The 144,179-nt window shown below is 42.4% G+C and overlaps 1 pseudogene; it reads left to right on the top strand.

Moving 5' to 3' along the window:
- The window catches only part of LOC148029576 (proline-rich receptor-like protein kinase PERK1 pseudogene), a 5,594-nt pseudogene extending 1,146 nt beyond the window's left edge, over nucleotides 1–4,448 (top strand).
- Nucleotides 4,449–144,179: the final 139,731 nt, after the last annotated feature.

Genomic DNA, 144,179 nt, shown 5'->3' with positions numbered 1-144,179 from the left:
GAGTATTGCTCGACTACTTCAGAGGTGCGGAGATTTATGGGAGCTTGTGTATTTTACATGATTTGGATTCCTCATTTTACTCACATAGCAGATGTTCTCTATCAGCTGCTTCGAAAGGGGCAGAAGTTACATTGGGATGAGAAACATTCGAAAGCCATGCATAAACTCAAGAAGTTGTTGCAGTCAGCTCCTACTCTTCGCAAGGCGGATTATCAGTGTGGATGGCCAATCATGTTGACAGTTGATACTAGCCCTATTGGCATAGGATGGGCAGTGGGACAGGACGATGTTGATGGGAACATATATGCAATCCGCTTTGGAGCTAAAGTTCTTAATGAGCGACAGAGGAGATATCTGTAGATTAAAAGAGAATTGTGGGGAGTAGTCACTGCATTGAAGTGTGATAAAGGGTATTTTATTGGTGATTCAATTGTTGTGGAAACAGATTGTTTTCCTTTGCTTGGCATGATTACTAGCTGTTCGACTCCAGATATAGCGATGCTTCGGTGGATTGCCTACATCGAATCATTGAATCTAGAATTTCGACACATAGCAAGAAAAGATAATTCAGGCTGACATGCTGTCTAGAGTGAGATATGAGGATGAGGAGTCAATGCTTGTAGAAGATGATGAGACAGAGTTTGCAGCTTCTGTCCTTGTTCATGATTGTCATGTATCTACTGTTGAAGCCTTTACTGAAGAACTCTATGTTGACGAGTGGCTGCAAATTGTTCAATATCTGAGTTCATTGACTCAAAGAGCTGATTGGACAGACGATGTATTCAAGAAAATCAGAAGAAAGGCTTATGGGTATTTCTTGAAAGATGGTTTTCTTTGGAAGCATCCAAAGAAGAGAGGCGGCCTACCCTTGAGAGTAGTTTGTGAGGTAGCGATGCAGATACATATTATGCAAGAGTTTCATGAGAGTTCTTGGGCTGGTCATAGAGGTGTGTGGGCTATCTATGAGAAAATCAAAGAAAGATACTAGTGGAAAGGGATGTATAAAGATGTTTCCCACTTTGTGGAGACTTGCAAGGACTGTCAGCTTTACTCTTTAGTGCAGCATCGTGATGAGTTGCATCTAACCTATCCACTATGTATGCATTATAAGTGGGTGGTAGACTTGGTTACTTTGCCAGTGGGACTTTGGCAGATGAGATATCTTGTCTTGGCCAGGGAGGATCTTACAAACTATGTTGAAGGCAGATCTTTGCGGACGAAGACCACCACTATAGTATGTAAATTCTTGTTGGAAGAAATATTTTGCAGGTATGGATGTATAGGCAAGATTATTGCTGATCCTGGAGAGCTAGATGCAGATGAAGCTAGAGAATTTTTCTCATGAATTGGGACTAAGTTGGCTCTTACTACTACTGCCTATAATCCAGAGGGGAATGGCAAGAGTGAAAGAGGACATCTGCCGATAGTTAAGGCATTGGCAAAAGCTTGTAGAGGTCGGATTGGAGATTGGCTGAGATTATTACCTTTTGCATTATGGGCAGATCGCTCTACACATAGCGTGACTACTGGATATATGCCTACAGAGTTGATGCATGGGCAAAAACCTGTTATGCCTACTGAAATTTGTGCTCTCACATGGAGTGCTCTTCCATGGCATGATAATTTATCAAGAGAGGAGCTTCTAGCTCTTCGGATTCGTCAACTAGAAAGAAGGGCAGAAGATGTGCAGCTTGCAGTTGATCGTTTGAAGGTAGCCCGACTCAGAAACAAGGATAGGTTTGATTTGAGGCATCGCTTGAGGCCTAGAGCCATAAAAGAAGGAGATTGGGTTCTAGTCTACGACAGTAGCCTAGAGAATCAACATAGTAGCATGAGAAAAATGGTTCAAAGATGGTTTGGACCGTATGAGGTGAAACAGGTTTTTGACAATGCTACCTATGAGTTGGCTGAATTGGATGGAACGGTATTGAGGGTGCCCATTGCTGGAAAAAGAGTCAAGATTTTCAAGAGAAGAGAAGATGAAGAGTATGCACTTGAAGCATTGGCAGAAGAAGAGCAGGTAGAAGAAAGTCTAGCAGAAGAAGCAGAGAATATGGATGATGAAGCTGATGGAGAAACAGGTCTACCGGAAACTGATGGACTGGACATGTTTGTGGACTTGGATGATCCTGGATAGTTGGCTCATCCGGAGGATGCGCAGGTTTAGAGGGGGTGGATGTCATGCTGTTGCACATCTGAGCCATAAACACCTCCATTTTTGTTGTGCATCTGTGTTATCTTTTCGCGTGTGTTTCATTGTGTGTGATTGATGCATTATCTTTCCGCCCTTTTCAGTACCCGCATCCAATGTACATACTCCACTTGTGTGTTTGTGTTTGTGTGTGTTTCAGTTTGTATGAATGTTGTGTGTGTGTCAGAAAAATATGAAAAATTGATGCCAAAGAGTGATATTATGTTGTCAATTACAATGATGAATTCCAAGAAAAGTGCAGGATATCGTGGAATCAAAGGAAGGCTCGGGAATTCGTTGTGGATGCTGCAATGAAGTGATTAGCTGTTCATCATTTGAAGCTCATGCTAGTTGGTGTTCTTGACGAAATCCGTATTTGAGTATATTTCTATCAGATGGGCACTCACTACATGAGGTTACAGTAGCTCTTTCAGTGAAGAGACAGGATAGAGCTGCTGGTATAAGCCCAATGATAATGATGTCATTTGTGCAGAATGTGGTGATGGGGGAGATATTGTTCTTTGTGATGGATGACCAGGAGCATATCACATAGAATGTGTTGGTCTATCCTGCATACCGGAGGGAGATTGGTTTTGTTCTCTCTGTCAAAACAATCTTGGGGAAGATAAGAGACAAGTGTCTAGAACAAGTGTAAGAGGAGGGTTAGGCTTCCTGCTTCGAAAGTTGGAGGGAAAGATCAAAAGCTTTCCATTCTAAAAATAGCCTTACCAATGCTATGTTGAGATTGGGGGGGTCTGCCCGTCTTACATGTAAAAAATTTTTGAAATTTATGGAGGCGCGGAGACTACAGTCTCTATTCTCGGATACGCCCTATTTCCTCGGACCACCATAGCCTATCTTTGGATCTTGCAGTTTTTGGTACCACATGGAGTTGCAACGCCTGTCTCCGGATCTGAGGAGGCGTCGGATGATTCTGTCAGCTTCTCTTTTCCAATGTTCAATGGTCTGATTGATCAAATAAAATATCAATGTCTTCATACATTTCTCCTTCTTCCTCATCATCAACAACCTTCGCCCTGACCAGAATGTCGAGTGGAGAGGGGGGGATCAAATCCACAACTAGAAACAAGTCATTGTTGTTTGTTGTCCTGGATGTGCATCGAATTGGGGGACCTGCTGATCGGCTCCAGCTCCATGGACGCAACAGTCGCATCAGGTGAATGTGGAGGCGCTCATCCGATATGTGATCGGCCAGCTCCTTCTTGACGTGGATACCACCAACGTGGATTACATCGTTAATGTTCTCAAGGACGAGACTTTCGATTTTGGATGGAAAGGCGAAGGAGCATACGAAGCTCTAGGGGACTGCTTGAGAGAAAAGATAGCAAGCAAACAGCACGACTCAAGATTGCTCACATACAAGCATCAAAACGTAAGCAGGAGAATGCTCTGGCATTTGTAATCACGATATCCTGATCCTCAACGGAACGAGCACAAAAACATTGTTGTTGTTAGGCTTTTCTTTTCTGGTGGTTTGCTCGAACGCATCCTTCCCATCTAGTAGCTGGTGCGTCCCCATCCATGGCCACCTACAAATTTAACCGCCTCTCCTCAAAGTCCTCAGATGCCGAGCTTGGGAAATTCCATGCCATTGTTTACTTATAATGAGTTGTCAAAAGCCACACAGGGATTCTCAGAAGCCAACTTGATTGGTGAAGGAGGATTTGGATGTGTTTATAAAGGAATCCTACCTGATGGAAAGCTTATAGCTGCTAAGCAGCTGAAGACTGGGAGAAGCCAGGGTGAAAAGGAATTCCAGGTCGAAGTGGAGATCATTAGCAGAGTTCATTATAGGCATTTGGTCTCCCTGGTAGGCTATTGTCTGGAAGCAAAGCAGCGGCTTCTTGTGTATGACTACGTCCCAAATGGCACTCTAGAATGCCATCTACATGGGAAGAATGGAAGGCCTCCAGTGAGCTGGGAAACACGCATGAAAATTGCACGTGGTGCTGCTCGTGGTTTGGCATACCTGCATGAAGATTGTCATCCTCGAGTTATCCACCGGAACATCAAATCTTCTAATATTCTGCTAGACAACTGTTTTGAGGCACAAGTTTCAGATTTTGGCCTTGTAAAGCCAACATCAGATACAAATACACATGTGACCACTAGAGTTATGGGAACATTTGGGTATCTGGCCCCTGAGAATGCCTCAAGTGGAAAACTCACAGAAAAATTTGACATGTACTCTTTTGGAGGTTTGTTGCTGAATACAATTTTGAAGTTTCTAAACTGAAACTTGTTGATGCAAAGCTACATTTTTCAGATAACTATGTTCTTGTAAGAGAATGTATCAGTGTGAAGATTGGTTGGGTGTACTCTGGTTCATGCACTAGAGGGAAAATTGAAGCAATTAATGACCAAATTGAAGTATGGCCGATGGCTCAGTTGTACTAATTGTACTTTGATACCACAGTTTTGCAGTGAATGCAATTTTTGTATGTTATACCAGTTGCTCACAGAACTTCAATGTATTGGCACTGTATGGATTTCTGAGAATTGATCACAGGGATTGCTGCCCAACTGAACTCATCAAGCCTATGTGCCAATGGCAAAATTGTTCTTGAACACCTAAATGCAAAGCTGGTTATGAGATACTACAGATTTTTCTGAACATGGACCTCATGTAATTTACTTGACAAGCAATATAGTGATCTTTGGCATCAAATATTGAGTTATTGAGATCTTCTTGTTCGCCTCTTTCCTTGTTGTACCTTGAACCCCGTGTTCTGCAGCTCTTGCACAAACTCTACAACAACGCCACTCTTGAGCACCTTTTGCAGGTATTCAATCGTCTATGTGACATGTATGCACACATACACTCCATCATCTACCCAGTGGAAAACCTCTATGCCATGGTAGGTACCGAAAACCCCTCTTGCAAGGATACCACTATATAGTCCTTGCTTGGCTCAGGTATATTCTTCCAATGGTCCAAGACATTGTTTCTAAAAACTTGTTGGCACAACTCTCTCTTGCAAGACATTACCCTCCTTCCTTCATCATTCATGATCACAACACCTCTCCTATCATCTAAGGAGTTATCCATAGCCCTCTAGGATATGTCTAAGGTGTGTCCTTCACCTACGACCATGATCCTGGGCATAACCAAGAGATCCCTATATATCTAGTGTACCCACAAGGGTAGTATCTCTCAGAGTAGCACCCATAGGGGTGATACCTATGTATCACTGAGTAAAAGTCAGAGTCACTTGAGTAGATGTCCCCACAGGTATGACAAATCTTGGAGGTACCAGAATGATGAGATGGAGACACTGCATTGATGCCTCCACAATACCCACTTAAGCCACCCTCTCTCTAGAACCTGTACAAGAGCGAGGAGTAGCATCTCTGTTTGGAGCTGACCATGGGCTCACAACATCCACATCTCTATAGCACCCCCTAGAACCACTCCCTCTGTCCAGGCCCAATCTAAAGCATCGACCTTATCTATTGTTGGAAACTGAAGTATCAGAGCATGCTGAAGTACATCTCACAAAATTGCTTGATGGTGCTCGAGACAACTCTTGGTCCACCATATCTTTGAATTGGGCCATTTAATCTAGAGATATATGTGTGATTATATCTTGCAACTCCTCATCACTCTTCCCTTGACTCATCTTGCTCTCCAAGTATCATCAAAGGTAACTTGCAACACATATAGAAAATTATGTTAGCATAATCAATATAAAGATTTAAGTAAAGCATAGTAATATTTCTTTGAAAAAAGTGATGCTACTTAAAATACATATTCTAAAGTATCCTTAAAAGTGATTCATCAACGAATTGAGTAGGCAGATGCAGCAAGTATGACCTACCCTATGGCTCGATGTGAATCTCCTAGCACAATTTTGCGTACACTAGAAGGTCTATAGATAGGTTAGCATAGAAGGAGGAGTCCATTTCGTTCTCAAAGAATTCATGGACTCTTGTCTTTCTGTCTATTGGGGTAAAAGGCCTTTGAGCCTACCCTGTATACTGTGACCATCCATTCTTTATTCATATATAATATGATAGTGCAATAAGGCTGTCAGTTCAATTGGACAGCACCTACATTGTGTGTGCTCTTCTCTTTGCATCTTCCTCTTATCCTTCTCCACTACCATTGCATCCCTTTCAACTGGTATCAGAGCGGGTCTTCAAGAGATCATCCCGGTCTTCCACACGAGGTATGAGATCTTCATTCGCACTCAGTTTTCAGCTCAACAGGGTTTTAACAGGTTGTGGGCAGCCATAGCTCACACCTCTTGGAGCTTCCTTCACCTCGATCTTGCTTCCAGCCTATCAAGGCTTGCTGAGGCTTGGTGTAGGCCTTCTTTGGCCCCCATTTGTGCCCCCTTTGGGCCCCATTGTTGAAACATGGGACAAAAGACCCCCCCAGCTAATCACTTTTTTTTGCACAAATGGAACCCATTTGTGCCCCCTTTGGGCCTCATTGTTGAAACATGGAACCCGATTCAGGCAAGATAAGAGTCTAAGTTGGGGTTTTGGCACACTTCGGACATGATTCTGATGTCGGATTTGTCAAATTCTGATGACAGAATATTTTGCAACAGATTTTAGGTCTGAGACAGCATGTATTTGTATGCCTATGGCTTATGTGATGCTTCTACTGATGTCTATTGAGACCGGATCACTTGTGGATGTTATGCCCCTTATGTGAGACGCATTTGGAGCTGATTTAGCTCAGCCATTGACTATTTTGAATGATCCCAGATCTGTCCAAAACAGGGCAGCGACCTATTACTTCAATTTTATGCTTACAAATCTTGGCATTTGATGCCCGATTATGCTCGGTTGGTGCCTATATGTAATATTCCCATTTGAGAATATTACTAAACCGACCTCCGCTCTCATCGTAAACTCGTGCAAAGATTATCACCAGTGCCAGCAGCTAATCTATAACCACACGCGAGAAATGGAGACACTCCACCTTAGGAAAATAAGGCCGGGGATTCAAACCTGCATAGCCGCGGGAAAACTCCCTCTTGGGAGGAGGTTAAGGGGATAAAAGGTGGAATTATTGAAATTTTTTTTTTGAATTTATCTTCCCCAGCCGATGTGTGGTTGGGGGAAAGGGATGGGCTAGTAAGGGCAGCATGAGGAGGTGGGGGGAGAGAGCCATGCAACGGGCCACGTGGGGAGGTTCCCTCTCCCCCCCCTTGGACTATAAGAACCCCCTTTGTGGAGGGGGGGAAAGGCAAGGAGGCTGCGACAGGCTGCCGTGATGGGGGGATGGTCGCCAGGCTGCCGTGAGGGGGGGGCGACCGTGAAGGAGGATGGGGCCGCCACTTTGTCGACCATGAAGGACGAGACGGCCGTGCAGAAAGGGCCGTGAAGGAGAAGGCGGCGTGAAGGAAGGCGGCCGTGGAAGAGGGGTGAGCTGTGCGGTCCGGCGTCGAGGGAGAAGAAGCTGCGCCGTGGAGGAGAGGGAGACGCCAGCTACCTGGGCTCGTTTAGCCGCCGGCCAGTAGGCCTCCACGTTGCCACGCCGTCATGTGCAGTCCTTGAAGCTTCTTAGAAGCTTCTCTAGGAAGCTTCTAAGGGGGCTTCTCTAAGCCCCCTTCCCGCGGAGTCCCTATAAAGCCCATTTTACCCCCGGGATTTTTAAGTCCCCTTCCCTTTGGATCTCACACAAGCCATTTCCTAGGCGGGTTTTAAAGCCCTCCCTTTTGATCCTCAATAAGCCCATCCCGGGCTTTGAAGCAAAGGAAGTTACTAAGGCCCTAGGCGGGTTCTAAGGAAGAACCCTAAGGCCTTCCAAAGTCAAATTCCACAAGTCGGAACTTCGGTCAAGGAAGCCATATCTCAAAGGGAATTGCGCATACAAGGGAGACGGGCCAAGGTCATAAGACTGCAAGTCAAGGCAAGAAGTTGAAATCCACAAAGGCTAACCGGAGATCGAATTCGCGATGGCCTCTAAAAAGTCACAAGGCGCAACCGTAGGAGGATCATCTCCTAATATTCATGTGGACATTTCACCGAACCCGCAAGTCCAGGTTTTTCTTCCTATTTTTGATTTACGTCGAAGTAGCAATTATGCATGGTTAATTCATGGAATTAGGATGCACTTTTGCGATTGAAATACATTGGCTATTTTAAAGGAAGTAACTCACGATTGAAGATCGGTCGTTTGTATTTTTCAATGGAATGAACGAAAAAGAGCATAAGGGGTCTATGCATTTGTAGGACCTTATCAGTAAGTTTCCTTTTGTGCATTCAAAAGTGGCAAGCCTAGGACAACTGTTACCTCATTACAAGGTTGAAATTATTGAGGTACACCTTTTTACTAGGCATGGGAAGATTAATGGCATGTCACATTTTTAGATAAATCCTCCTTGTAATGATTCATGAGGAAAAGTTAACACTCATAAGATGTTATTCGAAAAGAAATAGAAGAGCACGAGAATGATCTATGGACTTGCCAGTGGCATGTAAAATGGAATAAGTTAACACTAGCTTTAGTTTTGTATGAGCTTCATTGACTACACTGTAGCTAGGAGAAAGTTGCGTATTGCATAGTCGTCATGCAAAAATGTCATTCATCAGGAGCCGCATTTAGGAAAGGTTGCATGGTTTATCAAAGCATAAGATTCTAAAGTGTAGACAACAAGGTTGTAGGCATGATTATTTGATGTAAGCCCTAGTAGGACCTAGGAAAGTTAGTGTCCAGATTATCAGGCATTTTTACCTTACCAAGGAAGGATAGGGTTATTGTGAACCATGTGATGCGTAGAAGCAGTGAATCGCATGTTTACACGTATTGGTGTAATTGTAACTATTAATCTCCACTAGATCTAGTTTATTACCTTTAGGAAAGGTTCATCCGTGACGCAAGACAAGTATATTGAGTTGACTAAGTCACCTAAACCACAAGGATTCTTATGGACATGGTTGGGTCGATATGATAGGTATCTCAAGTGCTAACTAGGGTTTAGTGCAACAAGAAATTCGACCTAGTTTTACACTGGTTGCCAAGTCAAAACCCGCAAACCCAAAGATCTTACACACATTCACGAGATGTCGAATCAATTGGATGCTCATGCATAAAATGATCTAAGGTTTTATCCTAAGGATCATTCGTTCGAATGATGAAACTCCGACTGGGTTGGAAATTCCTAGGACCGTGGACCAATATAATTAGGAATGGGTTGGGTAAGAAGACACCCTAAACCCTGCTACTGGCCTGAAGTTAATTCCGTAACCTGAATACGCCATTCAATGGGTGAAATGATCCCGTGGAATAGATACAACACATGTACAAAAAGTTGCAACATCACATAGACTCGAGATTTGTCCACGAGAGAGTTTTGTCATTTCTTGAAATGAGGTTGGCAAGTTATTGCGCAAATTTAACTTACAAGAGGATGAGTAAACATCCTGTTACATCACCTTTTTGGGGAATAATTGCCAAGAAAAAGGAGAAGTTAGGTATTTGCCTGGAAGCAAATGACCAATCAATAAATTGAAGCGACATGGTCGCCAGGATTTACTATTAATAAAACCTAAGGTATTGGTTAAGTTGGGTTAACAGGGTATGGCCCTAACCCAAGGACAAAAGGGTGAACAAACAAACCCTTGGGGATCTTGCCAAGTCGCAATTGATCCCAGATCGAATGCTGGATGCATTCAGAGAGAAGGATTCACTCCTTAACAGTTTGCCAAATAAACAACCACTGGAATTGATTGTGCTTGTAGCAGTTAGAAAGCACTGTTTGCATTGTTTGCTCAAGGAACTAAAGGATGAAAAGATATATAAATGCTTCAGGTTGAAGGCCTGAAGGGAGAGGCAGCTTCAGTTACCCCCGACTGCCTGCCTGACCCTAAGCAAGGGGGTTGTTAACCGCGCCGGGAACGTGGACCGAACCCGCCGTGAGAGGTCTCTCCGTTGAGTTCTACTTGGAGCAGGAGGACGCTTGGGTGCCAGAGGGGGCTCTGGCCGTAAATCCCTCGCCTTCCGGGCCCTGCACAAGAGGCTAACGTGACTCGGGATTGGATCTCGAGGCCCGCATACTAGTCTACGGGCAGAAACTTGGATTAGTGATCCCTGGTGGACTACTGGATAGCCGTCGGGCGGATTATGAACAAGCCTACGGGCGGAACTCCTTGTATTTCAAAGATAAAAGGATAAAATGATAATAAAGAAGTTGTTTGACACTGTTTTCTTTATGTCCTGTGATAAGATTACGTGAAGGAACCAGTGCTTAACAGGGCTAATCAAAGAAGCTGTTTGTTATATGTCAAATTAATGTGTTAGGTAATTACATAACTAAAACAAACCGAGGAAAGTGTGGAGGATGGACCATGGGTCCGTCCTACAGATGGGTGGTCCCGGTTAGCCGGGAACTTTTCTCAAAGATCTAGAAGAGCAGCGGAAGGTTTATCGAAAGCAATGACCGAGAATTATGTTTTACCTAATTTACGCTGTTTTAGGGGAACGGAATGGGACTATGCCTTATGGCAGAGAGGTTGAGTTTTGCATCCCTCTCGTTTCCCATTCTCCATGAACCAAGTACAGCGTAAATCCGCTTCAGACCTGGCGTTCTGCGTAAAGTAGTTCGCTCGGGTCTGACGCTAGTTGCTGCTAGCTAATGACCAAACAAGAAAGCCAAATTCAGGTCGATCCTAAGTGGGAACGGCCAGGATACTTCCGCTACGGGGTAGACACGGGAAGACCTAGATTGCAAAACCCGTAACATTCCATGGGAGTGCCTGGCGGAGTTTTCTAGACATCCTTTCCGATGGACTGCTAAAACGTGTCCTGGATGATCTTAGTGGACACGTTACAGTTGGTATCAGAGCAAACCAACAAAGGATTTGTTTTTAGAAAATTCTACGAAGTAAAGAAAATGCTACTGTCCCAAACATTTCCTTACTTTCAATGCTGTCTTGCAGAATTATGAAGCATGGAGCAAGTTCTTAGTGTTCCGAGTCATGTTTATGACCGCGATGCATTCCACGGATTATCGACAAAGGGTTGAGATGATGAACATCCTAGACCGCATTTACAATCCATCGCCTGTGTACGTGGAACGGAGATGGATGGGTGTTACAGGGATCTATTACATAACTGCCTATCAACCTGCGTACCTTCAAATTAACTTGAAGAGAATCAAGTGGATGGAGGATTTGAAGATCGTAAAGCTGTTCGTCTTTGTTGAGGCTCACGCAAACGCGACCCTACAGGTTGGAGGTCGAAGGGTTAACCAGAATAAGTATGTGTAAGGAGAAGTGATTCAAAGAATCCCTACCGACCGAATCAAGGTTTTGGGACGTCATGAGAAGAATGGATATCAAAGGAAAAGATACCCTAATCTTCCAATGAACTATCGATTCCTGAAAATCGATGACCCCAATCCGTACTACTACTCAGTTCCTGTAGCTGAATGCAATAATATCTTATTCTCTTCGAATTAATGTATTCTCTTCGAATTAATGTATCAACTTGTTCCATCACCCCAAGAAATAATTATACCTCGAAAGGGCTATGTTGATATGAATGGAATAAAACTTTTTTTTCCGATTGTCCTGACTTTGAATATTGATAAAGAAGTAAAGTGATTTGGTCACTTGGCTGAAGGAATACGTGGACGTAGCTTCTGAAGAGTTAACAGAACTCTCGCTTCAAGTGAAGTAGATCATGAGATCAAGCTAGTAATAGGAGCTGCGCCAATTGCGAAGAGATCCTATAGAATGTCTATACCGAAAGCAACTGAGTTGAAGGAACAACTCAAGCAACTACTAGATTAGGGCTACATCCGTCCTAGCAGTTCACCATGGGAAGCACCAGTACTGTCTAGAAAAAGGAAGTTGGTACACTTCGACTATGTATTGATTACAGTAGATTGAATCAATCAACAGTCAAGAACAAGTATCCTATTCCTAGAGTAGATGAGTTTCTTGACCGCCTTCAAGGTGCAAAGATCTTCTCCAAAATTGATCTCAGGTCAGGTTACTATCAAATCAGGATCAAGGATGAAGATATTCCAAAAACAGCCTTCAATACAAGATATGGGCACTTTGAATTCTTGGTTATGTCATTCGGGCTTACAAATGCACCTGCCACCTTCAATAGATTAATGCAGGATATTTTTAGACCATATCTTGATGATTTCATGCTTGTCTTCTTCGACGACATTTTAGTCTATTCCAAACAGGAAGGAGATCATGAACCCCAACTTCGGATTTTCCTTGAGACAAGGAGGTCATACAAGCTGTATGCTAAGATTCCCCAAACATCAAATTAGTTATCTGGGATTCATCATATCGGTAGAAGGAATCTCAGTGGAGCCAGCCTAAGTTAGAAATGTTCTAGGATGGCCAAATACCAACAACTGTCAAAGAAATACTCAGCTTTCTTGGATTGACAAGATGGTATGGGGTCTTCATCAAAAACTATGCTTGGATTGCAGCACCTTTGACAAAATTATTGAAGAAGCAAACGTCCATTGCATGGTCAACTGCCGAACAAACTAGCTTTGATAGGTTGAAGCAAAGTTTGGTATTAGTACCGATCCTAAAACTTCTAGACCACAGTAAGGAGTAGAGGAAGTAACTGATACTAGCATGCTTATATAGAAAAGTCATCCTATAGCCAAATCTTCAAGAAATTGAAGATCCATGAAAAGAATTATGCTACCCATGATCTTGAACTTGTAGTTGTCAAACTTTGGAGACACTACTTGCTGGGTAACAAGTTTACACTAGTGACTGATCATAAAAAGTCTCAAGTGGAACTTTACCTAGAACAAGCTCAACATGAGGAAATGTCGGTGGATTGAAGTGCTAGAGGGGTGTGACCTTAAGATCAAGTACCGACCTGAAAAGGAGTATGTAGTTGCTGATGCACTCAGTCGCAAGGCATTCCTTAATTCTCTAAAAATCCATCAATAGCTAGATCTCTGGCCACAAGGGTATAAATGCCGAACAACCCCATACTTGAGCTAGCTAGAGAGGAAGATGCCATGATCTAGCCTATCAAAGGATGCTAAGGGAAGTCTCTATCAAGGACCAGGAACAAAAGCTATAGGCCAAAGGTCATGAATTCTCTGTCAATAATGGACATGTCTACTATAGAATGGGAGCATGTATACCGGTAAGCCAGTTACTTAAACAGAAGAGATTGTGCGAAGCTCATGATTTCACTTTCTCGGGACATCAAAGCTGCGAAGGATAGACAGAAGGCATACACGGATTTGAAGTGTCAAGATAGAATATTTGAGGAAGGAGACATGGTCTTCATTCACGTATGCCCAAAGAAGAGTTCCCTATCCTTACGGGATTGCAAGAAACTAAGTCCAAGGTATTGTGGACCATACAAGATCCTCAAATACCTAGGACCCAATGCTTATAGACTGAAACTCCCTGAGAACCTAAAGGTTCATAATGTATTCCATATCAGCCTATTGAACAAGTATGTACCTAATCCTAGCCATGTACTTGATGACCAACAAGTTGTAATGCCTAGCCAAGGAGTCCTTGAGCTACGGCCTAACAGGATCTTAGATGTTGGGGAGAGACAACTGAGATCCAGAACCTTGAGAGAATGCCTCGTCCAGTGGAAAGATTATCCCGAAGAGGATGCTAACTGGATAGATGAAAGCTCACTCAACCATCAATATCCCTGGTTCATCTCGAGATGAGGACATCTCGATTCTTCTAAGGGGGAGAGAATGTAATATTCCCATTTGAGAATATTACTAAACCGACCTCCCGCTCTCATCGTAAACTCGTGCAAAGATTATCACCAGTGCCAGCAGCTAATCTATAACCACACGCGAGAAATGGAGACACTCCACCTTAGGAAAATAAGGCCGGGGATTCAAACCTGCATAGCCGCGGGAAAACTCCCTCTTGGGAGGAGGTTAAGGGGATAAAAGGTGGAATTATTGAATTTTTTTTTTTTGAATTTATCTTCCCCAGCCGATGTGTGGCTGGGGGAAAGGGATGGGCTAGTAAGGGCAGCATGAGGAGGTGGGGGGAGAGAGCCATGCAACGGGCCACGTGGGGAGGTTCCCTCTCCCCCCCCTTGGACTATAAGAACCCCCTTTGTGGAGGGGGGGAAAGGCAAGGAGGCTGCGACAGGCTGCCGTGATGGGGGGATGGTCGCCAGGCTGCCGTGAGGGGGGGGCGACCGTGAAGGAGGATGGGGCCGCCACTCTGTCGACCATGAAGGACGAGATGGCCGTGCAGAAAGGGCCGTGAAGGAGAAGGCGGCGTGAAGGAAGGCGACCGTGGAAGAGGGGTGAGCTGCGGGGTTCGGCGTGGAGGGAGAAGAAGCTGCGCCGTGGAGGAGAGGGAGACGCCAGCTACCTGGGCTCGTTTAGCCGCCGGCCAGTAGGCCTCCACGTTGCCACGCCGTCATGTGCAGTCCTTGAAGCTTCTTAGAAGCTTCTCTAGGAAGCTTCTAAGGGGGCTTCTCTAAGCCCCCTTCCCGCGGAGTCCCTATAAAGCCCATTTTACCCCCGGGATTTTTAAGTCCCCTTCCCTTTGGATCTCACACAAGCCATTTCCTAGGCGGGTTTTAAAGCCCTCCCTTTTGATCCTCAATAAGCCCATCCCGGGCTTTGAAGCAAAGGAAGTTACTAAGGCCCTAGGCCGGTTCTTCATAAAGAAGAAGAGGGGTTCCTCTAAACCCCTTCCCACTCGATTTCCCCCATAAGCCCATTGAAGAGGGTTGCTTTAAGGCCCTTTTTCAAGAACCTTTACCCCAGAATTTTGAAGAAATTAAGCATAAAGGCCTTGCCACTAATCACCCATAAGGCCCTAGGCTTGGGATTTAGAGTTCCCCTTTTCCGCAAGGCCGAAAAAAAAAATCCTTCCTAAACCCGAAATTTCAAGGTGAATTAAAGCTCTCAAACCTCCATTGTCCAAGGGTCCTCATAAGAACCCTAAGGCCTTCCAAAGTCAAATTCCGCAAGTCGGAACTTCGGTCAAGGAAGCCATATCTCAAAGGGAATTGCGCATACAAGGGAGACTGGCCAAGGTCATAAGACTGCAAGCCAAGGCAAGAAGTTGAAATCCACAAAGGCTAACCGGAGATCGAATTCGCGATGGCCTCTAAAAAGTCACAAGGCGCAACCGTAGGAGGATCATCTCCTAATATTCATGTGGACATTTCACCGAACCCGCAAGTCCAGGTTTTTCTTCCTATTTTTGATTTACGTCGAAGTAGCAATTATGCATGGTTAATTCATGGAATTAGGATGCACTTTTGCGATTGAAATACATTGGCTATTTTAAAGGAAGTAACTCACGATTGAAGATCGGTCGTTTGTATTTTTCAATGGAATGAACGAAAAAGAGCATAAGGGGTCTATGCATTTGTAGGACCTTATCAGTAAGTTTCCTTTTGTGCATTCAAAAGTGGCAAGCCTAGGACAACTGTTACCTCATTACAAGGTTGAAATTATTGAGGTACACCTTTTTACTAGGCATGGGAAGATTAATGGCATGTCACATTTTTAGATAAATCCTCCTTGTAATGATTCATGAGGAAAAGTTAACACTCATAAGATGTTATTCGAAAAGAAATAGAAGAGCACGAGAATGATCTATGGACTTGCCAGTGGCATGTAAAATGGAATAAGTTAACACTAGCTTTAGTTTTGTATGAGCTTCATTGACTACACTGTAGCTAGGAGAAAGTTGCGTATTGCATAGTCGTCATGCAAAAATGTCATTCATCAGGAGCCGCATTTAGGAAAGGTTGCATGGTTTATCAAAGCATAAGATTCTAAAGTGTAGACAACAAGGTTGTAGGCATGATTATTTGATGTAAGCCCTAGTAGGACCTAGGAAAGTTAGTGTCCAGATTATCAGGCATTTTTACCTTACCAAGGAAGGATAGGGTTATTGTGAACCATGTGATGCGTAGAAGCAGTGAATCGCATGTTTACACGTATTGGTGTAATTGTAACTATTAATCTCCACTAGATCTAGTTTATTACCTTTAGGAAAGGTTCATCCGTGACGCAAGACAAGTATATTGAGTTGACTAAGTCACCTAAACCACAAGGATTCTTATGGACATGGTTGGGTCGATATGATAGGTATCTCAAGTGCTAACTAGGGTTTAGTGCAACAAGAAATTCGACCTAGTTTTACACTGGTTGCCAAGTCAAAACCCGCAAACCCAAAGATCTTACACACATTCACGAGATGTCGAATCAATTGGATGCTCATGCATAAAATGATCTAAGGTTTTATCCTAAGGATCATTCGTTCGAATGATGAAACTCCGACTGGGTTGGAAATTCCTAGGACCGTGGACCAATATAATTAGGAATGGGTTGGGTAAGAAGACACCCTAAACCCTGCTACTGGCCTGAAGTTAATTCCGTAACCTGAATACGCCATTCAATGGGTGAAATGATCCCGTGGAATAGATACAACACATGTACAAAAAGTTGCAACATCACATAGACTCGAGATTTGTCCACGAGAGAGTTTTGTCATTTCTTGAAATGAGGTTGGCAAGTTATTGCGCAAATTTAACTTACAAGAGGATGAGTAAACATCCTGTTACATCACCTTTTTGGGGAATAATTGCCAAGAAAAAGGAGAAGTTAGGTATTTGCCTGGAAGCAAATGACCAATCAATAAATTGAAGCGACATGGTCGCCAGGATTTACTATTAATAAAACCTAAGGTATTGGTTAAGTTGGGTTAACAGGGTATGGCCCTAACCCAAGGACAAAAGGGTGAACAAACAAACCCTTGGGGATCTTGCCAAGTCGCAATTGATCCCAGATCGAATGCTGGATGCATTCAGAGAGAAGGATTCACTCCTTAACAGTTTGCCAAATAAACAACCACTGGAATTGATTGTGCTTGTAGCAGTTAGAAAGCACTGTTTGCATTGTTTGCTCAAGGAACTAAAGGATGAAAAGATATATAAATGCTTCAGGTTGAAGGCCTGAAGGGAGAGGCAGCTTCAGTTACCCCCGACTGCCTGCCTGACCCTAAGCAAGGGGGTTGTTAACCGCGCCGGGAACGTGGACCGAACCCGCCGTGAGAGGTCTCTCCGTTGAGTTCTACTTGGAGCAGGAGGACGCTTGGGTGCCAGAGGGGGCTCTGGCCGTAAATCCCTCGCCTTCCGGGCCCTGCACAAGAGGCTAACGTGACTCGGGATTGGATCTCGAGGCCCGCATACTAGTCTACGGGCAGAAACTTGGATTAGTGATCCCTGGTGGACTACTGGATAGCCGTCGGGCGGATTATGAACAAGCCTACGGGCGGAACTCCTTGTATTTCAAAGATAAAAGGATAAAATGATAATAAAGAAGTTGTTTGACACTGTTTTCTTTATGTCCTGTGATAAGATTACGTGAAGGAACCAGTGCTTAACAGGGCTAATCAAAGAAGCTGTTTGTTATATGTCAAATTAATGTGTTAGGTAATTACATAACTAAAACAAACCGAGGAAAGTGTGGAGGATGGACCATGGGTCCGTCCTACGGATGGGTGGTCCCGGTTAGCCGGGAACTTTTCTCAAAGATCTAGAAGAGCAGCGGAAGGTTTATCGAAAGCAATGACCGAGAATTATGTTTTACCTAATTTACGCTGTTTTAGGGGAACAGAATGGGACTATGCCTTATGGCAGAGAGGTTGAGTTTTGCATCCCTCTCGTTTCCCATTCTCCATGAACCAAGTACAGCGTAAATCCGCTTCAGACCTGGCGTTCTGCGTAAAGTAGTTCGCTCGGGTCTGACGCTAGTTGCTGCTAGCTAATGACCAAACAAGAAAGCCAAATTCAGGTCGATCCTAAGTGGGAACGGCCAGGATACTTCCGCTACGGGGCAGACACGGGAAGACCTAGATTGCAAAACCCGTAACATTCCATGGGAGTGCCGGGCGGAGTTTTCTAGACATCCTTTCCGATGGACTGCTAAAACGTGTCTTGGATGATCTTAATGGACACGTTACACTATACATATGGGAATGTATGCCTATGGATTTGAGCTTGGATTGAGCACTGATTTTCTCAGTTTACAGAGGTTATATGCTGCTGGAAACTTGAAGGCTAAAGCTATTTATGCTACAATTGGGTTATGCCTATTGGTTACGGGGTGCTCCCTGCTACTCAGTATGATGTCATTATGTATTTGGACTATGCCACATGTATTTTTTATGCTCTAGAATGCTTTTAAGCTGAGATTAGAGCTAGATTTGGGTTTGATTGTCACTTCTTTGCAGTTGGCATTTCATCTATGACATGGTTTATGCCTAGGCTACCCAGTATGGGTTATGATGTCTTGGTGAATGCTTTATGCTTTGGTTGTGGATGGCAGTTGTTTGAGCTCATCTCGACGTTCATTTGAGTATTCCCTTGAGCAATTGGACATTGACTTGGATTTTTTCGTTATGACTTGGTTTTTTCCGTTATGACCTTGGATGCTATATGGGATTTGATGCTCCGATTATGGATCTTGGCCATTACTTGGATGCACTTACAGGTATTGAGCAGTGAACTGCTCCCTTGTTTTGGTAGTTGCCTATTGAGCTGTGATTGCTCGTTTTCATTTGATATGTGGGATACTTACTGATCAGTGGACTTGAATAGTGCTTGGGATTTACAGTTATGGCTTTCTTGCTCCTCTATTGTCTAGCTTCTATGCTAGTTGGGCTCTTGTTGCCCGTCCATGTTAGAGAGCAGATCCTATGTATGCTTACTTGTCTATGCACATGGTCTACTATTGTATACCTTACAGAGCCACTTATTTTGATGTTGTTGTATAGATGTTTGGGCTTCACGTGGAGCTTGACTCTTGCAAGATGCTTTGCCACTTGTCGGTCTTTACTTGACTTGGATGTTCCTTGGTGGCATGGTGTACTGCAAAGCTATGCATATGCATAAGGTTATGGGCTGATTTCATGGCTGAATATCATATGATCTTATGACATATGTCTTATGCTTTATTGTACTGTGGTTGGTTATGTCATGCAGTTGGCTATGACTCTTCTTCATGTGGGAGCTTTTTCATCCTTGATTGATGCCTTTATGTCCTCCCATCCATTGAGGTTTCATGAGCATTTACAGCATGCTTCTACCACTGATGTACTAGCAGATGATTGTCTTTATGAGCAAGTTCCCTATGTTGGGACAACCCTCGACTGGTTTAGCTCTGTGGATGCTATGGATAGCCCTATTCATGATGACTTGGATTCCTTGTCATCTTCTATAGGTTCTTCTACTTCAGATGCTTTTTGCTTCCATTGTGGGAAGCTTGGGCACGTTCAAAGAAAATGCTTTAGACAAATTAGAGAGCACAGAGACATAGATGGACTCGACATGAGCAAAGAGTTAGCAATGCAGCAGGTATTACCACTCTTTCTAGTGGTGAGGTACATGCAGTTACCCATTATGATGCAGTTGAGCTTGTCCTCCTGTCATCTAGTTTCTCTATAGCTTACTTGCTCAATGATTAGGACCATGCCTTTGATTGGCTTTTTGACTCTATGGCATCTTGTCATGTTATCCCTCATAGAGCATGGTTCTCTTCTTACAGGGAGGTTGATGGATTTATTGATCTAGGCCTTGAGCACACTTATGCTATTGTTGGTATAGGGAACATACACCTAGCATTGCCTAATGGAACTTCTCTTATGCTCAGCGATGTTCTACATATTCCCATACTCATTAAGAGCCTGATCTTTGTCAGTCAGTTGCATGATGCAAGTTACTATGTTTCTCTTCAGGATAGGTCATGGAAGATCTGTCATGGTTGCTTGGTTTTGGCCATAGGTTCTCGAGTTGGTTCTCATTACCCAGTGCATGTCTGTCATGTGGGAGATTCTATGGTTGCAGTTATCCGAATACCGCATGCATTGTTATGGCATTATCGCCTAGGCCATATGCACCATAGAGAGATGGAGATCTTGTCTCGTTCAGACTCATTCCTGCCTCCTATGCCACTTACAAATATTGATGCTTGCCCTGATTGTACTCTTGGTCCTTGCAGAGCCCCCTTGGCTTATGGCGATTGTATGAGGCATGCTCCTCTGATTGTGCAGTATATGGACCCATGCCTTCCCAGTCACTTGGTGGAGCATCGTACTTTGTGACCTTTGTTGATCACATTACCCATCGTGTTTGGGCTTTTCCCTTGGTGCAGATTGAGGATGATGCAGTTATGCTTGACAGGTTTATGGATTCTACTGGTAGCACGCCTAGGTGCTTGCACATGGATTATGAGAGTCATGCTCTCTCTCCCAGCTTTTGGATCTCTTGTTAGCAGTATGGCATTGATTTCTTGTGCCCACTGTATTATGGGATTTCTCATGGCATGTGTCTAACCTTATAGGCAAAGGTTGCTTCTATGCTTACCACAGCTGGGTTGTCTAATGGCTTTTGGGTTGAGGCCCTTATGATAGCAGTCTATTTGGTTAACAAAACGTTGTGCTTGACCTTGGATGGTATTACACCCTATGAGGCATGGAGTGGCATGCAACCCTCCTATGATTACTTGAGAATGTTTGGCTACCAAGCATCCGTATGTATGCCACATGAGCTTATGTCACGTAGATGTATCCTCCTTGGTTATGGAGATGGTGAATTTAAGGCCTACAGATTATGGGATTTGGATGCCCAACAGGTCATACACAGTCATCATGTTGTCTTCTATGAGATGCAAACACCTCTTAGCCATCTTGATGAGCATTCAGTACACTTTATGGCTGATTTTATAGCAGCTACAGTGCCATTACAACAAGTTGTTTATGCTGAAAATGATGTACTTATTGGCCCAGATGACGTAGCTATGCATAGCAGTCACAGGGTCAGGATGTTCGTGGTTAGTTGTTGTTAGACCCCTTGCAGGCTCATGAGAGCTGTTTTCTTGTAGTTTTACAGGCTAGATAGCTAGCCATATGTCAGTCTTCCACTTCGCTGAGGCCACATGTAGTCTTGAGACCTTGTTCGGCCCTCTTTCAGTGATTGACTTTGGAGAGTTTGACTGTTCTTCGATGTTTTATATGCACCACGCTGATGTTATGGGCGACTTTGATGCTTTACAACCGTGCACTGATGAGTTGTGCTTGCTTCATGAGAAGCATTCTTGGATTGCTCTGTTGTATGAAGCTACAGGATCGCTTATCTCCTAGATGTCATGGACTCGGGGATGCTTGACTCTTCTTTTGCAAAGGTTCCTGACACTTCTTGCACAGTTCGCTTTTCGATTGTGCATTGGGTGAGATGTTATGATTCCTCACCTTGTCTTTTTTCTTTTCTTTTCTTTGTTTTCACTCCCCAGCCACATTGGCCTGTTAGTGGGAGGTTGTTGGGGTAAAAGGGGAGGTTGTTGGGGTAAAAGGCCTCTGGGTCTACCCGTGTATACTATGACCGATTCTTTATTCATATATAATATGATAGTGCAATAAGGCTGTCAAATCAGTTGGACAGAACCTACATTGTGTGTGCTCTTCTCTCCCACATCTTCCTCTTCTCCTTCTCCACTGCCATTGCATCCCCTTCACTATCATCGTTACATGTGTCTGCCTCCTTTATACGCTCCAAGCCCTCTTTAATCTCCACCCTCGATAATATCAACCCCTCCACCTACATACTCTCCTCATCTTTGCTAGAAACATTACTTTCATCATACACTCTTGCACTCTAAGGAGCTTACGGAATAACATACCACCATCAATGTTATCGAGGATTTGGATAGAAAATTACATGTTCAAAAATCACATATAAGAGTGATTCAACATTTATGATCATTTTGTGTCATAAAAAATTTAAAAAAAAACATATCATGCACGTGTTCACAATGGACTAGGAAGTGTTGGGGTAAAAGGCCCTTGGGCTTGCCCGTGTATAGTGACCACCTGTAATATATCAAATATTTCATGGAAAATTCTTTACTCTGTTGGCAACCGTTTGTGCTGGAGGGGGAGAGGGATTTAGAAAGGATAGCAAGCTCCTCGTTGGAGCTTGCGTATCCTCAAATCCATGCCTCACGCCATGTCGGGAGGGAGGATCCCCCTCCCCTCCCCTATTTAAATCAAGGGGGGGTTGCTACTAGAAAAAAGGAGAAGGGTAGGCTAAGGGTATAGTGCAGAGGGTCGCCGTTGAACGAGAGGGGGAGGGAATCCTGAGACTGCAGTGAAGGGGTGCCGTCACCCAGTGCGCCAAGCTTGAGGGAGAGGTTGGACATGAGAGGGAGGAGCCGCCTCCACCAAAGCCAGCACCGCCGCCTTCAATCGCAGGCCCTCGTCGCCTCCCAGGATACGCCAGTTTGCAAATGCTAACACGGCGCTAAATCCTCCCCCTTGCCACGTAGAAGCCGTGGAAGCTTCTAAAGAGAAGCTTCTAAGGGGGGGGCTAGTTAAGTCCCTTTTCACCCCCTTGTGTTCCCTTTTTGTCTTCCCCCCCCTCGGGTTTTAAAAACCCCCTAAGACCTTTTCACCTGCATGTCCACACACCCCTCCCCCATGTCCTAAAATCCCTCCACGACCCCCCTTCCTATACCTTTCACTCCCGTATCCAAAAATCTCCCAAGGCCCCTTCTTATGCCTTTTGGAACCACACACACACACACCCTTTCCCCCCGTGTTTTAAGCCCCCTCATCCCATGGGTGTTGGAACCCCGTAATTTAAACCTTTCTTCCCCTGTATTTAACCCTTAAGGCCCTTTCTTTTGGGCTTGTTACTCCCCCCCCCCCCCCCCCCCCCCCCCCCCCCCCCCCCCCCCCCCCCCCGTGTGTAAACCCCTATAGGGACTTTTCCTTGGGCTTTGTAAGCCTTTCCCCCCAAAAAGAACTAAGACCTTAAAGGTCTTATTACCCCCTCCTTGTGGTTAAACCCTTAACAGTTCCTTGCCTTTCCAAAATACCCTTGGGACTTGGTTTTTTCCCCTACTCGAAAAAGAGAAGAAGAGTATTGACGTGCAAGGGAGCGACGGTGCAATTCCGAAAAGGAGTATAAAGCTGCTTCCATGTTCGAAGAACTACAATTGCGATGCCTCCTAAGAAAGTCCAAGGAGTAGCTGCGGGAGGATCATCTCCCGGTATCCATGTGGATATCTCACCCCAAACCCAGGTTTTTTCTTCTTAAATTTTATATCGTTTTAATTCAATCATGCAAGATGAATTGTTAGGGATAGGATATATTTTGTCCTAGTTGTTCATGATGAAGGAATTTAGTTTAATGGAAAAAGCAAAATAGATAAAGCATAAGCGTTTTTTTTTTTCAAATAGCTTTATGCATGGAAAATGCAAATCATGAAAGGACTCTTACGATGCATAAACTCTATGATATTATCATTATTAACTGCATAACTTAGCAAGGAAAAAGGTTGCTTATTTAGCATGAGTTTGCTCGCAAAGAAAAAGGGAAGATTAGTTGGATTTAAACTAACCTCAAATCGATGAAGTATAAGATTGAAAAGTCAATTGACACGTAGATAACAAATCATACGGAAGTAATCTCGAAATTACCCTCTAGAGTTAACTAAATTAAACTTAAAAAAAATACCTATGTTGCGAAATATTAGTTGGGAATGAGTTAAAATTCCAAGAAACGTCTATACCTTAAATACTTGTCCACATTCCCTGAATGTAGGGTCAATAAATTGTAATCGAAAAAGGAACTAGGGTTTGTCCCTGAGATTCTTACAAGAATGAAGCTAGGAAACCCTAGGTCTAACAACGTCAGCTTAAAGAACCTGAAACAGATTGATTCGTATATGTGTCATTAATGAAATAACAATAAATATCATGAAATAAACCATAATTAAGATATTTTATTAATGATAGGCATATAATCTTTTTCCAAGTAAAAGAGTCTTTTCACTGAATAGCTAATTATAATGGAACATGCAAAATAGATAAAGCATAAGCGTATTTTTTTTTTCAAATAGCTTTATGCATGGAAAATGCAAATCATGAAAGGACTCTTACGATGCATAAACTCTATGAAATTATCATTGTTAACTGCATAAATTAGCAAGGAAAAAGGTTGCTTATTTAGGATGAGTTTGTTCGCAAAGAAAAAGGGAAGATTAGTTGGATTTAACCTAACCTCAAATCGATGAAGTATAAGATTGAAAAGTCAATTGACATGTAGATAACAAATCATACGGAAGTAATCTCGAAATTACCTTCTAGAGTTAACTAAATTTAACTAAAAAAAAATACCTATGTTGTGAAATATTAGTTGGGAATGAGTTAAAATTCCAAGAAACGTCTATACCTTAAATACTTGTCCACATTCCCTGAATGTAGGGTTAGTAAATTGTACTCGAAAAAGGAACTAGGGTTTGTCCCTGAGATTCTTACAAGAATGAAGCTAGGAAATCCTAGGTCTAACAACGTCAGCTTAAAGAACCTGAAACAGATTGATTTGTGATTCCATTATCGCATAGTACGATGCGGCACTTGCACAGCAAAAATGAAGTCAGATGGTCTTGTGATTGGATCACAAGAAGGAAGGCCAAATTCTCGCAACAAGGATGGCGGATCCTTATGCAAAGTTATCTTGAAAGAGGATGTGTACTTTGATATCCTCCTTGGGTAAGGAAGATCAATTGGAGATTAAAAACTAGAAACTGAAGTACCCAATGAACTTTAAGGTTTGACTAAGTTGGGCTAATAGGGTACGTCCTAACCCAGAATATAAGAGATCTTGCCAAGTTGCAACACACCCGGATCGAGTGCTGGATGCATTCGAAAGGAAGGATTCCTTCCTTAGCAGTTTGCCAACAACAAAATCAATCAATGGAAATATTTGTGCTTGCTAGAGATTTTAGAGCACTGTTTGACTTGTTGACCAATGAATTACAAAATAGATAAATACCTATACTTCAGGTTGAAGGCCTGAAGGGAGAGGCAGCTTCAGTTACCCCCGACTGCCTGCCTGACCCTAACCAAGGGGGTTGTTGACCGCACCGAAAATGTGGACCGAACCCGTTGCAAGAGGTCTCTCCGTTGAGCGCTACTTGGAGCAGGAGGACGCTTGGGTGCCAAGGGGGCTCTGGCCATAAATCCCTTGCCTTTTGGGTCCTGCACAAGAGGCTAACGTGACTCGAGATTGGATCTCAAGGCCCGCATACTAGTCTATGGGAGGAAACTTGGAATAGTGATCCTTGTGGACTGCTGGATAGCCTTCAGGCAGATTGTGGATAAGCCTACGGGTGGAACTCCTTGTATTTCAAAGATAAATATGATGACCTGTTAACAAAGAACTTGTTTGATATTGTTTTTCTATGTCAAGTGATAAGATTACGTGAAGGAGCCAGTGCTTAACGGATTAATTAAAAAAGTTGGTTGTTACATGTCCAACTAATGTATTAGATAATTACATAACTAAAACAACTCGAGGAAAGTGTAGAGGATGGGCCATGGGTCCGTCCTACGGTTGGGTGGTCCCGATTGGCCGGAAAATTTTCTCAAATCACAAGGAACAGCGGAATGATCGTCAAAGGACACAAACAACAAAAGCGTTGACCTAGAGATATGTCTTATCCCAATTTACGCTGTTTTAGGGGAACAGAATGGGACTATGCCTTATGGCAGAGAGGTTGAGCTTTGCATCCCTCTCGTTTCCCATTCTCCTTGAACCAAGTGCAGCGTGAATCCACTTCGGACCTGGCGTTTCTGCGTAAAGTAGTTTGCTTGGGTTCGACGCTAGTTGCTATTAGGAAATGACCAATCAGGAAAACCCTAATTCAGGTTGATCCTAAGTGGGAACAGCCGGAATACTTCTGCCACGTGGCAGACGTGGAAAGCCCTAGATCGCAAATCCTGTAATATTCCATGGGATTGCCGAGCGGAGCTTTCTAGACATCCTTTCTGATGGACTACTAAGACGTGTCCTGGATGATACTAGTGGACACGTTACACCACCCATATTCTTTATTCATATATATGAGAGAGTGCAATAAGACTATCATATATCATTCTTGACAGCACCTACATTCTGTGTGCTCTTCTCTCCTGCATCTACCTTTTCTCCTTCTCCACTGCCATTGCATCCCCTTTAACTGGTATCATATCTTTGGATCAGAGCTTGATCATGGAGCTTGGTCCATACTTCAGCCCGGATTGAAGACCTAGAGCTTGGAGCTTCAATGCCAACCATGGCTTCTTCCCCCCGAGGTAAGATTTCATCTCCCACCTCTCCCCGGCCCTCATAGGCTCTGTGCATGTGTTCCTTGGCTTCATTGGGCACCTTGTATGACCCCATTTTCCCCCTTATCCTCAAGATAACCAGCAGGCCCCACAGTAGCAACTTATGTTTTTTTTGCTCTTGTTTCAAAATTTGGCTCGAAAATTCTATTTTTTCTCATATCTCAGGCATCCAAAACTCAATTTAGGCAAGCTAAGAGTCTAACTTGGGTTTTTGGCATGCTTTGGATACAATGACAATGTCAGATTTTCCAAACTTTGATCATAGAATTTTTTGCAACAGATCTGAATTGATTTACAACAAGAAAATGTCATGCTCTAGCTTATGTGATGCTTTCGAGGCTTGGTATTTGATGCACAGATGCTTTGGGGATGCTTGCCTAATGTTTTGAGATGCTTTGGGACTTGGTTTGAGCTTCCATAGTTTGATTTATGTAGGGATTTACTGCTATATATTGTTTGGGCACAACAAGATTTTATTAGGGATGGCTTATGCATAATGCTCTTTGTTGACATTCGGGTGTTGTGTTGGATATATTGATGCTTGCTCATTATGTTTTATGCCCTGATATGCCATTTGAGAGCTATTGAGCCTTGATTTGGATGTGGACACTCCATTGTTTGTTGGGATTTGTGCTACCTTGGTTGACATGTTATTTTACCTCTAGTTTGGTTATGCCTATGGTCTATCGGTGCTCCTGACAACTCGGGATGATATGTTGATATATTTGGATGATGCCACTTTGATGTTTATGCTCCCAGATGCTTCTTGAGCAAAGATTAGAGCTCAATTCTTGCTTCACTGTCATTTTCTTTGTAGCTGGCATTTCACTTGACAAGGTTTATGCCCCGTGCTACCCATTATGGGACTAATGTCCGATGTGGATGCTTTTGGGTTTGGCTGCAATATGACAAATGTTTGGGCTTGAATCGACTTGCATTTTAGAATTTTGTGCAGTAGTTTTAATTTGGTCACCTTGTCACTTATGCATCTTGGATGCTATTTGGCCCTTAATGCCCCAATTATGGATCTTGGATTTACTTGGATGCAGATACATGTTTGAGTAGTGCTTGCTCCATTGACTTGGTAGTTGGTTATTGAGCTTTCATTACTCATTGATGCTTGGTTCTTTGTGGGTTACTCCTTGATTAGTGGACTTCTTGATAGTGCTTGGGTTTAGCAGTTATGGCTTTGTTGCTTCTATGTTGCCTAGCTTCTATGCTAGTTGGGTTGCTTTTACCCATACAGGTTAGAGAGCAGTTGCTCTTGATGCTTATCTGGCTATGCACTTTATCTATTGTCATGTACTTTACAGAACCACTTATTTGGATGTTGTTGTATAAATACTTAGGCTTTTCTTGGAGCTTGACTCTTGCAGGATTTTTTGCCTCTTGTCGGTCTTCGCTTGACTTGGTTTTTCCCAGATGGCATTATGTGCTATAGAGCTATGCTTATCCATATGGTTATGGTCTGATTTCATGGCTGAATACTATATGCTATTATGATAGATGTCTTATGATTTACCATACTGTGGTTGGTTATGTCATGCTAATTGGCTACGACTCTTCTTGATGTGGGAGCTTTTGCATCCTTTGGTTGATGCCTTTATGTCCTCCCATCTACTGAGGTTTCATGAGTCTTTACAACATGCTTTTACCACTGATGTACTAGCAAATGATTGCCTTTATGAGCAAATTCCCTTTTTTGGGACAACCCTTGACTCCTTGAGCTCCGTGGATGTTATGGATAGCCCTATTCATGATGACTTGGATTCCTTGTCATCTTCTACATGTTCTTCAGTTATTTACAGATGTTGTATGCTTCCATTGTGGAAAGCTTGGGCATGTTAAAAGAAAATGTTTTAGACGGATTAGAGAGTAGTAGAGATAAAGAAAGACTCAATATGAGCAGAGAGTCAGCAATGCAACAGGTGTTACCACTCTTTCTAGTGATGATGTACATGCAGTTACCCATGATGATACAATTGAGCATGTCCTCCTATCATCTCGTTTCCCTATAGCTTACTTGCTCAATGATCATGCCTATATCTTTGATTGGTTGTTGGATTCTTTAGCCGCTTGTCATGTTATCCCTCATAGAGCATGGTTCTCTTCTTATAGGGAGGTTGACAGATGTATTTATTTGGGCCTTGAGTAGACTTACGCTATTGTTGGTACATGAGACATACACCTAGCTTTGCCTAGTGGGACTTCTCTTGTGCTCCATGATGTTCTACATGTTCCCATGCTCAGGAAGAGCTTGATTTCTACCAGTTAGTTACATGATGCAGGTTACTCTATTTCTCTTCAGGATAGGTCATGGAAGATCTGTCGTGGTTGCTTGGTTTTGGCTAGACGTTCTAGAGTTGGTTCTCATTACCCAGTGCATATCTCTCATGTGGGAGATTCTATGGTTGTAGTTATCCGGATACCACATGCATTGTTATGGCATTATCGCCTAGCCATATGCACCATAGAGAGATGGAGATCTTTTCTTGTTCAGACTTCATGCTGTCTCCTTTGTCACATGTAGATCTTGATGCTTGCCCTCATTGTTCTTATGGTCCTTGCAGATCCCCTTTGGCTCATGGTGATCATGAGAGGCATGATCCTCTAGATCTTGTCCATTGTGTAGTTTATGGACCTATGCCTACCTAGTCACGTGGTGGAGCTTTGCATTTTGTGACTTTTGTGGATCATGCTACCCACCATGTTTGGGCTTTTCCCTTGGTACGAATTGAGGATACCGCAGTCATGCTTGTGGGAGCTTTCGCTCAACTGCCAAGACCCACGGACTACTTATTGTTTCAAGCGTTTCAAGATGAGCACTAATGGATACCTCTCACATAGCTGACGCGCCATCCATATCTATGGGTGTAGTGAGCTTACCTCCATGCCGTTCGAGTTACCTCCTCTCCCACGCACTCCGGTAGCTCCACGATCCAAGTGCAAGCTTCAAGCAAGCTCTATCCTCAAGCTCCATGCTCCAAGCTCCATCATCGCGAGCAAGAGAAGAGAAGAGAAGAGAAGAGAAGAGAAGAGAAGAGAAGAGAAGAGAAGAGAAGAGAAGAGAAGAGAAGAGAAGAGAAGAGGAGAAGATGGAGAGCTTCTCCACCCCACGGTCCCTCACCCTTACACACTCACTCCCTCACACTCTCACACTCCCTCTCTCAAGCACAAGCTCAAGCAAGAAAGAAGAAGAAGAAGAAGAAGAAGAAAAGGAGAGCCACTTTTTGCCACACACAAGAATGAGCTTCTCATTCACTTTTCAACTTTGTATACAAAACCCTAAATCCCTTTTGGGCAGTCATCCCCTTTTCCCTCTTTACATGGCCGTCCGTAGCCTAGGCCCTTTTCCCATTGTTCTTCTTTCTTCCTAGCTTCCTTTCCACTGCCAGTCTACAGTTACAAATTGCACGGGCGCTCCTTAAATTAAACCATGATGCGCTTGCGCTCTTTTACAGAAGTTTTGACTTGCACTTTTCCTTGTGCGCCTTTGTCCTCTGTTTCTCTTTTCCTTGGCCTTTGTCTTTGTCTTCTATTTTAGCTTTCCGAATTTTCCACTGCTTGGCACTCTTTTACAAGATTTTAGGGTGCACCTTGGTATTTTAAAATGCACCTTTTCCCTTTTGTAGTTGCCTTGGACTTTTTAAGGTTGCCCTTGCACTTTTGGCCTATTCTCCTCTTCTTTCTTCAGTCGAGCTATCTTTTTTCCACCTTTGCCCTGCATCTTTTTTATTTCCTTTTGCTTTCTTCATGTTAGGGTTAACATTACTCCCCTCCTAGATGAGTGCCAGTCCCATGGCACTCTGCGTCGAAGGTAGCATGCGGAGCTTGCACCAAAGACATGGGTGGAAGGGTTGTTGTGGTTTGCCTTGGAGGAGTTCTTATGTTAGTGCGGAGGAAGGGCGTTGGTGGCACTGTGTTGTTCCGATTGGCTAGTGATATGATTGTTGTAGGTGGCGATAGGACTGCTCTTTGTTGGGAATGGCCACTCATGGGGTTGGCACAGGGTTTGGTGTGCGTGGGATGCTCATGATGGATCCTCCTCGTGATGGTTCGCTGGGGGTTTGCATGATGAAGTAAAGGACAAGAGTTCAGAGTTGAGTGTTGATGTAGAGCTATCGGCGCTTTCGTTGGGGTCTTTAATACCTGCAATTGGAAAACCGCTTAGGTGGTCTCTCCCTAAGGGGTAGTGCTAGTCTTCATAGCGTGCACAAGACATATTTGGATTAGTTTGGGAGACAGGTCGAACTCTAAGCAAGCATGGAGTATTGTCCTACACTTGAGGAGCCAAATTGTGTATAGACTTTGGTGCAGCTATTATGTGAGTGCATGTGATTGCATGTATAGAACCTAGGGCCGATGTGATTGCACAAATGGACATGCACATGTATAGAACCTAGGGCCGATGCGATGAGGACGGTGTACTGTGCATGTCCATTTGTGCGGTGGCTTGCCCCAATTGATTGCCATGGGTTTTAGGCAGAGGGTAAGAGGGAATTGTGTGAATGGTTCAGGGTGACAGGTCTAACCACAGGCGAGACAAGCTCCCTAGGGCTATCCAGCCCTTGATGTGCCTTGAAATATTGTGGGTGATGCTAGGGGACTTTAAATAATTCATTGAACTCTTCCATGTCCCGGGTCGCCTTTTCTGCTCTTGAGCATCTGGTGCTTGAGCATACATTGGGGGTTTGTGCAACTGGTGTTGCCACGTCTTACGCGCTTCGTTGAGCTTTGGCTTTCCTGGTTCAAGGATTTTTTGGCCTTCATTCAGGGCGGTGTCACCTAGGTCCTCGTCTCTTTGCATATCTTTTGAGAGTAGGCACGTAGCACACCAATGGAGGGGCGTGTGCTGCATGTTCCCGTCATCCGCGAAGAGCGTCTCTGCAAGCCAGCTGCCCATGGTTTTCCATGTTTTCCTTATGGGGGGCCTGCAAGATGCAACCCAAGGGTTAGGCCTTGCTGCGGAATAAGATCGTTCACATGGGTGGGATTTCAGTGTGGGTTATCAAACGCATATGACTAGAAGAGGAGGGGTGGAACGTGCTGTGCCTGTCCTAGCAGAATGGCCCCCGTGATGATGTTGACTTAGTCTCCCGCCATTAGCAGATCTCGTCTCACGCTGAGTTACATTGGCTGGTGGTCATGGATTTGGGGCAGGGCTCATCCTCGGAAGGATAGACCAAAAAGGGAAAGGTGTATAGGAAGGGACTACACCCTGCTTACATCATCAGAGATGTTGGTCATGGCTTTCCACGATGGCAATGCGGGGTGCATGCCCTTCGGCTGAAGGTGGAAATAGTCATGTGAGAGGGGGACCGGACGAGTTTAGCCTGTTGGCCCCAACTCTTCTGTCTGCGCTTGACTATTATTGCTTGCGTGTTGATAGTGTCTATATAGGGTGACACAAAAATCATTGTTTATATATATACATACTTAGGAATCCATGTCACTTCACAAGGATAGAAACCAATTGTAGAACTTGGGATTGTAGTGAAGCATGGCACATGCATCTAGTATTTATGGCAGCTTACTCAATACCGATAGATATTTTGCCACATCGAGTAGCATGGAACCTTGCCCGAGTCTACTAGCAATATGTAACTCCTCCTTAGTGAGAACCTTATCAGCCAAAGAGTTCTCTTGCCTAGTTCCAGCTAAGTTCATACCCCAAATGGTAGTTAGCACTCGAAAGGAAGTTGGCACCACATAGGTTGGGTCTCTTTGAGACTGCCATTTGGCCAATCGCTCTTCTAAGACTGTCATGATTTGGGCTCCTAGTTTGGCCATTGCAACATAGTTTTCAAACCAACGTTTCTCAAATTGACTTTGACCCTTTGATTGTCGCTTTAGTTGCTCTATCTCTAAGAGATTTGGTTGGTAGAGCACATCATTGAATGTTAAAGTTAAGTGTAGTTCATCAGCTTCCTCATCAGAGATGAGCCGCATGCGTTCATGCAGGAGCCTATCATAGTGCTTGTTAAGATGTTCTTGCTCTTCCCAAGATAGGGAAAATGGCAAGTATTCTCCAAGCTGCTCCTTAGGGAATGTGCCCATGTCCGCAAGGACGTAGACACGTGCGAACACCTTGAGCTTAGCATCCGACTCAGTTAAGCATTCTGCGACACTTCTATGTTCAATGAGGGCTTGCTCGATTGCTATCTCATGCAAGGTTCTAGGAGTTTGACTAGGCTTTAGCGTAGTTGGGGACTCAGGCCTAGATGAGCAAGATTGGTCAACGCTAGGATTTCTTATGCTCTCGGGGATTGTGTGTATTTCTTGAGGTTTTGCTGCTATTATGTCATGGTTCTCCTCGGATGTGACTGGTATAGATTTTTCACCCTGTTGTGACAGCGTTGTATCCACTCTTGATTGGTCGATGCGAGTTCTATTATCGGTGGATTGAGTATTGAAAGAAACTATTGATGGCAATGGCTGCTTTGATTTTTTAGAGCACACGGATGTGTCTGAGGTTTCACCGCTATTAGGAGAGATATCAATGGGTTCATTGGTGGATGGACTTGATGCTTTATTCCCTAGCTCTCCAGTGCTCTTGGTCTCAATGCTCTTGGGGTCCACAACCACCTGTAGCTGTTGTTGTTTTCGTTGTTTTCCCCTCTTTTTCTTGGTCAGTGAAGGTGCATAACCTACTGACTCAAGACCCTGAACTAGGTCAACCATTGATGTGCTTGGTTGGGCCTCAACTTTCCTCTGCTTAGGTGCATCCTCATGGGACATAGCCGCAGTGTGCTGAATAGCCTTGCCAGGTTGTGAGGGTACAACTACCTCCCTTTTTGGAGAGTCTAGCTCTTCCCTTCTATTTAACTTCTCTAGTCTAGGCTTTACGCGCTTTGGAAGTGCTGGATTTGTTACTGAAGTTGGTTGCAACACCTCCTCCACAGGTAAACTACTAAGGACACGTTCTGCAAGGGGCATTGTCATGGCCAAGGGCTGTGACTGCTGTGATCCTTGATTTGAAGTAGTAGCAGCTAGTTCAGTGGACTTGCTACTATTGGTGGATTGTGTTGTCAATTCCTTAGGGAAATTGGAAGTGGTCGTGTCTTTTGTTGCCCTTAGAGCATTCACTTGCGTAGATCGAGTATCAGTTGAGCTAGCCACGGTGGATTGCACAGGCATATCCTTAGGTTGAGAGCTAAGGGTGGTGTCATGTCCTAACTCTTGGACATTTGGAAGCTCTGATGTAGGTAGAGATTGGGATTGAGTAGCCGCACTTGATGAGTGTTGTGCTTCCTGTGGGGAAGAGGGTGTAGGAGACTTGGGACTCCTAAGTGGCTTTGACATTGGCTGGGAGATTTGCTCGTGGTGGCTGTTAGATGATTTTGCTATTTGCTTTGTTGAGAATTTAACCTTGCCATGAGCAATGTTGTGCCTATGATGCCTGCTATCCTCTTGGGGAATCAAAGGCCCCTTGGGAACAAGTGGCTTTTGCGTATCCTCAATGATTACATCTAATGTCTGCTTGTCAAGCACGCTAGACTGAGGATCTACCCTCCAATTAGTCCTGTTGGGTTTCTTGATTTCGACCATGAGGGGCTCATCACTCCACTGTTTTTGACTTGAGACTTGGCTTTTCATTTAGATCTCCTCCTACACTTCTTTGCTCTTGATACGATATGGGCTTCAGTCGACAAAGGAGGTTTAACAGGGGGTTTTGGTACCCAAATCCATCGATTACCTGCATAATACCCTTGAGCACGTAGCAACGCTTTGGATATCCATCTCGGCATTGTATTGGCTCTCCATCGATGCCTTCGTCTATAAGGCTTGGGCTTCTTGGGTCTTTTATGATATTTGTAAGTCCCAATTCTATCCTTGGCCGTATCCTGACCTTTTTGCTTCAAGTATGGCCTCACTCACTGGTTCTCTCCGTTCAACCTGCACTTGCATCAACTCCTCCCACAACTCCTTGCTCTCATTACTAGGCTTGGTTGTTACATCAGTGCCTTCCTTGCCTTTCCCCTGAGGTTCGATGAGGTCACCCTTGCTAAAGGTTGTGACTATCCTCACACACGGTAGTGTCAGGTGTATCCTTTGAGCTACGTAGTCAGCCTCACACTTGGTCGCCCTTTTGAAGGGTCTTCCCAAGAGGGTTTCCTTATCATATTTAGCACCATTTGGAGGAACATGAAATAGGATAGGCAAGCTCTCAGTTTCAATTGTTGCAAGGATATTGCCCTTCCCTATGAGTGCTTGTGGAGGTCCCCCATAAGGGCTAAGAGTTGCACTAGTCGGTGTCAGCTCTGGTTGGCCTAGTAGGGTCCATGCCTCATAGGTCAAAACATTAAAATATGCTCCTTCATCAATCAGAGCCTCAATAGTGTGCTCTCTTTTCGCGGTGAGTTTGACCCTAAGATAAGCAGGTGGTACTATGTCTTCATCTTCTGGGTCTTGGCTTGTAAATTTAAGCCTTCTGACAAATGCTCTTGAGTCCCCAACTACCCGACCAGATGTGGATTCTCCACTGATGTCTTGGCTTGTCAGTACAGTGCTATTCAAGGAGCATCTATTGTCAGGACTATCGTATCCAATCATTCTCACTATTGTAGCTTGATGTTGCCCCCCCTTGCCTACATAGCTGCCACCTAGGGAGCTATCGTTTGATGATAACAGTAACCTCATCAATGCTTTCCTCTTTGACTAGATGTAGTCCAAATGCAACACATGTGTGTTTTTGCAGTGTGGCCTTTTTGCCCTTGTTGGCTAGATGGGCCCATTGAGGTTCTAGGGCCTCTGTTTCTCTCGGTTCGGGCATAGGCTTTTGGTTGCTCTTTCATCGGTGAGAATCCATGTTCATGTAGAGCCCTTACTACACTAGGGTTGAATTTGGAGGACCTGTCACGACGCGTATTTTCTCTCCAAACTACTTGGGGGAGGTGCAGAGGGGGCAGAGCCCCCTCTGTGGGGGTCCGAGGGGCAGTCCCCTCCCCGACTTGCAGGGCTGTTATGGTAAACACCATGTGCAATTTGGAGGACCATTCAGCCAAATCTTGAACCTAGATGTCCGAGGGCCATATGTAACTATCTGAATGCCAAATTTGGCTAGTCCGAACCTAGATGTCTGAGGGTCGAGTGGGCCAGGGCCGAGTCAAGAGGGCCGAGTGGGCTGCGTTCCAAGTGTTACAACTATTTATATCATCTCTCACTTGACTTGGGACTCACCTATATATACTAACTATATATCAATATGAATCATTCTTTGGGAGCATGTCTTGTGTATCTCTCTCGTACTCTCTCTCTCTCTCAACATGGTATCAGAGCTATGGATGCGTAGCAACAACAAGGAAGATAAGTTGTTTCATTGTTTATACTTGATTGAATTCTTTGCACAAGTGATGATTTGATACATGAACTTGTTCAAATTAGAAGTATTAGTTAATTTTGTCTTTAAAAACCGTCATGCTCTTGTCATGCTCTTGAATCCTGTCAAAACCGCTTGTTAATCGGAGTTCTGGATCAAAAGTTATGATAGTTCAGGGTTCAAGATAGCAATTCTGCTTGAATCTGCGATTCTTTATTTAAAACTGTAATTCTATTTACAGTTCATTAATCTCCAATTATAGTTTGTTAATTGCTCGTCTTCGTTAATGATGCTGATTACGACAAGCAAACATCTTGCTATTTTTAGCGATGTTTTATTATCGTTTACGTTCTTTGCTCGACCGAAATAGCACTTTTCTTATATGCGTCATCTCATCTTGCACGTTACGCCTCTCTATTTCGGGCTTTCTTTTTAGTCACTCAATACTTTTTGTTGTTCTTACGTGCGTCTCCCTATTTTGATTCTCATGCATCTCAACTACGCTCGTCTTGATCATGGTTTGCAGATTCTACGATCTCATCTTATTTGTTTTCTCTTGACATACAGGCATGGCCAATTGCGTAATTGTTAACGGATATCCGTCTGGCCAACGTTTGGTTCCCTTCTTCCAAGGACAAGGCTTTCCTGGGTGGAAAGCAAAGATGATGCTAATTCTTGAAGGTGATGAATTATTTGATATTGTTTTGGGTGACCTCTCGGAATATGTGAGTACTGTGCACACCATCATTCGCCTTTCCACACTTCTACTTCATCACATTCCTGTGCTCTCTTGGATTTGGTTCATACCGATATTTGCGGTCCTTTTCTTGCCTCAAAGTCTCAATATCGATATTTTATAACTTTCATTGATGATTTCTCACGGTACACACACGTCTATCTTCTTCAACATAAGTCTGAGGCTTTATCCATATTTAAACAATACAAGATAAGTGTGGAGCTTCAAACTGGATTCTCTATAAAGACGCTTCGCAGTGACAATGGTGGTGAATATGTATCCAATCTATTTGATGACTTCTGTAAGGATCAAGGCATTCATCATGAGTTTACAGTTCCTTATTCTCCTTAGCAAAATGGTGTTGCTGAGCGCAAAAATCGCACTATTCTGAATGCTATACATTGCATGCTTATACACTCTGGTTTGTCTTGAAAGTTTTGGACTGAAGCACTTCTAACAGCTGTTTTTATTCAAAATCATCTTCCAACTACTGCACCTGCTGGTAAACTTCCTATAACAATTTGGACAGACATAGCATCATCAAAGGCATCATATTCAATAGAATAGAATCCATGCTCTATCTAATGGTATGAAGAAGATAAAGAAGAATCCTCTCGACGACGATAAATAAGACCAAATTCCTTAGTACCCTTGAGGTACTTAAGAATATGTTTTGCAGCACTCCAATGAATAGTAGAAAGGCGAATGATGGTGTTTTCCAAGTGCACAGTACTCACATATTCCCATACGTGGATGAGATTTAAGATCCATACCTTGCACAAGACCATGACGATGAAGATCAAGAATTTTGGCAAAATCGGAGTGTGCAAATCGTTGATGCCATAATTTGCAATCTGCATCTCCAGGGGCAGTAACAACATTTGCAACTGTATCATTCAATGATAGCTCAAATAGATTATCCTAACAAACATTGTTCTTATTGTGATAAGAAAGGCCATGTGGCTTTTGATTGTTGGGCACGTCAATATGATGAGGAGCATGGAGTTACTACAAAGCAACCTCGCTCGTCCAAAAGTTTTCCTCCTTGTGATTATTGTGCATATACAGATCATCCTTCTCGTTGTTGGTATAAACATAGATATGATGAAGAACGTTCTCGAGCTTATATTGTTCAATAAACTACAACTGATGATGATCATACTCATCAGGAGCTCAATTTTGTCCATCATGATATCTCTCCAGAAAAGGTACTTCATGTTCATGATGGTTCTCTATTCATCGTTGATTCAGGTGCCACTGGAAACATGACATACCAATCGCAGTGGCTTCACAATTATCATTCTCTTCCTGTCAAGAAGTTTGTTTACCTTGCGGATGATACGACCTGTCAAGTCAAAGGAGTGGGTGATTTATATCTGGGTACTCTTTCATCCACTAGAATATTAAGAGGAGTTCTTCATGTTTCAGATTTGCAGAGAAATCTTCTTTCTGTTGCTCGTCTAGTTGATCTTGGTTTGTTTGTTGGCTTTGATCATAATCAATGTCGCATAGAGAAAGATGGGCATACTATAGCAGTGGCTCCTCGACATGGTAATCTATTTGAGCTATCATTGAACGATACAGTTGCAAATGTTGTTATTGCCCTGGGAGATGCAGATTGCAAATTATGGCATCAATGATTTGCACAATCCGATTTTTCCAAAATTCTTGATCTTCATCGTCATGGTCTTGTGCAAGGTATGGATCTTAAATCTCATCCACGTATGGGAATATGTGAGTACTGTGCACTTAGAAAACACCATCGTTCGCCTTTCCACACTTCTACTTCATCACATTCCTGTGCTCTCTTGGATTTGGTTCATACCGATATTTGCGGTCCTTTTCCTGCCTCAAAGTCTCAATATCGATATTTTATAACTTTCATTGATGATTTCTCACGGTACACACATGTCTATCTTCTTCGACATAAGTCTTAGGCTTTATCTATATTTAAATAATACAAGATAAGTGTGGAGCTTCAAACTGGATTCTCTATAAAGACGCTTCGCAGTGACAATGGCGGTGAATATGTATCCAATCTATTTGATGACTTCTGTAAGGATCAAGGTATTCATCATGAGTTTACAGTTCCTTATTCTCCTCAGCAAAATGGTGTTGCTTAGCACAAAAATTGCACTATTCTGAATGCTATACGTTGCATGCTTATACACTCTCGTTTGCCTCGAAAGTTTTGGAATAAAGCACTTCTAACAGCTGTTTTTATTCAAAATCATCTTCCAACTACTGCACCTGCTGGTAAAATTCCTATAACAATTTGGACAGAGAAGACACCTTCAGTCTCTCACTTTCGCACATTTGGCTGCATTACTTATATTCATGTGCCCAAGGACACTCGACATAAGTTGGATCCTCTAGGTTTGAAGGTTATTTTTCTTGGCTATTCAGATCATTCCAAAGGTTACAAATTTTATGATCCTTCTTCTCAAAAGGTTATCATTAGTCGTGATGCTATATTTGATGAGAAGACTATGGGTGGCACATGGTCGTCAAATGTTTCAGATGATACACAATCTTTGCTTAGTGCATTTCCTTACTTGCTTTGTGATTCTACTAATTCTGATGATCATAAACCTCCTTCACCTCCAAAGAAGATTGATGAAAATTTGGAGATCTATGTCGATCTTCCTATTGAGATAGAGCATGGATTCTTACTGAACTCCCCCCAAATCGTGTTCGTATTAAATGTAAATGGGTTTATAAAACCAAGATCAAAGCTGATGGCTTGTTTGATAAGTTCAAAGCACGACTTGTTGCAAAAGGTTACTCACAGATTGCAGGAGTAGATTATCAAGAAACATTTTCTCCCGTTGTGCGCTCCACAACTGTTCGTATGATTTTGGCTTTTGCAACACTATTTGATCTAGAAATTCACCAAATAATGTTAAAACGACTTTTCTCAATGGGGATCTTGAAGAAGAAATCTATATGGAGCAACCTGAAGGTTTTATGATTGCAGGAAAGGAGCATCTTGTATGCCAGCTTCATCATGCATTATATGGATTGAAGCAAGCCTCTCGTGCTTGGTATATTAAGATTGATCAGTTCCTCACATCTAAAGGTTTTGTTGCATGTTTTGCTGACCCAAATCTTTACATCAAAAGGGAGGACAAATATTTTATTATTCTTGCTCTATATGTTGATGATACTATTCTTGTGTCAAATAATATTGCTTTCTTGGATGCTATGAAGAAGCTTTTATCGACTGCATTTGAAATGGTGGATCTTGGTGAGATACATTCTTGTTTGGGTATTCAAGTTCAACGACACCGACAACAAGGTATTCTTCTTCTTCGCCAGACAAAGTTTATTAATGATATTGTTAAGAAGTTTGGGTTGACAAATGCGCACTCTGCCAACACTCCCATTCTTTCAAGCTCTACCAAGGGTACATCTACAACACGCAATGAAGAATCAGCCATTCATCAACCTTTTGCTAATCTTGTTGGTTGTCTTCAATTTATTGGTTTAAACACAAGACTAGATATTTTATTTGCAGCTAACTTTTTGGGATAGTATCTTTCTTCCCCTTCCACTATTCATTGGAGTGCTGCAAAACGTATTATTAAGTACCTCAAGGGTACTAAGGAATTTGGTCTTATTTATCGTCGTCGAGAGGATTCTTCTTATCTTCTTCAACTTCTCTTGAGCTTATTGGATATACAGACGCTGATTGGGCAAGTTCACACTTATCCATGCAATCTACAAGTAGGAATTGTTTCTTTGTAAATGGATGTTTGGTTTCTTGGTCCAGCAAGAAACAACGATGTGTTGCGGTTTCTACAACTGAAGCCGAATATGTTGCTGCATCATTAGCAGCTCGCGAGCTAGTTTGGCTTCGACAACTACTTGCAGATTTGGGACATCCTTCATCATCTAGTACACCTCTTCGATGCGATAATCAAAGTGTTATTAGTCTTACCAAAGACTATATACAACATAGTAAATCAAAGCATATTGCTATTCATTATCATTATGTTTGATATGAAGTCAAGAAAGGTTCCATTATGGTGGAGCATTGTCCCAGTGATCAAACGGTTGCAGACATCTTCACAAAAGCTCTTAGTTGAGCTCGCTTTAGCTCATTAAGACATGCACTTAGTATTGTTCCAAGTTCTTGTCTCACTGATTGAGGCATGTATCATTGTATTCAAGAAAACTTTATAGTAAATCATTTTTGTATCGTAGGTATGTGTAGGGGCTCGGGTTTTTCCCTTGTTCTCCCCAAGGGTTTTTTCACTCGCAGCCAGAGACTTTTGTTTGAGTGGGGATGTTACAACTATATATATCATCTCTCACTTGACTTGGGTCTCACCTATATATACTAACTCTATATCAATATGAATCATTCTTTGGGAGCATGTCATGTGTATCTCTCTCGTACTCTCTCTCTCTCTTACAACTACATATATCATCTCTCACTTGACTTGGGTCTCACCTATATATACTAACTCTATATCAATATGAATCATTCTTTGGGAGCATGTCTTGTGTATCTCTCTCGTACTCTCTCTCTCTCTCAACACCAAGTTAGTCCGAGTGCTCGATTCAGACGGGCCGAGCGTGTGGGAGTCTGAGTGGTAGTGACCAAATGGTTTGAGGACCAAGTGGCCGAGGGCCGAGTCAAATGGTGAGTGTTTGAAGCATGCTTCTACCACTGATGTACTTACAAATGATTGTCTTTATCAGCAGGTTCCCTTTGTTGGGACAACCCTTGATTCCTTGAGCTTCGTGGATGCCATGGATAGCCCTATTTTGGATTCCTTGTCATCTTCTACAAGTTCTTTAGTCACAGACGTTGTATGCTTCCATTATGGAAAGCTTGGGCATGTTAAAAGAAAATGTTTTAGACGGATTAGAGGGCAGTAGAGATAGAGACAGACTCAACATGAGCAGAGAGTCAGTGATGCAACATGTGTTACCACTCTTTCTAGTGGTGAGGTACATGTGGTTACCCATGATGATGTAGTAGAGCATGTACTCTTGTCATCTTGTTTACCTACAACTTACTTGCTCAGTGATCAGGCCTATGCCTTTGATTGGCTTTTGGACTCTATGGCATCTTGTCATGTTACCCCTCATAGAGCATGGTTCTCTTCTTACAGGGAGGTTGACAGATGCATTGATTTGAGACTTGAGTAGACTTATGCTATTGTTGGTATACGGGACATACACCTAGCTTTTCCTAATGGGACTTCTCTCATGCTTAGGGGTGTTGTAGATGTTCACATGCTCAGTAAGAGCTTGATTTCTATCAGTCAGTTGCATGATGCAAGGTCATGGAAGATGTGTCGTGGTTTCTTGCTTTTGGCCAGAGGTTCTAGAGTTGGTTCTCATTACCCAGTGCATGTCTCTCATGTGGGAGATTCTATGGTTGCAGTTATCCGGATACCACATGCATTGTTATGGAATTATCACCTAGGCCATATGCACCATAGAGAGATGGAGATCTTGTCTTGTTCAGACTCTATGATGCCTCTCCTTTGTCACATGCAGATCTTGATGCTTGCCATGATTGTACTTATGGTCCTTGCAGAGCCCCTTTGGCACATGGCAATCGTGAGAGGCATGATCCTCTAGATCCTTTCCATTATGCAGTATATGGACCTATGTCTTCCCAGTCACTTAGTGGAGCATTGTACTTTATGACCTTCATGGATCATGCTACCCACTGTGTTTGGGCTTTTCCCTTGGTATGGATTGAGGATACCACAGTTATGCTTGACAAGCTTATGGATTCTGCTGGTTGCAAGCCTAGGTGGTTACAGATGGATTATGAGAGTCATGCTATGTCTCCCAGCTTTAAGTCCTATTGTCAATAGTTTGGCATTAATTTCCTATACCCATGGTATTGTGGGATTGCTCATGGCATGTGTGTGACTCTACAAGCAAAGATTGCTTCTATGCTTACCACAGCTGGGTTCTCTTATGGCTTTTGGGATGCTCAGGTCCTTCTGACGACCATCTACTTGCTTAATAGAACGTCATGTCTGACTTTTGATGGTAGTATACCACACGAGGTATAGAGTGGCATGAGACCCTCCTATGATTACTTGAGGATGTTTGGCTACTAGGCATTTGTATGTATGCCAGATATGCCTATGTCACGCAGATGTATCCTCCTTGGTTATGGAGATAGTGACTTTCAGGCTTACAAGTTATGGGATTTGGATGCCCAACAAGTTATACATAGTCGTCATGCTATCTTTTATGAGAAGCAAACATCTCTTAAGCCTCTTGATGCGTGTTTAGTGTGCTTTATGGTTGATGCTATAGTTGTATGTCAGTCTTCCACTTCACTGAGGCCGCATACTATCTTGAGACCCCGTCTGACATGTGTCCAGGATCCTGGCCCATCTGACATGTGTCTGAGATGTCGACCCTCCTTCTATGATTGACTTTGAAGAGTCTATGTGCTCTCAGTTGTCTCCTATGCACCATGTTGATGCTATGTGCTACTCTGATGCTTATGCATTACAATCTTGCACTCATGAGTTGTGCTTGCTTCATGAGAAGCATTCTTGGACTACTCCACTATATGGAGCTATGGGATCACTTGTCTCCTAGATGTCATGGACTTGGGGATAATCCACTCTTCTACAAAGGTTCCCAATTCTTATTGCACAGCTCGCTTTCTGATTGGGCGTTGGGTGAGATGCCATGATTCCTCATCTTGTCTCTTTTCCTTTTTCTTTGTTTTTTCACTCCCTGGTCCATTGGCCTTTTAGTGGGAGGTTGTTGGGGTAAAAGGCCACTGGGCCTACCCATGTACATAGATCACCCATTCTTTATTCATATATAGTATGAAATTGCAATAAGGTTGCCATATCATTCATGACAACACCTACATTGTGTGCACTCTTCTCTCCCGCATCTTCCTCTTCTCCTTCTCCACTGCCATTGCATCCCCTTCAAAAAGTGAGAGGGAGGAACCCCCAATGGGTCTGTCCTACAAATGAGTGGACTCTATGAGTCAAGATTTTTCCTTCAAGGTACTAGAATTATGATAATCTAGGAAAGAATTTAAGGATGAACTTCCCAGATAACTTTAGATCCTAACGTCATGTTGTTTTAGGAAAGTAGTGTGCAACTTTGCCTTATGGATAGATGGGTCAACTTGCCATTTCCCCTTCATTTCTCACCCTCTTTGAACTAAGTGCAACATGAGTCTACTTTGATTCAAGATGATTCGCACAAGAAACTACTCAAGGACTAATGCTAAATAAACCATTAAGTGACAATAATATAAGTATGGAGCCTTGAATTTTGATTGATCCTTATGGGTATGTGTTAACCCCAACATGAAGAAAGCAAAAGGAAGTGGAAAAGACGCAGGGCAAAGGCAGAAAAAAGGTAGCCCGACTGAAGAAAGAAAAGGAGAAAAGGCCAAAAGCGCAAGGGCAACCTTAAAAGTCCAAGGCAAAGGCAAAAGGGGAAAGGCACATTTTAAAATAAAAAGGCGCACCCTGAAATCTTGTAAAAGAGCACCGGGATCTCACCCGTGCAATTTGTAAATGTAGACGGGCGATGGACAGGAAGCTAGGAAGATAGAAGGACAATGGGAAAAAGGGCCTAGGCTATGGCCGGCCATGTAAAAAGGGGAAAAGGGGATGACCGCCCACAAGGGATTTAGGGTTTTGTATATAAAGTTGAAAAGTGAATGAGAAGCTCATTCTTGTGTGTGGCCAAAAGTGGCTCTCCTCTTCTTCTTCTTCTTCTTCTTCTTCTTGCTTGCTTACGCTTGTGCTTGAGAGAGGGAGTGTGAGAGTGTGAGGGAGTGAGTGTGTGAGGGTGAGGGACCGAGGAGGAGAAGCTCTCCATCTTCTCCTCTCTTCTTCTCTTCTCTTCTCTTCTCTTGTCTTGCTCGTGGACATGGAGCTTGGAGTGTGGAGCTTGAGGATGGAGCTTGCTTGAAGCTTGCACTTGGATCGTGGAGCTACCGGAGTGCGCGGGAGAGGAGGTAACTCGAAAGGCACGGAGGTAAGCTCACTACACCCGTAGATATGGATGGCGCGCTGGCTATGTGAGAGGTACCCATTAGTGCTCGGCTTGGAACGCTTGAAACAATAAGCGGTCCGAGGGTCTTGGTGGTTGAGTGAAAGCTCCCGCATTTTGGTTCCGTTGCCGGGACCAATGGATTCAAACCTTGAGCGCTTGCGCACTTCGAATAGAGCATTGGAGTAGGGTTTTCCCCGAACCGGTGCTTGAGGTAGGTAGGTAGGAAGCGAGGGGGTTGAAGAGGGTATTCGATCTCCTTGGCAAGTAGGTGTCTTGCTTTCTTGAGATTTATGTTATGAGATGGAGTAGTGTAGGTATTTACTTTGTGTTTTGGATGCATTTAGGATAGGAAAAAAACAAAGAAAAAGAAACAAACATTAGGGTTTTTTGTTGCTGTATAACAGGCTAAAACAGGGAAATAGGGGACCAGATTCAAGTTTTGGGTGAGATAGGGACAGGGAACTAGCTGTGAGGTTCTGCAGTACTGGGAAAGGACCTTAAGAGGCCTGGGAGGCCAGGACAGACAACCTCAGTTCCTTGGTTTGCCTTGTGTGAGAGAGAGAGAGAGAGAGAACTTCTGGTTCACAGGACGAGGAAGCGCTACCCCGATCTCTAGGCGCCGGCGATTCGTGCTGCTCCAGGTGAGTCTGGTGTTTTCCAACAAGTGCTCTAATCAGATCTAGAAAGTCGGTGGTGATTGCGTGCAGCAGACAGTAAGAAGGGGTCAGACGCACGGGAATCGCGCCCGTCGCCAACGCAGTCGGACCAACTCGCAATGGTCCGATTCCCAGAATCGGACCACCCCAGTTCTGGAGTCGGACCATCCGATTTTCAGAATCGGACCGTCCGGCTGAGAGTGAGTGGGACCAGTCTGGTCCGATTCCCAGAAAATTTGGATACAAACGCTATGTGTTTGCATGGGATGTCACATGTGTAAAAGTAGAAAACAATGACAAAAAGAAGTGTATATTTTCCTAAAGTACCACATGTGCTAAGTACAAAATAATCATGAAAAGTATGCCTTTCCCTAAACTCACCACCATGATCACTCAAGCAACATTCAACAATGACAACTAGGTGTACGTTTTAGGAACCTAAACATTCTTTTACTATAGTATGCAACCTTGAACTTCATCATGTGAACATGAACAAGAAATAAGTAGATTTCAAGGCACAAAAATCAAAGTAATTGATTGCTTTCATACATCTCACATAAAAGGTAGAAACAAAATATTTGGTTTCAAGCATCATTGACCCATAAACTACCCCATAATACCGAGATAACACCTAAAGACACATGAAGGTATGCATAGGCAATGAAAAACTTTCAAGGTAATCTTCGTAAATCCTAACACTTGGTAAATACAATGGTTGCCTTGCTAAAAGCCAAGGACCTACAATATCCCTTGGTTTTTACTATATGTGTAATGTAAGGAAGAAATAATTAATTAAATCGGCATAATCTCCTCCACATGAAGTTGGACCCAATTGGTCAATCATGAGAAGAAGTTAGTGCAATAGGTGTCCTCACAACCCTCTATCATATGGGTTTTTGAGGAATTAATTACAAAATATTGAGGAACTAAGGATGAAAATGTGTGGTACATAAACAAAGTATTGGGTAAAGGAGCAAAAAAGGTAGCACTCTCAAAAGAATGGCAATCACACCCCTATTGAGTTGCATTTTAAAGCTAGAATCTAGAAAGTTGATTTCATGTTGATTGAATTGAATAGCTTGGATTTGTCAATATCCCCCTTTGAATTATTATTCTTCTAGTCCCTCAATGAAGCCATTCTTTTTTCTATAGCAACATGTTTCCCTCCATGTCTACACTTAGAATTCTTTTTGTATCTCCTTGGTGATTGAGTGAGAGGCCCTTGTTTCCAACCCAAGACATCCACAACCTACTTTGAGAATATTAAGGAACATTTTTTTAGATGATGCTTAGTTGGATCATTTATCTTAGTGCTCTTGAACATATGTTCCTAAATAACACATCATTAGATGTTGGATTATCAATAGCTAAAGTTCCATTAGCCATGTCATGCTCTTGAACAAACAATTCCTAAAGTTGTTCAAGAACATCCATAGTAATATTGTGAACTAGAATGCCATCTATGCAATCATAATTTGAAACTTTTTCATGATTAAAGTCACTCAAATATTTTCACAAGCTTGATTCTTCTAGATCTCTTTAAGGCCTAGATAGCTTGACTCTTCTAGATCTCTTTAAGGCCTAGACAACTTGAAATCTTTGCATTTTCACAAGATCAACTTTTGTATCCATGTCTCTCAATTGCTACTCAAATTATTGAAAACCTTCACACATAATCGACCTCTACTTGTACTTTATCATTTGGACATGTTCTACATGTTGCCCAAGCATAAGTATACTATTTTTCCCCTCCATTGTCACAACTTTGGCTATAGCAACTAATGGATTCCACTTTCACAACTTTGTTTGTAATATAGCTATGTTTCCAATAATATTTTTCTCATCCTACATAATCCTTTCCAAAGACTTATTAATCAGAGATTCCAAAACAATCTTTAGGGCCTTTTGACATTGTAATGAACATAACTACATATTATCTCAACACATCATTCACTATTTTAGCCAAAGTATCATGCATCTCTTATAATTCTACACTGATTGTGACATCATTCATTGTTTTAGCCAAAGCACCATGCATCTCTTACAATTCTGCACTACTTACAACAAGTCTTTCCACTTCAATCTCTAATTATGGAACTGCATTCTTGTCAATTTTGAGCAATGGTTCTTGCTTCTTAATCAACATCTCATTTTGTACACTCATTACTACATTTTCTTTAGTCAACAATTTCAACTCCTATATCATTTTGGCGGTAAAAATCACATGTCCATTGTTTAAACTTTTGGAAAAAAGCATTGACAACCTATTTTTGAAAAGTTTGTAGTTGTAGTTAAGTGACATCTTGTAGCTCTCAGCTAAGTCTTCATGGAGTTTTTTTTCTAGACTTATCCCCATCAAACTCTTGCTTGATGTCAATATTTTTATCACTTAATTTTGTCTCATTTCTCTTCTTAAATGAAGTTTACTAGCAGCACATTTGTCACTATGAATTCATGTGCCATAATGCCTTATTTACAAACTCAAATAATGTTGCAAACATCGTCGCTACCTAGATTCATTTTGCCCAATTGAGTACTACAATATAATTTGCATAATGAGTATCATGAATATCTCTTGTTGATATCCCTCCTATCATGTTGATCTTGATCACATCACCACACATCATCTACATTTCTAGTAGATGCAACATTTTTAAAGATGCAAACACTCACACGACCTCTTGGATTTTTAAATTGCCTTGCAATTGCTTGAATGTAGATTTTCATCCTTGAGTATGTTTCTCATTCAAAGGCAACTGCAATAATTTTTCCAGTAAGGTTGCTATCGGGTCTACTTTAACCCCAAATTTCTCGTTTAAATGCCTCAAAATTTTCATCTAAAATAGTGGATACACATTCTTTTGCAAAGTCATCGATGGAAGGTTGGAAAATTTGGCAAAGCTCCATAATCCTAATTTAATTAATTGGGGTCCCTTCATCTCATTGTCCTCTAAATCAAATGATTGTTTGATGGTTGGAAGAGTTTTATCTTCCCAAAAAGTGAGGGTATGATTTCTACACCCCTCAGGCTAACCTCATCGTTGGTTAATGTCTAATCTAATAAAAATCTTGGTATCTTCACTTAGCGCCACAAATGGCATATGAGACACCATCTAGAACTCCCTTGAAACATCATGGACATTGTTACCTAGGCTCTCTTGAGTCTATTTTGCAAGGGAAGCTCCACTCCATACTGTGGGAGCTTTCACTCAACCGCCAAGACCCTCGGACCGCTTATTGTTTCAAGCGTTCCAAGCTGAGCACTAATGGCTACCTCTCACATAGCCGACGCGCCATCCATATCTACGGGTGTAGTGAGCTTACCTCCGTGCCTTTCGAGTTACCTCCTCTCCTGCGCACTCCGATAGCTCCACGATCCAAGTGCAAGCTTCAAGCAAGCTCCATCCTCAAGCTCCACACTCCAAGCTCCATGTCCGTGAGCAAGACAAGAGAAGAGAAGAAAAGAGAAGAAGAGAGGAGAAGATGGAGAGCTTCTCCTCCTCGGTCCCTCACCCTCACACACTCACTCCCTCACACTCTCGCACTCCCTCTCTCAAGCACAAGCTCAAGCAAGCAAGAAGAAGAAGAAGAAGAAGAAGAAGAGAGCCACTTTTGGCCACACACAAGAATGAGCTTCTCATTCACTTTTCAACTTTATATACAAAACCCTAAATCCCTTTTGGGCGGTCATCCCCTTTTTCCCTTTTTACATGGCCAGCCATAGCCTAGGCCCTTTTTCCCATTGTCCTTCTATCTTCCTAGCTTCCTGTCCACCACCCGTCTACATTTACAAATTGCACATGTGAGAGCCCGTCGCTCTTTTACAAGATTTCAGGGTGCGCCTTTTTATTTTTAAAATGCGCCTTTCCCCTTTTGCCTTTGCCTTGGACTTTTAAGGTTGCCCTTGCGCTTTTGGCCTTTTCTCCTTTTCTTTCTTCAGTCGGGCTACCTTTTTTCCGCCTTTGACCTGCGTCTTTTCCACTTCCTTTTTCTTTCTTCGTGTTGGGGTTAACATTACCCCCCTCCTAGACGAGTGCCAGTCCCATGGCACTCACCATCATAGGTAGCAGGCTGTAGCATGCACCGAAGACGTGGGTGACAAGGACACCTGTGGTTTCCATGGAGGAGTGTTGGTGGTGGTGTGGCAGAAGGTCCGGGGGGCCTATTGGTGGCCAAGGTGGCTGGTGAAAGGTTGTTGGAGTTGGTGGTAGGGCTATGCTGTGTTGGGGATTGCATTGATGGCTACCACCAGTGTTGGTTTGTTGGGGATTCTACACATGACGATTCCTTGCAGGCTTGTCGAATGGTAAGGGTCAAGCATTCAAAGTTGAGTGTTGATAAGGAGCGATTGAAATTTCGTTGGAGGCTTCAATACCTGCAATTTGAAAACCTCTCGTGTGATTTCTCCCTAAGGGGTAGTGCTAGTCTTCTTATCGTGCTCAAGACATATTTGATTAGTTTGGGAGATAGGTCGAACTCTAAGCAAGCTGAGAGTATTGCCCTGCACTTAAGGACCCAAACTGTGCATATACTTTGGTGCAGATATTATGTAAGTGCTCGTGCATACTTAGATATTACGTAGTTAGAAGACCGTGGGCTAGTTTCTCATAACAATGTATGGATGAAGCAAAGTTGTCTATATTGAGAAGAAGGACACGTGAAGGTTTAGCTGGAAACTATTGGACTTGCTTGATGAGTACAGTGTACTTTTCATGGCCAATCGTGCGGTGCTTATCACCACTGATTGCAATGGTACTAAGGCAGAGTGCAAAAGAAAATTGTGCAAGTGGGTCAGGGTGACAGGTCTAACCCTAGGCAAGACAAGCTCCCCAGGTATGTCCTGCCCTTGATGTGCCCTGAACAATTGTGGGTGATTGTAAGGGGCTAGGGGACTAGGGACGAAGCCGGTCGACCAAGGTCACCAGACATACCTAATTTGAGGACCCCTAGGTGTTGTTCTGTGATCGTGGGTGCTTCTTATCTTTCCATTCATTTCTTTTTCTTTTCTTTTCTTCTTTTCTTTTCTTTTCGTTTCTTTTCTTTTCTTTTTTTTTCTTTTTTTCTTTTTAATTTGCCTGAGTACAACCATTACAATATGTTGAGGCTATCAGCCTTTCAATGGGTTGGAAAATGTCAAGCTTCGAAGGCTCAGAAAATGGATAGTACAATGATGATTGTGCCCTAGCCTCGTTGTTAGAGAAGCAGTTGGCGAAAGGGGGAGATACACTGGAGATATTGCAACCCTCCTTGCGGCACATGCGATGTGGGTACAATTGAGGTAACGACGACTGCCGTGAGCCAACTATAGAGCTTGACCCAGAAAGGGGGAGTGGCCCCGGAATGTGTTTTGGGCCATGCAATGTGGTTGGTTGGCAAGGGTGATTCGTGATTTCGGCAGGGTGGCTTTGCCGCGGCTCCTTGGGGGGTCGATGGTCTTGCGGTGATCGAGCATTGAACACTTTCGCCCAAAGATCTGTCCCATCCTGTATCCACTTGTCGCTTCATGAGAGTACAAGCATGGCATATGCCGCAACTATAATAAGCTAGTGCAATGCAAGGAGACATCACTGATCTGAATTCTATGGTGTTAACTTAGACATTTATCACCTGCGCTTGATTAGCTTTTTCTTTTGCTAAAGGTGTAAAATATATTAAACGCAGATATGAAAAGTTCATACAAGTTGGGAACATGTCAACACTTAACAAGTCGGGAACACTTAACCATTTTCTTGAATCTATGCATCCATCAGATCTTCAGGACGCACTCATTCGAGCGGCGCCTATAATTCAAGAGGTGCAGTCTAGACCAAGGGGTAGCAAAGCTTGGTCTTACAATGACCCGAACAGAGGAGCATTCAGACCTCAAATTAAGGAGTTCAAGGTCATCATTAGGGACAAAGAAAGAAAGCAAGGACGAATAACATCAACAACTTTGTTCCTACTCAAAGTAATGGCCAAAACCTCCATTGTTTCCACTACAACGAACCCGGTCACTTCAAGAGGCAATGTCCCAAGCTTGGTGGAGGACATCGCCAAGTGCCTTTCCAAGGAACAGGCCATGGTCAAGGAGCTGCTACGTGAGGAAGAGAAAGAACTACCTGCATTGCCAATAGGCAAATGTGCGAAGAAGAAGATCGGACCATGGAAGCAGAACTCGAAAGAGCGACAGTCCATGCCGCTTTACACAAGAAAGGGCCGAATCGCTAGTTCTCGGTGATTCAGACACCGTCAGACTATCAAGGTAAAGGTTTCAAGACCTTGATTGATTGTGGCAGTACACACTCCTTTATCTCACCAGCATGTGCAAAAAGATTAGGAATAGCCACAGTAGAAGCACCTACCCTGCTTGTGGAATTGGCAAATGGTCATGAGGTTACTTGTACCTGGCAAACTGCTAAGGTGGAATTCTTTTTGGGAGGAAAGAAGACTTCGGTCAAATTCAAAGTCATGAATTTAGGTATCCATGAGTGTCTACTCGGAATGGATTGGCTTAAGCCTAACGATGCCCACATTCACTATGGAAAGGGTCAAGTTTCCTTTCGAAACTCTGAAAGGGAATTAGTCACAACTCAAGGTGAGGCAGGAGTGCCAAGAATCCAATTGGCCAAAGTATCTCGGATCATAAAAGGAGCCAGAAAAGGATTACCTGTTTACTTGATCAAACTCAACAAATTAGATCAGAAGCAAGAGTCTCATGAAGGACCTTCTTGCCTAATGAAATACACGGACGTATTCCCTGAAGAGTTGACTGAACTTCCACCTCAAAGAGAAGTGGATCATGAAATTAGGTTAGTACCAGAAGCTGCGCCAATTGCAAAGAGACCTTATAGAATGTCCATTTCACCGTGGGGAGCTCTAGTACTATTCCAGAAAAAGAAGGATGGGACACTTAGACTATGTATTGATTACCGAGGGTTGAATCAATCGACAGTCAAGAATAAGTATCCTATTCCTAGAATAGATGAGCTTCTTGATCATCTTCAGGGTGCAAAGATCTTCTCCAAGATTGATCTCAGGTAAGGTTACTATCAGATAAGGATCAAGGAAGAAGATATCCCAAAGACGACCTTCAACACAAGATATGGACACTTTGCGTTCCTAGTTATGTCATTCGGGCTTACAAATACACTTGCCACCTTCAATAGGTTAATGCATGATATCTTTAGGCCATATCTTGATGATTTCGTGCTTGTCTTCTTCAATGACACTTTAGTCTATTCTAAAAAGGAAGAAGATCATGAACCCCAACTTCAGATTGTCCTTGAGACAATGAGGTCACATAAGCTGTATGCTAAAATGAAGAAGTGTGCATTCTTCAAGCGTCGGATTGAATATCTAGGATTCATAGTATCAGTAGAAGGAATCTCAGCAGAAGGAGATGACCACGATTTGGTTTATGCTAGCCCTAGTGTGGGAAATGACCAAGATTTGGTTTGTGCTAGCCATGGAGCGTTAGAGTTGGAGGACAAGGTGTTTGGAAGTATCTGGTTTTTCAAAGGATTCTTGGAAGTATTTGGTTTTTCATGTTACATGGATGGAGCTCTTGGGTCTACAATTGCTTGGACAAAGGTGATTTAAGATCTAAAACCAAGAGGTACTCATTTAGAAGGGGTTAATTCAATGCAATATATCCCAAAGAGCTAACTAGGGTTAGCACATTGGGGACATTACCTAGTCACTCGTTTTACCAAAGCTAAAACTTTGATACCCTAAAAACTTGCCCACATTCACGGAGTGTAGGAACATTGGAATTTACTTGCGAGAAGTGATCTAGGGTTTTTCTAAGAATTTCTCGCTTAAAAGATGAAACTCCTGTTGAGTGTTGAAATGACTTGTTTTTTGGCTAATTTTTGTTATTTTTGAGAGCTGAATGGTTGATTTTATGAGATGATTGATTGGTTTGGAAGTGGTTTGAGAGTGTTTTGGATGATATTGATTGTGTTTTGAAAGTTCATGATGTTTATTAGTAGAGATGTGAGGTTCTGTGATGTTTTGATAGGTTTTGATCGGTTCTGTATACCTTCTGTATAGCTTCTGTTATGTTCTGTTTTGTTCTGATTGTCTTCTGTAAGAAGGGATGGAGTATTGATTGATGAAGATTGAGATCTTGTGAAAGATTATTGAATGGTTTGTGAGAGTTTGGAATGGTTTGAGTATGAGTTATGAGGTTTTGATGACCTTCTGTAACCTTCTGTAGGTCTTTCGTAGAGCTTCTGTCTATGTTCTGTTCTGTACTGTAGTTGTTCTGGTACTGTACTGTGACTGTTCTGTATGCTTCTGTATGTGTTTCGATGGATGAGAGTGTAGCTTGGGAAAGTTTTCTAGCCTTGGAAAGAGGTGAATACAAGTGCAAAAGAGTTAAAAAAAGTAAAAGAAGTAGCTGCTGAAGACTCAAGTAAAGACTGGAGTGAAGTGACAGTAGTGAGCTATGAAAAGACACTGTAGTGGCTCTGGTGACTCTTCATATCAGACATACCTCTTAGGAGGGGTATCCACGACCTAAGAAGGATTATTGTGAGTGATTATGAGAGATTTGTAGTGAGGATATGATGTATTATTTATAGAGAGAGAGAGAGAGAGAGAGAGAGTCAGAGATAGCCAATTCTACTAAAAGAGAGTGATTGTATATGAGAGATCGAGAGAGAAGACTATGAAGATATTGAAGATGAATACTATGTGATATTTTTCCATTCAAAGATGGTGTATTCCTTTGCTTTCTTTGTTGTATTGATGGATTTTGTCAAGATGTTGAAGAAGATGGTTGATTCTATCAAATCCATGGGAGATCTACATGATGCTGCATGAAGATTTGTTGTGCCTGGTGTTCTTTTCTTCATTGTGATCAAATAAAACCTAATAAAAAAGCTTGTTGATATTACAAGATAGATTTTCTTGCAAGAGAATTACCTTTTCCTTGGTGTTCCTCTTGGGACTCCATGTTTTTGGTGTGCAGCCGGGGAATTCTTGCCATCAACAAGCACCAGAAGAGGCTGAAAATGAAGGAAATGACATTGCCAAGAAGAGAAGAATTCAATGGATGTTTGTAAAGTTCCTTCTTCCACTGAAGAGTTGAAATTTCTCATAATCAAAGCCACTTTCCACAAGAATTTCATCCCACAATGGCGGAAACACATCACCATCATGATGCATGCTGTATGTGGTGGACAGTTTCCTCTTCCTATTGAAGCAACACAAACTTGCATCTTGGTGGCAAACTGTTTGGGGACTAACTGAAGAGCAGAAATAGAGAGAATGACCATACATGGAAGATTTGGTATTCATTGAGAAGTTTCCAGACATCATCAATGGGAGATTGTGAAGAAGCTTCAGGAGTCTTGGTCTGTAGAGGTTCACAAAGACAAAAAAGGAAAAGAGTTGGAATTTGTTCGTGGATGCTCAACAGCAAGATACATGGGATGCTTGGTGTACTGATAATCTTCTGTTTGTTCAATTAGCAACCCAGTGGAAGTTGGTAGACAGAGTGTTTTTCACAACATACACTGTTGAAACCATCAGAAGCTGTCATTACTATGATGATGGTACCACCACAATGCATTTTGACACCTTCAAAACCGAATACCTTTCTCTATGCAGTGGCATGAAAGCAGAATTCAGAGACGTTGAAAAGGAAGAAGTAGAAGAAATGTTGGCAAAAGAGGCTTCCAGAGACTAAAGCCTTCTGTTAACCCTCTGTGGAGCACTAACAACATAGTGGAGCCAACCCCCTGATGAATGACGCAATAAAGAGACAAGTGTTAGAATGAGTCCAAAGGTACGTGAGAAGAGAGAAAACAAAAATCAGAGTCGAGAACGAGCTCGCAGCAGAAGCCGCCTTTGACGCCCTTGCGGAACTCTTTACAGAAGTCCCAATGGCACATCAAGCCCTTCCTCCTCCTGCTAGAGGTCCACTTCCAAGCTAGATCCGTCTTGGAAATATTGATGACATGCCAGCGAATGTAGTCCCATTGGCAGTTTTTAAGGGAGAGTACAATAAAGACCCCAATCTTCATGTAGCAGAGTTTATGGTAGCATGTGTGGCTAACAATGCCAGAACCCCTGAGCATTGGTTAGCAATATTCCTCCCCACTTTCAAGGGCGCGGCGTTTCAATGGTATGAAATACAAGCAGTAGGAACTTTTGGCACATGGGATGACATGAAGTTGGTATTCCTCACTAAATTCAGGTGTGAAGGTTTTGAAGAGCGGATGCAAGAGGAATTTATGAATTTAAGTTAGTCCTCTGGAGAAAGAGTAGAAGCTTATGTCTCACGAATGGAATCCATCCTGAAGAGATGGACTAACCATAATCTAGATGATGGCATTAAGAAGGGGGTGTTTCTCAGAGGATTACAACCAGAAGTCCGTAAGATTGTGGAGCTGCAAAAACCAGCCACATTGCAAGCTGCAACAGAAGGTGCAAGACTATACGATGAAGTGGAAGCTAGATTGGTGATGAATCCAGGAAGAGGAGTCTTACCTCCTCTGATGCCAGGAATGACGTACTCACCAAATGCAGTCCCAGGGACAGTCCCCTACCCCTACCAACAGATGCCCCCAGTATCACAGTACAATGTACCAAATCCACAGTGGCCACAATCAATGCCTCACATGATGGTTCAACCACAACAACAATGGTCCCAACCAATTTCCCCAATGCTAAATCAGCAACAACAGTGGAACCCTACCAACTGGAGCCAACAGCCAACAGTTCAAACAGGAGCTCTGAATCAAAATCAGAACAAAGACCCCTCTGCATCAGCCCAACCTATCTATATAGTGATTACAGAGACTCCTCAAATCCCTACTGCCAGTACCTCAAGAGGAGAAAGCTTGAAGGATTACTTATCCAACTCAGTTGCAAATATTAAAAAGGAGTTGATGATGTGATTACAGAGCAGCTACAGATGCTGAAAGTGAATACCGCTAGCATATCTAACATTGCAGGAGCAAGAAGAGATGTGATGCGGTCAAATACTTGGTGTGGTAAGTGTCATCAAGCAGGCCATTTAGCCATTGAATGCACACGAAAACCAACCATTCCTCGAGCTTTCTGTTCCTACTGTTTGCGGAAAAACCATACAGAGGATATTTTCTCTCTGAAAGAGATGCATGATAGGAGAAGGAAGGAAGAAGACGCAAGATTCAATTTGCTAGAATCCAAAATGACAACACAGGATATTGGACCCAAGACTAGGGAGTTTGGTCCTAATTTCGGACCCAGAAGATTTCCTTCTCAAAGTTACAGAGGAAGATAGTTGATCAGAAGTGGAGTGTTACAGATGTGGAGAAAAGGGACACATCTCACCAAATTGTCCAAATCCCAGAAGGTCAGTGGATTACAAGCCCTTATGCAGTCGATGCAAAGGAGAAGGCCACACTGCAAAAGACTGTCCAAGCCCAGCCCTAGTGAAAAACAGTGCTACTGATAGTCCGGCCAAGGCCCAAGAGCCTACCTCCAATTTAGTGGAATTGGAAGTTGCTGCCATCACGCGTGCAAAGAAGAAGAAACCACCTATCCAGAAAGAAAACAATCCTCCTGCCAAAACAGTGAAGTTCAATCTTCCATCAGAAGAACAGAACATAACAGAGCCCGACAGTGCCGCACAGAGCACTACAGTGCCACAGAGAGTCAGAGAGACAGTTCCAGAGACAGGACCAGAGGTCCAGGAGATAGAAGAGGAGGAGGTGCCACAAGTGGCAGAAGAAGTCCCCATGATTCCTCTGTTGGAAGAAACAAGGAAAATGAAAATGGGTGTTGCCCCATTCCCTAACCGGTTAGAGAAGCCAGTGGATCCTATTAAGGAATACAATCTGGTCAGAGATCTAGATACCTTTAAACCAAACCTCACATTCTGACAATTATTGGTGTTGTCTCCCAGTTGCCGAAAAAGGTTCAAAAGTATACTGACAAGAAGATGTGGATTAAGGATTGCTCCCTCAACAACAAAAAAATCCAATAAAGCTCCAGAGCCTGTAAAAGAAGTGGATGTAGCTAACACCTTCCTAGATCCGGGTACCCCAGAGACTGGCGTGTGGATAGAAGGCTGCTTCATTGCAAATGCACTGATTGATGGAGGTTCATCAGTGAACATTATGACGGATGTGACAATGAAGGATCTAGGCCTACAAGGTATGCAACCCACCCAATGGCTCATTGGACTGGCGGATCAGAGCAGAATCAAGCCTTTGGGCATTCTCCCATATGTAAAGACTACAGTGGCTGGAAAAGATTGTTGGCTAACCTATCTGGTGGTGAAGCCAAACTCTTATGGTACATCCTACCCTCTGTTAGTGGGCAGACCATGGCTTTTTGAAGCCCGAGCAAGGACGGATTGGTTCAAAGGAACCTTGACCTTGGGTAGAGGACCCAACAAAGTGGTGCTAAAGCTCTATGGTGCTCAAAAAGGACATGGATCCACCTCCTTGGAATTATCTTCTGACTCCCCTAATGAGGCTACAGATGGAACATCAGCGGATGAAGATGTTGTCAAACAGATCCTTCCCAAGAAAACATTGGCACGTTCCTTAATAGTGGATACTGTAAGCCAACTCCCAAAAGATGCAAAGCCATTATCAATGGGAGAATAATTCCTCCCTGAACCAGGAACAAATTCTGAAATCACTTCTAACAGTGAGATAGAAGCATGGATGTACTGCTCTCCCTGTTACATGGCCATAGCATAGCCAGAGACAGAGGCAGAAGATGAAATAGAGAACCTGTTCTTCTCTTACAGAGCTCCCATAGAGACAGAGACAGAGACAAAGACAGAGACAAAAGAGGAGAGAGATGATATTGAAGAAGAAGGTTATGAAAGTGAGCCAAAAGAATATATCCCACCTGCAGAGGATACATTTGAAGAAGAAGGTCTAGAAGCATCAGAAGCAGACGAGCTCATGCTGTGGGACAGAATGGCGATGGTACCATTTGGTCTGGTAAATGGATCTTCTCATAGGCAAAATCTTTATAAGAAATTAATTAAGAAGACTAAGCCATCTTTCAGTAGTGGCTCTTGTCGTCCTCACCCATCCTTGCCAACGAAAGATAATGATGATGCACCGTGCCAACAAGCACCAGTTATGTGACATTCCTGGATGTGTCATCAGAAGATGAGTATTCAAGCCAAGAGGTAATTAATCTTGAAACCAAACCCGAAACGGCTCTAATCCCATTTCAACATCTTAAGGAGCAACCGAAGTCTCCATCAAAAGAAGAAGTTGGTTCTATGGAACATTAGAAGAGGACACCACTCCCTTGAAGGAGTCGGATCTGTATCCAGAAGCAATCCGTGGGATCTTCATCCGTGAAGTAGAAGGTGAAAGGCAGTTAACCTTTGTGGATGTAGAAGGCATTGAACGCCACTTGAAGGTGGGTAGCAGCCTACCAGAAGAGGAGTTGTCAACCTTGTACAACTTGTTGAAAGAAAATTTGGACGTGTTTGCATGGTCCTACAAAGACCTAAAGGGGATTGATCCCACAATATGTCAGTACCATATTGACTTGGAGCCTGATGCCAAGCCAGTACGGCAACAACAGAGGCGAATGAACCCGAATTATTCCACATTGGTGAAAGCAGAGCTGCTGAAGCTTCTGGAAGCCGAGTTAATCTATCCAGTGGCAAATAGTGAATGGGTTTCACCCATCGTGGTTGTACCCAAGAAGAATGGCAAATTGTGAATATGTGTGGATTTTTGCAAGCTCAATTCCAAGACGAAGAAGGATCACTTTCCAATTCCTTTCACAGAACAACTATTGGACACAGTGGTAGGACATGAGCTTTATTCCCTTTTGGATGGATTCAGTGGATACAACCAAGTGCAGATAGCAGAAGAGGACCAGTCCAAAACAACCTTCACCACAGAATGGGGGACCTATGCTTACCGAGTGATGCCGTTTGGGCTCTGCAATGCCCCTACTACTTTCCAACGAGTCATGATGGCCGCATTCCAAAATCATCTGCATGACTTTATTGAGGTATATTTGGATGACTTCTGTGTCTATAGTTTGATCCGTGAACACTAGGGACATTTGGAACAATGCTTTGACCGATGCCAGGAGTATGGGATCTCCCTCAACCCCGACAAATGCATATTTGGGGTCTCTTTTGGAGTTCTGTTGGGCCACATTGTCTCTGCACAAGGGATATCAATAGACCCTACAAAGATCGAAAAGATCGCAGCTCTGACAGCACCCACCAACCTCAAACAGCTGAGGGGATTCCTAGGCCATGTAGGTTACTACAGAAGGTTCATAGCCCATTTTGCAACAAAGGCAACCTCCTTGCACAAGCTTCTAAGGAAAGATGCAGAGTTTGTTTGGACGGAAGAATGTGACAAAGCCTTCAACACTCTGAAGCAGTGTCTGATTAAGGCACCCATTCTGCAACCTCCTGATTGGACGAAGGAGTTCGATGTACACACTAATGCATCTATTGAAGGCTTAGGCGCAGTTCTCTGCTAGAAGGGCTCCTCAAAGCTGGATCAACTGATCTATTACGCAAGCCAAAAAGTCACTGATAGGGAACGGAACTATACAATGACAAAGCTTGAGTGCTTGGCAATGGTGTTTGCCCTAGAAAAGTTTCGCCACTACCTCCTATCTACCCATTTTAAATTTTATGTGGATCATGAGGCCCTGTCCTTCCTGATGAACAAAGCAGACGTGAAAGGACGAATGATGAGATGGCTCCTTCTATTCCAGGAGTTCGACTTTGAGGTGATTACTAAGCTTGGTCATTCCTATGTTCTGGCTGATCATCTGTCGCGTATCCCACAAATTGCAGACGAGGAGCGGGATGATCCAGACCTCCCTGATGCTTCCCTATTCTTGGTAGAAACTGTAACTCCCTGGTATGCAGACATTGTCAATCTGCTGGCAACCCAACAATATCCTCCTGGCATTTCTAGTTAGGAAAGGAAGAAGCTTATGCTAGAATCACCCCCCTACACCCTGCTAGGTAGTGCACTATACAAGAAAGGCAAAGATGAAGTGCTCAGAAGATGTGTTGCAGGAGATGAGATTGGGATTGTTATGAAGGCTTGCCATGACGAGCCATGTGGAGGCCACTTTGCAGGAGAAGATACAGCGAGGAAGGCTCTGCTAGCAGGATACTGGTGGCCTACCATTCATAAGGATGCCTATGATTATTGTAAAAGATGTGATGCTTGTTAGAGAATGGAGAAACCCACCAAGACAAGTGCTATGCCACTGCAACCTATCCTTCCTTTGAAGCCTTTTGAGAAGTGGGGCATCGACTTCATAGCCCAATCGATCCTCCCACCAGAAGGAAGCAGAACCGATACATCCTCGTATGTATGGATTATGTCACAAAGTGGTGTGAAGCTAAATCCCTAAAGCGGGACGATGGTAACAGCGTGGCCCTGTTCATGTACGAGAATATCATCACCCGTTTTGGCAGTCCCTTAGAGCTGGTAAGTGACAAAGGCACTCATTTCATTAATAAAGTCACGGAAGAGTTGACAGAGTTGTATAAGATCCGCCATCGCAAGTCCACTCCTTATTACCCCAGAGCCAACGACCAAGTCGAAGTCATGAATCGCATCCTCTGCTCGATTCTGACAAGAACAATTGCCGCACATCTTCGTGATTGGGATGATCGACTTACAGAGGCCCTCTGGGCGTACAGAACCTCCCATAATGCAGCAATAGGACAGACACCCTTCCAGCTGGTGTATGGTATAGAAGCTGTTTTCCCTGTTGAACTGGAATTACCCTCTTTGAGAGTGGCTATCAAAGAGCGTTTGGGGGACGATGATTCACTGCAATGCCGTCTCCTGCACTTGGAATGTTTGGACGAAACTCGCAGGATGGCTCTACAATGCATGGAAGCCACGCAAGCTCGACGCAAGGCTTACCATGACAGCTTCATCAAGCATAAGGAGTTCAAAGAAGGTGATTTGGTCCAAGCCTATGATTCACGATTTGGCAAGTTTCTTGGCAAGCTCCAACAACGGTGGATGGGCCCATATAAGGTACTTACTGTCAACCCTAATGGCTCTGTCCAAGTGCAGACCGTTGATGCCTCTGATGATCCCTTCCTGATCAATGGATTTCGTCTGAAGAAGTACTTCCCTCCTTGGGGATCCTGACAATCACGGTCATCTGATCCTTTCCCTTGTTGGCGCGGCACTGTACTTCTTATGATGCTACTTCTGATAGCCGTTCTTCAGCCACTCCTGATGAGGTGGACACAACCCTCTGTCCCCTCAACCCTACCTTCCAACCTTGATCTCTTATTCTTTATTTTCCACCAGCGACAGTGGCGAGGTTGGTTCTGATACATGGTCCTTCTACCATTCCCTTGCTTAATTCGAGGAGAAAAGAAAAAGAAAAAAGAATACATATCGGTCATGGGAGAAAAGGACTTAGGTCCCTGTCATGGCGACCTATTCTTCGAGAAAAGGTGGAAGCACCCTCGGGAGTAGAAGAAAAAGAAAAAAAGAAAAGAAGAAAAAAAAACAACAAGAAAATAAAAAAAAACAAAACTGTTATGGGAGAAAAGGAAGCAATTCCCTGTCATAGCAGGCCTTGTTTCAAGAAAAGGTGGCAAACACCCTTGGGCAAGAAGCTGGCTGTGGAAAAGGTGGCAACACCCAGGAGTCCAGAAAGTGGCATCATCAATTGATATCCCTAGGATCCAGTTCCGAAGTTACCTCCCTTGGTACGCTGTGTCCTGGGTCTTTCTGCAGAGCGTCTAACTGTCCTCTAGCAGACGACATGTTCTATCCAACACAACGTTCGATCTGATGGCTACCTCCCTGGGTACGCCTCTTCAACAACTAACGACGCGATCTTCATCGACAAACAATTGAGTGATGTGAGTTTTCATCCTAACCGGATGGGGAAGTGAGTATGGTTGCCCTCTATAACTATCAACAGAGCGTGAGACAGAGGGTGGGGCGAGTGACCAATCTTTTCCCTTCAAATCAAATGAGAGGTGAGAAGTGTGAATGGAGTGTTGCACGCATGGGATGGACCTCTCAATGCACAAAGCACAATTTGTTTTTGTGCACTACACTATAAGGCTCCCTGGCCTTCCTTCTCGCACCGTATGCCGGCACAGGGCGGGATGCACAGTTGCACCATCCAATGCGCACAAGGCATACAATCTTTGCACAAGTGACCGTGAGGATTACATCAATGGGTTTCAGGAAAGGGCTGCCCTCCTGTATCTATCAACAGCGTGTGAGACAGAGGGTCGACTGAGTGTGACTGGAGTTTCTTCAATCAATTACCGAGAGGTGAGATTGAGGGACATTACGACACTTGGAGTCAGGTATGTTCCCATTTCCCTATGCACCCACGGGATGGGTCTTTACCGTCATCACAGGACACGTCACCCTATTCTGTACACTGCACTGTCAGGCTCCCTTGCCTTCCTCCTTGCACTTATGCCAAACGGGTTGAACGCACTAATGCACCGTCAACTGTGCACCCTGGCATACTCTCTCTGCACCATTCCCCTATCGATTTCTAAACTAGGTATGAGATATGGGTTTCAATCCTTATTCCTTGAGTGATATTAGTCATGGGGCGAGTGACAGTTCTTTCATTCCATTTGAGTGATTGTAAGTTGAGTGCAACATTCTTTATCATCGACAAATTTCCTGCGATTCCTTCAACCAGCTACCTCCCTGGGTGCTGCCGCGTGGTCCCTGCCATGAAGGACGTGTGCTGTAAAGATGCCTTGGTACCTCCAGCAGCCGACAACAACACCGGACGTGCCGTCGACAATCAACCTTGATTCTCTACAACATGGGCCAAGTTTTTCTAACCCTACAACTTTTGTTTCTCAGTGATGTTCATGTTTTAAGTGTGGGGACGTTAGTGGATGGTCTGTGGCGTGGTCCTAGGTTCATGTTGCTCGGTTAACCCTATCCGTTAAGGTCTTAAGTGTGGGGACACGTCCCTGTGCGTCTACATTGGATACCCCTCTGCATATGCCTCAACCTGCTAATGCCTCTATGCCATGACTTGCTTTTACCTTGATGGGGTCCCTTCCCAACCACTTGTTCATTTTCCACCCACCCTTGGGGCTGTTCCCTTGCAGTTCTCCTTCATTCCCTGATTTTGCGGTCCTGCCATGTGAATGCACCCTACGTTCCCTGAAGTCCAAATCCAACCTTATAGCCATGTTCCTACCTTTGAATTGACCATTTTTCCTTCTTACCTACCCTTGTTCCGGTGCACGGTTTTTGAGTTATTAATTTTTGAAGCATTTTGCGTAAATTAGCCGGTTTTCCATATGAACGTGCCTTGCTTGCTTCGGAACCGTGATCTGATGTCATAGCCCTGACAAAAACTCTCTCCCTAATATTTTTCCTTTTTACTTTGTGCCATTCCGATGCACGGTTTGTCCAATATTAATTTTGCGGTTTTTTAAGACTTTTTCGTGCATCTTTTTGACATTTTTCCATGTGAACATGCCCTGTTTGCATCGGAATTCCAATTTGATTTGACAACCGTGTCCTTGTGCCTTCCCCCACCTTTTTCCTTTTTCCTCCACCCTCTTTCTCCTTCTGGATTTATTATTATTAATTTTTAAATGTGTTTTCGGGCGTATTTTTGGTGTTTTTTGCATGTGAACCCCTCCTACTTCGACCGAAACTGCGTTTTAACGTGACCACCCTGTGCCACCCCTTCTTGCAGACATTTTTCCTTTTTATTTCATGTCTTTCTAGCGAGCGGTTCGTCCAATATTAATTTCTGATTCCATTTTCGGATTTTTTTTTGGGTTTTTCCCACGTGAACGCGTCTTATCTTAGTCGGAACCATGTTTTGACATGATAGGATTGTCAGGCACGTCTTTCTGCACCTTTTTCCTTTTTCCTGCACCTCATTCCGATGCATGGATCTTCCGATATTAATTTTTAATTGCGTTTTTAGACCCGTTTTTGCAATTTTTGCACGTGACCACCCTTTCCCCCCCTCGGAACCTCTGTTGCACATTTTTCCCGTCTTCCCCCTGTCGTCCTGCCCACTTTCTGTTTTTACGCCATTTCGTTTTGATGATCGGATTGGGAGTTATTAATTTTTCTTTATTTTTATGTGTTTTCGCACGCCCCGTCCCATGCGTGCATGCGCCCGTTTTCGATTTTATGCGTCTTAACGTGCCTTGATCGCGTCCGCGTGCCTCGTCCTAGCATCCGGGCGCCCGTTCAATCCCGTCACGGTAAATTTTTTTCACCCCGCCCCGCGCACGCGCGCGAGACAGGGGTACGCCTCCTTTTTGGGTCCCTACCCTATCCTCCCTAACCTAAACTTTCCACCCCCTCCCCCTACCCTTCCCCGGGCACCCCCAACCCCTATCCTTTCCACCCCCTTCCCCTACCCTTCCCCGAGCACCCCCAACCCCTACCCTTTCCACCCCCTTCCCCTACCCCACCCTACCCCTACCCTTCCCCGGGCACCCCCAACCCCTACCCCTCCCGCCCATTGCCCCTTCCCACCCCCACCTTTCCCTATCCCCCTTCCCCTCTCCCGACCCCTTCCCCATCCCAACTACCTCCCCTTCTCTTTCCCTCTCCTTCTTTGCATATCCCCTCCCCTCCCACCATCTCCTGCTCTCCTCCATTCCTTCCTCCTCCCCTGCTCCTCCTCTACTCCCCTCCTCTCCTTCCCTTCCTTCCCCTCCCTCTCCTTCCTCCTCGCTGCAGTCCTCCTGCTCCTCTACGTCCTCCCCGCCTCTACAACGCCTGGCTGTTCGCCTTCCTCTACGCCCCTCCCTGCTCGCCCCTCCCTGCTCCTGCTGCCCGACAGCGCCCGCTCCGCCACCCGCCTGTGGCCCTCCCCTGTCCCGACCTCCTCTTCTGCAGCCGCCTTCGCGCCCCTTTGGCCCATCCCCTCTCCCGAGGGCCGCCTGCCCGACGCATGCCTTGGACGCCCCCTGACGACGCTCGCCTTCGTGGCCCGTGCCCTCTGCGCCAAGTGTCCTCCTCCCTGTTGTGCCGCCTCGCCGACGTCTTGCGCCCTCGCCGGTTGCGGCGCCCCTGCAGTCGCTGTGGACACCGTGCACACTCCTCCTGTGCCTGTGCCACGGGCCTGCCACGTTCCCCCATCCGCCCTCTACCCGCGCCACTGCCCGCCGTACTCGCCACTGGCTGCCCTCTGCCCGCCGACAGTGCCCGCTCCACCCGCCCTTTGCCACGTGCAGCCCAACCCCCACGAACCCCCCTTTCCCCCCTTCCCACCATCCAACCACACCTTCCCCCCCACTAACACACTCCCCCAACCAAGCCCCCCTTCCCCCCCTTTTACCCCCCAAACACCTAAAACCAACCCACCCCACCTAAACCCCCCTTTCCCCCCCCCAGCAAACCAACACCACATAACCCCCCCTCCCTCTTCCCACCATTACATAAACCTACCTTCCCCCCCACTAACACACCCCCCCACACAAGCCCCCTTTCCCACCACAAACAACCCATCCCTCGGTCAGCCCCCAGTCACACCACTAAAACACACACCCCAACCTAACCCCTACCTAAGCGCTCCATCACACACCACCCTCCCCCCTGTTCCCCTGTAGCTTAACCCGCCGACTCCCTCGCGGCATCGACACATGCATAGGTGTGTATGCGTGCGTGGGAGCTTGAGATTGTTTGCGATTGATCGTGTGCGGGTGCGGGAGTTTGTTCGTCCGTTGCTGCCACGCAGCTGTCACGCAGCTTATTTCTGGGTATTCTCCCATATTTTTTTAATTCACACACCCGCAACCTTTAAAAAAACAAAAAACAAAACCATTGAATTTTTTTTTAAAACAACAAAAAACCCAAACATTAAACAACCCTTAAACTTCTGAAACAATTCCCAAAAAAAAAAGCCAAATTCCTACTATTTCTGTAACACATTGCCTTTTTTTTAAAACCCGTAAATTTCAAGAAAAAAAAATCCAACCATTTTAAAATTCACAATTCTTTTCAACATTCTCAAAAAAATGCAAAAAAAATCATAAAAAATGCTTAAAAATTCGCAATTAATTTTCAAAAAATTTCTAACACTTCCATTAACATTTTTACTTATTTTTGGTGTATTTTTTTAAGCTGTCACAATATTTCATTAAACACCTAAATTCATCAAAAATAAAAAAAATCAAACAACAAAAAATCCTCTTTCATTCCAACCACAAATTGAAAAATATCGAAACAAATCGAGATACCTTTTGGATTGCGGAGAGTGCATTCTTTGCATTTACATACACCCGCTACTAGGTATTCTTCCTTTTATATATATATTTTTTCTTTTTTTTTCCAGCTACCCCAAACATCACGTTTTTTTTTTTTAAAACACCAAACAAAATGATGAACCCTAAACACCACCATGGCACGTGTGTTCGTGCTAAACATACCATTTTTTTAAAAATAATTAAAAATGAACTCGCCGTTCACTTAGCAGGCGCTAAGTGCGCTAAAGAGGCACTTTAATATTTTTAATTAAAATGAACCCGCCGTCATAAGAGCACGCACTGGCAACAAAGCGCTCCACATCACCTTAATTTGTAATCAATGAACTTGCATTTAGAGACCCAGTCTGGGTATCGAAGTCCGGGATTCGAATTAACGCACCGCTTTAACCTAATAATTGGTAATTAAATTTTTAAGGAGGAACCGCCGTTTTCTTGATAAGGTTTATCACTTAATAAAACTTCACCCATTTCTTAATAATTTATTAAAATGAACCTTTCATTTAAATTAATTCTCCCTCACTGCACTTAATTTTCCCTTTTTAACGAACCCAATTTCGTGGGCTGGATATGCGCAGTCTTTGGAGTTATTTCCATGGTCAAACACCGGTTTATCAAAGTTGTGGTCTTGATGTGTGTAGGTTGTTGTGATGTTTTGGTTTAGTGTCTTTGTTACGGTTAAGGGTACGATGTGTAGTTTTTTTTCTTTATTGCCTGATACGGGGTTTTGGGTGTTTGTATGATGCATAGCACGAAGCTTTCGGTCGCATATGTCTAGAGGTCATGTCGAATTTTTTTCTAGACTGTGGTTTGCTTGGGGATAGTTGGTGGGGATAGTTGGTCGAGTCACGTTTTATTGTTTTGGTTGTTCTCTTATCCTTGGTTTTTTGTCTATTGCTTTGCAGGAATTCTCCTTGATTGTCTGTGTTTGTGGTGTTTGTGTAAGCATCTGAATGGCGCCTTCTCACGCTCCTCCCCCTATCCAGTATGTCCCACTAGTCAGTAGGGATTACTCTTTCCTACTCACTTCTGAGCCTCTCACGAAGGCGAGACTCGCTGCTTTTGTGGTTACCTCCTTTCCATTGCTTCCAAAGGATCCCTCGATGTGTGATAAGTTTCTGGCCTCCTACAGTAAGAAGTCGGGACTGGTCCAGGGTAATTCTATGACTTTGATGCCTCGAGGCCTAGGGAAGGCTCTTTCTCTTCCCTCCAAAGGTGAACCCTTTGTTACCACTCGCCAGCTTTTCTCTAATGAAGAGATTTTGAAGCTGTTACAAAAGCATACAAGGGAAATGTTGGATGTTAAGAAGGTGATCAACTCTTCAGGAGTTTCCTTTTCCATGATCACTGATCCTGTGTGGAAGATGGTATGTCAGTTTCTCCAGGACAGGTTTATGCCTGCCAAAACGCCATCCCAGTACTTGTCCAAAGAGCTTTTCACAGCTTCAAGGATGGTGTTGAAAGGAGTAGCTATTGATTGGAGCACTTACCTACTCACTAAAATGGATCACCATTCTTTTAGAGGAATTGCATCTCCCGAGACTAGGCTAATGAATTCAATTAACAGAGGCTCAATCAGAGGTTACTAGCCTTTCAGAGGAGAAGGAGAGGATTTCCAAAGAAGCACACGAGTTCCAAACTCTTTTAGATGCCAAACTTTCAGCCTTGCAGACTGCTAATGACACAGTGGAATCACAAGCTTCCCAAATCAAGCAGTTGCAAGATCAACTGGCAAAGTCACGGTCTGTTCCCCCAAGCCCTCATGTTCCCTTGATCCCTTCTCTTTCACAGTAAGACTTGGCTACTCTTCAGAGACAGGCTACCTTGTGTCCTCTCTTCCAAGATAAAGTGGAAAGATTGCAGTCCAGGATGGACTTGCTATGGTCTACATTTGAGCACTATCAGGAATATGTTTCTCCAGACCATTCTTTCTTTGTCCACTATCAATTATAGAAGTTGGCCTTCTACATGAAGCTTTCCATGATGGATTTACCTCTTCCAGAGGATGGATGGAGTGGGGCTTGGTCTACTGAGCTGCTGGTGTTTGAAGATTCTGTCACGATAGATACCATGTTGATGTCATACATGTATCTACGAGGAGACTTGTTAATTCCAGATGAAGTGGATATGGCATGGTATGTGGGAGACGTGGTTCTACAAGCTATTTTATATGTCAACCATTTGGAGTTGCGCATAGCTGACATGTTCCAGAGTTACTCCTCCAAAGTGACTAATTGTCCTGATAATTCCTGGCATACCATGATTGATTATGTGGTCCTGAATCAAAGACAGAACACAGCCCCTACCTATGCCCAGAGTACTAATCAACTGAGGGTGGATCTTTTAGCTTATCTTTCAAAACATAATCCATTTGATTCTACTTTTTTTGATGCCTATCATAGAAGATCTCTCTTAGGACCTTCTGTTCCTACCCTCCTGTATTACCAACAAATGGCTCACCGATATGATATATATCTTTCCCTTTGTCAATCTAATTCCACAACTATCTTACCCCTTCTTTTCCAACCTTCCTCTTTCCCTCAAATTCCCATTTTTACATACTGTTCTTTTATTGAGGATAGAGTATTTTCCCCTTCTCCACCATGTCCTTCTCCATCCATTCATGTACATTCTACCTTTCCTATTTATCAGTTAACATCCTTTTTAACTGATTCCCTACAAATTTCAGCCACTCCTTCTTTAAATCATTCTTCCTTTTATGATTTTGCCTACCCCTCTCTTCATCCACTTTTCCACTTCCCTCTCCTAACCCTTCTATATCTCAACCACCTCAGTTGGTTAGTGACTATGACGGGTTTGATCATCAGATTTCCAGATGAAGGGGATGGAGCTCGCATGATTCCCTTACAGGACCTTAGATAAACTGGCCAATAATTCTAGGAGAATGGATAGCTGCCAGTCAAGCATACTAGAACTATATTCATTTTGCTTAGTAGTATTCACAGTCTGCAGATCCTTCAGTGAGATTAACTGCTCACTTTGCTTGGTATCTGGCGTATATGCATAGGCATTCTCATAATGATTCCAAGCCTATTCCAAAGTTGTGCATGAATGTCAATGTGAGCATTGATTCCCAGTAGCTGGATATATTGTATTTTCATACCCTTTGTTTGCCTAGCTGATACCTTGTCCTGTTGGAAAGGATGTGATGCCTTCAATTTTTTCAGAATCCTCCCAAAACATTTGTAGATGAATCTTTGTCTATGGATTGTTTCCGAAATCACCAATCTTTCAAGAGGGATCATCTTCATTGATACCCTTTCCAATGTATGGTGGATGCTTTTTAATGAAAATCTCTCTTTTTGGAGGAGTCATTCAAATGGTTGTGTTGTGTGTAGTGTTTGTGTTTTGGGTTAATTTATGTAAAAAGATCGTGGTGATTGCCTATTGGATTGGCTTTCGTGCGAGCTACATTTTGGAAAATTGTGGTGATGGGCTCGTGGTTGGAGAGTTGAAGATGCTGATGAAGAAGAAAAAGAAGAATCCTCTTATATCCTTTACAAGTTTGTTGTGATTTCCAGTTTGATAAGTAGTGTTAATGTACAAAGGGTTTTCCTTTCGTTGTATTTTTATAACAGATTCAGGTGATAAGTTGGGGTCGTGGTTGGATGGACTGTTTTTGAAGAGATATTGAAGATCAAAGTTGAGCTTTTTGAATGAACTTGTATTCCCTTTTTCCTGGGTCGCGAGGACACTTCCTTATTAAGTGTGGGGATATGTTGAGTATTGAAATGACTTGTTTTTTGACTAATTTTTGTTATTTTTGAGAGCTGAATGGTTGATTTTATGAGATGATTGATTGGTTTGGAAGTGGTTTGAGAGTGTTTTGGATGATATTGATTGTGTTTTGGAAGTTCATGATGTTTATTAGTAGAGATGTGAGGTTCTATGATGTTTTGATAGGTTTTGATTGGTTCTGTATACCTTCTGTATAGCTTTTGTTATGTTCAGTTTTGTTCTGATTGTCTTCTGTAAGGAGGGATGGAGTATTGATTGATGAAGATTGAGATCTTGTGAAAGCTTACTGAATGGTTTGTGAGAGTTTGGAATGGTTTGAGTATGAGTTATGAGGTTTTGATGACCTTCTGTAACCTTCTGTAGGTCTTCTGTAGAGCTTCTGTCTCTGTTTTGTTCTGTACTGTAGCTGTTCTGGTACTGTACTGTGACTGTTCTGTATGCTTCTGTATGTGTTCTGATGGATGAGAGTGTAGCTTGGAAAAGTTTTCTAGCCTTGGAAAGAGGTGAATACAAGTGCAAAAAAGCTAAAAAAAAGTAAAAGAAGTAGCTGCTGAAGACTCAAGTAAAGACTGGAGTGAAGTGACAGTAGTGAGCTATGAAAAGACACTGTAGTGGCTCTAGTGACTCTTCATATCAGACATACCTCTTGGGAGGGGTATCCACGACCTAAGAAGGATTATTGTGAGTGATTATGAGATATTTGTAGTGAGGATATGATGTGTTATTGATAGAGAGAGAGAGAGAGAGTCAGAGATAGCCAATTCTACTAAAACAAAGTGATTGTATATGAGAGATTGAGAGAGAAGACTATGAAAATATTGAAGATGAATACTATGTGATATTTTTCCATTCAAAGATGGTGTATTCCTTTGCTTTCTTTGTTGTATTGATGGATTTTGTGAAGATGTTGAAGAATATGGTTGATTCTATCAAATCCGTGGAAGATTTACATGATGTTGCATGAAGATTTGTTGTGCCTGGTGTTCTTTTCTTCATTGTGATCATATAAAACCTAATAAACAAGCTTATTGATGTTACAAGATAGATTTTCTTGCAAGAGAATTCCCTTTTCCTTGGTGTTCCTCTTGGGGCTCCAACTCCGAACCCTAGGACCGACAATGTCGGCTTAATGCAATCAGGAACGGATTATCTAATCATGATTTCATGATTACAAGACTCCATTTGATGGGTAAATAGTCCCATAATTTGATGCGACACTTGGCAACAAGTTGTAGAGTCGCATGATCTTGTGATTTGATCACAAGGGAATGGCCAATTCCTCGGAATGAGATTGACATATTCTTACGCAAGTTATCTTGCAAGAGAATGAATAATCGTCCTGATATGGTACTTTCTGGGTAAGTGACCAAGATACAGGGATTAGATTTTTGCTTGGAAGCAAATGACCAATCAGTAAATTGAAATAACATATTTATTGCTAATAGCACTTAAGGTTTTGTTTAAGTTGGGTTAATAGGGTACGGCCCTAACCCAAGATGTAGGGTTAACAAATAAACCCTAGGGATCTTGCCAAGTCGCAATTGATCCCGGATCGAGTGCTGGATGCATTCAGAAAGAAGGATTCGCTCCTTAGCAGTTGGCCAAAAATAATGACCAATGGAATTGATTGTGCTTGTAACAGTTTTAAGAGCACTGTTTTGCTTTGTTTGCTCAAAGAATTAAAGGATAAAAGGATATCTAATACTTCAGGTTGAAGGCCTGAAGGGAGAGGCAGCTTTAGCTACCCTCGACTACCTGCCTGACCCTAACTAAGAGGGTTGTTAACCGCGCCGGGAAGGTGGACCGAACCCACCGTGAGAGGTCTCTCCCTTGAGCGCTACTTGGAGCAAGAGGACGCTTGGGTGCCAGAGGGGGCTCTGGCCGTAAATCCCTCACCTTCCAACCTCTGCACAAGAGGCCAATGTGACTCGGGATTGGATCTCGAGGCCCGCATACTAGTCTATGGGCAGAATCTTTGATTAGTAATCCCAGTGGATTGCTGCATAGCCTTCGAGCGGATTATGGATAAGCCTACGGGCTGGACTTTATGTATTTCAAAGATAAATATGATAATGTGTTGAAAAGGAACTTGTTTGACATTGTTTTTCTATATCAAGTGCCATTATTATGTGAAGGAACCAGTGCCTAACGGGCTAATCAAGGAAGCTATTTGATGCATGTCCAACTAAATGTGGTAGGTAATTAGATAACTAAAACAACTTGGGGAAAGTGCGGTGGATGTGGCCATGGGTCCGTCCTACGGATGGGTGGTCCCGGTTGGCCGAGAACTTTTCTCAATCATGATGGACAGCGAGAAGATCATTCAAAGAACACGAATAGCAAGAGTGTTGATCTAGAGTCTAAGTTATAAATGATCCCGATTTACACTATTTTAGGAGAACGGAATGGGACTATGCCTTATGGTAGAGAGGTTGAGCTTCGCATCCCTCTCGTTTCCCATTCTCTTTGAACCAAGTGCAATGTGAATCCGCTTTGGAACTGCCGTTTCCGTGTAAAATAGTTCGCTCAGGTTCGACGCTAGTTGCCGTTAGGAAATGACCAATAGGGAAAACCCTAATTCAGGTCGGTCCTAAGTGGAAACGGCCGAAATACTTCCGCTACATGGTAGACGCCGGGAAGTCCTAGATCGCAAACCTCGTAACATTCCATGGGAGTGCCAGGCGGAGCTTTCTAGACATCCTTTCTGATGGACTGCTAAGACGTATCCTGAAGATGATAGGTGGACACGTCGTTACAGCATGTTTCATTCACCTTACATGTTTGATTCACCTTACCCCCTCCCCTTTGGAATTGAGAAGAATCCTTCCTAGGATTAAGGGTTGAGAGGTCAAGGGCATTCAGCTCGTGCTCGTAGTGCTGCTTTACTTTCGCATCATCCAAGCCTAGAAGTTTGGATTATACTCCAAATTAGCATAATGGCCCAGGTCGAAAGCATGGATGCCTACTTGAGTGATGTAGATAAGAACATCCATTAAGAAGTCATCGAAGAACATCCATGTCGAACCATTTCCTCAAGAAACAGGAGTCATTGTCAGCAAGCTGCTTCAACTCCTCAATTTCTTGGTCGGGAGCAAGGACCATGTTCTTGTCGTAAGACGTAATGAGGTATTGTTTGCATGCTTGGTCTCAAAAAATCTCAATGGCAATTAGTTCCTTAGCTAGCTAGGGAGATTTAACAAATATGAATTTGGATTCTTCCCATGAGTAAGGCAACATAGGTACCCCATTGCTAAAGGCTCATCCAAAAGACCTAGGTCTAGTTGATCATAGCTTTTAGCAAGTGTGGTAAATCTGGCATCCAACTATCGAAGGCAAGCAACCAAGTCATCCCTCATATTTTTTGCTAAATCTATGGCCAAAGTGAGAATTGATCTTTGCTCGTAAGAGGGTCTAAGGCCTGCAAGTGGTTGGGGTCTGACTAAACTAGATAATTAGGTAGTTGATTGGTGCAGCTTCGGTTGCTCTTGAGGGCATGGTTGGGCGTCTTGTGAGGTGGTCTTAGTTGGAGTTGCGGGTGTCGCACTACTAGATGCATGTGAGGTCTTAGGGGCACTAGTAGAACTAGGTAACATCAATTCTGTACCTGCATCCTTTGCATTTGGCAACATATCAAAGATCATTTGTATGCTTTCAGACTCGATAGAGATCGCAAACTTGCACTTTCCTAGAAGTGCATATGATGCAATTCATTAGCCTAGTCTCGGGAGCTTTTCACAGCTTCAAGGATGGTGTTGAAAGGAGTAGCTATTAACAGAGGCTCAATCAGAGGTTACTAGCCTTTCAGAGGAGAAGGAGAGGATTTCCAAAGAAGCACACGAGTTCCAAACTCTTTTAGATGCCAAACTTTCAGCCTTGCAGACTGCTAATGACACAGTGGAATCACAAGCTTCCCAAATCAAGCAGTTGCAAGATCAACTGGCAAAGTCACGGTCTGTTCCCCCAAGCCCTCATGTTCCCTTGATCCCTTCTCTTTCACAGTAAGACTTGGCTACTCTTCAGAGACAGGCTACCTTGGGTCCTCTCTTCCAACATAAAGTGGAAAGATTGCAGTCCAGGATGGACTTGCTATGGTCTACATTTGAGCACTATCAGGAATATGTTTCTCCAGACCATTCTTTCTTTGTCCACTATCAATTATAGAAGTTGGCCTTCTACATGAAGCTTTCCATGATGGATTTACCTCTTCCAGAGGATGGATGGAGTGGGGCTTGGTCTACTGAGCTGCTGGTGTTTGAAGATTCTGTCACGATAGATACCATGTTGATGTCATACATGTATCTACGAGGAGACTTGTTAATTCCAGATGAAGTGGATATGGCATGGTATGTGGGAGACGTGGTTCTACAAGCTATTTTATATGTCAACCATTTGGAGTTGCGCATAGCTGACATGTTCCAGAGTTACTCCTCCAAAGTGACTAATTGTCCTGATAATTCCTGGCATACCATGATTGATTATGTGGTCCTGAATCAAAGACAGAACACAGCCCCTACCTATGCCCAGAGTACTAATCAACTGAGGGTGGATCTTTTAGCTTATCTTTCAAAACATAATCCATTTGATTCTACTTTTTTTGATGCCTATCATAGAAGATCTCTCTTAGGACCTTCTGTTCCTACCCTCCTGTATTACCAACAAATGGCTCACCGATATGATATATATCTTTCCCTTTGTCAATCTAATTCCACAACTATCTTACCCCTTCTTTTCCAACCTTCCTCTTTCCCTCAAATTCCCATTTTTACATACTGTTCTTTTATTGAGGATAGAGTATTTTCCCCTTCTCCACCATGTCCTTCTCCATCCATTCATGTACATTCTACCTTTCCTATTTATCAGTTAACATCCTTTTTAACTGATTCCCTACAAATTTCAGCCACTCCTTCTTTAAATCATTCTTCCTTTTATGATTTTGCCTACCCCTCTCTTCATCCACTTTTCCACTTCCCTCTCCTAACCCTTCTATATCTCAACCACCTCAGTTGGTTAGTGACTATGACGGGTTTGATCATCAGATTTCCAGATGAAGGGGATGGAGCTCGCATGATTCCCTTACAGGACCTTAGATAAACTGGCCAATAATTCTAGGAGAATGGATAGCTGCCAGTCAAGCATACTAGAACTATATTCATTTTGCTTAGTAGTATTCACAGTCTGCAGATCCTTCAGTGAGATTAACTGCTCACTTTGCTTGGTATCTGGCGTATATGCATAGGCATTCTCATAATGATTCCAAGCCTATTCCAAAGTTGTGCATGAATGTCAATGTGAGCATTGATTCCCAGTAGCTGGATATATTGTATTTTCATACCCTTTGTTTGCCTAGCTGATACCTTGTCCTGTTGGAAAGGATGTGATGCCTTCAATTTTTTCAGAATCCTCCCAAAACATTTGTAGATGAATCTTTGTCTATGGATTGTTTCCGAAATCACCAATCTTTCAAGAGGGATCATCTTCATTGATACCCTTTCCAATGTATGGTGGATGCTTTTTAATGAAAATCTCTCTTTTTGGAGGAGTCATTCAAATGGTTGTGTTGTGTGTAGTGTTTGTGTTTTGGGTTAATTTATGTAAAAAGATCGTGGTGATTGCCTATTGGATTGGCTTTCGTGCGAGCTACATTTTGGAAAATTGTGGTGATGGGCTCGTGGTTGGAGAGTTGAAGATGCTGATGAAGAAGAAAAAGAAGAATCCTCTTATATCCTTTACAAGTTTGTTGTGATTTCCAGTTTGATAAGTAGTGTTAATGTACAAAGGGTTTTCCTTTCGTTGTATTTTTATAACAGATTCAGGTGATAAGTTGGGGTCGTGGTTGGATGGACTGTTTTTGAAGAGATATTGAAGATCAAAGTTGAGCTTTTTGAATGAACTTGTATTCCCTTTTTCCTAGGTCGCGAGGACACTTCCTTATTAAGTGTGGGGATATGTTGAGTATTGAAATGACTTGTTTTTTGACTAATTTTTGTTATTTTTGAGAGCTGAATGGTTGATTTTATGAGATGATTGATTGGTTTGGAAGTGGTTTGAGAGTGTTTTGGATGATATTGATTGTGTTTTGGAAGTTCATGATGTTTATTAGTAGAGATGTGAGGTTCTATGATGTTTTGATAGGTTTTGATTGGTTCTGTATACCTTCTGTATAGCTTTTGTTATGTTCAGTTTTGTTCTGATTGTCTTCTGTAAGGAGGGATGGAGTATTGATTGATGAAGATTGAGATCTTGTGAAAGCTTACTGAATGGTTTGTGAGAGTTTGGAATGGTTTGAGTATGAGTTATGAGGTTTTGATGACCTTCTGTAACCTTCTGTAGGTCTTCTGTAGAGCTTCTGTCTCTGTTTTGTTCTGTACTGTAGCTGTTCTGGTACTGTACTGTGACTGTTCTGTATGCTTCTGTATGTGTTCTGATGGATGAGAGTGTAGCTTGGAAAAGTTTTCTAGCCTTGGAAAGAGGTGAATACAAGTGCAAAAAAGCTAAAAAAAAGTAAAAGAAGTAGCTGCTGAAGACTCAAGTAAAGACTGGAGTGAAGTGACAGTAGTGAGCTATGAAAAGACACTGTAGTGGCTCTAGTGACTCTTCATATCAGACATACCTCTTGGGAGGGGTATCCACGACCTAAGAAGGATTATTGTGAGTGATTATGAGATATTTGTAGTGAGGATATGATGTGTTATTGATAGAGAGAGAGAGAGAGAGTCAGAGATAGCCAATTCTACTAAAACAAAGTGATTGTATATGAGAGATTGAGAGAGAAGACTATGAAAATATTGAAGATGAATACTATGTGATATTTTTCCATTCAAAGATGGTGTATTCCTTTGCTTTCTTTGTTGTATTGATGGATTTTGTGAAGATGTTGAAGAATATGGTTGATTCTATCAAATCCGTGGAAGATTTACATGATGTTGCATGAAGATTTGTTGTGCCTGGTGTTCTTTTCTTCATTGTGATCATATAAAACCTAATAAACAAGCTTATTGATGTTACAAGATAGATTTTCTTGCAAGAGAATTCCCTTTTCCTTGGTGTTCCTCTTGGGGCTCCAACTCCGAACCCTAGGACCGACAATGTCGGCTTAATGCAATCAGGAACGGATTATCTAATCATGATTTCATGATTACAAGACTCCATTCGATGGGTAAATAGTCCCATAATTTGATGCGACACTTGGCAACAAGTTGTAGAGTCGCATGATCTTGTGATTTGATCACAAGGGAATGGCCAATTCCTCGGAATGAGATTGACATATTCTTACGCAAGTTATCTTGCAAGAGGATGAATAATCGTCCTGATATGGTACTTTCTGGGTAAGTGACCAAGATACAGGGATTAGATTTTTGCTTGGAAGCAAATGACCAATCAGTAAATTGAAATAACATATTTATTGCTAATAGCACTTAAGGTTTTGTTTAAGTTGGGTTAATAGGGTACGGCCCTAACCCAAGATGTAGGGTTAACAAATAAACCCTAGGGATCTTGCCAAGTCGCAATTGATCCCGGATCGAGTGCTGGATGCATTCAGAAAGAAGGATTCGCTCCTTAGCAGTTGGCCAAAAATAATGACCAATGGAATTGATTGTGCTTGTAACAGTTTTAAGAGCACTGTTTTGCTTTGTTTGCTCAAAGAATTAAAGGATAAAAGGATATCTAATACTTCAGGTTGAAGGCCTGAAGGGAGAGGCAGCTTCAGCTACCCTCGACTACCTGCCTGACCCTAACTAAGAGGGTTGTTAACCGCGCCGGGAAGGTGGACCGAACCCACCGTGAGAGGTCTCTCCCTTGAGCGCTACTTGGAGCAAGAGGACGCTTGGGTGCCAGAGGGGGCTCTGGCCGTAAATCCCTCACCTTCCAACCTCTGCACAAGAGGCCAATGTGACTCGGGATTGGATCTCGAGGCCCGCATACTAGTCTATGGGCAGAATCTTTGATTAGTAATCCCAGTGGATTGCTGCATAGCCTTCGAGCGGATTATGGATAAGCCTACGGGCTGGACTTTATGTATTTCAAAGATAAATATGATAATGTGTTGAAAAGGAACTTGTTTGACATTGTTTTTCTATATCAAGTGCCATTATTATGTGAAGGAACCAGTGCCTAACGGGCTAATCAAGGAAGCTATTTGATGCATGTCCAACTAAATGTGGTAGGTAATTAGATAACTAAAACAACTTGGGGAAAGTGCGGTGGATGTGGCCATGGGTCCGTCCTACGGATGGGTGGTCCCGGTTGGCCGAGAACTTTTCTCAATCATGATGGACAGCGAGAAGATCATTCAAAGAACACGAACAGCAAGAGTGTTGATCTAGAGTCTAAGTTATAAATGATCCCGATTTACACTATTTTAGGAGAACGGAATGGGACTATGCCTTATGGTAGAGAGGTTGAGCTTCGCATCCCTCTCGTTTCCCATTCTCTTTGAACCAAGTGCAATGAGAATCCGCTTTGGAACTGCCGTTTCCGTGTAAAATAGTTCGCTCAGGTTCGACGCTAGTTGCCGTTAGGAAATGACCAATAGGGAAAACCCTAATTCAGGTCGGTCCTAAGTGGAAACGGCCGAAATACTTCCGCTACATGGTAGACGCCGGGAAGTCCTAGATCGCAAACCTCGTAACATTCCATGGGAGTGCCAGGCGGAGCTTTCTAGACATCCTTTCTGATGGACTGCTAAGACGTATCCTGAAGATAATAGGTGGACACGTCGTTACAGCATGTTTCATTCACCTTACATGTTTGATTCACCTTACCCCCTCCCCTTTGGAATTGAGAAGAATCCTTCCTAGGATTAAGGGTTGAGAGGTCAAGGGCATTCAGCTCGTGCTCGTAGTGCTGCTTTACTTTCGCATCATCCAAGCCTAGAAGTTTGGATTATACTCCAAATTAGCATAATGGCCCAGGTCGAAAGCATGGATGCCTACTTGAGTGATGTAGATAAGAACATCCATTAAGAAGTCATCGAAGAACATCCATGTCGAACCATTTCCTCAAGAAACAGGAGTCATTGTCAGCAAGCTGCTTCAACTCCTCAATTTCTTGGTCGGGAGCAAGGACCATGTTCTTGTCGTAAGACGTAATGAGGTATTGTTTGCATGCTTGGTCTCAAAAAATCTCAATGGCAATTAGTTCCTTAGCTAGCTAGGGAGATTTAACAAATATGAATTTGGATTCTTCCCATGAGTAAGGCAACATAGGTACCCCATTGCTAAAGGCTCATCCAAAAGACCTAGGTCTAGTTGATCATAGCTTTTAGCAAGTGTGGTAAATCTGGCATCCAACCATCGAAGGCAAGCAACCAAGTCATCCCTCATATTTTTTGCTAAATCTATGGCCAAAGTGAGAATTGATCTTTGCTCGTAAGAGGGTCTAAGGCCTGCAAGTGGTTGGGGTCTGACTAAACTAGATAATTAGGTAGTTGATTGGTGCAGCTTCGGTTGCTCTTGAGGGCATGGTTGGGCGTCTTGTGAGGTGGTCTTAGTTGGAGTTGCGGGTGTCGCACTACTAGATGCATGTGAGGTCTTAGGGGCACTAGTAGAACTAGGTAACATCAATTCTGTACCTGCATCCTTTGCTTTTGGCAACATATCAAAGATCATTTGTATGCTTTCAGACTCGATAGAGATTGCAAACTTGCACTTTCCTAGAAGTGCATATGATCAACCCCCAAATGGACATTTGTTTTATAAGTTGTCCAATAGGTCCATAAGATTGCCATTAGTTTCTTATCCCAGTCACTGCATGAGGCAAAGACTACTTTGCTCATGACGTTCACTAAGATTTTATTAGTAGACTCAGCCTCCTGGCCATTCTCCTTAGGATAGTAGGGTGAGGATTTTCAATGGATAATTAGGAAGGTGGATAGGAGGTGAACGATCACTTCATTGATGAAGTGCAAGCCTTGATCACTAACTTGTTCAATGGGGTAGCCAAATTGTGAGATAGCTTGGTTCCATAGGAACTTAGCTATGGTCCTAGCATCATTTTTCCTCATGGCTCATGCTTCTGTCCATTTCGTGAGATAATGGGTGGCAATGATGATATACTTGACCTCCAAGTATTGTGCTGCGATACTAATAGGCCCAATGAAGTCAATCCCCCACTTCTCAAATGGTTGTCTTGTAATGATTGGACTTAACTCCATTTTGTCCTTGTGGATATGTACCTTTATCTGTTGGTACTAATCACAATGCTTGACAAATTGTGCTGCGTGTCTCAAAAAAGAGTAGGCCACCACAGTTGAGACTGCAACACCTTGCGAGATGCCCTTTCTTCATTGAAATGTCCTCCTGCAATCTCATCATGTGCCTCTACAAGCATGTCATGCCTTTCATGCTCACACACACATCTTCGTAGTAATGTGTCTTGCCCTAGCCTATAGAGTTGGCCTACTATCAGATAGGGTTGTATTTTAAGGATGAGTCAGCTAAGTCAGTCTTTTTTTATGGGTCTTTTAGGCAATCAAGCACTTGGACAATATTGTCTATTGAGAATGGTATCAAGTTAGCTCTAAATAAATCTCTCTCACTAAATAGGTTAAACGGATGCACATCTGGTAATTGGTCTGTGATGCCTTGTCTAGTGGCTTCTCCAGTGGGTATGGAAGACATATGATAAGCCATGTAATGTTGTTTTCCTTTCCCTACAACCATAGAGAAGTCAAATTCTAAAAGTATAAGTAGCATCCAGCAATACATCTTGTAGTGTAAAAGGTTTATTAATAAGATAAAGCAAGGCTTAATGGTTAACAAAGAAGGTAAAAGACGTAGCCAAAAGATAATGGCAAAATTTCTATACATCAAACATCATAGCTAAACTCTCTCTCTCTATCGTTGAGTAGATCATTTTTGTATCTGAGTTGTCTGCTAGCAAAGCTCATTGGATAGTCTAGATTGTGTTCACCAGGTTGGCACAACTTTGGCATTCCGTGATCCATTAAAATATTATTAGCAACTTGTATAGAGGTCTAGAAATCAATACATAGTTCAATACAAATATCAGATAATACCTTGCATGGCCTAGGAAGCACTGAACTCCCTTGTAATCAGATGGTGATGGTAGACTGACAATAACCCTGACTTTTGAAAAGTCCATGGCAATGCCATTATTTGACACCATGTGCCCTAAGATGCATCCATGTTTTATCTAGAACTACCACTTCAAGGGATTCAACAAGAGATGATATAATCAACATCATTCAAAGACCACTCGGAGTTTGTCTAGGTGTTCCTTCCAATTAGAGTGAACACACAGATCATCAACGAATACTTCTAACTATTTCCTAAGTATGTCTTTAAATACGGCACACATGAGCCTTTGGAATGTGGTTGTTGCATTTGTCAACCCAAAGGGCATGACTATATAAGCAAAGAATCCCCAACACAATATTAGTGAGTTCGGGAATCTCCCAATTCCCATTTTTTGAATACTAAAAAGGTAGAACCCAGATAACATGCCCATAAGTTTCTTAAAACTATATGATGTGACCTATCATTGGAAAGAGCTTGAAAAATGGAATCTATTGAGCTATAAAGCGTTCAATTTGGAGTTATAGTGTTCAAGTTATGACAAATCCAAATATTTGACCACGTGTCTCAAACTTATGGGAAATTTCCATATTTCTCAATATGGTGTTCGGGCCCACTTAGTTGCGAATGTAGTATTGTGCCTAGTGTCAGGATACACTTGCACATGATTGTACCCTGAGAAACTATCAAAAATTTTGTAGGCCTCGTTACTAGCTACTCACTCGAGTAGATGCTTAGTGTATGTCAATGGATAATTAGCTCCCTTAGTACAAGCGTTAACTTTCTTATAGTTGATGCACACTCTGATCTTTTCGTTTTTCTTCAATACAATCACTATGGGTGAGACCTAGTTCGTGTGCTCAATCTCATAAATGAATCCTACTCTCAACAATTTATCAATTTCTTCTTTTTCTTGCTTAGGATTCATAGGATATGGTCGCTGCTAAACCGGCATTGTATCATGCATCATGGGTATATTGTGAGTCACTAAACTCAAATCTACCCCTTTTAGCTCATTCAGGACCAAGCAAAGATGTCTATATACTCCCGTAATAGAGAAATGGGACTCACTTTCTCCTACTCGGTCAAGTCATCAGCTATAAAGATAGGTCGAGGCATCTCCCCTTCCTTAGTGAGATTAACCTCCTTGTGGCTAGCCCTTGTATTGGTTCACTCACTTTCCCTTGTCATTTGGCTCCTAGCAAGATCACTACCCTATTGCCTTTCTTAAACTTTGTGAATTGTTTCAGCAAGTCTTGTAGATTTCTTTACTCCTCAGTTTGCGATTCCTTAGGTTGTTTCTTTGGTTCTCCCTTCAACCTTCAGCGCATTAGGTGGATTGGTAAGTCTCCTTTGGTGCATCTGGTATTCGGTAGTTGAGGGTATTTCAGGATCACTATGTGAGCTTACTTTTGACTCAAAATCAGACTCTCCACCTTTGCTAGAAGAGGGGTTCTCTCTTGGCGATCATAGCTGAGAGGGTGAATTTGTCCTGAATAATGGTGCGGTACTCAATTGGACCGGGCCTGCTTGCTCATAGTTAATTGCTCCTATATGTTCCAACCACGTGCGATCACAATCCATGCGCATGACTCCTCTCTTGTTTCTAATAGTGTTTTTCTTTTGAGGTTTCGAGTCTACTTGTATTTTCTCAATTACATGTCCCTCAATTTTGTATTCTATCATATTGATCTTTCCTTTGCTCTCATCACTAAAGGAGTAGCATTCCTCGTATCCATTGTTAGAACTATCCTCATCCAACTACTCGTCATCTCCTAAGTCCAGATACTGCATTTCCTTTTCATCGATGACTAAGACCCAATTGTACATTAAGTTCACATCGTGTACCTTAGTCCACTGCCACTTAGGTTTATCCAAGAGAACCTTGAGCAGCTTGAGATTAGCTACTGGGTTTCTAGCCAGCTTGTTTATTACATGCTCTAAGATCTCAAGGAGTTATCGCTTGTTGTTTTGTATGTGGAATATGACTGGGTTGGGTTATCTATGCAAGCTCATAGCCATCATACAGATTGGTACTAAGGGTGTGTCACTAGGCTTACCAATTGCCTTAGCAGCTTTCTTGTACTCCTCATTATCCAACAACGACAGAATGATCATGGCTAGCATGTGCATCCAATCTCACTCATCCTCAAGACAAGGGATATACTTGGTGAGCAACCCGTATAATTTTCTAACTTGCATATCACCCTTTAGCATAGGTGAGATGGCATCTAAGTCGACTAGCATAGTCTTCCAAGTATCCATCCCTACCCTTACCGCTTCTGTTCAATTTCCTACGAAGATAAAACCATGGCCCCAGTCTTCTATGACTCATCCGTTGTGCATCCAGGGGAGACCTAACCGGATGTCGTAGTCCACTCCTTTCATGACTATGAAGTCTAAGGAGAATTGGACTCTCACGATCTTCAATGGCTGCTTCTTTAGTACTCCAAACGGCTTTACTTTCATTAAATTAACCAGTGTGACATTAAATCTAGCATTCTCAATAGGGGTTTACCCCAGGCCTAGAGCACTGCGCGGCTAAGCACACTGACTCTCTTGCCCCCATGTCTACGATTCCCTTTCTCATGGTATCACCTAGAGTTAGGACCGGTAAGACTGCCTGCATTTCGGTGCCTTCCTAGAAAGCATTAATGTGTAAAGACTTAGGCACTGAGTGCAGTGTCAAACTTTGTATCTATATTACAGCATCATGCTCATGTAAGTCAGTAGTAGCTTACTCTATTAATCCTTCCACCCACTACTTCAATTCTTGCCACAGCGTCAGATGCTACCTAAGAAGGTCTCCTAAGTTTAGAGTCACAAAATTGGTTATTAGCGTTGTGAGGAGATTGCTAATTGCTTGCTTCTCTCTCTTTTTGTCTTTCTCTCTCTCTTTTCTAGCATTTCTCTGTAAAATATTACACGGCGCAGCGAACAGAATCTGAGAAAGAGATAGAGAGTACACAACAGATAAGAGGAGAATCAGTAAAATTCTTTAACTCCAAACAACTGATACAAAGATGGCTCTGTCCACCCGTGCGCTTCCACTGTGTGAAGCTTAGATGGCGATCTAGACAGAAGATAGGTGAAGAGCTTAAGGCTAGCTGGAACAACAACTCTGACTGGGTGAAAGATGAGTGTGAGATGGCTGCGAAGGGGTTTAGCTTTTATAGCCCGCGAAGGTCGTTAGGTCGGCCTGCTGACCGACCTACCATATGAGCCTCCACTAGTCGGCCAGGGAATATTCTAGGGTTGCTACCAGCTTAACCACTCCGTCTAACCCAAAGATTAGACCCACAACAGTCACCTTTTTGCCATCCGGTCACATAGACCTCATCTGATATACAAGTCAGGACTCAACCAATGTCCGGGCTCACATTTGGCTTCTCCTCATAATGGGGGCCTTACAACTTTGAGCACCATGGATCATTGGTAGCACCTAATGAGGGTGGGGCATTGATCATATCTAACACCCCCCCTCAATGTCCACCCATAGGTGAACTATCTCCTCGGCCCAATGCCGAGTCTCTGAAGATGAACTTGAAGCAGATCCTTCGTAAGTGCTTTGGTGAAGATATCTGCTCCATTCTCCTCTGTTGGACAGTAGACCAATTCCACTATCCCATCCTCCATCAAATCACGCACATAGTGATACTGGATCTCTATATGTTTGGTGCGTGCATGAAACACTGGATTTTTGGCAATGGCGATGCAACTCTGATTGTCACATCTCAGCACAGTTGGTTCTTCATCCTGCACTCCCATATGCCATAGAATCCTTCTCAACCATACGGCCTCACATGCAGCAAAACAAGCTGCCTTGTACTCTGCTTCGGTAGAAGACAATGCCACTGTTGGTTGCTTCTTACTAATCCAAGAGAAAATTCCTGAACCCAAAGAGAAACAATAACCAGAAACTGACTTCCTGGAATCAATGTCTCCTGCCCAATCTGAGTCACAGTTCCCCACAAGAGAAGTTCCGAAACTGTATGTGATACCATAGTCAAGAGTTTTCTTCAAGTATCTGAGCACCCGCATCCCAGCCTTCCAATGACTCTCATGAGGTTTGTTTGAGAACCTGCTCAAAACACCAACAGCAAAACTAATATCTGGTCTGGTGTTACACAAGTAGATTAGACTGCCGACCAACCTCCTATACCTCCCAATGTCTGCAAGTGCTAATGTATCCTCAACGGATAACTTTACATTCACCTCCATAGGTGTAGCTATCTCCTTGCACTCGGTCATGCCAAATGCCTTCAAGATCTCCCATGCATACTTCTTCTGAGAGATGAAGATCTTTCCTGGCTCTTGCCAGACTTCAATCCCCAAACAATAGTGCAGCAAGCCCAAGTCTGTCATTTCAAACTCAAAACTCAAAGCCTTTCGAGTTTGGTTGATCATATCTTCATAGTCACCTGTAATACGAAGGTCGTCCACATATAGGACAATCACTACAGACTTTTTACCATCCCTGTAAACATACAAGTTAGCATCTGAGGCACATCTTTTGAAGTTTAGGTTTAAAAAGAACCTATCTATCCGCTGGTACCATGCTCTGGGGGCTTGTTTCAGCCCATACAATGCCTTCTTCAGTTTACACACTTTGTTCTCAGAATGGGGGGCCTCAAACCCTGGTGGCTGAGCCACGTACACCTCCTCCTTGAGGTCACCATTTAAGAACGCTGACTTAACATCCATTTGGTACACTGGCCACTTCTTGTGGGCAGCCACTGCAAGTACCGTGCGAATAGTGGTCATTCTGGCAGTTGGGGCAAATGACTCTTGAAAATCAAACCCTTCAACTTGTGAAAATCCTTGGGCAACCAGTCTAGCTTTGTACTTTTCTAAGGTACCATCAGCCTTGTACTTTACCTTCCAGATCCACTTGGTGCCAATAATCTTCCGCTTTGCTGGCCGATCCACTAGCTCCCAAGTGTCATTCTTCATTATGCTGTCATACTCCGCCTGCATAGCAGCCTTCCATGATGGATCTGCAAGTGCTTCTTCTAAGTCAGTTGGCTCCTTTACTTCTCTCATAATCTCAACCATCAAGGCCATATTGACTATGTGAGCAGAAGCCCTCCTTTGCTCCTCTATTCTCTGAGACCTCCTTGGTCCGTCTGCCTTCTCCTCAACAGATGCAGGCCTAGGATTATTGTGGTCATAGAGCTGCTTCACCCAGCGCGGCAATGGCTTTTCCGGTGGGGTGATGTCAGGTTGGTGAACTTTTTCCTCATCATCTGAAGATGATGCTTCCTCCTCCTTAAGGATAGGGATAGCTCTCGGGACAGGTTCATAGTGGACTACTTCTTCGCTTGATGATAAAGTGGAAGACCTTGCCTTCTCCTCCTCCACTGTATGCGGCTCCTCCTTGAACACCACATCACGGCTCGCGATGATCTTCTTTGCCTCTTGGTCATATAACTTGTAAGCCTTCTGCTCATCACTATAACCCAAGAAGATACATTTTCTGCTTTTTGGTTGTAACTTGTTTCTCTTCTCATCTGGAACATGTGCATAACATTCACATCCAAAAATTCTGAAATGTGAAACAGATGGTTTCTTACCAGTGTAAGCCTCATGAGGTGTTTTTCCCTTGAGAGCCTTTGTGTAGCTCCGATTTAGAATGTAGACTGCAGTATTAACAGCTTCAGCCCAAAAATGGTTAGGCAATCCCTTGCCCTTTAGCATGCATCTTGCCATCTCCACAATGGTACGATTCCTGCGTTCCACAACACCATTCTGCTGAGGTGTGTGAGGCGTCGTCAATTGACGCTTGATCCCTTTGCTCTTGCAAAAGCCTTCAAACTCCTTTGAGTTGAACTCACCACCACCATCTGTTCTAAATTTCTTCACACTTTTCCCTGTTTCATTCTCAACAAGTATTAGCCATTCTTTAAACTTACCAAAAGCTTGAGCCTTATCACGAAGGAAGTACACCCACATCTTCCTACTGTAGTCATCGACAATCAACATAAAATAAGAAGATCCCCCCAAGGCCTGTGTAGGCATCTTACCACACAAGTCAGCATGCACCAACTCTAGAGGAGCATGTGCTCTATTCTTGCTTTCTTGTGGAAATGCCTTTCTCTGTTGCTTGCCCATCATACAAGCTTCACATGGTTCCTTCAATTCAGTTATTGTAGGTAGGTGAGCAACCATACCTTGCTTTTGCATCTCCTTCAATACTGCAAATCCGATGTGTCCAAACCTTTCATGCCAAAGCTTACTTGTGCCCACTCCAGCGGTGGCTGTAAGAGCACTTAGCTCATACAGGTTGTTCCTTCTTTCTCCTTTGCCAACAATTGTGCCAGCACTATCAATAATTTCTGCACCTGTCTTCTTGAACCTCACTTCATGACCAAGATCAGTTATGGCAGCAACTGATAAGAGATTTCTCCTGATTTTGGGAACATACAACACATTTGAAAGCTTTTTGACTTCACCATTTGCAGCAACAAAAGAAATAGTACCTGTGCCCGCAGCAGGGCATTTAGCATCATTTCCAACCGTCACAGTGATGGATTCTTGTAGAGGCTGCATAGAACTGTATAGACCTTTCTTGTTGGTCATGTGACGGGAGGCCCCACTATCCAACACCCAAGAGTCAGTGGTAGATTCTTCTTGCGCCGAGGAGCACACTTCCTCAATGGTCGCCATGAATAATTCCAACTCTGCTTCAGCCGTATTGGCTGTCTCTTTCCCTTTAGTTTTAAGGGTACCATTCTTTTCATCTGCCTTCTTGACACGACAATCTGCAATTGCATGTCCTTTCTTCTTACAGTAGAAGCACTCTCCTTGAAACTTCTTCTTGCCGCCCTTTTTCTTTTTGTCACCATCATTTTTGGTGGAGGAAACACCTTTGCCTTTTGCATTGGCAGAGAATGCAGCATCTCCATTGTTGCTTCCTTCTCGGGCTTTCAGCCTCAACTCCTCCTCCATTAATAATGCACAAAACTCCTCAAAAGTCAAAGCTTGAGGTCTCACCTGAGTATTAAGGGCAGTTACTAGTCCATCAAACTTTTGTGGACAAATCCGAAGACACCTCCGAGCTAGCTCTTCGCTAGTCTTTTGTATCCCAGCGCCAGCCATCTGGTCGCGCAGATTCTTAATCCGAGTGATGAATGCTTCAACCGTCTCTCCTTCAGCAAACTTCTCCGCTGCTAGTTGATTCTCCAAGTTTTGAATCCTTGTTTGGTTTCGTGTTTCATACTGACTCCTTAGTACATTCCAAGCCTCTGACGCTTTGGTTGTATGCTGAATCAGAGTCAAAACACTGTCAGAACAGCTTGTAACTAAGGCACACAATGCATCTGCATTCCTTCGTTTCCAAGCTCGTAGAAGATCTGCATTCGGAGGAATCATCACACTAGGATTTGATGGGTCGGGGGTAGGCTGTGGTTCTGCGTCAGTCCCCAGCACAGTCTCCAGAAGCTCATAAGAATCAAGGATAGTTGTAATTTTGAACTTCCACAAGGTGTAGTTTGTACCATCTAACTTGCCTTCGCTGAAGGTTGGTGGACGAATCCTCAGTGTTTGAATAGCCGGTACAGCAGCACCACCTCCTGCACCGCTTCCTGATGCGCCAGAACTGCTTCCCGGAGTCGACATCGTTTCTCTTTGCTGTTGAAGCCTTTGCCTCTTGCACGCTCTCCGATCTCTAGAGCCCCCTGGGCTCTGATACCATGTAAAATATTACACGGCGCAGCGAACAGAATCTGAGAAAGAGATAGAGAGTACACAACAGATAAGAGGAGAATCAGTAAAATTCTTTAACTCCAAACAACTGATACAAAGATGGCTCTGTCCACCCGTGCGCTTCCACTGTGTGAAGCTTAGATGGCGATCTAGACAGAAGATAGGTGAAGAGCTTAAGGCTAGCTGGAACAACAACTCTGACTGGGTGAAAGATGAGTGTGAGATGGCTGCGAAGGGGTTTAGCTTTTATAGCCCGCGAAGGTCGTTAGGTCGGCCTGCTGACCGACCTACCATATGAGCCTCCACTAGTCGGCCAGGGAATATTCTAGGGAATATTCCCTTTACCATCGGGCCGGGGGCGCTGCCCCCGGACCCCCGCCAGGGGGGCCGCTGGCCCCCCTGGGACCCCCCAGCCAGGGGCCGCTTCCGCGGCCCCCGGACCCCACAATAGGGGCCCCTTTTAACTCCCTTACCACGCAACTCAATGCAATGTGCCTCGAGTTGCTACCAGCTTAACCACTCCGTCTAACCCAAAGATTAGACCCACAACAGTCACCTTTTTGCCATCCGGTCACATAGACCTCATCTGATATACAAGTCAGGACTCAACCAATGTCCGGGCTCACATTTGGCTTCTCCTCATAATGGGGGCCTTACAACTTTGAGCACCATGGATCATTGGTAGCACCTAATGAGGGTGGGGCATTGATCATATCTAACATTCTCTCTCCTCATTACTCTCTTTCTCTCTCTTCCGACAGTCTTTTTGTCTCTTCTGCACCCCCTCTCTCTCTCATGCCTCCTTCATTACAAGCTCCTTCATTACAAGTGGTATCAGAGCCTAGTTTTTAGGTCCTTTCTTTCTCTCTCCTTCCTTTAGATTTAGTTCCTTTTTCAATCTCACGAAACCCTACTGTGCACAGGTACAACATTGAAGAACCCCACTAGCCAAGAAGTACTATAGAGATGGCAGCTTTCTTGGGAGTTTACACAACTATGGCAAGAAGCTTGACCGAATTTGGAGGCCAAAAGACAAAAATGGCAGCTCATTTTTCAACATTGAGGTAGAAATTATAGGATTTTAGTGGAGGAGGACATTACAGAGGAGATCTAACTGTGGTTACTTTTTCGAAACAAAATTCTTCATCATTTTGAGACCTTCATGAGAGCTCCCATGGAGTGCCAGCGAAGATCTCTCCTCCCCTCATGGATCTCAGTCTCCCACCAAGTTTAATCTGTGGCATGGCCCTCTATGCATCACATGCTTGAAGGAAAACACCATTTTGGGGAGTTTTTGAGCCAAGTGGACTATCATATGTTCTAGGACAGCTCTCTTCTATCCCATAGCAACTGGTTCAATGTTTCTGTATAATCAGACATAAATCTCAAGTACTTCATGACATACTGAGCCAGAGGATGAACTGCACCACCAGGAATAGGAGCCTTTGAGGTCTTTTTCTGTATTGCATTCTCAAACTCAGAGAAGGTACCACGGGCAGCATCACCAAGCTTGCTCAAAATGCCCATAGTTTCTAACCTCAAATTCACACATCCTTCCCCTTTGAAGATCGCATCTATGGCTAGAATCATGTCCCGTACAGCCTCATACATGTCCAATATCTTGAAAAGCTTATCTGGAACTCTGTGGCCTATGGCCATGGCCTCTGCAATGGTAACCGTTCCATCATCTATGGAGGGCAAGTATAATTTGTTATGACACACAAACTTTTTAGTCAACCTCCTCCATCTTGGAGCCCTCGGCATCAACATCCTCACCACCCATATCCTCATCCTCCCCAGAGACACAAACATTGTCCTCGTCAATGCTCAATCCTAATTTTAGCAAGGCCTAAGAAACCGTTGTTCTACAGGTAGAGAGCTCGGAGCAAGACGCAGTTGGCCAGGTCCGCAGGCAGGCTTCTCGTTAGCTTGTTTGATCTCAAACTCAGTGTGTTCAGGGCATGGAGGCTCCCTATCATCCCCAGTGGGATAGGACCGTACAACGATTTTCTTAGAAAACGCAGAGAGATGACTCTTGCAAACGAAACTATAGCAAAGTCACCAGGGGCTGAGAGAGAGCTCCAATGTGCTCCAGCATCCATTTCCACGTGCCTCTACAAACAACTCGAGTGAGCAGTCTTCAGATCTGAGAGCTGACTGAATAGAAATGAGCCCTACAGATCTATCAGGAACTACTCTCTCTAACTTCGTCAATGGTTGCTGTGTCATATCACTTTTGGATTGCTTGTCACTGAAGCACCTATCCAGCGTGGGAGGAAAATCCCTACTCCTGTATGAATTCATGATATGTTGGTGTAGTTCTCCACACATGTAGCCCATGAATTGTGGGTAAAATATGTGGAAGTGAAGAGGCTCATCCTAAGGTTGAGACAAAGGCCCTCCTTGACAAGCACAGCTAGCACGTGAATCTTGCAAAGTTGCACTCTCTATCACAGCATCAAGGGAAAATGAGACCCATGTCTCATCACTCTTCCTATACATAGAGCTCTCTTCACAAAGAAATCTTGTTGAGACTTCACTTTGCAGCTGCTTATATAGGAATGGACCAACTTCGTGACCTCCTCCATCCTTATAAAACCATTGTCCTTCATCTAACCTAAGGTCATATTTTGTGGGAAGGTGGTGAACCAACTTGGTGGAAGAGTTCCCAAGCATCTCCACAATTGACACAGCCATGCCATGTTTGGTCAATTCATAATCAAACTCTTGGTAAGCCAAGGTTGTGGAAGAGTTTTCACAGGAAGATGCCCTTGGAAATGGATCCCCATAAGCATCTTGTGCTTTAGGTGATGAATGGCTATTTTTCAGAGCAACATTCGCACACCTAGGTGAAATCCCAGCCTCTCCCTTTGTGTTTTGCCTCAGTGGAGCTCCCGTGACAGTATCCACCTTGACCTCATTGACCTTGCAAGGTCTCAACTTCTTTGAGCCTTCAAAAGTAAGTCCATCTATAGAAGGGTCCAAGCTATTTGAAAGGGGGTAGACAAGTTGGTAGCTTGGTCTACAGAAGCTCTAGCCATGCCTGTCCAAACATTGATGAGCCTGGCAATGACTCTAGTGATGAAGGATGTAAACCTGAATGCCAAGCTACTTGAGTCAACTCTGTCCTGGAAGTGATTCCAAGAAAGAGATGAACCAGTTGCTACTAGAGGCATCAATGCTGATCTTAGTAGTTGACATAGCTTATTGGACGCAATTCACCTTGTGGAAGACAAGAACAGAAATAGAGAAGTTATGCAACCTTGCTGATGCTCATCAAACAAGAAGATTTTGAAAGCAACTTGACTACAATGGCAGTTGAGATCAATAGCTCCAACTATAGTGAACAAGGTTGGCTTCAAACATGGGCTAATATTGACAAACTTGGAGCTTTAATTGATCAGTATATTGCTCTTATGAAGGCAAACAAAGAAAAAGGAGCAATACTTGAATCAAGTATGGATACTCATCACCCTGAGTATTATCAACAACATGATGAGTATTCTCATGGGCATTATGCACCCAATGCTTATGCTTATGGACAACTTGTGTATGCTGATGGTACACACTATGATCTGCATGCATCTTATGAATATAGACAGTAGCAACATGCAAATGTATCATTCCATTGAACCTTGGCAATAGAATGGCTATTATGGGCAACGTGCTTATGCTTATGAGCATCCACCTTTTCAGTAACATAGTCATGATTATACAGGTGAACCTTTCTTAATTCAGCAGCCCAATTCTTATGGACATGACAATAATGGTCATTCTTATCTGTACTCTTCTAGCTTTGATCAGCAACAAGCTCATAACTACCATGGTACCCCATATTCCAATCAGTTCATACCTCATGATTACCCTAATGTAATGATGAGTTCTTTTCCAAGTATTGATGATGAAGAAGAGAGCAATGAGCAAGCTGAACAACAAGATATGAGCAACATGATCAACAAGAAGATGAGCAAGAAGACTAAGAAGGTGTACAAGAAGGAAACAATGAAGAGCAAGATGTACAAGCTGATGGCATCTTTGTTGATGAATCACATGAGGCACTCACAAATGTAGATGGTTATGCTAAAGGTTTTAGAACCTTGGAGAAACTTCATGATGATATTCTTGAGCATCAGTTTACACTTAATCAAGGTTTACAACAGCCATTGAATGCATTTGATAATGAGTACCTTGATCATGGTTATGATGATTGGCACATGTCCGATAATGATGTAATACATGATTTGGGCATCAAATTTTAATACAAGTCTCCTTTCATCTTCACCTCCTTCTCCAAGCTCTCATGGCTTGTTTCTCTCTCTTTTTGTCTTTCTCTCTTTTTCTAGTCTTTATCTCTCCTCATCACTCTCTTTCTCTCTCTTCCTACAGTCTTTCTCTCTCTTTTGCACCCTCTCTCTCCTCTCCTTCTCTCTCTCCTGCCTCCTTCATTACAAGTGGTATCAAATGTAATAGAGGGGAATTTAATAATGGGGAAATACTAGCTACACTGGCTGGTATATAAGGTGTTAGGGATCTGATTATGGGGATACTTCATTGTATCCATTTGATCCAGGTGGATTGGAGTATGTGGTTGATGGGCATTCTCTTCTCTTGGACAATCATTATGACAAAATACATTTTGATCTAGGAGATTAATGGATTGCTTGGGATCTCATTTAGACTAGCATCCATCTTTTTGGTAGACTCTTTTGGCTGAAGATTGGTTATCTATGGCTATATTTTAGTGTAGCGAAGATTGTAGACAGCTCACTGTTTTATACCAGATTTTTCTTTGAACTTTGAATAGCCAAACCCAACCTACATGGGCTGAAAGCACTTACCAAGAGTTCCATTTTTATGTGTAGCATGCCTCGATCAGAGTCTCCTACAGAAAGTTATGACAGATTTACTACAGCAAGGTCTTGTAGTAAATAGCTTGTTGTCCACTGTCTACAACTCACACTCACTAAAGATACTTGGGTCAAAATTCATTTTTATAATTCCCCAATAAGACCCATGTAACGTACATACCTCAATGACCCAAGACACGCAATAATACCTCTTCATTCATTTGTATACCCCTATAATACTGCAGCAGAATAGTACTCTGATATGCTCCTACCCAGTTAGCATAAGTGCCCAAATTGTTTTTAAGGGCAAAAACCTTCGGGTGGGGATGGAATGTAAGAGAGGGGGATTTAATGATGGGGAAATACTAGCTATGCTGGCTCGTATATAAGGTGTTAGGAACTTGATTTTTCATCATCATATTTTAATATAAGTCTCCTTTTATCTTCATCTCCTTCTCCAAGCTCTCATGGCTTCTTCTTCTCTCTTTCTATCTTTCTCTCTCTTTTTCTAGTCTTTCTCTCTCCTCGTCACTCTCTTTTTCTCTCTTCTTGCAGTCTTTCTCTCTCTTCTACACCCTTTCTCTCTCCTTTTCTTCTCTCTCTCATGCCTTCTTCATTATGAGCTCCTTCATTACAATGAAGGTGAAACTAGTGTGCTTACACTTGACAGATCATTGATCTCATCCTCTAAGATGGGCTCAGTGTCCTTTAAGTGTTCATGGGCTTCTTTCACCCACTTCTTCACATTTTCTATAGCTTCTAGTTGGTGCTTCAGGTTGGGATACTCCCCTACCTTAGCACTCCCCTTCTAAGCAATCTTTGGAATAGATGCCTTTACCTCTACGTTTATGACGTTCTTTCCAATAGGAAGTGTTGTGGGACTCTCAGTTTTAAGTGTTGTGACCTTTGCATCCGTTTTCTTTTTTCTTTTCCAATAGGAATTGTTGTGACCTTTGCATGAGTTTTCTTTTTTCTTTTCCTATGGCTCTTCTTTTTGATTGAGGCTATGTCTAAGTTGCTAGGCCTTGGTAGTGATATGCCAGCCTACTTTGTTTGTGCTCATGGGTCATGACATGCAATGGGATGGGCATTGCCTCACCGTGGAGTGTTTCGACACCAAATAACCCCAATGGGACTCATGGTCCGATTTTCGAGCTAGTGGATGGCTTCCATCTAGGGAAATTGGCAAAGAGATGTGTGATTCCACACTTTGTTCATCTAAGATCATCTTTGTCTTGATTGGCTTGTTCCCTTTTGGGGCAGCGTGAAGAGATGTGTCCTAGGTGACTCAACAAGAGATCGGCTCTTGGGTTTGCCTTGGCAAGCCTCTACCTCTCCCTCTTCTTGAAGCCATCACTGGTACTGGTTCAATAATCCATGAGGATTGGAATGCCCTCTTCATCATACAAGATGTAAGGATTCACATAAGTCTTGTTGTCATTTGGCTGCTCCTAGTAGTGGACTGGGGTGGATGGGTAACGTAAGGTCTAGGTGGCCTAGGTATACCTGTGGGATTAATATCCATCCTAGGAATGGATGGTTTAGCATCATTAGGTGTGGTGGCACTCAGTTGGCAGGTGGTTTCCACCACAATACACACATTGGGCATGTACGTGCATAGGTCTCCTCATCATCTCTTGTAGTCTTGCTAGCTCCATCTTCATCTCTAGTAGCTCTTGTTTTTGGTCAATACTCTTTCCCTTATCCTCAATACTTGAGATCCGACCGTTCGCTAGATGTGGTTTCCCTTTCCAAGATTCTAGAGCTAGTCTTGTCGTGGCTTCAGCTCTTGGAGCTCCTCTCCTTTAGCTGGTCATCCACTCTTATGGCCTCTTCAAAGACCCTAGTTTAGCCCATCTCGCTCCAAGCTTGAGTTGCCTGTCAAGGCCTTGTAGATTTTCTCACTTTGTATTCCATTGATAAATACCATGGATACCGCTCTTTCCATGGGTCGTTCATTTGTCGAGATTCTCTTAAAGAGGCTCCTCACATGGGTTACATAATGCCAGATATCTTCCTTGTCTCTCTACTTCACGTTCATGAGTTGTATGATCAAATTGTCTAAGTACCCAGCCTTTGAGAATCTCTTAATAAAGAGGTTCTTGAGATGGTTGAAATTGTTATGTTCTGCGGTATCTAAGCTAGTGTACCAAGTCCTTACCTTATCGCCTAAGCATAGGCTGAAGGCTTGAGAGTGGTGGGTGAGATCAATGAGGCAGTTGGCCTCATAGACCTACTCGAACTGCTCTACAAAGTTGTAGGGATTGTTTTTCTTCTCTAATTTTTTGGCAACAACAAGGATTTTTTAATTGCTCTTGGAGCCCCGTTTGAATCCTAACCTTGTGAACAATGAGTTTTCTAGTGCTAATGCGCTTTGCTCTACTGACATGTTATCTAATAGTCGCTTCATGAGAAGCTCACTCAACATAAGGTTTTCTTCTAGTGCTCTCTCTCTCTCTCTCTCTCTCTCTCTCTCTCTCTACATTAGGTCCTATTCGTTGCTAAGGCTAACACTCACGTGGATCTCTCACATTTCTACATTTTGTCGCAAGCTTCTAGCTTGTTGTTCCTGATTGTATGCCACTATGCCTTGCAATGCTTACTGTGCTAGTTTCCTCTCCTCTTCGAGATCCATTAAGATATCCTCAGATGGCCTACCATGGTGGTCCGTCTGGGTTTGTAAATCATACTTGGCTATCATTTGTTGAGTTTCATCACAAAATCCCCCAGATCGAGCTCTTTGTTGCATCTACGGTTAGAGCTAGCCTCTACCATGTCTGCAAACTCTTGTTCCACCAGGTTGTCGATGAGGTTGATCAAGTCGAGTAGACTCACTTTCCTAATGATGTTAGTCCTAACTCCTGTGTCATGTGTCTTCCTATTGGTCCCACAACTTGGGGCTCTCAACAATTACCCATCTAAGTCTCTAGGTCTTCTCCTATACTCGTGGATTCATTCAATTTCTAAAGTTTGAGTGACCTCCTTGTTATTTACTGACAATCCTCAATTTATCGTCACTCTATGTGTGTGTGTGTGTGTGTGTACTCTTTTCCATGCACTATGAGAAATTAGGCTTTCATCTTTTCTTCAAGTGCACTTCAAGTGTCGAAAAAAAATGTGGGGTGCAATGCAGAATGGTAAATGCAGCTTCAGTAGTCCCGTCTACGTTCTTGGCCTGACATGGCTTTAAGCTTGGTCATCGTTGGCTGCTCTCACTAGTCTCTAGGGTTTGTGATGTGTCCTTCCACTCAATCAAGGTCTAATTGAGGGTCTATGCCTTAGTTTGGCACTCTTAGCAGGGTGGACAGCTAGCAAGTTGGCAAGTGTCATTGCTAGATTAGCAATTCACTAGTTCCCTCATTTCTTGTGTTAGAAAGGTGTTCTGTTTGTCTGTATCGCTCTTAGGGGTTCATCCAGCTATGGTCCTGGTCAATCAAGGTTAGAAAGTGTCAATTCAAGTAGAATATTAATTCAGCCAGGTTGGTCCAAATTGTAGGGTCTGAGTGTCAAATTTGGCTCATTTGAGTGGGCCGAGTGACAATTGGGCAGAATCGATCGGGGGTTGAATGGCCAAATGACGTGTCCAAATGCCTAGGTTGAATGCCACATGGCAAGGTGGATCAAGTGTCCAAATGTCCGATTCAAATAGGCCAAATATGGTAGTTTGAGTGGGCAAGACTGAGTGGGCTTACTGCAAGCAAGTCGAGGGCTAGGCCGAGGGCAAATTCTAGGGTTTCCCAAAGTGGGTGTCCAATTCTGTGACTCAATCAAGCTGAGTGCGATGGTGCTTGACAACAATGAAAATGATTTTTGATTTGTTTGTGCAAATTATAGTATACTAGGTGGCAAGCACTTCCATAATAGATCAATGGACAAAGGTTAAGCACCTTTTTGGCTCCTTCTCCTCTTCAGACTGTCACAATGCCACATCCTCTATTGAGATAGTAGGTTCTCAACAGCTCTACGCACCTAGTGTGGTCTATCTCCTACCCAAATTTCTCGACATATTTAGCAAGATTGCAATATTCCGAAAATCTTTTGACAACATCCTCATTGGCCACGAATTCTTCAATGTTATGGATAGTTTTTAACATTAATTGGTTGTAGGCATGGTTCTTGAGGGAGAAGTTGTACTTTTCCCTTTCTTCTTTTGTGAATAATGGAAGCCGATGGGCCCGATTCTGCTATGTTGCCATTTTGAGTTCCCATGATACCATAGTTCACAATTAGTGTCAGATAATTTCTTGCTAAAAGGTAAGCAGGAAAAAGGAGAATTTTCCTTCAAGTAGTCCATTCATTCCAAAAAAATTATGACACTTTTCCTCGATCACAAGTTGATTTTCATCCATTCTTTTTCGCTTTTGGATATTGATTGAGGATTTTTTCCTTCCATGTTTCATTCACCTTACATGTTTGATTCACCTTACCCCCTCTCCTTTGGAATTGACAAGAATCCTTCCTAGGATTAAGGGTTGAGAGGTCAAGGGCATTCAGCTCGTGCTCGCGGTGCTTTACTTTTGCATGAGCCAAGCATAGAAGTTTGGATTGTACTCCAAATTAGCATAGTGGTCCATGTCGAAAGCATGGATGCCTACTTGAGTGATGTAGCTAAGAACATTCATTAGGAAGTCATCAAAGTCTATTTTGTTGGCAATGTGTAGCTCTTCCTTAGTCAGAATTTGATCTAAATATGGATGGGTCATAATGTGCTCTTCTAGGGGTTAGTTACCAATTGTGGTCAACTTTGTATAGGAGGTTGGAGCTATGTAAGTGGGGTCATACTGTGAGGTTTTGATTGCATGTTGTTGCTTAACGTTGGTCATGATTTTGTAGCCCTCTTTCTCCCATTGAAGTTAGAGAGCATACCATTTCCTCAAGAAAGAGGAGTCATTATCAGTAAGCTGCTTAAACTCCTCAATTTGTTGGTCAGGAGCAAGGACCGTGTTCTTGTCGTAAGACCTAATGAGGTATTGTTTGTGTGCTTGGTCTCAAAAAATCTCAATGGAAATTAGTTCCTTAGCTAGTAGGGAGCTTTAACATTCTTCCCATGAATAAGGTAGCATACATACCCCATTGCTAAAGGCTCGTCCAAAAGACCTAGGTCTAGTTGATCATAGCTTTTAGCAAGTGTGGTAAATGTGGCCTCCAACTATCGAAGGCAAGCAACCAAGTCATCCCCCGTATTTTCCGCTAAATCTACGACCAAAGTGAGAATTGATCTTTGCTCGTAAGAGGGTCTAAGGCCTGCAAGTGGTTGGGGTTTGAATCAACTAGATAATTAGGTAGCTGATTGTTGGAGGTTTGGTTACTCCTAAGGGTGTGGTTGGGCGTCTTGTGAGATAGTCTTAGTTGGAGTTGTGGGTATCACACTACTAGATCCATGTGAGGTCTTGTAAAAATTACACAGCGCAGTGAATAGAATCCGAGAAAGAGATAGAGAGTACACAATAAAAAAGAGGAGAATCAGTAAATTCTTTAACTCCAAACAACTGATACAAAGACGGCTCTGTCCACCCGTGCGCTTCCACTCTGTGAAGCTTAGATGGCGATCTAGACAGAAGATAGGTGAAGAGATTTAGGCTAGCTGGAACAACAACTCTGACTGGGTGAAAGATGAGTGATCAATGGCTGTGAATGGGTTTAGCTTTTATAGCCTGCGAAGGCCATTAGGTTGGCTTGACCGACCTACCATATAAGCCTCCACTAGTCGTCAGGGAATATTCCCTTTACCATTGGGCTGGGGGCGCTGCCCCCGGACCCCCGCCAGGGGGCCGCTGGCCCCCCTGGGACCCCCTAGCCAAGGGCCACTTCCGTGGCCCCCGGACCCCAAAATAGGGGCCCCTTTTAACTCCCTTACCCTGCAACTCGATGCAATGCACCTCGAGCTGCTACCAACTTAACCACTCCATCTAACCCAAAGATTAGACCCACAATGGTCACCTTTTTGCCATCCAGTCACATAGACCTCATCTGATATACAAGTCAGGACTCAACCAATGTCCGCGCTCACATTTGGCTTCTCCTCATAATGGGGGCCTTACAACTTTGAGCACCATGGATCATTGGTAACACCTAATGAGGGTGGGGCATTGATCATATCTAACACCCCCCCTCAATGTCCACCCATAGGTGAAATATCTTCTCGGCCCAATGCCGAGTCTCTAAAGATGAACTTGAAGTAGATCCTTCGTAAGTGCTTTGGTGAAGATATCTGCTCCATTCTCCTCTATTGGATAGTAGACCAGTTCCACTATCCCATCCTCCATCAAATCACGCACATAGTGATAATGGATCTCTATATGTTTGGTGCGTGCATGAAACAATGGATTTTTGGCAATGGCAATGTAACTCTAATTGTCACATCTCAGCACAGTTGGTTCTTCATCCTGCACTCCCATATGCCATAGAATCCTTCTCAACCATACTGCTTCACATGCAGCAAACCAAGCTGCCTTGTACTCTACTTCGATAGAAGATAATGCCACTATTGGATGCTTCTTACTAATCCAAGAGAAAATTCCTGAACCCAAAGAGAAATAATAACCAGAAACTGACTTCCTAGAATCACTATCTCCTGCTCAATCTGAGTCACAGTTCCCCAAAAGAGAACTTCCGAAACTGTATGTGATACCATAGTCAAGAGTTTCCTTCAAGTATCCGAGCACCCGCATCCCAGCCTTCCAATGACTCTCATGAGGTTTGTTTGAGAACCTGCTCAAAACACCAACAACAAAATTGATATCTGGTCTGGTGTTACACAAGTAGATCAGCCAACCTCCTATACCTCCCAATGTCTGCTAGTGTTGATGTATCCTCGATGGATAACTTTGCATTCACCTCCATAGGTGTAGCTATCTCCTTGCACTAGGTCATGCCAAATTCCTTCAAGATCTCCCATGGATACTTCTTCTGAGAGATGAAGATCTTTCCTGGCTCTTGCCAGACTTCAATCCCCAAACAATAGTGCAGCAAGCCCAAGTCTATCATTTCAAACTCAGAACTCAAAGCCTTTCGAGTTTGGTTGATCATATCTTCATAGTCACCTGTAATAAGAAGGTTTTCCACATATAGGACAATCACTACAAACTTTTTACCATCCCTGTAAACATACAAGTTAGCATCTGAGGCACATCTTTTGAAGTTTAGGTTTAAAAAGAACTTATCTATTCGCTGATACCATGCTCTGGGGCCTTGTTTCAGCCCATACAATGCCTTCTTTAGCTTACACACTTTGTTCTCAGAATGGGGGGCCTCAAACCCTGGTGGCTGAGCTACGTACACCTCCTCCTTGAGGTCACCATTTAAGAACGCTGACTTAACATCCATTTGATACACTGGCCACTTCTTGTGGGCAGCCACTGCAAGTACCGTGTGAATAGTGGTCATTCTGGCGGTTGGGGAAAATGAATCTTGAAAATCAAACCCTTCAACTTGTGAAAATCCTTGGGCAACCAGTCTAGCTTTGTACTTTTCTAAGGTACCATCAGCCTTGTACTTTACCTTCCAGATCCACTTGGTGCCAATAACCTTCCGCTTTGCTGGTCGATCCACTAGCTCCCAAGTGTCATTCTTCATTATGCTGTCATACTATGCTTGCATAGCAACCTTCCATGATGGATCTGCAAGTGCTTCTTCTAAGTCAGTTGGCTCCTTTACTTCTCTCATAATCTCAACCATCAAGGCCATATTGACTATGTGAGCAGAAGCCCTCCTTTGCTTCTCTATTCTCTGAGAGCTCCTTGGTCCATCTACCTTCTCCTCAACAGATGCAGGCATAGGATTATTGTGTTCATAGAGCTGCTTCACCCAGCGCGGCAATGGCTTTTCCGGTGGGGTGATGTTAGGTTGGTGAACTTTTTCTTCATCATCTGAAGATGATTTCTCCTCCTTAAGGATAGGGACATCTCTCGGGACAGGTTCATAGTGGGCTACTTCTTCGCTTGATGATAAAGTGGAAGAACTTGCCTTCTCCTCCTCCACTGTATGCGGCTCCTCCTTGAACACCACATCACAGCTCATGATGATCTTCTTTGCCTCTTGGTCATATAATTTGTAAGCCTTCTGCTCATCACTATAACCCAAGAAGATACATTTTCTGCTTTTTGGTTTTATCTTTTTTCTCTTCTCATCTGGAACATGTGCATAACATTCATATCCAAAATTTCTAAAATGTGAGATAGATGGTTTCTTACCAGTGTAAGCCTCATGAGGTGTTTTTCCCTTGAGAGCCTTTGTGTAGCTCCAATTTAGAATGTAGACTGCAATATTAACAGCTTCAGCCCAAAAATGGTTAGATTGTCCTTTAGCATGCATCTTGCCATCTCCACAATGGTGCAATTCCTGCATTCCACAACACCATTCTACTGAGGTGTGTGAGGTGTCGTCAATTGACACTTGATCCCTTTGCTCTTGCAAAAGCCTTCAAACTCCTTTGAGTTGAACTCACCACCACCATCTGTTCTAAATTTCTTCACACTTTTCCTTGTTTCATTCTCAACAAGTTTTAGCCATTCTTTAAACTTACCAAAAGCTTGAGCCTTATCACGAAGGAAGTACACCCACATCTTCCTACTGTAGTCATCGACAATCAACATAAAATAAGAAGATCCCCCTAAGGTCTGTGTAGGCATCTTACCACACAAGTCAGCATGCACCAACTCTAGAGGAGCCTATGCTCTATTCTTGGTTTCTTGTGGAAATGCCTTTCTTTGTTTCTTGCCCATCATACAAGCTTCACATGGTTCCTTCAATTCAGTTATTGTAGGTAGGTGAGCAACCATACCATGCTTTTGCATCTCCTTCAACACTGCAAATCCGATGTGTCCAAACCTTTCATGCCAAAGCTTACTTGTACCCACTCCAGCGGTGGCTGTAAGAGCACTTAGCTCATACAGGTTGTTCCTTCTTTCTCCTTTGCCAACAATTGTGCCAACACTATTAAGAATTTCTGCACCTGTCTTCTTGAATCTCACTTCATGACCAAGATCAGTTATGGTAGAACTGATAACAGATTTCTCCTGATTTTGGGAACATACAACACATTTGAAAGCTTTTTTACTTCACCATTTGCAGCAACAAAAGAAATAGTACATGTGCTTGTAGCAGGGCATTTAGCATCATTTCCAACTATCACAGTGATGGATTCTTGTAGAGGCTGCATAGAACTGTATAGACCTTTCTTGTTGGTCATGTGATGGGAGGCGCCACTATCCAACACCCATGAGTCAGTGGTAGATTCTTCTTGCACCAAGGAGCACACTTCCTCAATGGTCGCCATGAATAATTCCAACTTTGCTTCAGCCGTATTGGCTGTCTCTTTCCCTTTACTTTTAAGGGTACCATTCTTTTCATCTTCCTTCTTGACACAAAAATCTGCAATTGTATGTCCTTTGTTCTTGCAGTAGAAGCACTCTCCTTGAAACTTCTTCTTGCCACCCTTCTTCTTTTTTGTCACTATCATTTTTGGTGGAGGAACCACCTTTTTCTTTTGTATTGGCAGAGAATGCAGCATCTCCATTGTTGCTTCCTTCTCGGGCTTTCAGCCTCAATTCCTCCTCCATCAATAATGCACAAAACTCCTCAAAAGTCAAAGCTTGAGTTCCCACCTGAGTATTAAGGGCAGTTACTAGTCCATCAAACTTTTGTGGACAAATCTGAAGACACCTCCGAGCTAGCTCTTCGCTAGTCTTTTGTATCCCAGCGCCAGCCATCTGGTCACACAGATTCTTAATCCGAGTGATGAATGCTTCAACCGTCTCTCCTTTAGCAAACTTCTCTGCTGCTAGTTGATTCTCCAAGTTTTGAATCCTTGTTTGGTTTCGTGTTTCATACTGACTCCTTAGTACATTCCAAGCCTCTGACGCTTTGGTTGTATACTGAATCAAAGTCAAAACACTGTCAGAACAGCTTGTAACTAAGGCACACAATGCATTTGCATTCCTTCGTTTCCAAGCTCGTAGAAGATCTACATTCGGAGGAATCATCACACTAGGATTTGATGTGTCAGGGGTAGGCTGTGGTTCTGTGTCAGTCCCCAGCACAGTCTCTAGAAGCTCATAAGAATCAAGGAGAGTTGTAATTTTGAATTTCCAGAAGGTATAGTTTGTGCCATCCAACTTGCCTTCGCTGAAGGTTGGTGGACGAATCTTCAGTGTTTGAATAGCCGTACAGCAGCACCACCTCCTCCACCGCTCCTGATGCACCAGAACCGCTTCCAGAAGTTGACATAGTTTCTCTTTGCTGTTGAAGCCTTTGCCTCTTGCACACTCTCTGATCTCTAGAGCCCGCTGGGCTCTAATACCATGTAAAAATTACACGGTGCAGCGAACAGAATCTGAGAAAGAGATAGAGAGTACACAACAGATAAGAGGAGAATCAGTAAATTCTTTAACTCCAAACAACTGATACAAAGATAGCTCTGTCCACCTGTGCGCTTCCATTGTGTGAAGCTTAGATGGCGATCTAGATAGAAGATAGGTGAAGAGCTTAAGGCTAGTTGGAACAACAACTCTGACTGGGTGAAAGATGAGTGATCGATGGCTGTGAAGGGGTTTAGCTTTTATAGCCTCTGAAGGCCATTAGGTTGGCCTGACCGACCTACCATATAAGCCTCCACTAGTCGGCAAAGGAATATTCCCTTTACCATTGGGCCGGGGGCGCTACCGCTGGCCCCCCTGGGGACCCCCAGCCAGGGGCCACTTCCGTGGCCCCCGGACCCCAAAATAGGGGCACCTTTTAACTCCCTTACCCCGCAACTCGATGCAATATGCCTCGAGTTGCTACCAACTTAACCACTCCGTCTAACCCAAAGATTAGACCCACAACGGTCACCTTTTTGCCATTCGATCACATAGACCTCATCTGATATACAAGTCACGACTCAACCAATGTCCGGGCTCACATTTGGCTTCTCCTCATAATGGGAGCCTTACAACTTTGAGCACCATGGATCATTGGTAGCACCTAATGAGGGTGGGGCACTGATCATATCTAGCAGGTCTTAGGGGCACTAATAGGACTAGGTAATAGCAATTCTGTACCTACATCCTTTGCATTTGGCAATATATAAAATATCATTGGTATGCTTTCAGACGCGATAGAGATTGCAAGCTTGCACTTTCCAAGAAGTGCATATGATCAACCCCAAAATGGGCTAAGTCTAGCATTAATGGGTTGCAATTGTGGTTTGCCAATTTGAATCCAATGATCGTGAGCCAAGATCTTAAAGTCAACTCCCTCATCGATCAATGCATCAAATGTATGTATTTTCTATGTAGTGATAGGCATGCATAGGTAAGTTGGAGCTACGACTTCCTCATCTTCATCTTCAATTTTCGTAATATTGGCCACTCATACATTGATAGGGGACTCTAGTGTTAGAGGCTCATGTAGTGGGTGCATGGGCGAGTAGTACTTCTTTATGCGACTGCCATTGAAAAATCCTATGTCCTAGCCCTCCAAACTTCATATTCTATTTATGACCTTTGACTAAGTTCAACAGTACTAAGTCTCCTATTCAAAATCTCACTCCTTGACATGCTTGTCAAACTAGCTCTTTCCTCATGCCTTTTTGCAAATCCATGCATGGGCGGCTAGAAGTCGAGTCTCCGATAAGCATTCTAGCTCAACTAAGCACTCTGTCCATGCCTCCCTTCCCTCCCATATCTGTTGAAGAGCTATTCTCAAGCTTGGAACAAAGAACTCTACCGATAGAATTGTTTCAGTTGCGTAGGTCAGCCTAAAGGGAGTCAGTCCTACAGTTGTTTTATAAGCTGTCCAATAGGTCCATAAGACTGCCATTAGTTTTTTATCCCAATCACTGCACAAGGCAAAGATTACTTTGGTCATGATGTTCACTAAAATTTTATTAGTAGACTCAGCCTCCTGGCCATTCTCCTTAGGGTAGTAGGGTGAGGATTTTCAATGGATAATTAGGAAGGTGGATAGGAGGTGAACAATCACTTCATTGATGAAGTGCGTGACTTGATCACTAACTAGCTCAATGGGGTAGCCAAATTGTGAGATCACTTTCTTCCATAGGAACTTAGTTGTGGTCCTAGCATCATTTTTCCTCATGGCTCATGCTTCCGTCCATTTTGTGAGATAATGGGTCGCAATAATGATATACTTGACCTTCAAGTATTGTGTTATGAGACTAATAGGCCCAATGAAGTCAACCCCCCAATTCTCAAATGGTTGTCTTGTAATGATTGGACTTAACTCCATTTTGTCCTTGTGGATATGTACCTTGATCCGTTGATACTTATCACAATGCTTAACAAATCGTGCTGTGTGTCTCGAAAAAGAATAGGCCACCACAGTTGAGACTACAACACCTTGCAAGATTTTCTTTCTCCGTTAAAATGTCCTCTTGCAATCCCGTCATGTGCCTCTACAAGCACATCATGCCTTTCATGACATCTTCGTAGCAACGCGTCTTGCTGTAGCCTATAGACTTGACCTGCTATCAGATAGGGTTGTATTTTAAGGATGAGTTAGCTAAGTCGGGCTTTTTTAATGGGTCTTTTAGGCAGTCCATACTCAAGCACTTGGACAATATTGTCTGTTGAGAATGACATCAAGTTAGCTCTAAATAAATCTCTCTCACTAGATAGGTTAAACGGATGCACATCTGGTAATTGGTCTGTGATGCCTTGTCTAGCGGCTTCTCCCGTGGGTATGCAAGACATATGATCAGCCATGTAATGTTGTTTTCCTTTCCCTACAACCATAGAGAAGTTGAATTCTAAAAGTAGAAGTAGCATCGAGCAATGTGCCTTGTAGCGCAAGGTTTATTAACAAGATAAAGCAAGGCAAGGTAAAAGGTGTAACCAAAATATAATGGAAATTTTTCTTTACAACAAACATCATGGCTAAACTCTCTCTCTCTCTCTATCATCGAGTAGATCATTTTTGTATCTGTGTGTTGTCTACTAGCAAAGCTCATTGGATAGTCTACATTGTGTTCATTAGGCTGGCACAACTTTGGCATTCCCCAATCCATTCAAATATTATTGGCAACTTGTATACAGGTCTAGCAATCAATACATAGTTCAATACAAATATCAGATAATACCCTGTATGGCCTAGGAAGCACTCGAATCCCTTGTAATCAGATGGTGATGGTAGATTGACAATAACACTGACTATTGAAAAGTCCGTGGCAATGCCATTATTTGACACCATGTGCCCTAAGATGCATCCATGTTTTATCCAGAATTGCCACTTCAAGGGGTTCAACGAGAGACGATATAATCAACATCATTCAAAGACCACTCGTTCCTTCCAATTAGAGTGAACACATAGATCATCAACAAACATTTCTAACTATTTTCTAAGTATGTCTTTGAATATGGCACACATGAGCCTTTGGAATTTGGTTGTTGCATTTGTCAACCCAAAGGGCATGACTATATAGGCAAAGACTCGGCCCCCACTTAGTGGTGAATGCAGTATTATGCCTAGTGTCAGGATGCACTTGCACATGATTGCACTCCCATAAGAGAGCAATGAGACTCAATTCCTCCTAGTCGATCAAGTCATCAGCTATAAAGATAGGTTGAGGCATCTCCCCTTCCTTAGCTAGATTAACCTCCTTGACTTTGGCTGGCCCTTGTATTGGTTCACTCACTTGCGCTTGTCATTTGGCTCCTAGCAAGATCACTACCCTATCGCCTTTCTTAAACTTTGTGAATTGTTTCACTAGGTCTTGTGACTTTCTTTACTCCTCAGATTGTGATTCCTTAGGCAATTTCTTTTGTTCTCCCTTCAACCTTCGATGCATTAGGTGGATTGTTAAGTCTCCTTTGGTGCATCTGGTCTTCGCTGGTTGAGGTATTTTAGAATCACTATCTTAGCTTACTTTTAACTCAAAATCAAACTCTACACCTTTGCTAGAAGAGGGGTTCTCTCTTAGCAATCGTAGCTAAGAGGGTGAATCTGTCCTGAATAATGGTGTGGTACTCGATTGGACTAGGCCTGCTTGCTCATAGTCAATTGCTCCTATATGCTCCAACCACATGCGATCACAATCCATGTGCATGACTCCTCTCTTGTTTCTAAAAGTGTTCTTCTTTTGAGGTTTGGATTCTACTCATATTTGCTCAATTACATGTCTCTCAATTTTTTATTCTATCATATTGATCTCTCATTTTCTCTCATCATTAAAGGAGTAGTATTCCTCGTATTCATTGTTAGAACTATCCTCATTTGAGTGCTCGTCATCTCCTAGGTCCTAATACGGCATTTCCTTTTCATCGATGACTAAGACCTAGTTTTACATTAAGTTCACATCGTGTACCTTAGTCCACCGCCACTTAGGTTTATCCAAGAGATCCTTGAGCATCTTGAGATTAGCTGCTAGGTTGCCAGCCAGCTTGTTTGTTACATGCTCTAAGATCTCAAGGAGTTCTCACTTGTTGTTCGGTATGTGGAATATGACTAGGTTGGGTTCTCTATGCAAGCTCCTACTCATCATACAGACTGGTACTAGGGGTGTCTCACTAGGCTTACCAACTGCCTTAGCAGCTTGCTTGTACACCTCATTATTCGACAATGACAGATTGATCATGGCTAGCACGTGCATCCAATCTCGGTCATCCTCAAGACAAGGGATATACTTGGTGAGCAGCCCGTATAATTTTCTAACTTGCACATCACCCTTCAGCATATGTGAGATGGCATCTAAGTAGACTGCCATAGTCTTCCAAGTATGCATCCCTACCCTTACCGCTTCTGTTTGATTTCCTAGGAAGATCAAACCATGGCCCCAGTCTTCTATGACTCGTGCGTTGCACATCTAGGGGCGGCTGAACACGATGTCGTAGTCCACTCCTTTCATGACTATGAAATCTACAGAGAATTGAACTCTTGCGATCTTCAATGGTCACTTCTTTAGTACTCCCAATGGCTTTACTTTCATTCAATTAGCCAATGTGACATTAAATCTAGCATTCTCAATAATGGTTTACCCCAGGCTTGGAGCACCACATGGCTAAGCACACTAACTCCTACCCCCACGTTTACGATTCCCTTTGTCATGGTATCGCCTAGAGCTAGGACTGGTAAGATTGCCTGCATTTCGATGCCTTCCCAGAAAGCATTAATGTGTAAGGACTTGGGCACTGAGTGCAGTGTCAAACTTTGTATCTATATCACAACATCATGCTCATGTGAGTCAATAGCAGCTTACTCTATTAATCCTTCCACCCACTACTTCAATTCTTGCCATAGCATCAAATGCTGCTTAAGCAAGTCTCCTAAGTTTACAGTCACCAAAGTGGTTATTAGCATTGTGAGGAGATTGCTAATTGCTTGCTTCTCTCCTGATTTTGCATTTCTTGGCCAACGCCTTGGGTGATTTGCTAGCCCGTAGAATTTAAACTCCATCTAAGCAGTACGCGACACTATTTATGGTGCAGTTGCATCTCTCAATTTTGGTCGTGGATGAAAAACTGGTGTGCTTACACTTGAGAGATCATCGATCTCATTCTCCAAGATTGGCTCATTGTCCTTTTTTCTGGGCTTCTTTCACCCACTTCTTCACATTTTCTATGGCTTCTAGTTGGCGCTTTAGGTTGGGGTACTCCCCTACCTTAGCACTCCCCTTCTTAGCAATCTTTGGAGCAGATGTCTTTACCTCTGTGTTTATGACGCTCTTTCCAATAGGAAGTGTTGTGTAACTCTCCATTTTGATTGTTGTGACCTTTGCATCGGTTTTCTTTTTTCTTCTCCAATAGGAAGTGTTGTGACCTTTGCATGAGTTTTCTTTTTTCTTTTCCTATGGCTCTTCTTTCTGATTGAGGCTGCATCTAAGTTGCTAGGCCTTGGTAGTGATATGCCGGCCTACTTTGTTTGCGCTCATGGGTCATAACATCCAATGGGATGGGCATTGCCCCACCGTCGAGTGTTTCGACACCAAACAACCCCAATGGGACTGATGGCTTGATTTCTGAGATAGTGGATGGCTTCCATCTAGGGCAATCAACAAAGAGATGTGTGATTCCACACTTTGTGCATCTAAGATCATCCTTGTCTTGATTGGCTTGTTCCCTTTTGGGGTAGTGTGAAGAGATGTGTCCTAGGTGACTCAACAAGAGATCGACTCTTGGGTCTTCCCCCCCAAGCCTCTACCTCTCCCTCTTCCTAAAGCCATCACTGGTAGTGGGTCAATAATCCATGAGGATTGGATTTCCCTCTTCATCGTACAAGATGTAAGGGTTCACATAAGTCTTGTCGTAGTTTGGCTCCTCCTAGTAGTGGATCGAAGTGTCACTTGGTGGATGGGTAACGTAAGGTCTAGGTGGCCTAGGTATGCCTGTGGGATTAATATCCATCTTAGGAATGGATGGTTTAGCATCATTAGGTGTGTTGACACTTAGTTGGCAATTGGTTTCCACCACAATACACACATTGGGCATGTGGGCACATAAGTCTCCTCATAATCTCTTGTAGTCTTGCTAGCTCCATCTTCATCTCTGTTAGCTCTTGGTTTTGGTTAATAATCTTTCCCTTATCTTGGCTACTTGAGACCCGACCATTTGTTGGATGTGGTTTCCCTTTCCAAGATTATAGAGCTAGTATTGTCGTGGCTTCAGCTCTTGGAGCTCCTCTCATTTAACTGGTCATCCACTCTTATGGCCTCTTCAAAGACCCTAGTTTAGCACATCTCGCTCCAAGCTTGAGTTTCTTGTCAAGGCCTTGTAGAGTTTCTCACTTTGTATTCCATTGATAAATACCATGGACATCACTCTTTCCATGGGTCATTCGTTTGTCGAGATTCTCTTAAAGAGGCTCCTCACATGGGTAACATAATGCTAGATATATTCCTTGTCTCTCTACTTCACGTTCATGAGTCGTATGATCAAATTGTTTGAGTACCCAGCCTCCGAGAATCTTAATAAAGAGGTTCTTGAGATGGTTGAAATTGTTATGTTCTGCAGTATCTAAGCTAGTGTACCAAGTCCTTACCTTATCGCCTAAGCATAGGCCAAAGGCTTGCAAGTGGTGGGTGAGACCAGTGAGGCAGTTGGCCTCATTGACCTACTCGAACTACTCTACAAAGCTGTAGGGATTGTTGTTCTTCTCTAAGTTCTTAGCAACAACAATGATGTTTTACTTGCTCTTGGAGCCCTATTTGACTCCTAACCCTATGAGCAATGAGTTTTCCAGTGCTACTGCGCTTTGCTCTGCTGACATGCTATCTAATAGTCGCTTCATGAGAAGCTCACTCAGCATAAGGTTTTCTTCTAGTGCTCTCTCTCTCTCTCTCTACATTAGGTCCTATTAGATTTTTGTTTGCTAAGCCTAACACTCGCATGGATCTCTCAAATTTCTACGTTTTGTCGCAAGATTCTAGCTTGTTGTTCCTAATTGCATGCCACTATGCCTTGCAAAGCTTACTGTGCTAGTTTCCTCTCCTCTTCGAGATCCAGTAAGATATCCTCAGATGACCTACCATGTTGGTCCATCTGGGTTTGTAAATCATACTTGGTTATCATTTGTTGAGTTTGATCACGAAATCCCCTAGATGGAGCCCTTTGTTGTGTCTGTGGTTAGAGCTAGCCTCTACCATGTCTGCAGTCTCTTGTTCCACTAGGTTGTCGATGAGGTTGATTAAGTCAAGTAGATTCACTTTCCCAATGATGTCTGTCATGACTCCTATGTCATGTGTCTTCCTCTTGGTCCCAAAACTTGCGGTTCTCAACAATTACCCATCTAAGTCTCTAGGTCTTCTCCTATACTTGTGGATTCATTGAGTTTCTTAAGTCTGAGTGACCTCCTCGTTATTTATAGACAATCCTCAATTTATCCCCACTCTATGTGTGCGTGTGCGTGTGTGTACTCTCTTCCATGCACTATGAAAAATTAGGCTTTCATCTTTTCTTCAAGTGCACTTCAAGTGTTAAAAAACAATGTGGGGTGCAATGCAAAATGGTAAATGTAGCTTCAGCAGTCCCCTCTACGTTCTTGGTTTAGCATGGCTTTAAGCTTGGTCATCGCTGGCTGCTCTCACTAGTCTCTAGGGTCTGTGATGTGTCCTTCCACTTACTCAAGGTCTAATTGAGTGTCTACAGCTCAGTTTGGCACTCTTAGCAGGGTGGACAGCTAGCAAGTTGGCTAGTGTCATGGCTAGATCTGCAATTCACTAGTTCTCTCGTTTCTTGCGCTAGAAAGGTGTTATGTTCATCTATATCACTCTTAGGGGTTCATCCAACTATGGTCGTGGTCAGTCAGGGTCAAAAAGCGTCAATTCATGTAGAATATTAATTAAGCATGGTTGGTCCAAATTGTAGGGTCGGAGTTTCAAATTCGGCCCGTTTGAGTGGGCCGAGTGACAACTGGGCAGAATTTGTCGAGGGTTGAATGTCCAAATGCCTAGGCAAAATGCCACATGGAAAGGTGGACCAAGTGTCCAAACTTCTGATTCAAACAGGCCAAATATGGTAGTTTGAGTGGGCAAGGCTGAGTGGGCTGAATGCAAGCAGGTTGAGGGCTAGGCCGAGGAACGATTCTAGGGTTTCTCGAAGTGGCCATCCGATTCAGTGACTCAAACAGGCTGAGTATGATGGTGCTTGACAACAATGAAAATGATTTTTTATTTTTTTGTGCAAACTATAGTATACTAGGTGGTAATCACTTCCAGAATAGATCAATGGACAAAGGTTAAGTTCTGTATATACCTAATGTGCTCCAAAAACGCTCATAGAGGCTGATGAATCAGTTGCAAGGACTAGGTCTCTCCAAGCTCTCTCTCTCTCTCTCAATACTTCTATTGCAAATGAGCTTCTCCCTTGATCTCTTAGGTTTTAAATCCTTGCCCAACTAAGGCTAACCTCTCCAATCACTCCCCTTGTGACAATAACACATCAAAGTACTCTTTTTCCTTGTTTTGTGCCCTGTTTTGCCCTATTTTACACCAACAACTCGAAATCTTTTCTCTTTGATTTCTTAATCCTATTCTACTCTAAATGCAACAAAAATCAAAACCCAAATACTAAAATGATTCCTCCTACTTGCCTAATCATCAAAAAATTGAAATACCTATTATGAAGATTAAAACCCCAAAAACTCCTACCTATCTGAAGCTCTGGTTTAGGGATGAAACCCGTACTTCATTGCTTGATTTGAGGCACGCAAGTGCTCAAGCTTGAATCCGTTGGTCCCAACAATGAAACCAAAATGTAGAGGGAGCTCACACTCAACCACCAAGACTCACAGAATGCTTATTGCTTCAAGCATTTCAAGTGAGAAAAAATGGCTATCTGTAATCTAGCTGACGTATCTTTGATCCTACAGAGGTATAGTGAGCTTACCTTGATGTCCAAATGAGTAGCCTCCTCCTTCAAGCAATCCGGTAGCTCCATGATTTGTGATGTGAACTCAAGCATCCTTAGGCCTCCACCTCCAAGCTCCATCCTCCATAGCCACATTCAAGACAAGAGAAGAGAAGAAGAAGAGAGGAGATGATGGAGAGCTTCTTCTCCAAGATCCCTCACCCTCACACACTCACTCCCTCACATGCTCACACACTCTCTCTCAAGCACATACAAGTAAGCAAGAAAAAGAGAAGAGGGAAAGAAGAAGAGTCCACTTTGGCCACACACCAAAGAATGAGCTTCTCATTCACTTTTGACCTTATACAACAAGCCCTTATCCCTTCGGGCACCCATCCCCTTTTTTACATGATCGACCATTATGGCAAGGTCCTCTTTTCCCATTCCCTTCTAGTTGTCCTTTCTCTTTACCTATGCCCTTCTACCTTTTACAATTTGCACTGAAGGTAGCCTTCTGCTCTTTTACAAGAGTTTTAGGGGTGCCTTCATTTAAAAAATGTGCCTTTGCCTTTAACTTATCTTTTGAGGCCGCCCTTGTGCTTTTGGCCCTTTTCAGTTCTGCTTCTTCTGTTGTGTCCACATTTTGAGTTTTCTTGGACTTCTTTTTCTCTGTCTCAAACTAGGGTTGACATTTTGTCTTTCTATCTTGTCCAACTTTGACCTTTTTTCTCAGTTGGTATATACACATGGACATGCTAGTGTTCTAAAAATTAAGAATGATATGCATGGTTGAAATAAAAGCTTCGGACATTCAATGATATGTAAGAATTTGAAAGCTTACTGAAAATCAATGAGGGCTGAGAAAGACTTACCTTTAGTAATCAATGACTCACTAAATTATTAAACTTACCTTTTATAATTTCTTGGGTTTATCAATATATAAGATCAGCAAAAGATCAAAATTAAGATATTAGCCATGCATAGCTAGAGAATTGCTTAAAATTTTGGATGCTAATGTACTTGAATTCATGAATCAATCATGGGACTATTGATGGAAGCAAACAAACTGATAGGTTAAATTTTCAATTTCTTAATGATTGAATTTTAATCTTAAATGATTGGGAATCAAAATTCACTCAATCAATGGTGAAAATTAAAATCAAGCAATAAAGGTATACTCAATCTAACCTCTGCTTCGGCAATTTGTTATGCTTCATCAAATCAAAATGGAGAGATTAGAAAAGAGTAGAAAAAGTATCTTTTTCAATACTCGATGATGAAGAATGTTGAACTTGATCAAATTCCATCATACTAGTTGATGGAAAATCTACATGAAGCCTTCATTGATGGGGAATCAGCTTGAAGCCCCAAAATAGCTATGGGAGCATCATTCTTGAATAAATTTCTTCAATAATGGTTAAAGACAAGTCCATGCTCCATGATGAAACTCTAATCCTTGACAAGAGTCAAGAATTCAAGAAGATCCAAGACATTCTTAACTACCAAGCATCCAAGAAGAGAAAAATGCAACAAATCTTGATAGGTTGCTTCAATGTTGATCAATTCTTCATGGTGTGGCCTTGATCTTACTTCCCTTGAGTAAGAAAATATTTAAAGATTTTTGCGGTTGCCTTGTTTTTTCCTAAATTGGAAAGATAAAAACACTCTAAATCTTGCAAAGATGCTTCAATCTTGTATCATTGATGCATGATGAAGGTTAAGGAGAGTATTCAAGAAGTGATTGAATAGAAACCCCTTGAAAATTTATAAGATTCAAGCAAGAAATTGGTTACTATCCACAAACTCTAGAACTAGGGTTTGAATGAAGCTTCAAGAGTAAAGAATGACTAATCTTTGTGTTACCATGCCTAAGGCCCCAATCCTCAAGAAAATCTTGGGCAATAACAGTTCAAGGTGGTTGGGCAACACATATTGCTTGAAAAGGAGATATGTTTTCCCACCCCTAGTCCCTTACCCTAGCATTTGTAGATACCCTATCCCAAGATATATAAACTCAAGTCAACTTAGGCTTTAATATCTGACAATCAATCATGGCAGCTTAGCATTGATTGGACTTTTCAAGATATCAAAGCCATAGAGTTTGAAGAGGTTTGCTGTAACCATTCAATGTTGGATGATTGAGGTATAATAAAGCTTCTTATAGCTCAATGGAGTAGAAGCCCCATAAAATCTTGAAGAAATTGAAAAGAAATCATTTTTGTCTTGAAATCACTGCATGGAGGAGAGAGAAATCCAACATAGCTAACCTCAAGAAGCTTGAAGATGCTCAAATCTTGTTGATCATTCCATTAGGAGTGTATAATCCACTATTTCAAGCCTTATGACGAAGTTTAGCTAGCAAGAAGACTAGGTGATGACCAGCAGCAAACACCTAAAAAATGCAACATATTTTATACTAATTTTTCATATTGCTCCAAATTTGATCATAATTGTGCTCTTCTAGCTCCTAAATATGAGTAGAATGAGGTTGTGCCATCAGAGAAGGAAGATCATGTCAGGGAAAGATGATCAAGTCTAAGAAATCAACCATGGAAGCTTGAAACAAGCTAAGAGAAGAGAGAGAAATCCTTGTTTAACCAAAGTGGCCCCACTTAAGCTTTTTCTAATCTCCATTAACTCCAATTAGACCAAGAACCTCCAAAATTGACCTCATGTTAACCACAAGCTACTAAAATGTCCAAAAATTCTTATGAATCTACTTAAACTTTCAAATCTTTGAAATGTGTGTGTGTGTGTGTGTGTGTGTGTGTGTGTGTGTGTGTGTGTGTGTGTGTGTGTGTAACTCTTGAAATGTTATGTAGATAGCAAGCTTATAAAGAACATTCAAATCTTGAACTAGACAGAGCTTGGTATGCTATAATAGCTCTCTCTCTCTCTCTCTCTCTCTCTCTCTCTCTCTCTCTCTCTCTCTCTAGGCCCATCTACTTTTCTTCTTGGGTTTTTTTACTCTTTCTTGTTGGATTTTAAGCTCTAAGCTCGGCTCCAAGTCAAGTGCATCACAGAGATCACAAGAACCCAAGCCACTTGGGTCAAAAATGGACCTGTCAAAACAACTCCCTATTGCATCAATTTGATAATAGGCAATAAGGCATTCCATGAAATAAGGGTTGCGATATCCTTGTGATTTCATAAAAAATTTATTGAAATGCAATGATTCTTTAACTTTTTTTTCTAGATAAGCAGAGAACTTCTCCTATAAAGCAAGTGAACACTTGCTTGAAGGAGGAGGTGGCATAAAAGCTAGGTTGATCATATCCTGCCTTTTTCTTTCGGGCGACTGCAAAGGTTTGGTGTCTTCAACGCATTGTTCTTCTACTCTTCCTGCTCCTTCCCCTTTTTTACTCCCCATCTTGGCATCATCTCTATCGTCGTTACATGCCCTAATTCCTTGCCCTCGACTCTCTCTCTCTCTCTCCATCCTCTTCATCGCCGTTGCGGTACTCGAAAAGAAGGGCAATGACATTCGAGCTCTCATCCATCAAGCTGAGGCTATTCACCTTGTTATTCTAGTGGTGATCAAGAAAAAGTCTCACCTCTCTCACAAGATACAATTCGAATTGAGGGGGAAGGCCCTTTGCTCTCCATTCTTATCTCCTTATATAGTTGTCACAAGTACTCTCACACACATTAGGCTTTTTGCTTTTCTCTTTTGGCTTCTTAAAAAGCTTAAGAGCCTTTAGGATTTTTGATAGTCAAATTGCGTTTTCAAAATGCCATCCTGCTCGTTCTCACTTGCGTGGTCAATCAAATGAATGGCGACGAGGGAGGCCGCTAGGTATGATGGATGAGCTCCCAGATCATCTGCTGTGCCTCATCTTCTGGGAGGTCACAGAACTCAATGCCATCTCCCAAGTCAGTTGTTACTGCTTCTATGACCTCGGGCACCAGAATCGACATGCCCTCAAGGTTGGTTGCGACCTCCATCCATTCGAATCTGCATTGTCCTCTATCCCATACCTCTCGAAGATTGAGATTGTGTATACTGGTTGGATGTTGAAATTGTGGAAGCCATTATATGACCATGGTCTCAGGATCACTGCCACTCCTTGGCCTCAGTTAACAGATTTGGCCCTCAGCTTCTACACCTTCATCACCGATGTAGGTTTTGGATATATTGCAAACTACAAGAAGCTTCGAGCTGTAAATTTAAACTACATGCCTCGAATAAGTGGAAATGGGCTCATATCCCTCATCACTAGCTAGAAGAGTATCTCGATTTTGCACCTCAAGCTATGCCTGAACGTGAACAGTGCTGAATGGATGCATTCTTTGGGGATTTGGCAATATGCCAATGCAAAGGGATTGAAGAAGGAGATCTTGTGCAGCTAGGGCATGCCTGGAGCAAGCTTTGCAAGTTTCATTTTCAGGTTTATATTCACCCAAAACTCAGTTTCACATCTACATGCTGTCCATAGTACAGATGCAAATCACCCTATAATTCAATCAAATATGTTAGCTTTGATACAGGATGCATGTAGATGATAGATACTTTATGCTTTAATGTTCCTATAACTGTATGCTCGTTGACAGTTGCTATATCTGCCTCTGTTTGTGATTTAGGTGGTCGCCAATCATAGCTACGGTGTTAATGTCGTTTCCTCAATTCTTGGCTGCACTTCTTCATGCTTGGTAGGGACTACTAGGGAGATGAGTATGCTAATGGAAAGGGATGCACAAGTGCTTCATCTGAAACTCATACTGTTAGATCAAATTTCGTCTCTCTTCTCCAGGCTTTTTCCATAGCAATATATATTTCTTTGGGACATCCTTATTGGCTCTCAATGTGTGAGAAACCGTGCATTCTCTAGGTTAGTACATTGTCCTTGCATGAGGGAGGTGTTTACAATGCTAATCAAGGTATCGGTTTAGCAATTTTAGTAAGCATTCAATATAAGCATCAATTGATTTAGAGTTAGTAACTCTAGATATTCAAGAATTTACTATATCATTAGAGTTTGTGCTGATGATAAGGGTTAGCTCAACATGATTTTATTGATTGAGAACATGCATACTTTTGGAATTTCAAGTATGGTATGCACAACATGATTTTATTGATTGAGAACATGCATACTTTTGGAATTTCAAGTATGGTATGCACACTTGAAAAACAATGTGTTAGTTTTGATATTAGATATGATGCTTTAGGAACTTGAGAAATGTTAGAGGTTAGAAGGCTTTCATGACCCTCAGTTCCATTCTAAACATGGGCTATTGACTCAGCTTGCTAATGTGATGGCTTGACATCTCAATAGAATTTGTCTTGTACTTCCTTATATCAATATTGTTGGCTTGGGTAGCTCTAGTCTATTGGATTTGTATCTTAGATGATTCCTACCACTACCACTACCACTACCACTACCACTACAATAAATAAGAAAAGAACAAAAAACTACCACTGTTGCTGCTACTGCTGCTGCTGCTGCTGTTGCTGTTGCTGCTCTTGCTACTGCTACTGCTACTACTACTGCTACTGCTACTGCTACTGCTACTGCTACTGCTACTGCTACTGCTACTGCTCCTGCTATTGCTCCTGCTACTGCTACTGCTACTGCTACTGCTACTGCTACTGCTACTGCTACTGCTACTGCTACTGCTACTGCTACTGCTACTGCTACTGCTACTGCTACTGCTACTGCTACTGCTACTGCTACTGCTACTGCTACTGCTACTGCTACTGCTACTGCTACGGCTACGGCTACGGCTACGGCTACTGCTACTGCTACTGCTACGGCTATCTACTGCTACGGCTATCTACTGCTACGGCTACTGCTACTGCTACTGCTACGGCTACTGCTATAACAACAAACAAGAAAATTAAACAATAATAAACAAGAAAAGAAAAGAAAATACTACTACTACAATAATAACAAACAAGAAAACTACTATTACTACTACTACAATTACAACTACGACGACTATGACCACAACCACGACTACGACTACCACAATAACTCTCTTGAAATGAAGGAATGTGTACTACTACAATAAACAAGAAAATAAAAAAAATTACTACTACTACAATAACAATAAACAAGAAAACTACTATTACTACTACTATAATTACAACTACGATGACTACGACCACAACCACGATTACGACTACCACAACAACTCTCTTGAAATGAAGGAATGTGTACTGCCACAATCAATCAAGGTTTTGAAGCTTTTACCTTGATACTCTGAAGGAGTTTGAATCATCGAGAATTGGTGATTTGGGCCTTTCTTGTGAAGAGCGGCATGAACCGTTGCCCTCTCAATGCCAGCTTCCATGGATGGGTCTTCTTCATCACCCAACTTTTTGTTGGCAACACTGGAGGTTCTCCCTCTGGCCCTGACGGTGGCTCCTTGTCCATGGGTGGCTCTTTGGAATGGCCCTTGACATTGTCCTCTGCTAAGCTTGGGACATTGCCTCTTAAAGTGACCATGCTCGTTGCAATGGAAGCAACAGAGATTGCGGCCATTACCTTGGGTAGGAACGAAATTGTTAACAGCGTCCGCCCTAGCTTTCTGGGTGGGTTTAACCCAGCACAAAACTTTGACACCTGTTGTGTCATATCCATTTGTGGTGTGCGTACTTTAAGAAAGAGATGAACTTTGAATAGTATGCATCCAGGGATAGTCCAAGCTGCTTTAATTCATACAATTCGTTCATCTTCGGTGTGCGATAGGCAAGTGGCAGATATCTCCCTTGCACATCTCTTTTAAGCTTCTCCCAAGTAACTGACCCTTCTAAGATCCCTTGGTCTCTGGACCATTGGTACCACCAAAGTCTTGCTTCGCCAGTAAGCTTCAGTTTGGCAAGCATCGCTTGGTTAGTGGATGCAGTACCTGCTACTTCGAAGTAATTCTCCATGGATTCGATCCAAACCTCGGCGTCAGTTTAGATGGTCCTTCCCTTGCCATCGAATTCAGGTGGCTTCATTTGCTTGAGAAGGAACTTCTTCTCTTGAATTACAGCCGTATTTAGTGCAAGGGTCAGACTAGGGATCTACACTTGAGGTTGCACCTGGGTAATAAGATTCTTTACATTAATTACTTGCTAAACGTTTCTCACATTACATTAATATGCCTAAGTTTAGCTCTTAGCCAAGTTACCTAATCACTTAACTTCCTTACCAACACTTATAGCCATGACAGACAGTGATAAAAATCTTATTCATTCATGTGGGCATAGCCCTTTTGAGTACATTTATTTCAGGAAGGTAGAACAAGCTGATACATTAATTTGGGGAAAATAAGATTGTGTTACATTCCGCTACGGGGACTGAGTAATAATATGGAGTGGGGTCATGGATTTTTTAGGAATCGATAGGTCATAGGAAGCTTGGGGTATCCCTTCCTTTGATACCTGTTTTTCTCATAACGTCCCAGCACCTTGATTCTGTCGGTAGGGATTATTCGAGCCACTTCCTCATACACATATTTGTTCGACTTGACCTTTCAACCGCCAACATGTAGGGTTGCGTTTGTGTGAGCCTCAACAAAGATGTACAGCTTCACGATCTTTAAATCCTCCATCCACTTGATTCTCTTCAAGTTGGTCTGAAGGTACACAAGTTGGTGGGCCGCTATGTAATATATTCCTGATTCACCCGTCCATCTCCGTTCCATGTACAGGGGTGAAGGATTGTAGATACAGTCTAGAATATTCATCATGCCTAGCCTCCGTCGATAATCCGAAGCACGCATTGCAATCATAAACATAACCTAGAACACTAAGAATTTGTTTCATGATTCGCGACACTGCAGGCCAGCATCCATAAGTAAGGAAATGTTCTTAACGGCAACATTGCTCTACTTCCCCTCATTAAGTCTCCTTCTAAATATTAGATTCCGTTAGTTTGCTCTGATACCAACTGTAACGTGTCCCCTTGTCCACTTGTAGGATATGTCTTAGTAGCCCATCGAGAAGAGATTCTAGAAAGCGCCGCCCGGCACTCCCAGGGAATGTCACGGGGTTTGCCATCTTGGTCTTCCCGAGTCTGCCATTAAGCGGAAGCATTCCGTCTGTTCCCACTTAGGACCAACCTGAATCAGGGTTTCCCTAATGGTCAAGTTCCTAGGAGGAAGCTGGAGTCGAGCCTAGACAAACTACTTTGCACAGAAACATCAGGGTCGAAGCAGATTTATACTGCACTTTTGGTTCAAGGAGAATGGGAAACGAGAGGGATGCAAAGCTCGACCTCTCTGCCCGTAAGGTATAGTCCCATTCCGTTCCCCTAAAACAACATAAATCGGGACTCTAGCTCTATAGATTCTAGGTCATTGTTACCTCACTGTCAATTCCTTTGAGAAAAGTTCCCGGCCAATCGGGACCACCCTTCTGTAGGACGGACCCAAGGTCACATCCATCGCACTTTCCTCAAGTTTCTTTAGTTATCTAATTACCTACCACATTTAGTTTGACAAGCAAAAACAACTTCCTTAATTAACCAAATTAATCATTGGTTCCTTCACGTAACTTAGGTATTGAAATAGAAAAACAATGTCAAGCAAGTTCCTTTTTCAACATTTGATCTTTATTTATTAGTCTTTGGAATACATTAAAAAAATAGCCCGAAGGCTATTCCAGCAATCTTGTAATATTTTCGCTCAAAAATATTGTTGAACTTGACTCCCGACACACCGCATGAAACCTATGTAAGGTTATCTCCCACATCGTAATTATTGGTAGATTAATCCGTACCCCGCACACGCAAAAAATGAGGCCTCCGCATTGTGAAATCGAGGCCAAGGTTGAAGACCGTAAAAACCCGCAGAAGAACACCCTTTTTGAAGGGGCAAATTGGGATAATGATGAAATTTAAGTCAAATTTTTTAATTATTATCCCTTCCCCTAGCTGATGCATGGCTGGAGGGGAGGGAGTGGGAGAAGGAGGGGAAGAGGTGGAGTGCATGGGGAGAGGAGAGTAGCATGAGAAATCCATGTGTGTGGAGTCTCTCCCCCCCCCCTTAGCACTATAAAAACTATCCCTATGCGGGGGCTGAAGGTAGGAACGGAGAGAGGGAATTGGAATTGCTGCCATGCTGAAGGACGCCGCCTACCAGCACTGTCGAATCTACCGTCAAGCTGCCGTTGCAGCCACCGCCACGACCATCATCGCCATCAGTACCATTAATCACTACCTTTCCCCCTGTCATTGATCCTTTCCCTCCCTCCAATCATTGGGCCTTCCACGTCGACTCTATTCAAAAGAATCAGAAGCTCCTTTAAGAAGCTTCTAAAGGATAAGACCCTTAGGCCTTGTTCCTATGTGCCCTCCCCAGTTTTAAAACCGAGTCCGTAAAGCCCCAATTCCTGTGCAAGAGAGGAAGCAATGGGCTTGGAGGCCGTTTTGCCAAAGTAGAGGAAATTCAGAGATCGAGTAAGAGATCGCGGAGTTCAAATCATCAACGATGGCTCCCAAGAAGACGCAAGGCGCACCCGCGGGAGGTTCTTCCCCCAAACTTACATGTGGACATCACCGCGGATCCACAAGCCCAGTTTCCACGAATTTATTTCCACATAAAGAAATGCTTTAAGCACGCTTAATTCCAAAGGGAGAATGCATTTTACATTTATCGTTAATTCATGTGGTAGTGATAAAAGTAAATTTGATAAATTATCTCTTTGAGCAATAGATAAGGATTGGTGCATATCATGCAATTGGATCATTGCATCTCCAAAGTTATGAATGTAAATCTTACTCGCCTTATCATGCATTTTCAAAGTGGAAGTCTAAAACGCATATTGCCTAGGGTTAAAGATGAAATTGTTAAGTGCATTGGCCATGAAGGAAAAGAGTATCTTGCATTTGGTCAATAACTTTCTTGTTATGACTCGCATGGAAAGAATTGTTAACGTCCGTTGCACGGCATGAAAATGAAACAATGGACATTGCAAGTTGCATGCAAAAGATGCTTGGAAATGGATTAAGTCAACACTAGCCTTATTTTTTCATGAACTTCATTCACAATGTTGTATCTAAGGGTCGAATGTTACATATTCGTAAATTTCATTTCATCAAGTTACATTTAGAAAAGATTGCATGGCTTATCAAAGCATGAAATTCTAAAGCTAGACAAAAGGGTTGTAGGCATGATTCTTTGATGTAAACCCTAGTAGGTTTCATGCAAGTTATCATTCGTCGTGACTTTAGTAAGAAAAGTAAAGGGGTATTGCATACCTTATAGAACATAGATGTAACAAATCATATACTTGCACGAGATGTGGTATCTAGAATCTATTTACACCTTTAGAACAAGGTTAGCATCTCTAGGAAAGGATTGCCCTTGTCGCAAGACAAGTAGATCAACTTATCTAAATCACCTAACCCGCAAGGGATTCGTATAGGCATAGCTAGTCGATATGATAAACACCTCAAGTACTAGCTAGGGCTTGGCATGTTAGAAATGCAGCTAAATATCGTACTTGGATGCCAAGTCGAAGCCCTCAAACCCAAAGGTCATACCCACATTCATGAAATGTTTGGGTCAATTAGACGCTCATGCAAACAACGATCTAGGGTTTCTACCCTAAGGATCATTGGACCTAATGCTAAAACTTGGATTAAGTTTGGAAACCCTAGGACCGAACGTTGTCGAACTAGTACAATTAGGGTTGGGTTGGAAAGAAGACACCCCAAACCCTGCGTTTGTCTAAACATAATTCCTTGACCAGGAAATGTCATTCAATGGGTGAAATGATCCCATGAGTTAGGTGCGACACTTGTGCAACAAGTTGCAACATCACGCGGCTTTGTGTTTTAATCACAAGAGAGAATTGCCACTCCTTGGAACGAGGTTGGCAAGTTCTAACACAAGTCTAACTTGCAAGTGGATGAGTAGTCATCCTCCTACATCACCTTTCTTAGGCTCATTTTCAAAGTTAAGGGAAGTTAGGTATTTTCTTGGTAAGCAAAGGATCAATCAAGTTAGAGCGACATGGTCGCAAGGATTTACTGTTAATTTATTAAGCCTAAAGTGTTGGTTAAGTTGGGTTAACAGGGTATGGCCCCAACCCAAGGACAAAAGGGTGAACAAACAAACCCTTGGGGATCTTGCCAAGTCGCAATTGATCCCGAATCAAATGCGGGATGGATTCGAAAAAAGATGTAAGCAATTGCAAGATAGGTGAGATGCATCATTCCATGCGAATATGCAAATTCAAGACCATAGACTTTTTTGCAACTGTAGGATCTATAGTGATCTTTCTTTTCCTTGCCTTATGCTATAATGATTGGCATTCAGAGCTAACTCTTATAAACCCTATGTTGATGCATCGAATTCAAGTTTTAGTATTTTAATGATGATGCATTCAAACTTCGATAAGAACTTCATGCATGAGTGAATGCCATGAGTCCATAATTGACTTAACCCTTCTTTTACCACTTAACCCAACCTAGATTGTAACTACCATCGCATACAATTTGCAAAGTACATAAATCCTTTCCATGCTTTGCAACTATTCGGACATCATTTAATGGGCGTCTACGATTATCTTCTATATGAGCCACAACCAAGAATTTATTTCATAAGTGCATTATGCGACATAAGCCCTATCCCTTGCGAGATGCAACAAGGACGCAGTCTTAGCACGATATCATCTTCTAAGTTATGCATCATATGTTCAAAAAGATTGCAACTACCCATGACCATGGAAATGCAAGCAATGCAAGTGCTAGTCATGCAACTGAACTTGTAAATCAAACAAGTATATATAGATTTTCCAATGCATTTTAGGCTTCCCTACGTGGATTTAAAACATGCTTTATGCATCTTTTCCATGCAGAAATAATTTTGGAACCTGGGCATTAAGAATCGGGGCGTTGTCCACTCTTGTACTCAGAGTGGAAGCTCCCGCATGCGCGCCTCACGACTTTTGCTTAGGAGCCATCGATGACGTGGATCTCGACTCAACAAACTCTCCTTGCCCTTTATCCAATTTCTGAACTCCCTACTTCCCGAGAACTCTTTCCCTGTGCAGAAATTGGGCCTTGCAAGACACAGTTTTAAGAAAAACCGGAGGCACAGGGTGAACAAGGCCTAAGGAAGCTTCAATTAGAAGGTTCCACGCTTCTAGATAGAGAGATGATAACGTGGATGGGAAGGAGAAAGAAGATGATGATGATGAAGACAATGATGTTGATGATGATGATGATGATGGTGATGACGGTGATGATGATGAGGCGGCAGCTGCGCAAAGACGGCGAGCAGTAGCATACGGTGGCAGTAGCACATGGTGGCAGCACGATCATATCCTCTTCCCTCCTCTTCCTCAAGCTTAGGAGGGGGGGTTCTTATAATTTGAAAGGAGGGGTAGCCACACAAGTGGCGGGCTACATGCCTCCTCCCCATGCCCCTTCACCACTCAACTCATGCTTATACTCCCTCTCCCCGCCATGCAACGGCTGAAGGGGAGGGAGTTAATACATTTAAAAATTTGCAAAAATTATCCTTTTTTTTCCCGTGAAGGGGTGTTCCCGCGTGGTCTTGCAATTTCGAGCCACGGCTTCTTATACACGACGTGGGGCTGGTGTTTGTTGATGCATGTGGAGGGAGCACTTAGCCCCAAGGTTTTTCTATAGCAGGAAGTCACTTGAAATTGCTTATGTGCGGGATCAAGAGTCGTTAATATTTTCGTTGCAAAAATATTACATTTATTCTCTCTCTCTCTAACCCCTTTTCTTCTCCTCCCCTTTCTACTAATTTTATATGTTTTCTTCTCTCCCCCTCTCTCTTTTAAATTTTATCTTTCCTCTCTCTATAATTCTCTCGCCATGTTCCCCCCTCTCTCTCTCTCTCTCTCTCTCTCTCTCCCCCCTTCTTCATCTTCTTCTTCTTCTTCATCTTTCACTTTCTTTCCCCCCTGAGTCTCTCTTAAATCATGTAAATTTTATATTTTTCTTATATATAATTCTCTCTTTATGTTCATATTCTCTCTCTTCTTCTTCTCTCTCTTCTTTTATCCTCTCTCTCTCTCTCTCCACCCCCTTTTCTTCTCCTCCCCTTTCTCCTAATTTTTTTTCTTCTCTCCCTCTCTCTCTTTTAAATTTTATCTTCTCTGCATTGTCCTTGCATGAGGGAGGTGTTTACAATGCTAATCAAGGTATCGGTTTAGCAATTTTAGTAAGCATTCAATATAAGCATTAATTGATTCAGAGTTAGTAACTCTAGATATTTAAGCATTTACTATATCATTAGAGTTTGTGCTGATGATAAGGGTTAGCTCAACATGATTTTATTGATTGAGAACATGCATACTTTTGGAATTTCAAGTATGGTATGCACACTTGAGAAACCAATCTGTTAGTTTTGATATTAGATACGATGCTTTAGGGACTTGAGCAATGTTAGAGGTTAGAAGGTTTTCATGACCCTCAATTCCATTCTAAACATGGGCTATTGACTCACCTTGCTAATGTGATGGCTTGACATCTCAATAGAATTTGTCTTGTACTTCCTTATATCAATATTGTTGGCTTGGGTAACTCTAGTCTATTCAATTTGTATCTTAGATGATCAATAGAACCCATGTCTACCCAAGTCCGGGGTTCACCTTCCATCATTCAAGTTGTCAAGTGTTTCAATTTATGTTGAAGTTAGCCCTTACCTTGTGATCTATCATAATCATGTGTCAACCTCATTTCAAATTTCTCATGTCTCACTACTCGCCATTGCTCGACCTCTAGCATGTCCAAACAACCTTAGCATGATATGACTCACCTCGTCATCATGCAAATGTCCTAACCCTCCAGTCATTCTACTCGTCTCATTTATGCCCTTGCTCTTCTACAAAAACTAGATACTTTATCTTGCTATGGTTGTAAGGATACTTTAAAGTCACTAATCGATTCTCAAGAAATAAATTTCCCTATTTTATCTAGGACTTTGCTAAGGCATGCTAATGTCTCCCTTAATTACACCTTTCTCTGCCTCAAAAGCTAACATTATCTTACTCTAATTTCATAACTATAATCTTTCAAGAGTTTAATACCCTCACTTGTGTACTCATGATCCATATGTCACACTTATTTTAATTGAACATCCTCTAATCAACTTCTAATGTGAAATTTGGAATGGATTCTCAACAATCTTAAATAGAATCTGGTTGAATGTTAAAACAATCATAATCTCTAATACTTTCCAATCTTCCCTTGATTTAACTATGTAATTTCCAATGTCTAAGAAGTTTATCGCAAACTTTTGATCAAAATCAAATAGTTGAAAGAGGAATATTACTCTAACACAACTCAATTAATTACACATTCTAGAGATAGATAACTCATTACTAGTCTTGAGTCAAATATTTGTAAGTCCAAATAGAACCCCAAAACCATACGATTGAAAAAATATTCAAATGGTTAAATGTAGCACAAGGGTAGAGATGTTGGCACAATGGGTCAATGTGGAAATAAGCTAAGAATCATCCCCCTTTGGTTCTTTGATAGCCAATGTCATAAAAAGATTTTTCCATCTGATGTTATGTTCCAAGTAACCAAAATGTCAATCAACTTGAAGCCTTCCCTACTTCTTCCTCCTCACATGCCTTGTCTAATTTGCCTTGCATTGTGAGCTTGATTTTTTTTGGAGGCTTTGGGAAAGAGGGGAGCTTTCTCACCTGTGCTTTAGTCCTCAAAACTATCTTGTGACCAGCTACCTCAAATAATGGATGTGCCCTAACTAGTGAATTCCCAAAACCATCATTGACAGGCTGCAAGCTAATAAGTGGATGTGGTATTTGCGAGTTCGACACCTTTCTTGTTGGATAGACATCTGTATTTGAAGAGCAAGACGTTGAGAAAACTCTAGTAGTTCCACATCAACATATACCAAGCACACATTATTTTAAGACAACCATACTATTTATAGGTGGTCAAAGCTAAGATTGATCATACCCAACACTTACCACACTCAAAGAGTGTCTCATCAACAATTTGGAGTATTTGTGCAATCTTGTCCTCATTTGATGTCATCAATGAGACTAATAATAAACCTCCAATAATAAATGAATACTGATTTGCAACAATTTAACAATGATAGATTAGAGTTACTTATACCTGCACCAACCCCATGGGGAGACATGGGAAGCGGGTCCTCAACATCAGTTGGGTCCATGTGGCATAAGAATCCATGACCTATCAAAATTCTCGAATCACAATAACTTAACAACTTAGATTCTAAAAATCACAACAAGGAACTTCTAGCAACAACAGAATGACTCACGTGGTACATCTTTGTTGGACAAGTCGTACAAGTCCATGGATGCCTTGATGATATGGGAAAAATTTAAACCACTGATCATCAACACCTTTGCTTGGTGCTTGCAAAGGTCCATGCATGGCCCACTCACATGAGCAACATGCCCACTCACAATTTTCATTCTCAACTTTGTGCTACAGATTGATTCTATTTTGGCTCTTAACCAAGGCAACCTTGTGATCAACATCCAAGAACCTTACATTATCATCTAGGATTCCTTTGGCGCGTTCCACCAAGCTTGCAACAACATCCAATATAAAAAAAGTCTTTTTTGAATCCCGCCTCCTTCAACATATCCTGATACCAATAATAAGAATGACAAGGGCCCAATAGCTTTTGTAGAAGCCAATCTACCCTTCGACCATGAATTGTTTTACATCTAGTAAGAAATTGTGGTTTCAGAATCCCATGATAGGACTCGATGCTACCATTTATCTCTTGATTTGAGTGTGGCAAATTTCGAGCTGCTCGAATCCACATTCCTTCGAAATTAAGCAATAAAATTAGGTAAATACAAGAGGGAAAATAATTAACTAGGCCACAAATCATTATTTATTGATGCCATCCATTGGTCCTTAAAGTACTTAATGAAGTCCTCCTCCTCCATGTACCTATGTAAAAAGTCATCCACTAGATCTCTAGCTTCTTGCTCTGTATTCACATTATTGGTGTGCATTTGGCTTTGCATGTTCATTATCTGGCCTAGTGCCCTAAACATGTTTGCCCGTTTTGAGGTATGAGAAACCTTCTTGATCAAGTTCTTTAACCAAGCCTATCAGACATGCCAAATGAAAAGGTATATTGGCACGCCAAAGACCTCCCTATTGCAAATAAAAATATATAATGAACCTCTAATCCCATGGACCACCAAACGAACCTCCAATCCTAGGCACATTGCAACATAAAAGTGCCATAAATAAACAATTAATATGGAGGAATGCTTTATAGATGGCTTACCTGATAGCTTGTATTTCTGCAAGCGCATCATCTGTTGAGATGACAAGCTCAACACATGCGGACATTAATGATGGACCGCCTGGTTAGATGGGTCCACACGTCTACACTTAGCACGTCGGTGGTCATTATGACTCTCATATGGCCACTGACTCATTACTTATTATATTCAGGTTGTTACACCTATTTACAACTGGCATAGTTATAGCGCGAGTTGACTAGTGTAGTCGGTTATGCATTATTTGACTTAGTAGGCCACGTTCCTTTTTATGTTGTATCTTATCTATACTTTGTGTACATTGTAAAGTGTGTGGAAGAAGAAGAAGAAATCAGCAAGAAAACGTTTTGGCCCCCATCTCTCATCTTGTCTCTTGAGTGAGCTTCTCCTTGTGCATTCTGTGTGTGTTCGGCGCAGCATCTTGAGCAACTCCCCCCACCACGCGATTCTTGACATGGTATCAGAGCCGCACCACTGAGAGAGGCTGATTTTGAAGGTTGAAGCAAAGGAGAAGAAGCAAGGTTCGAGCAAGCAAGCCACGGGTAAGAAGCTCTCCCATCCTTCCACTCTTTCTCTTGGATAGTGCCTGTGGAGGCACCGGAAGCAGGGTAGAGCAAAAATCTCAGATTGCAGTGCGATTTTGGACATTTGAGACCGTTTCAGGGCCCATTTTAGAGCCGCAAGGTTGCGGACAGCAATTTCAGGGTACGCTGTGACTTCGACTGTATCGACCAAAAGTGGATGCGCAGGTTACAGATTTCAGATCTGTAAGATCAAAGGTGTTTACCAGTGAGTAAACACAAGGTTTATCTACAAACTGGTTGTAGATTGCATGTATTGTTGAGCAGACAGTGAAAAAGGCTGTCTGGTGTATTGATGTGCAGTACAGGTCGAGGGTTGCAGAAGATTTGCTTGCTGTTTGATATTATTCTTGTGATAATGGCAGAGAATAGTGGAAGCCCCATCATTGAGAAGCTCGACAAGAATAACTACCCTTCATGGAAGTTCCGTGTTACGAACTTTCTTATTGGAAAAGGCCTCTACGAGTTCATTTCAGGTGAAGAAAAGGAGCCGGAGGTGAGTGATCCTCCAACTGCAGAAGAGACAAAGGCACGAAAGGAATGGAATGCAAAAGACAAGAAGGTCATGTATTGGTTGTCTACAGTAATTGACAATAATATGTTGGGACACATTAGAAATGCAGAGAATGCATATGCAGCTTGGACCATACTTGAAAGTATGTTTTCTGTAAATACAAAGGCACGAAAGATTCAACTCAAGCAAGAGTTGAATACATTAAAGAAAGGGAAGATGTCTATCAATGAGTATACATTGAAGGTAAGGAGCATTGCAGATGCCTTGGTAGCAATTGATGCAATTCCCGATGATGATGATTTGGTGTCATCTACCTTGGGTGGACTTAACAATGAAAAGGCTTGGAAGTCTTTTGTAACTTCCGTATATGTCAGAAAGCCATTTCTAGATTTCGATGAGTTGGTCTCCCTTATGATCACTGAAGAGATCAACATGTAGAGTGAGACATCTGAAAGAAGCGGTGAACAGGTCCAAGCTTTCTACTCCAGTTCAAGAAGGGGACGTGGCAGGTTCTCTTCAAGAGGTCGTGGTACAGGACGTGGTAGTGACAACCAGCAAAATAGATTGAATCAGCAATTTGGTGATATGCAGGTTTCAGGAGGTCGTGGTAACTTTAGAGGCAGGGGGAGCTTTAGAGGAAGAGGTGGATGGTAGAATAGAGGTTCTAACAACTCTGGTATTGTGTGCCACTACTGTGGCAAAACAGGTCATATTGCAGCCCAATATTATGCTAAGAAAGATGATATCCGTAGTGGTAAGTTGCAGCAAGGAAACTATGCATCGTCTTCACGACAGAATGAAGACAAAAATGAACGTCTGTTTGTTATGCAGCATATGCTGAATGCTGTTACAGGAAAGGGAGCACATGATGATGTTTGGTATGTTGATTCAGGTGCATCGAATCATATGACCAGCCATGCAGAATGGTTTGGAGAGATGCAGAATTTGCAGAATGCAGGTTATGTGCAGACGGGTGATGACTCATGCCACCCAATTTCACACATTGGAAAAGTTCCCTTGTCCTTGCATGATGGTAAGACAAAGAGTCTTTCAGATGTATTACATGTGCCATCTATTACAAAGAACTTAGTGTCAGTCGGTCAAATGGTAGAGCAAGGGCTGCAAGTCAGATTTAATGGAAAGGGCTGCTTTGTAGAAGATTTCAATGACAAGTGCAGGTTGGTAGCAAAGGGGAGTAGAGTTGGACGTATGTTTACTCTGGACGCTGGAATTTCTACTATGAATGCTGCTATGTATACCAAAGGAAAACGTGTTGTTGCAGACATTGAAATTTGGCACAAACGCATTGGACATGCAAAAGGCTGAAATTAATGCAGTCCAAAGGGTTGGTTACAGGTCTGCCTACATTTAGAGTTGCAGAATTTCAGAAGGTATGTGAAGCATGTCAGTTTGGTAAGCAGGCAAGACAACCTTTTTCACATGATAGAGATGTAAGCAGAAATATCCTTGATGTTGTGCATACAGACATTTGGGGGCCTACACAAAATGTATCTCTTGGAGGCAGTTCATACTTTGTCACATTCATTGATGATTGTTCTAGAAAGCTGTGGGTATATTTTATGAAGGAAAAGAGTGAAGCGTTTGAGCACTTTAGAACTTTCAAGGCTGCAGTTGAAAGAGAAACAGGCTTGAAAGTAAAGTGCTTGAGGTCAGATGGAGGGGGAGAGTACCTCTCAAATGAGTTCAGTGATTTTCTGAGGTCTCATGGGATAAAGAGACAGTTCACATGCAGGTATACACCACAGCAAAATGGGGTTGCAGAAAGGAAAAACATGCATGTTGCAGAAGTTGCACGCGCCTTGATGGCTGAAAAGAATATGCCGGTAAGAAGCCTGATGTTTCACACTTGAAAGTGTTTGGCTGCATTGCGTATGTTCATGTGCCAGATGAGTTGCGGAAGAAACTGGATCCAAAGGCTGAAAAGTGTATCTTTATTGGATACTCTTTAGAGCAGAAAGGGTATCGCTGTTACAACCCTGTCACATGTAAGTTCAGAGTGAGCAGGGATGTCATCTTTGATGAAATGAGCAGTTGGTATGCATCTAGTGGTGATGCATTGGATGTTGATGATGATCATGATACTCATGTGCAGGTTGAAAAGCAAGAATCACGGACTCTTAGTGGACCAGAGACATCATCTAGTAGTCCTTGGTCTGGGAGACTAAGGAGTACCTCTACATCTTCAGGTGCATCTAGTAGCACTACAGGTAAATACAAAGGAAAGAGTAAAGTGTCAGAAGGCATTGATGCAGTTCTTGATGGAGACTCCAGTGGCGCAGAGAGCTTGGATGATGAGCTTGGCATTCCTTCAGTGAGGACTCCAAGTGTGCAGAGAGCACGCATTAACGCAAAGACTCCATTGAGTGATCCAGTGGTATGCAGGTCTAGCAGGGTGAGATACCCTGTTAAAAGATTTGGTTTTGAAGGTTATGCAGCTCACCATTATGCTTATATGGTGAAACTAGTTGAGGATGTTGAGCCCACATGTTTTGAGGAGGCTGTTGGTCATGCTCATTGGGATGCAGCAATGGATGAGTAGATGGCTGCATTAGAGGCCAATAAGACTTGGGATCTAGTATCATTGCCGAAGGGAAAGAAAGCTATTGGATGTAAATGGGTTTATAAGATTAAGCACAATGCAGATGGTTCTATTAGCAGGTACAAAGCTAGGCTGGTTGCAAAAGGCTATGCCCAGACATATGGCATAGATTATGATGAAACCTTCAGTCCAGTTGCTAGGATGGCAACTGTCAGATGTGTGATTGCTTTGGCAGCAGCCAAAGGTTGGAGGTTGCAGCAAATGGATGTGAAGAATGCCTTCTTGCATGGTGATTTGCAGGAAGAAGTGTATATGGATCAGCCATCAGGTTATGAAGATTTAGAGCATCCCACATATGTGTGCAGGTTGAAGAAGGCGCTCTATGGGCTCAAGCAAGCACCTAGAGCATGGTCTGACAAGATCAGAGAGTATCTTGTCAATATTGGCTTTTATGTTTCTGATGCTGATCACTCACTTTATGTGAGAAAGGGAGATGCAGGTTTGGTCATCATAGTCATCTATGTGGATGACTTGATTATTACAGGTGATAGTGATAGTGGGATTGCTGAAGTCAAGGGCTGTTTGAAGATGAAGTTTGAGATGAAGGATCTAGGTGAGCTAAGGTACTTCCTTGGCATTGAGGTGATCAGATGTGATGATGGTATATGGTTGTCCCAAAGACAGTATGGCTTGGATATGTTGTCCAAGTATGGTATGACAGCATGCAAACCACTTTCAGTTCTGTTGGAGCAGAATGTAAAGTTGAGTGCTGATGTTGGGGATGAGATAGAAGACCCTACTATGTTCAGGAGGATAGTGGGGAGTTTGATCTACATGACCATTACAAGGCCAGACTTGAGCTACGCTGTTGGTCTTGTGAGTCAGTTTATGCAAGTACCTAGAAAGCAACACTTGGATGCAGTCAGACGCATATTGAGATATGTGAAGTCCACATTACATTATGGACTTTTCTATGAGGCAGGTACAGATGTACAGGTGTTTGGATACACAGATGCAGATTGGGCTGGTAGTATGTCTGATAGAAGATCCACCAGTGGATACATGATCTCTCTTGGTAGTGCAGCAGTTACATGGAGCAGTAAAAAGCAATCTACAGTTGCTTTGTCGAGTATAGAGGTGCTGCTGTTGCAGTATGTGAGGTAGTATGGCTGCAAAAACTATTGGCTAATTTGGATGTGCAGGTGGAAGGTCCAGTTGTCATTTATTGTGACAACATGAGCAGTATACAGTTGGCTAGGAACCCTGTGTTCCATGCTGGGACAAAACATATTGAGGTACACTACCACTTTGTGAGAGAGAAGGTACTAGCAGGTGAGATTGACTTGGTGTATGTCAGCATACAGGATCAGATAGCTGACATCTTCACAAAGGCATTGGGTACAGAGAAGCTTCAAAAGTTTCGAAGCTTACTTGGAGTTGCAGAGATGCAGTTGAGCTTGAGGGGGAGTGTTGAGATGACAAGCTCAACACATGCGGACTTTGATGATGGACCGCCTGGTTAGATGGGTCCACACATCTACACTTAGCACGTCGGTGGTCATTATGACTCTCACATGGCCACTGACTCATTACTTATTATATTCAGGTTGTTACACCTATTTACAGCTGGCATAGTTATAGCGCGAGTCGACTAGTGTAGTCGGTTATGCATTGTTTGACTTAGTAGGCCACGTTCCTTTTTATGTTGTATCTTATCTATACTTTGTGTACATTGTAAAGTGTGTGGAAGAAGAAGAAGAAATCAGCAAGAAAACGTTTTGGCCTCCATCTCTCTTCTTGTCTCTTGAGTGAGCTTCTCCTTGTGCATTCTGTGTGTGTTCGGCGCAGCATCTTGAGCAACTCCCCCCACCACGCGATTCTTGACATCATCTACCATGAATGCATTAGGCTGGCATGATTTTTTTTCATCAAGCATTCGATCCTGAAATGTGAGTATCCATGCTCGAATGTTAGCCATGGTGCTTGAAGATGTAATGACCCATGCAACAAGGACACCATTAGGATGAGAGTCAAACACCAAGATGGTGTATAGATGAAATTGCAAAAGCCCATTCTTGTTAACATTAATAAAATTTTGTCAATGAGCATAAAAATTAGGGTAAATTTGTTTTTTAATATTATACCTTATATTTATTAGTTCCAAATGTGGCATCCATTGCCAACAACCCATCGTTCCCATGCACTTTTGCCATCTCTAGTTGCCAATCAGTTTACACAATGAAAATGCATTCCCTTTTACCTCACCAAAGAGCTAATAAAAAAAGGTTTGGCTCTTATTGGTAAGGACCCAATTGTGCACGCTGCGTGCATCATCCTGGTCTATTTGCAAAGTGATGGATTCCAACTTGCTTGAAATATTTAAAATATCCTGCAATGTAAAAAAAGTATCTCTTGTGGTCTTCAAGATACCATCTTTGGAACCCCTATACATTCTGTGTATATGTTGTTGCGAAACTTGTTGTGGGGTATACCCTGTGTGAAGCATGTCTCAGATCCATTATTTCATCCTCATTGACAATCATGGTGCAAAGTCCATCCTTGTATTGGACAGTCCAGTGTATAGTGCACCATGACACACATTTCCTTTTGCATCAACATGCTCATATTGTATATAATTCAAACAGCAAATTGTGTGCCAAGGAATAGGCTTCCTTCTCCTAGCACCTGAATGAATTTACACCATACTCAAATATGGAATTGAGCATTGTCATAGTACTCTATAATTGAAAACCAAATAACATAAGAATAGGATACATATATTCAATGCCTACATGTATAATGGTCAAAGTATAAATGATTACTTACTTTCTTTGATGCGTCTCCACCATGTTTTTAGCCTATGGTTCCCATCCCAAACCAAGAACTTCTTGCCCCTAAGATCTTGCCATTCTCTCCCAAGAGCCCTCTCAAACTCCTCATTTCTTTGACAACAAATCGCACCCCACTCATCTAGATCGTTGGCTATCACAAGCATGGTCTCCCCTTTGGGACCCGCAACTAACACAAGGAAGTGTCCCATAGTCTCAAGATAACCAATGGAATCAAAGGAAGGAACCAACCCACTGAGCATCATCTGTGGTAAATTTGACTGCCTCATGAGTCACCAATCTAGAAAGAGCAACAGTAGGAGGCAACATCCTCTTCTTGATATAAAACTGGCTTAGTACATCCCTCATCAAGCCTAAAGAGACTTGCTTACCCAGGTGACTTGAGTTCTTTTTTTTTATAAACATAGATATTAATAAAAAATAGTAGCAATGCAATTATGTATATAACAATAAAGATCAATGAGTAACAATAAGCAATAATGATATATAAATGAAATGAACATATAAGTGACTACTTGCTTGCTTAGCAACAATCTCGCCAATGGTATTGGAGTCCCTATCTACTTGTGCTTTGTCATCAATGAACACACCTCTTTTTGGACCACATCCTTTCTTCTTTTGAGGATTATCCAAAGGTCTCACACGTGATGATGCTTCCTGGTCTATGATCCTCTTGGGAACACCTCCCGAATATAGCTTTATGCTGATTTGACGATTACTATGAGGTGAGACATATTCCTTTAACCTGCTAGGCACTCTTTTTGGTGCCATAATATGCAACTTGATCATAAAGAAAAAAGAAAATTAAAATCCTATTTTAGCATAGTCACAAAGTGAACACACCCCCGCAACTCTTTCAATCTTACACGTGTCAGCATGTGGGCATATATACATACACACATGTGCTAAGGGGTACACCTTCTCTCTTGTGGATACACACGACAAATCACACAACAATTCCATATAGGCATACACATACATGCCCACATGTGTCAACATGTAGAAATATAGACATACACATGCCCACAACCATCCTCTCTCTCTCTCTCTCCAACTACCTCTCATATCCACATCAATCCAATAGTTGCTCTCTCCCATCTTTGTCTCCATCTCCTCCTCTACCTAGTGGCATGTTGTCTCCACTACTTTTTCTTAGGGTATCCATTCTAAAAGGGGATGTATCAAGCAACCTATCACATGCACATCTTGGGACAAGGTCCACTACAAGGTTGCCTATTATCCTACAAATAAAGAACTACCTTAGCGAGCCCAAAGTAGTAGACCAACTAGATCAAATATCCCCTATTTATAGATCTTAATGGCTAGAGAAACAAAGTCTAATATTAAAGTAGGGACCATTACAATGGTTGTTAATAATAAGTACCAAGGATATCTCTTAGAGTTATCTCCTGCAAAAGCCATGTCCCTTTAAATGATGCATCCTAAAGTCGGCACTTGCAAAACTCCTAGGGGATACCTACATTAGTAACCCAACTATATGTGCTTCAATGATCTACTTAGATAAAATGTCTTTCAAAGGGAGTGATGGTGATTGATCCCCCATCCCTCAAAGAAGAATATTGAGGTCCAAACTTCTAGCATGCAAATGACAACTACCACCTCAAGCACATGTAAACACACCATAGCATTGCTAAAGAGCAACTGTAAAGTACATGGACTACAAAGAGATGGAAAGTACAAGATACAAGTAATAATTGATTGGGTGGAAGCCTTGAGGATGAGACTCGAGAGAGAGTACAATGTAAGAAATAGTTTCATCTCATCCCATTCTTAATAGGTCTCTTCATGATACAATCTTCGATCACAACCACAATAGTCATATCTAGTCATAAGTATATATAACAACAACACCTTATAAGCTACAATATTTTACAAGATATTGTTGCATGATTTTCTATTTTAGATATTAAATATATGCACAGCCACCATCACTCAATAAATCACTAATGTATATATAAAAAAGGCAAACTCCTAGTCCAAACTAGAGAAAAAAAAATAGATATTAAATATATGGGCATAATTACTCAATAAATCACCTAAAATTTAATTATGCACATATTTAATATATGCACAATCCAAACATTCGCAATTGGTGATGAGAAACATAATTGGTCCAAATTGTTGAAAGATATGAAAAATGATGTATGCTCTAGGAAGAGATATCATGAATTCCATATGCACAATGAGGCAAAATGCTATTATACAATTACTCTAAAGCATTGTACTTGACTATCACTTTTAGAGAGTTGAATGAAATAGATCCTCGGGGAGGTCAATCATAAATATATGTATATGTCACGCGGGTTTAACACAAGGGATTTCTAAAATATCATTTTTAGACATTTTTTTCATACATAAGAGTTTCATATAAAGGGGTTACTTATAGATTGAATAGAAAAGGGTTATATTTTATCAAGGAAAAATTAATAGATAATTATATTTATAAATAGGCTTTGAACGCATGTGATATAGAGGGTATACATATAGTGAAATGCCTGAGAATATATCATGATACTTTCTTCTTTCAATTAGTGTCATTGTCAGTGTCTTACACAAGATTGTGTTTATGAGTTCAAGCTTCCATCTTGAAACCTAATTCACTTGTGTAATAGTCAATCCATTGCCTATGTCATCATGGGTCTTGTATTCATCTTCCAACCTCCATATCTCATGCCACTCTCTAGATCCATCTTTTTGACATAGTATCAAAGCTTAGTTGAGCATGTATTAGCTCTACTCTGCTCCTCCAGTCTCTCTTTACCTCTGGTCAGCTCATTGCTAGCTCATGATTTCATTTCTCACCTCCATGTCTACTTTACCTTCTAATCTGCCATAGCTAGACTGGACTAGCAGCACTTGGAGCTTTCATAACTCTCTCTACAAGCCACATCTCAACTCAATTTCTTCTAGAGAGTTACTCTACAGTCTAGGCCACTTCATCCCATCACAAAAATTGAGCCCATTGATACATGGACTAGCCAACATTGTGTGATTTTATCTTTGTTGTCATATCTACGCTTGTTTACTATTGTATGGCATGATCTACATCTGCGCATCGCAATACATCCTACAAGTTTAGGGCCTTTAAAGCCCATTATATGAGCTCTCTCCCCGCTAAAGGATTCTTCAAATGATGTACTATACCTCTTCCTGCAAAGTAAAAAACCAGATCTACAGAAAACCCTAGACAAAGACTCGATAGCCAAGTATTCTTCAAGCTCTTTTCCACTTCATTTTCTCACTGGTTCTAGCACACTAAAGGTTTTGTCATTTAGATCTGATCGATTCCAGCAAGTGCAAACTTCAAGAAGAATATTTGAAGGACCTACTTGAAGATCAAGAAACCTACCTCTCTGAAGATGAAGCATCATCAAGCCTGACATCAATCTAGTATCTCTTGATACTTATCTAGTGCTTCTTGGCACTCATGTTTCTTGATACATCAAAAAAAAAATCATTTGTTAGTTTTACTTCAGTTCTTACAATGAAAAATATGAAGATATTTAATGTGGAATGCCCAATTAATTAAATCCCTTGTAAGCCTCAATCTCATTGTAAAAGGATAAACACTACCCAAGTACACTCGTGGTAAGACCTCCTTCAAAATGTCTAAACTTGAGCAAAGAGCAAATTTCAATGGTGAAATCTTCCACACTCTTGACATCATTGCCTAGGGACTATGTGATGATGTATTGCACTATATCTCTAGCATCAAAGATACAAAAAAGGCATAGGATGAGCTTGACAGGATCTTTGGAACTCAGGCTAAATACTCAAAAGTAAAATTACTCATGTAGTTATATAAGCTAGATGTAAAGGATAGTTCTTTTATGACCATTCACATTAACAAGTTTAAGTGCCTAAAAAATCAACTTGCAACTTTAAAGAAGAACATAGATGAGGATGAAGCCATAGAAGTGCTAGTAGCAAGTGCAAACCAAGAACCATATGAGAACCTTATGTCTACCCTAAGTAATGTTCCTAATCTCTCACTCAATGACATTGAGCATCCTCTACTAGAGAAAGTAAACTTAAAAACAAGGATGCAAATGAAATCATCTCAAAGGAAAATCTCTTGTACACCAAGGGAACTTATGGAGCAAAAGGATGTGGATGAGGATTCAACACTAGCAACAAGGATCAAGTCACATGTCATTATTGTGGTAAGACTGGGCACATGGCTGGTGAATACATTTTGGATAGGTCTAAAGACCCTTCAATTTTTGAAATGGAACAAAAGGTATTTGACCTTGCTTTTCCTTTCAACATTTCTTTAATGTGATTCTTTTGGACTACACATTTTACATTGCTTTATATTTGAACTTTTTGACAAGAGGTACATTTGCAATGAGTCATTTTACAAAAAGTTGTTTCCATGTGAGCACATGTTGGTGCCTTTATTTGCACAAAGTTGCTGGTCATCATTCCTCCCACGCTTAAGAGTGAAGCGTCCTCGCGAACAAATTGGAGAAGAACCACGATCAACACTTGAGAAAAATTCATCTTTATCTTTGTCTTCAATCTTCATTTCTTTTCTTCATCTTCTTTGAATTGCCATTGGATAGGGAAGGAAAATAATCGCACAAAAATACACAACTGGAATGGGGAGCCTAGGTTGAAAATCACATTAAATAAAACCACAAACAAACCCCAAAAGATAGGGCTCTTCAATAATTTTGCTTACAAGGATGACATCAAACCCAAGATAGGTTGAAAGATAAGCACACCATGAAGCACAATAATAAACCCAAGAAAGATATAAACATTAAGCATACCCTTATGAAGGATAAAACATTAGAGTTCCCCCACCCAACACCATATTAGAGATTTTGGGAGTTTCCTAAGTCTCACTTTTAATGAATGTCTTACTTTTGTGAATGAAAGAGAGTATTATGTTTATGTTTATCTTTAAAGGGCACTTTGTATGTTACAAATATGAGATCACACATGTTGAGAGCTTAAATGATGAATGTAAGCTATGTGGCTATTAGGAGATTTGGATTTCACCTCTATCTTTTCTAGCATACTAACAAAATATGATGTTGTATGGTGGTGGAAATATCAAGGAGGCTTAACTAGTATATACCTGGGAAATTTCCAATTTTAATGTAAGAATACAAAGGTTTGATGGAGTGGAGAGAGAATTTAGAATGCAAGAGCCTTAAACATTATATGAAAATATGTTATCATGGCCAAAATTTATAATGTTATGAATTTGAAGATATTATAATATGAGTTTTTTCTTTTAGATATAGCATTATTTAAAGTGGCATGTATAAGTTTCGTGAACTAGGACCTTAGGTGTGGTTTAATAAATTGATCTAATACCATATAGTAATAAGTTTGGATAACCTATGATGTGATGGTTCTTTTTTTTATGTAAACCAATAGACACAGGTATGTTAAATTGCTCATCCCATTTGTATTTTCTGTATGTATTTGCATGATATATAAATATATTTTGTTCAAAATTTCTATCTATCTTGACAATATATGGATAAGATGGATATTGGCTTTGGCCAAAATAAACTAGCTTCACACTTTGATTAGCTAAATGAACTTTCATATCATGAAATGAAGATTTATATACCAAGCTAGAAGTTTATGATTTTTCTAAGACCAAAGATTTAACCTTTGACCAATGGTTTGTGTTTCTAAATAAATAGACATAAATTTTATTAATAATTAATACTTATTTGTTAGCTAAGACATAAAGTACAAAATTGGACTTAAACCACTTTATAAGAAATTTCAACACAATTAACTAATATTATTGAAAGAATAAAAAACATTGAGTAGATTCTCTCATTGATATTGGTGGCGTTTAAAAACACCAAGGTAACTACATAAAACACTTTAAATTTCTAACAAGCATATATTTCATAGCTATGCAAAAGCCCTTAATGTAAGGGATATATTTACTATGGAAGTCAAAATTAGTCCATACAGAGTCACTGTCTTGTTGCATCCTGTATATTGGAAAAATGCAACTTTGTAGATAGTTGCACTACCATTTATGAAATGTTTGTGATATCCTAACTCATGACCAAGTTGCATTGCTTCCATATCTTTTAAAGTAGAGACTAAAGGAGTTTACTTCAACTTGGATAATTGTGAGTTGTTCAATGTAAGTGACAGACGATGTGAGGCATTTGTTGAGTATGTTTGTATAATAGACGGTCATAAAGTACAAAATAGGATTTAAACCACTTCATAAGAAATTTCAACACAATTAACTAATGTTATTGAAAGAATAAAAAACATCAAGTAGATTCTCTGATTGATATTGGTGGTGTTTAGAAACACCAAGGTAACTGCATAAAACACTCATAGCCATGAAAAAGCCTTTAATGTAAGGGATATATTTATTATGAAAGTCAAAATTAGTCCATATAGAGTCACCACCTTGTTACATCATGTCTATTGGGAATGTTGAGTGTTGAAATGACTTGTTTTTTGGCTGATTTTTGTTGTTTTTGAGAGCTGAATGGTTGATTTTATGGGAAGATTGATTGATTAGGAAGTGGTTTGAGAGGGTTTTGGATGATATTGATTGTGTTTTGGAAGTTCATGATGTTTCTGTGATGTTCTGATAGGTTCTGAATGGTTCTGTATACCTTCTGTTTTGCTCTGTTTTGGTCTGTTTTGTTCTGATTGTCTTCTGTAAAGAGGGATATTGAAGATGAATACTATGTGATGTATTTCCATTCAAAGATGGTGTATTTCTTTGTTTTCTTTGTTCCATTGATGGATTTTGTGAAGATATTGAAGAATATGGTTGATTCTATTAAAAACCGTGGGAGATTTACATGATGCTGCATGAAGATTTGTTGTGCCTAGTGTTCTTTTCTTCATTGTGATCATATAAAATATGATAAACAAGCTTGTTGATGTTACAAGATAGATTTTCTTGCAAGATAATTCCCTTTTCCTTGGTGTTCCTCTCGGGGCTCCATGTTTTTGGTGCGCAGCCGGGGAAACTTGCCATCAACAAGCACCAAAAGAGGCTGAAAATGAAGGAATTGGCATTGCCAAGAAGAGAAGAATTCAATGGATGTTTGTAAAATTCCTTCTTCCACTGAAGAGTTGGAATTTCTCATAATAAAAGCCACTTTCCACAAGAAGTTCATCCCACAATGGCGGAAACACATCACCATCATGATGCATGCTCTATGTGGTGGACAGTTTCCTCTTCCTGTTGAAGCAGCAGAAACTTGCATCTTGGTGGCAAATTGTTTGGGAACAAACTGAAGAGCAAAAACAGAGAGAATGACCATCCATGGAAGATTTGGCATTCATTGAAAAGTTTCCAGACAACATCAAATGGGAGATTGTGAAGAAGCTACAGGAGTCTTGGTCTGTAGAGGTTCACAGGGACAAGAAGGAAAAGAGTTGGAATTTGTTCGTGGATGCTCAACAGCAAGATACATGGGATGCTTGGTGTACTGATAATCTTCTGTTTGTTCAATTAGCAACCCACTGGAAGTTGGTAGACAGAGTGTTTTTCACAACATACACTGTTGAAACCATCAGATGCTGGCATTACTATGATGATGGCACCACCACCATTCTCAGACGTATGCATTTTGACACCTTCAGAACCGAATACCTTCCTCTGTGCAGTGGCATGAAAGCGGAATTTAGAGACGTTGAAAAGAAAGAAGTAGAAGAAATGTTGGCAAGAGAGTCCTCCAGAGACTGAAGCTTCTGTTAACCCTCTGTGGAGCACTAACAACATAGTGGAGTCAACCCCCTGATGAATGACGCAATAAAAAGGCAAGCGTTAGAACGAGTCCAGAGGTACGTGAGAAGAGAGAAAGCAAGAATCAGAGCCGAGAGCGAGCTAGAAGCAGAAGCCGCCTTTGACGCCCTTGCGGAACTCTTTACAGAAGTCCCAATGGCACATCAAGCCCTTCCTCCTCCTGCTGGAGGTCCACTTCCAAGCCAGATCCATCCTGGAAATATTGATGACAAACCAGCGAATGTAGTCCCATTGCCAGTTTTTAAGGGAGAGTACAATGAAGACCCCGATCTTCATGTAGCAGAGTTTATGGTAGCATGTGTGGCTAACAATGCCAGAACCCCTGAGCATTGGTTAGCGATATTCCCCACCACTTTCAAGGGCGCGGCGTTTCAGTGGTATGAGAGACAAGCAGCAGGAACTTTTGGCACATGGGACGACCTGAAGTTGGCCTTCCTCACTAAATTCAGGCGTGAAGGTTTTGAAGAGCGGATGAGAGAGGAATTTATGAACCTAAGTCAGTCCTCTGGAGAAAGAGTAGAAGCCTATGTCTCACGAATGGAATCCATCCTGAAGAGATGGACTAACCATAATCTAGATGATGGCATTCAGAAGGGAGTGTTTCTCAGAGGATTACAACCAGAAGTCCGTAAGTTTGTGGAGCTACAAAGACCAGCCACCCTGCAAGCTGCAACAGAAGGTGCAAGACTGTACGATGAAGTGGAAGCTAGATTAGCAATGAATACAGGAAGAGGAGTCCTACCTCCTCTAGTGCCAGGAATGATGTACCCACCAAATGCAGTTCCAGGG

The sequence above is a fragment of the Lygodium microphyllum genome, chromosome 11 (genome assembly GCF_053477565.2).
Source record: "Lygodium microphyllum isolate KBCC chromosome 11, Lygodium_microphyllum_v1.1.10, whole genome shotgun sequence".
In the NCBI taxonomy this organism is placed as follows: domain Eukaryota; kingdom Viridiplantae; phylum Streptophyta; class Polypodiopsida; order Schizaeales; family Lygodiaceae; genus Lygodium; species Lygodium microphyllum.
This window is presented reverse-complemented; position numbering and strand designations above follow the sequence as displayed.